Below are 143796 nucleotides of genomic sequence, written 5' to 3' on the forward strand. Positions count from 1 at the left end.
TTAATACATTTGCAAAAATTTCTATACCTGTTTTTGCTTTGTCATTATGGGGTATTGTGTGTAGATTGATTTTAGAGTAAGGCTGTAACGTAACAAATGTGGAAAAAGTCAAGGGGTCTGAATACTTTCCGAATGCAATGTATATGGTTGCTCCTAAAGGGGAACATTATAATTTGCATTGACACAAGAGAACAAGAGAACAAGAGAACCCTGGAATCCCCTCAATGATGTAGAGTGTAGGAAACTGTTTAACTGATTAATACTCTATGTCAAGACCAATTGATCAGTCATTCTCTAGTAAAGATAAGTAATTCATTAATCAATTACATCAACTGGTTCAGTCAGTTCAGTGGTTTGCCACAACTTGATCAGAATGCTATGTCAGGTGGCATTGGCAGTTAGCACACTGTGGCCAGTCAAAGACAGGCCACCGTCTGGGCAATGCCCACAGTGTAGCCTACAGCAGAGACTGAAGACTAAAGACTAGTGGAGGCTTCCTGAAATTAACAGAGATGATGATCTTTCTGAGGGAGGTTTGAGTAGAGGGGAAGCATGTAACGATGTTTGTGCAGTGAACTGTCTCTGGTTAAAGAGGCCAGGACCAATCACAGCGATAGAAGTGACGGCTTCATCTTGAGGAAGGACTACACTCAATAAATCATTTTTTGTCTCTTGCTCCTTCTATATCCCCTCTCTCTTTTACTCTCTCTTCTCTCTCCCACTAAGCAACCCTTCTGGCGAGTTCAGTCCACCAGATATGCCCTTATTAAAGATTTACAGCTTTGCAAATACACTTTTTATGCCAATATTCTGCCCTCTTAGCCAGATACTCACAGCCAAATCTTGATAGGTAGCCACACGATCACAATGAGAGTGTTGTCTTATTCAAGCAGATCTAGAAATGAAACATGAAAATAATCAGTTGAATGACACAGTTAAATTATGGCAGAGGTCAACAACAGGCGGCCGGCGGGCCAAAACCTGACTGCAAGTATTTTTTTGGGCCCCTCAAAGCCTCTCCAGCTCTCAGGTTTTTGGACAGAGCTCTGACATTTAATAATGGGTTCTCCTACAACCCCCAATTGTAATAATTGATAGTAAAATCACCAGAAATCCAGCAAAAAATGTTGTTTAATGTAGGAAATCTGTTCCCAAGTATTCCCACAAATAAAATAAAATGATATATGTGATCATGTCTCAATGTAATCAAGATATGAAATTATAATAAAATTACAATAGAAATCTCTTTTTAGACTATGTTCGGCCCCTCGACCATCTGCTCTGACAAAAATCGTCCCGTGGCTGAATCTAGTTGCCTACTCCTGTATTAAAGTATGGATAGACTAACAATCAGAGTGAAATCTCATTGAAGCATCAAAATGTCTGTTTCAGCCCTGGACAGCTCCATTATATGAAACACTCTCTGAAGCATCTGGGTGTGTGACAGGCTAAGTGGCAGGACATTCAGTGTGTCTATCTGCTCAGTATGGTCCATATCTGAATCAGATCATTACAATCCCCCTCACCACATTCTACTGTCACAATATGATGGAGATTCCCCCAAAACTGGCCAACTGTTTATCACAAAGCAATTACCATAGCAATTAATAAAATGGTGTTACTTTAGTAATGGCAGTATAACTACACAGTAGCAACTGTGCAACTGAGTAGCAACTCACAGTAGCAATTGTGCAACTGCGTAGCAACTCACAGTAGCAATTGAGTGCAAAGAGTTACCTAAAAATATGTGTATTTCACATATTGCTCTCCCATCTTTACTAATCATTTGGACTGCATACACTCTGGAACTGTTAAGCAACCTAAATCAACTTGTACGCTCTAAGAGGTTCTGACAGTTGTCTCTGTCCCACATAGGGCATGCTGATGTATGCTTGGAGGCCACTCTGGTACAAAGAGGCGGACTAATGAGTGCTTGCTGTTGCTGGAAGCTTCTCCTTCCTCTTATTACAGCTCTCTGCATTTATTGAATTAATGTAATGCAGAATTATTTCCTGGTGGTATCGCTGAGGAGGCTTGTGATTGGCAGGTTAGGACCAAGATAGCCCTGTTATGGCTATTCCTCCCACCTCCCCACCCCCACAGATCATTTGCCACAGACCCAGCAACAACAGCCCAATACAACCCAGCCTGGCCCAGAACAGAAGCCTACACACCAAATGGAGGGCACAGGGTCATTTTCATTAAGCACCACACAGAAGAAAGCTGACTGAAACAGAGAGGGTCTACCTGGACTTTTCTAACAATAAACACCCATTTTCTAATAAGAAACACTCAAATGTTATTCATGTTACTATGCCCTTCACGATCCCAACTTCTGGTGAGAGAATCACTTTTCTGTCCACTGTATAATTAACTACATTAGTCGTGCATAAATATTTTAGTGGGCTGATGACGTACTCGCACTAATAAATGCATTGAAGCAAGTAGGTACGGAAGCAAGCATGCACAGTCACACTCATATGCGCGCACACATTATTTCAACTGCATGTACTGAACGTATGCTCAACGTCTCTGTGTGGTTTTTGGATAGAGCTACAGTAAGTGATTGTTCCATTAATCCACTAATCTAGTTGAGACAACAGGCCAGTGGGGAAGATTCCCAACAAAGCCTCTCCAGCTCTCAGGTTTTTGGACAGAGCTCTGACATTTAATAATGGGTTCTCCTACAACCCCCCAGAGCCAGAAGGGGACAGATATTTGGCATTGAGTGTAAACCTGAATGGGCATGTTCTCTGGGCCTGGGTTTAATTATAAACCCAATAACCCAGAGCTATTCACACAGACACATATTTCTTAAGACTTGTGGGAACTGTCGATGCAAGATTCCAGGAACACTTGGAATGATTGATTAGTTCCTAAGAAGCACAAGCTGACCACTTTGTTATTAATGTAAGTGGGTTCCATACATTGAAAAAGGAAAAGTGTCAGAATCCTGTAAAATCCGTCAGGATGCAGTGCAAGAAAAATCTTTTGTACACAGGATATGTACTGAATGAATATTCAGTCAATCAGCCACATTAGCATTTTAAAGACCTTGGAGAGTCTTTCATTCAAGGTCTATTTTTCTCCACTATTTCGCTAAACAATTCATTTCATGATTCGTAAGATTTAATTGCTCTAGGTGCATCACAAAGACATCAAAAGGGACATCTTATTCAGTCTAATTCTGTGTAGTCTTGAGAAAATAGTTATGTTAAATATTTGCTTAGTCATCACTCCATTGTCTCTCTTCCTGTATTTATATTTATTTGTATTTGTATTTATTATGGATCCCCATTAGCTGCTGTCAAAGCAGCAGCTACTCTTCCTGGGGTCCAGCAAAATTAAGGCAGTTTATACAATTTAAAAAACATTACAATACATTCACAACACACTGTGTGCCCTCACAACCCCCTGTATTGTGTGTGTGTGTGTGTGTGTGTGTGTGTGTGTGTGTGTGTGTGTGTGTGTGTGTGTGTGTGTGTGTGTGTGTTTGTGTTTGTGTTGCTTCACAGTCCCCGCTGCTCCATAAGGTGTTTTTTAAATCAAATTTGATTGCTTGCGTCAGTTAATTGATGTGGAATAGAGTTCCATGTAGCCATGGCTCTATGTAGTACTGTGTGCCTCCCAAAGTCTGTTCTGGACTTGGGGACTGTGAAGAGACCTCTTGTGGCATGTCTTGTGGGGTATGCATGGGTGTCCGAGCTGTGTGTCAGTAGTTTAGACAGACAGCTCGGGGCATTCAACATGTCAATACCTCTCATAAATAACAGTAGTGATGAAGTCAATCTCTCCTCCACTTTCAGCCAGGAGAGATTGACATTCATATTATTAATATTAGCTCTCTGTGTACATCCAAAGGCCAGCCGTGCTGCCCTGTTCTGAGCCAATTGCAATTTCCCTAAGTCCTTTTTTGTGGCACCTGACTACACGACTGAACAGTAGTGAAGGTGCGACAAAACTAGGGCCTGTAGGACCTGCCTTGTTGATAGTGTTGTTAATTCTACTTGGTCACCATCCCGGATCCGGGAGCATCCTCATCAGTAAAAAAGCTGACTAGTATAGCCTAGCATAGCGCCACAAGTAAATACTAGCATATAAATATCATGAAATCACAAGTCCAAGACACCAAATGAAAGATACACATCTTGTGAATCCAGCCATCATTTCRGYTTTTTAAAATGTTTTACAGCYAAAACARAATATGTATTTCTATTAGCTAACCACAATAGCAAAAGACTCAACCGCATATTTTCACAATTTTTTTACCGCATAGGTAGCTATCACAAAACCGACCAAATAGAGATATAATTAGTCACTAACCAAGAAACAACTTCATCCGATGACCTGTCTCTTATACACATCTAGATGTGTATAAGAGACAGATACATATATGTTTTGTTCGAAAATGTGCATATTTAGCGGTACAAATCGTGGTTTTACAATGTGAATACGTAGCCAAACTGCACAAAATTATCCGGAGATATTTTGGACAGTCACCTAATCTAATCAAAGAACTCATCATAAACTTTACTAAAAAATACATGTTGTACAGCAAATGAAAGATACACTAGTTCTTAATGCAATCGCCGTGTTAGATTTTTTWAAATAACTTTAGTACGACATACAGCTTACGTTATAGCGAGACAGCGCCTGCAATGAGGGCGGAAAATAGAACTAAACATTTTCCACAGAAATACGAAATAACATCATAAATGGTTCCTACTTTAGCTGAGCTTCCATCAGAATCTTGTACAAGGAGTCCTTTGTCCAGAATAAATCGTTGTTTGGTTTTAGAATGTCCTCTTCGCCTGTCGAATTAGCAACCTTAGCTAGCCAAGTGGCGCGAAGATGTCCATCTTCACCAAACGCAGAGAACGGAAAACGCCAAAACTCCCGATAAACGTTCAATAATCTGATAAAACTATATTGAAAAAACATACTTTACGATGATATTATCACATGTATCAAATAAAATCAAAGCCGGAGTTATTAGACGTCTATACCGAACGCTTTTCAGAAGCCAATGCAGATGTCCTTCCCGCGCCTTGCTAGACAAAGGAAATTGGGGTCACGTCATTCCAAGAGCTCTTGTTCGACCTCAGATCAAGCTAGACACCCCATTCCACCTCCCACTGCCTGTTGACATCTAGTGGAAGACGTATGAAGTGCATGTATATCCATAGATTTCAGGCAAATTAATAGGAAGGCCCTGGAACAGAGCCTCGATTTCAGATTTTTCACTTCCTGTCAGGAAGTTTGCTGCAAAATGAGTTCTGTTTTACTCACAGATATAATTCAAACGGTTTTAGAAACTTGAGAGTGTTTTCTATCCAATAGTAATAATAATATGCATATTGTACGAGCAAGAATAGAGTACGAGGCAGTTTAATTTGGGCACGATTTTTTACAAAGTAAAAATAGCGCCCTCCTATTGACAAAAGGTTTTAAGAAGGCAGAGCATCGCTTTATTATCTCCCCATCTTAGCTACTACTGCATCAATATGTTTTGACCATGACAGTTTACAATCTAGGGTTACTCCAAGCAGTTTAGTCATCTCAACACATTATTTATTACAAGATTTAGTTGAGGTTTAGTGAGTGTTTGTTCCAAATACAATGCTTTTAGTTTTAGAAATATTTACGGCTAACTTATCGCTTTATGCCACCTACTCTGAAACTAACTGCAGCTCTTTGTTGAGTGTTGTAGTCATTTCAGTCGCTGTAGTAGCTGACGTGTATAGTGTTGAGTCATCCGCATACATGGACACACTGCCACTGCAGCGAGAGTATCAAGTATCAAGAACAAGATGGCCAGTAGTCACATACTAGTGTAATATCCAAATCAAAAACCTTTCAGAATATGATGTCACAAATGTATGAGTGAAGCAGCTAGCCCAGCACCAGTGTGCTGCTGCTGACAGAGAGAGTTTATGGGTCGTAGACGACTGCTCAGAACTCCAGGTTCCAGTACAGTGAGTTATGACTGAGCCACACAGTCCTCCTTCTACACCAGGCCCATAGTGGTGCCGCAGCCGCCTGTGAAACAGGTGCTGAGTGACAGAGGTGAAGAACATGTCCTACCATTAGCTCACTGCTCAGGCCAGACCATACTCAGACCTCTAGCTAAAAGGCAACAATCATTATTTCACAGAAAAGATGGGCTGCAGCAGAGCAAAGTATCGAGAGAAGATGTGTGGAGCTGATGTATTCTCTCTCTCTCATAAAAACATTACAATATTACCCATTGGCCAATGTTACCACGAATGCTTGCAGCTACTATCACCTTGATGACATTACGGTAGTTGTTGGTCCACAACAGATCTTGGCAAAATCAATCCTAATGTGGCAGATCTGTGAGACAATCACTTCAAAGGGGATTGCTTTCTCATTCTTTCCCACTGAGGATAATTGGATCAGTCCCTCCTATTTGTAGCCTCTGGGGAAGACAGTAACCCAGAGAAAAACAAGCAACGATGGGCCTGAGCCTGAGATTGTCTTTAATTGGCTATTGGTAAACAGGACAATTTCACTTTGCTTTGGTTGCTGGATGCCTCCGGAGGGTTTAACCACCATTTAGAGGTGGACTCCCAGGGCACAAGCCAGAAATGAGGAAGGATTTACTTTTAATGAACTGTCAAAATAGGAGTAATACTTCTCTTTGATCTTTAGAGTTGGCCAACATAGTTTTCTTAATGTCAAAACGGAGTTATGTTCAATACTAATCCAGTTACGCCAGGGAACTGTATGAATCATATCTCACCATATAGAATTCCATCGTCGAACACGATTGCCGTTTCCTTTTACTTAAAGGTTAGTCGAGGCAGGGGAAATAGACTACCATTCTAATTTATTTGCTGTGTGGCAATGGTGACGGCTGTACTGTGATTACTACATGGAGCTGTAATAAGTCATACATAACATCACTACATCTGTGTTCTGAATCAGCAGCCTACTGTGTAATCACTTATCACTCCAATACTACATCATATCATTTTTCTGTTTCTCCCTGACTGAACACTGTGTCAGAGAGGGGGAACATACAAGCAAAACAGCTGAAAATGTCACTCACCATCAAAGTATACAGATCCTTTCTATTCTTTAACAAGATTATTGTGCAGCAGCAGAGACAGCCTCTTGCATCGCTGAGCCCCTCAGCATCCCCCATGTTCCTCCTAACTAACCCTCTCTCCCTCTCTCTCCCTCACAGACACGTGACTCTCCCCGACTACACTGTTTCCACACAAACCAGGAGGGTGAATTCATACGGGGCAGTGGTGGCTAAGAAGAGATTTTTAAGGCTCTCAGCTACCCCCAAGCTCTCTGGAGCTTTGAACACGGGGAGATGTGTGTGTGCATGTGTGTATATGTGAAAGAGAGTTTGTGTGTAGTGGAGCGTTGTACACTGGAGAGATCTGGCCCAAATGTAATTCCTCTACTGTGATGTGGATGGTTGTAGTAGAAGAAAGGGCTGTGGCTGCCTGCTGCAATGCAGGGGTTTAACATGGAGATATGAACACATTTCAGTAACATGCCTACACATATACACTCAGTAGCTAGTTTATTAGGTACACCCATCTAGTACCGGGTCGGAATCCCCTTTGCCTCCAGACCAGCCTGAATTCTCTGGGAAATAGATTCTACAAGGTGTCGGAAACGTTTGTTGCTCAATTGGAATCAAGGGACCTAACATGTACCAGGAAAACATTCCCCACACCAGTCCACCACCTCTACCAGCCTGTAACGTTGACACCAGGCAGGATGGGTCCATGGACTCATACTGGTAACATCAAATCCTGACTCTGCCATCAGCATGACACAACAGGTACCGGGATTCGTCGGACCAGGCAATGTTTTTCCACTCCTCAATTGTTCAGTGTTGGTGATCGCGTGCCCAGTGGAGCCACTTCTTGTTTTTAGCTGATAGGAGTGGAACCCAGTGTGGTCGTCTACTGCAATAGCCCATCCATGACAAGGATCGACGAGTTGTGTGGTCCGAGTTGCCGTACTGCACACCACTGTTGTACTGCACACCACTGTTGTACTGCGTCATTATTTGTCTGTTTGTGGCCCGCCCGTTAGCTTGCACGATTCGTGCCATTCTCCTTCGACCTCTCTCATCAACGAGCTGTTTTTGCCCACAGAACTGCTGCTGACTGGATGCTTTTTGTTTGTCGCACCATTCTCGGTAAACCCTAGACACTGTCGTGTCTGAAAAGCCCAGGAGGGCGGTTGTTTCTGAGATACTACATCCATCTGGCCTGGCACTGACTATCATACCATGCTCAAAGTTGCTTAGGTCACTCGTATTGCATATTCTAACATTCAATCAAACAGTAACTGGATGCCTCGATGCCTGTCTGCCTGCTTTATACAGCAAGCCACGGCCATGTGACTCACTGTCTGTAGGAGCAATCCATTTACGTGAACAGGGTAGTGTACTTAATAAACTGACCACTGAGTGTAGAACTGGAAGCCTTGCACAGACTCAGCACTGTGCTTCAGTTTTGCACACAGCAATTCCTATCATTTGAATGCTTCAGATAATTATTCAATACTGTCTTAGGGTCCCCCCTGCATATAAAATAAAAGCCATTTGGGCCAGGCTAGGTTCATTCACAGAGGTAAGTGTTTTCCCAGGTTTATATCCTGTAGAAGACCGCAGCATGACACCCCAACGTGCAGATGCAGGGCCCATTTTATAGAGCAGTCTTCTCCAGGAAAATTATTAGTAAGACGGCAGATAGGCCAGGGAATTGAAGCTTGCCGTGCTGCGAGGAGAGAGTCAGCCGCTTAGATAACAGCTGACAAAAGAGTTGTAAACAAAGAAAGAAGGGGTTGAGAGAGCAAATAAGGAGGGACGAGAGAGGGATAAATAAAAAATGATGTTGACTGTGTGTGGCTGGTTAAGCTTTCTCTCCCTTTACATTATTCTATATCAGTCTTCCCAGTCGGCATCATGGTATAGTATAAATAAAGTGTGGTAGAGTAGAAAAATATGTGGTCTGAATAAAAATAGGATATAAAGGATTAAGTATACTTGTCAATCAACTCCAACAGTGCATTTTCATAATTTTGTGACTGCAGTAGTCAACAGTACGTCCTGTGTATTTGCTCCACCAGAGTTTTTTCATTGGTTTATCCTAATATTCGAAATTACCTTTGCAAATCCGCAACTAGGCGTACATACACTATATGAACAAATTGCCCATCGAACATCTCATTCCAAAATCATTGGCATTAATATGGAGTTGGTCCTCCCTTTGCTGCTACAACAGCCTCCACTTTTCGGGAAAGCTTTCCACTAGATGTTGGAACATTGCTGCAGGGACTTGCTTCCATTTAGTCACAAAAGCATTAGTGAGATCGGGCAACGGTGTTGGGGGATTAGGCCTGGCTCGCAGTCGACGTTACAATTCATCCCAAAGGTGTTCAATGGGGTTGAGGTCAGGGCTCTGTGCAGGCCTGTCAAGTTCTTCCATACCAATCTTGACAAAACATTTCTGTATGGACCTCGCTTTGTGCATGTGTACAGGGGCATTGTCATGCTGAAACAGGAAAGGGACTTCGCCAAACTGTTGCCACAAAGTTAGAAGCACAGAATCATTGAGAATGTCTTTGTATAATGTAGTATGAAGCCTTCGCTTCACTGGAACTAAGGGGCCTAGCCTGAACCATGATAAACAGCCGCACATCATTCCTCCTCCCGCAAACATTACAGTTGGCACTATGCATTGGGGCAGGTAGCGTTCTCCTGGCATCCGCCAAACCCAGAGTCATCCGTCGGACTGCCAGATGATGAAGCGTGATTCATCACTCCAGAGTGTTTGGAACTGGGTAGTGAGTGTTGCAACCGAGGACAGACGATTTTTACGCATTACACGCTTCAGCACTTGGTCGGTCCCATTCTGTGAGCTTGTGTGGCCCACCACTATGCGGCTGAGCCGTTGTTGCTCCTAGACGTTTCCACTTCACAATAACAGCACTTACAGTTGACCGGGGCAGCTCTAGCAGGGCAGAAATTTTATGAACTGACTTGTTGGAAAGTTGGCATCCTATAACGGTGCCACTTTGAAAGTCACTGAGCTCTTCATTAAGGCCATTCTACTGCCAATGTTTGTCTATGGAGATTGCATGACTGTGTGCTCGATGTTATACACCTGTCAGCAACAGGCATGACTGAAATAGCCAAATCCACTAATTTGAAGGGTGTCCACATACTTCTGCATATATAGTGTATTTTCCCTCTTATCTAATCAGGATTTAAATGGACACTTACTGTACTAAACAGAGGTTTCTGTGAGCTGCTGTGTTGATCCATAGAGTTGCCCAGAGTGGGAGGGATGTGAGGGGATGATGGTTGTTGTGTAGGCTAGGCTACAGTACATGACAGATTGCTGACAGTGGGTGTCTTTCACCGTCAGCAGAAACAACCCTACATAATGACACTCTGGCTCCAATCTTTACACTGCTGATATAGGCAGTACAGAACAGTACAGCGAGGCGGAAGGGGGAGGGGGAATACCACACAGTCAATCAAATCAGATACACTGACTGCTTGCTGCAGCCCAATTCAGTGAGCATACTGACCGTATAGCTTGACTCCTATCATGGGCTTACAAACTCCTCAACTGAGTTTATTTCAACTGTGAAACAATTCAAAGAGCTAGCCTATTACGAAGTTAATGATGCATGTTAAAATATTCATGAAGTGTAATGATTAAAGATTGGATATTTAATGTGTTTTATAAAGAGCAATTAATAAACTATTCTCTTATTCTATTCTCTTTTTCTCACACACAGTGTTCATCTCTGTGTATGATGAATCATCAGAAACTAGGAGAATCTCTTGACCTTGAGCTAAGTTTACTCTCTCCCGTCCTTCTAAACTGTCAACCCTCCCAGTTTATCAGTAAGAACGCAGAGACCACAACACCATGACAGGGAATCAAGGACCGTGTGCTCTAAAACAGAGGTTCAGTGATTTAAAATGGCTTCTACTTCAAACCCTAAAACATACAATGCCTGCATCGTCTGAAACCCCTTTGTTTTGTTTTATTTACATAACTTTTTGTTCAAGTTCAACACTTGTATAAAACCGATTATCACATTTCACTTCTTTGAACAAAATGCAATTTTTCACCAAGCAGCAGGCCATAAATCTTTGGTGGATGGAGGGCAGCGGTGGCAGCCTGCAGGCCTCCCTCTAGTCTAGCTACCTGGCTTCTTCAGTGGGAGACAAGGAAGGCTGTGCTTATGTACAGAAATAAGGCCATCCATCACCCAGTGCCAGAGAAACAAACAGTCAGCTGCAGACTGGGATAAATGAGCACACTGTTTAAGATTAATTACTCCCCTTTGTGGTGGCTGCCAACTAATGTACCAGAACACTCCAAATCTGTAGTCAATATAAAAACAAATGATGATGATGATGGAAAAAAATCACGCAAATATAGAGAATGTCTTGTTTTTCATGATGATTAATAGATCAATCTGCTTTCTTTTTAAGCTACAGTATGTCTATAACAAGAGGAACTGAAACTCTCCAGACTCAAATGCTATGAAGTCATAGAGGCAACCTAAAAGCACCGAAAGCAACAACCGACTGACAAGGGGACTTATAAAGTCCCAGAAATGTCAAGTAAGTTTTAGTAATTTTGTACTCTGAGAACAGCTATACTACTTTGCCAGCAATATAAACCCCATTACAAGTACCAAGTCCTTCTATATCCAGAGCATGATGGAATGAAACACACCTTCAAGAGCCTGCTGTTCTGTATCCTGGCATTACCACTCTGGCCACTAGGGGGTTCAGTTTCTGCCTGACCCTGTTATTGAGTGGTCAGTGAGTTAGTGTAGGTCATAAGATAGACAAGCTGTCTGTGTCTGCTCACGGGGATCATTCACATTCACACTCTCTGTGAACCAAATCTAGGAAACCGGCGCCAGCGGTCAAAAATAAAACTCTGCTTCCCTCTGTCTGAAAACCAGGTCGACCTCAGAAAACCGTCTAGTCACGCAACCTAAAGGGGGAGGGGGACATAATGATTTTGCAATTAAGACATGTCTGGCATGTAAAACGGACTACAGTCCTCAGACAAAACAAACCAGGCAATTTACTTAGAATCTGACCTAACGCATCTCCTTGAATAGGAAAGTATGGGTTAAGACAGTGGTTATGTACTTGCGTCCTAAATAGTAGGCCGTTTGAGTTTGCGACATTTCGAAAATCTAGTATACTTTAAATGCCCGGATATCATACTCATTTTAGCTTTGACAACAGCTGATCAATTACAAGATATGTGGGTGCGCTACCGAAATCAACGAATAGCGGGAAACAACACAATCACGTATGACACATTCTCAGTACACAAAAATATGTTTAATAGTATGCAACATTTAGATAATCGAGTATGGTTTAAATGCCAGGATGCATACTAATTTTGGCTCTTCATCACAATGCAGTGGAAGAGGTGGGCTGCAAGTGGTAGCCCTAGTTCTTTTCAAATAGCCAAAAACAAATCTAGACTACTTCATTGGGAAGATGCCTGGAGCGTCTGCGGTGGTGTTCAAATGTAGGCGAAGTAGTTTTTGTTCTCCTTAAAATGATCACGAGTATTGCATCGTAGGCTACATCTTTGAAAACATAAGTATTAAAAAAATAATGTTTCCCCAAAGTGAATTTTCGTTATGTCACTGAAAAGTGTTTTTTGCTATTTTTGTCATCAGAGCTTTTAAACTAAATACTAAAACATATTTTGATTTATGAATGCTGTTACCAGGGACTCGGGATGTGGCTGCGTTATTGATGTCATGTTAATCAGGCCTTTTGATTTGAACGGTTTGTTTTATTTTTGTAGGCTAGGCTACCTAATCAATTATTACATTTTGGATCAAGCCTTAGCAATCATTCTGATCTCGTTCCCAATGGTCAGTGCTATAGTTTACTTAGCTATGTTGCTGCCCAGCGGTTCTGAATTTACGATGCACCCGACTGTCCACGTTTTTCTCTGCAAGTTTTTTGATTTCAACATTTTAAAAGTTTCGGTGTGTGTACTAAGCAATTTGATTACATTTATATACAAAGCATTCAGAAAGAAAAAATACATTTTTCACATTTTGTTAGGTTACAGCCTTATTCTAAAATGGATTAAATAAAATGTTTTACTCATCAATCTACACACAATACCCCATAATGCCAAATCGAAAACAGGTTTTTATAATTTTTTAGCAAATGGTTATCCTTCTGGAAGGTTCTCCCATCTCCATAAAAGAACTCTGGAGTTCTGTCAGAGTTTACTTTGATTGCTCAGTTTGGACGGGCGGCCAGCTCTAAGAAGAGTCTTGGTGGTTCCAAACTGAATGTGTTCTTGGGGTCGACCTTCAATGCTGCAGAAATGTTTTGGTACCCTTCCCCAGATCTGTGCCTTGACACAATCCTGTCTAGGCGCTCTACAGGCAATTCCTTCAACCTCATGGCTTGGTTTTTGCGCAGACATGCACGGTCAACTGTGGGACCTTATATAGACAGGTGTGTACCTTTTCAAATTATGTCCAATCAATTTAATTTATCCCAGGTGGACTCCAATCAAGTTGTAGAAACATATTAAGGACAATCAATGGAAATAGGATGCACCTGAGCTCAATTTCGAGTCTCATAGCAAAGGGTCTGAATACTTTTTATAATTTTAATAAGGTATTTCAGTAAAAAAAAAAAAAAGCAAACATTTTAAAAACCTGTTTTCACTTTGTCATTATGGGGTATTGTGTGTAGATTGATGAGGAAAAACATTTTATTTAATCAATTTTAGAATACGGCTGTAATGTACCAAAATGTGGACAAAGGGAAGGGGTCTGAATACTTTCCGAATGCACTGTATACCTCCGTTCATATTCTATTCAGAAATTAGAGAAATTAATCAAATTGAAAATGAGCTATTATCAGGCTGGTTAATGGATGCATGTCTGTTGAATTTGGAAAAATCCATCCACACTCAGCTGAGCCCCACCTAATCAGCCAATCAGGAGCCACTACTGCGTTGCGGCTGTGGCATACCGCATACTTTTTACTAAACAGTACCTGCTAAATGTTTAAGTATGTAATAAGCTAGTTTTGGTATTCGGACACAACCAATGAATATGCAGCTTGGAGGAGGACTGCAGCCAGTGACTCAGCAGGGTTCTCCCAAGGTCACTTGTGTTTATATCAGCCCACAGTAATGGCGTCTCATTTGGAGCCTATTATGCTGACACCTGATGTGGGCACAAAGTACTATAAACGTATGACTCCTTCTAGCGTTAGAAAAACTGTTTTGACTCTTGGACAAATTACTTTTCTAAGCACTTGAGAGATTACAATAAGCACTTATCCTGAAGTGCCAGTACATAGAGAAGGTATTGTTTTTTTCAAGGTACTTTTTCCAAGTAGCTGTTACCATTTGCAGGACTTATAAGTGTTTTCGATGGTGTCTTCTAGGGCTCAGTGTCTCCTTCTGTGATGTGAATGCTTTGACCTGAGAGCATAGTGATAATTAACTGTGAGATCAATTGTAAAGTAGAAGGGAGTCATTTTCAATTAATCTCATTACAAACCAAATTAAGCACTGACCTTCCAAGCATACCAGCACAGGGAAGACTAGAGGAAAGGCAAGGACAAGTACTTTAACACACTCACTTATAATTAAAATTACAACTGTCATTGTTATCTTTCAAGGGCCTTTCCTGCCATTATAAAATTGTTTCCTGATTGTCATTTTAAATCAGAATCTTAGGAGTATTATCTGGTGATTAGAATCAAATCGGCATCAGCATCTGGTTATTTTTATTTTCACTTTATTGTAATGTCCATGAACAGTTTAAACAGTATCAATGACATTGAGATCAACTGAATGCTTCCATAAAGGACATAACATAGTATATTTATGACACCTATATAGTAGCAGTGGCTGGTGATCAGGAGCTGGTCATAAGTTCCACATAGTACCATTACCTCAGTAGAGCTCGTAGAGCTCAGTGGTCTGGCATGGATGAATACCCCTCTGAGATTTCGTCAGACACCAGGCTCCACACTGTCTAGGTTCAATAATAAGTTATGTGACAAAACTCCCTTGGTGATGGTTGGACTAGAATAAGGTGGGTGTATTGTCTCGGTTCAATTACTAAAAACACATGATAACTGAAAATGTAATCGTAATTGACAACACTTCATATGGCACAGCTGGTTACTGTAGAAATGAGAAGTGTATTTTATTCTACTTGAAAACAGCTATACATTTGCAGTCATTTTTCTGTCACAGACGTAGGGCTACACTTCCAGGCATTCTTCCTTTTCTTTTTTTATCCCACACCACACACACACACACACACACACACACAACACCACACACACACACACACACACACACACAACACACACACACAACCACCACACACACCACACACACACACACACACACACACAGTACACACAGTACACACACACACACAGTACACACACAGGTCAAAGATGTTCCTGTAGCCAGACGTATTACCGCTGGGCCTCACCCAGTCTTGTAATCTTGGTGCTGCATCAACAATCGATGAGCTGAGGGCAGGGGGAGAGAAGACAAGACCAATCGATGTGCTGAGGGCAGGGGGAGAGAAGACAAGACCAATCGATGCCCAGTTAGGAGCCTTGTGGTAATTGCGGAGTTATCAGTTTCCAGCAGCGAACTGCTGTTAACTTTACGGTACACAGATTGGATGACCCTTTCAGAAACACCCTTGAAAATGGTTGATTCCTAGATGGATAGATCAAGTCCTTGTCCTCTCTCATTGTCCAAAATGGTTAACTCCTAGATGGATAGATCAAGTCCTTGTCCTCTCTCATTGTCCAAAATGGTTAATCTAGATGGATAGATCAAGTCCTTGTCCTCTCTCATTGTCCAAAATGGTTAACTCCTAGATGGATAGATCAAGTCCTTGTCCTCTCTCATTATCCAAAATGGTTGCCTTCTGTGTGACACATTTAGTTGTTATTAGGCAGTTTGTATCATGTAATTACAACATAAAAAAACTCTGTATTACTTAATAATAAATTGGTCATAATTATATTTGTCCTATTATATGTACAGGTGTGTATTAATACACGTGTGAATTGGAAATGCATTTTTTTGCATATCCCAACAATTAGGGTTAAGTGCCTTGCTGAAGGGCACATCAAAAGATTTGTCACTTTGTTGGCTTGGGGATTCGAACTAGCAACCTTTTGGTTAATGGCCCAACACTCTAACCGCTAGGCTACCTGCCACCCATGATAAGAGACAGTAAATTATGAAATACTTACCTACATATCTTCTCAGAACGATACAGATGTTCTGTCCTGTTATCATGAATCATGATGTGTGATGATGTATGTATATGATGTATGTATTACTTCAACAAGAGGCTATGTTGAGGAGGGACTCTTTTGGTGGGGAGAAGAATCTATACGTTTACAAGTTTAGTGACTTTTTCCAATGCATATGCTATTCTGTTAATGATGTTGAAAGTATTCTACAGGATGGTTGTAAATGATAGTAGATTGTGTAGCATGAACACTTAATCCACTACAACCGTTATGGGAAGATCAATGTAAAGGATAGAGCGTTGACTCAATCAACATACATGTATCTCAGGAGAGAGGAGAGCACCATTCAACCGATGTTTCTCAGCTCCCTTTTACTGTCAAAAACACCATGTCAACAGGTTAACAGGGCTTACCATGAACCACAATGATCAAATCATAAGGATGGGGGGAGGCTGGAAACATCTCAGAATATGTGCAAAAAACCTCTCCTCTGCTTTGACAAGCAGGCCAAGCCCATACAGTAAATACAACTGGCAGTATGTTATTAATTATTCAGGAGGAAAACCTATTGTGAAATGCTTGCAAAAATACAGCACCCAAGGCTATGCTGTGGTAAATCTGTGTACAGCATACCATCTGCTACCTGTCAAAGCTAACGGTCGCTGTGGGCATAGCAGCACTGAAGAAACATTGATCACAGATACACTGTTTATACCCATTGTGAATCAGAAAGCAGAGAGGAGCACTGTACCTCAAAAACTACTTGTGTCGGAAAAGCAAGGGTCTATCCTGACAGGAACTCAAAATGAGTAATGTGCCATTCAGTTCCTTCAGACTTGTTGGTTGGAGGTGTGAATGTGTATCCATATGGGCATGGGTGACCAATTCTGGGTGTTTGCACACCTAAAGGCCACTAGCCCACTGAGCTAAAGCCTATGTATTAGTACAGGGAGCTATCACAAATCTTAAGATCACAGACAAGGTTATTTAGCATCATGCCGTGACATTGCCCTCCTGAGACTTCAAGGCACTGGGTAGTGTTGTGGATATTGAATCCCGAGCAGCGTGGTACATACTTTATTGGTGTACAGTATATGAGGTTTGTAAAACAAAATCTAATTTCAACTCATGTAGAAATATGGTCAACGAGCCACCCAGAGGAAACATTCATCTTGGCAGTTATTCAAGACCCACCTGCCTCAAAACTCATAAAATATTCAGGCTTAATATACAGGCAAAGGTGAGTTTCCCTGGTCCACACATCCTGTATCTTTCCTGTAGGGTTACTGAGTTCTTATCCAGAGCTTAGCTTCCAGCCTCCATTTTAGTGACAGAAGGAACAAAATGTCCTGCGTTAAGACTTAAATATTAGTTTACCTCAAGGCACGTAATGCTGGGATCCTGTTAAGCTCTGCCTAAGGGCAGAAAAACACAGGATAAAGTTCAGGATGTTATTTATGAAAAAATGTAAGAATAATATCAGGTCATACTTCATTGTCTGCAAAGGGTAAAAAAAGAAAGCAGCACATTGCCGACCACCCCTGTCTACCCAGGTTAAATTCAAGATGATTTGGTGAATCCTAGGTAGAACTGAATGTTCACGCATACAAGGATGGGGGTTTCAGCCCTTTGCTTCGGTTAAAACATCCTTAGTCAAAGGTCTGCAATTACCTAATTCCCATGAGTTGAAATCATTCTAATGTATTTAGATAAGAGGAACTGCTCAGACTCCGACTGAATACTGACTGAAACTATGTGCCCTCAAGGGTTTTAAATTATTGATAACTATGATGAATTTACTGTTTTCAAAGCTCAACCAATATTAATGATTTGCCTCTGGAAGGTTGGCTGGATTCAAAAGTTATTTCAAACATTAAGAAGAACATACTCAGAATTCATAATTCAAAATATCAATTGACCTCTGCCTTGTGAATGAAGTTAATGTTCACAGGCTCTTTTCTAAGTAGGCATCAACTTTTAACCATTGTTAACTGGTAGGGCTTGAAGAAGGCTCAGTTAGTGAGCATTAATATGTCCTGAAATGCCAAATATGTCAAAAGAACACCCCTTGATTTTTTCCACATTTTGTGGATTTAATTGCAATTTTTTTTGCTGACGATCTACACAAAATACTCTGTAATGTCAAAGTAGAAGAAAAACTCTAACATTTGTAAAGTATTAATGAAAAAATAAAACACCAATATATCTTGTTTAGATAAATATTCAACACCCTGAGTGTTAGATGTTAGACTCATATTTGCAATTTTTGAAGCTCTGTCAAATTGGTTGACAACCATTTTCAGGTCTTGCCATACATTTTCTAGCAGATTTGAGTCAAAAGTGTAACTCTGCCACTACTACACTAATAGTGTATATTTGGCCTTGTGTATTAGGTTATTGTCCCGCTGAAAGGTGAATTTATCTCCCAGTGTCTGGTGGAAAGCAGACTGAACCATTTATTCCTCTAGAATTTTGCATGTGCTTAGCAACTTTTTTTTCTTCTTTTTATCTCCCCAGTCCTTAAAGATTACAAGCATACCCATAACCAGGGTTGCAACCTTCACATGTCCCCCCCACATTCTGAAAATGCTTTTTTTTCTTCCCCCGTTTTATTATTGGAATGTGATACAAAACAATGCTCCGGTGTGCTTTAGGACCATGCGGACGCCTCCGAGCGGTCGGGTAGGCTGTTTGGAGTGTTTATCCGACTGGATATCCGACTGTCCCCCCCACTTCTAAAACCAAGGTTGTGCCCCTGCCCATAACCTGATTGAGATATTCAGCTTGAAAATATGGAGAGTGGTACTCAGTAATGCGTTGTATTGGATTTGCCCCAAACATAACATTTTGTATTCAGGACAAAAAGTGAATTGCTTTGCCAAATTATTTTTGCCAGTACTACTTTTGTGCCTTGTTGCAAACAGGATGCATTTTTTGAAATGTTTTACTTGGTACAGGCTTCTTTCTTTTCACTCTGTCATTTAGGTTAGTATTGTGGAATAACTACAATGTTGTTGATCCATCAGCTTTTCATTTTTTATTAATTTGTAAAAATGTCTAAAAACATAATTCACTTTGACATAATGGGATATTGTGTGTAGGCCAGTGATGAAAAAATCTCAATTGAATCCATTATAAATTCAGGCTGTAACATCAAAATGTGGAAAACGTAGGCACTGCACTTTCTGTAGGCACTGTAAGTACTATGCAATTGTGCTGCTATGCAGCTTTACTGTCCTATTCTTCAGGGACTTGACATCCATGAGGTGAAACTGAAAGTCAATATCTAGAACAGAAATGCATATTGCATACAGTGAAATGTGTACAAAATATTAATGTAGGTGTATGTGCCGCCGAATGGATGCTTGTTTTAAGCATGGCAGAAAAAGAAAATCACCATTACAGATGCATCACACACACACAGAGAGAAACAGATACACAGGCAATAACAAACACAGGCATACAGCTAAATCACCAAAATATTGTCTCAGACCCCAGTGGATTAGTGGCAGCTGGCCAGTAATAAAAAGGTGGATTCTGGGCTTGAAGCACCAAACATAGCCACTGTACAAATCTGAGTTAACTAGACTGAACACTGTGGGATAGAAACAACCAGCTTTTCCAAAAGGCCAATGGGGAGGTGAGAGAGGCTTCGTTGCCTAATCAAATGAGTCTCTATCTCCTGTCCTCTGTCCTCCTGCTTGCTTTGTGTCATACTATTTCCAGCCGCCTTGATAAGAAATTAAAGCAGCGCTGCATTTTTAAATGGCAGAAAGCGGCAGAGAGGAATTGAACTATTCATGCCTATACGATTTCATAGGGAAATGCAATCAAAATAGAGACCAATCAAATGAATCCCAGCTCTTTCTTGTTATAACAAGAATATTAATATGATACACACCAATGGGTTGTTCTTAATGTTAACCATGTCAATTCGGGACTCTCTCCACAATTTTACACCCTGTTGTTGCCTTGGTGCAGAATATTCATCTCACTGGCTATTCCTGCTTTATAGAACCATATAAAGCAATGTAACGCTCACTGCTCAGCGATCTAAGCAGATGACAAATCAACAGAGCATGACAAAGTGTGATGTGAAGAAAGCGGGACATCAATTACGTGGGAGGGGAAGAGTTGTTGCCCGCTACCTTAAAAGCAATTCAGCCTCGTAAGAATCACAAGGGTGCCTTCCTACCCCAACAGTTACATCAGTCCAATCACACACACAGTCTACAACACAGTGTCATGCACAGCAATATCACACGGATACGGAGTACGAAACAGCCCACAGCTTGAATCGTCATAATTTCGTAAAGGAGTGAGACAGCCCGAATTAATAATTTACCTTGCTCTCTTAACTGTCCACCATCATGTCTATAAGGGTTTCCTTCACAAACCAGAGGGATGAGAAGGAAAGATCAAACCTGACTTGAAAGACCTTGTTAGGGATATGTAAGAATGGAGCAAGGAGCCACTAACACCCTTTTCCTCAACAAATGACAGCCCTGCAGCCTGTTGATGGACCGTTTATGACAGTCAGTCAGGGTTGCTGTTAGGGAACTTCAAGAACAGTGGCAAAGGTTGTCAGGCCAAGCTCTTCAACTTTTCTTTGAGCAATCCACCTTTTGACACTATAGGCCTTCCTCCCTTCCCTCATTCTCATGCAGCAACATCGTTTGGACAATGTACAGGTGGATCAACAGACTGTGGTTCTTGAGTCTACCTGGTGTGTTATGCTTTTTAGTAGTGTAAATGGATAATTGTACTCGGACCACATTTTCAGTATAAATGCTAATATACTTTTGTTGGCAATGGGATATGGTTGCTTTGAGAGCTAGCTATCAATGATTTAATAACTTAAGCCTGCGATGCAATGTGCTCTATTTTCTCCTCAGTGTGCAGGTGAATGCATGTCCGTGGGAAGATGTTTTGTGGTGGGGGTACTGTCATGTGGTGCCGCAGCACCCTCAGCAACCCTACTTCCCGCGGCTATGAGTGAATGTGTTTGTTCATGATAAGAACAGGGCGATGGAACACGGTCAGAGATTGTTATACACCTTGTATGAATCGCTGCAGGTCTTAAAATGGTGCTTGGTACAAATTGGATAGTACAACACGACAGAGCGGTCTCCTCTTTTGTTCTCTCCCTCTATTTAACACATCTATTTTTACATTCTGAGCAGAAGTCAGAAATTACACTACACAACTACTCTAAACTGTGAAGGACTCAGAGACATGCTGCAATAAACACAACACTCGGGCTCAATAAACAACTTGACACAAAGTACAGTAAATGATACCAAAGCATTATCCACCATCGTATTCAATGGTGAATATGTACCAGGCATTGACAACTATGATTACAGTGACCATAAGAAGGACAATAGGCCAGCACAAACTTACAACTGGCTTGTCTTCAGAAAGCTATTCACAAAATTGTTTAAAGATTATGAGAATGAGGAGAGTGTGATTAATTTAAGCCAATATTGTATGTTAAATATGATAGGATTGGATGTATTGGAAGAGATGGGCTGGGAGGCTTAGAGCCTGAACAATTTGTTGTCAGGACTGGAGAAATCTAAACGCCTCAGCTGCATGGAATTTAATTGAAAAGCCCACGGAGCAGGACACACAAAAACCATGACACAAAACCATGTCATCAATAACTATATTCTATTATATTCTCTTTTATACTGTACTTTCAATGAGCAGTCCAAGGTTAGCTAACTGAACAAAAACGGATTTATTCTATTTGGGACTTGAGAGTCCCACAATATGACAGAATCACCCAATTGATTGCCTTGCTTGCAGAGTAATAGGCCTGCCTTCTGATCAATATGGTGGGACTCACAATTCAAGTTGTCCTAGGAGTATAAATTAACTTCACCCCCGTATCTCATTCAATAGTCGTATTTATTTAGGGGTGGCATCTGCACAATGGCCAGAGAGGGGAAGGTCACACAACACCTCTCGCTTCTAATCTAAACAATCTTACGTGATCTGCCACTCAAACACCTTTAATAGGGAACTCTACATCAAGGTTGAATGTGATCTTCAGAAAGAATTCATACCCCTGGACTTATTGCACATTTTGTTGTTTTACAGTATTATTTGTTTCTCTCTCACCCATCCATAGCTGCGGGAAGTAGGGGTGCTGAGGGTGCTGCAGCACCCCCTGAAAAAACAGAATACAAATATATACAGTACCACTCAAAAGCTTCGACACACCTACTCATTCCAGGGTTTTTCAAAAAAGCTGTCATCAAGGTAAAGGGTGGCTACTTTGAGGAATCTCAAATATAAAATATATTTTGATTTGTTTAACACTTTTTTTGGTTACTACATGATCCATATGTGTTATTTCATAGTTTTGATGTCTTCACTATTATTCTACAATGTAGAAAATAGTCAAATTAAAGAAAAACCCTGGATTATATATATTTTTCACACAAAAGTAGTGCATTGGGTCTTTAATAGTCTGTATTAGCGGACCGATATAGCAGCCTGCAGCGTGGGCAAAACTTTGTTCCTACGTTTTCTTTGGTGATGATGCTGCTTCCTATGACTCAGAAGTTGTGTAGCAAGCTAAGGTGACAACAATGCCTGCCAGGGATGTTTTTCAGTTGCTTTGAATTTTCAAAATCCTTAGGGTAAGAACACTTTTAAAGCCTCAAAGGATAAGATGATCCAACTTTCAAAATGTGTCATTATTGGCTAGCCACAGCAGTAAACTAGCTAGCTAGGTAGCGGTTTAGCTTTCTAGCATATTCACAAACTTGTTTTTAATAATTAACAAGCTAGTTAGCTACCACATGTAGCTAACAAGGTATGCCAAATAACAGTCTAAAAACCACTTAAGGGCAAATAAATCAGATTTGACCGTTCAGACAAGTCATCAGATTTGTATCTGACTTCAAACCACCTATGAAGGTGGCTTGAAATGTGGCTTGAAATATCCGATTCCATGTGCTTTTTGGCTGTTCAGACTGCGGGAAAAATAACAGATATGCAAATAAATAGGATTTGAGTCACTTCAAACTGCCAATGTGAACACGGTTTAAGAGCTTTCCACACCTGGATTGTACTGTATTTGCCCATTATTATTTTCTAAATTCTTCAAGTTTCGTCAAAATGGTTGTTAAAAAGTCTTGCCATAGATTTTCAAGCAGATTTAAGTCAAAACTTTAACTCGGCCACTCACAAACATTCACGGTATTCTTGGTAAGCAACTCCAGTGTAGATTTGGGGTTGTGTTTTAAGTTATTTTCTTGCTTAAAGGTGAATTAATCTCCCAGTGTTTGGTGGAAAGCAGACTGAACCAGGTTTCCCTCTAGGATTTTGCCTTATTCTGAAAAACTCCCCAGTCTTTAACGATTACAAGCATACCCATAACATGATACTTTACTCATGTCATATGTATATACTGTATTCTGTTCTACTGTATTTTAGTCAATGCCACTCCGACATTGCTCGTCCTAATATTTATATATTTCTTAATTCTATTATTTTACTTTTAGATTTGTGTGTATTGTTGTGAATTGTTAGATATTACTGCAGTTGGAGCTAGGAACACAAGCATTTCGCTACACCCGCAATAACATCTGCTAAATATGTGTTAACATTTGATTTGATACAGCCACCACCATGCTTGAAAATATGGAGAGTGGTACTCAGTAATGTGTTGTATTGGATTTGCCCCAAACATAACACTTTTGTATTCAGGACAAATGTTTTGCTATATTACTTTAGTGCCTTTTTGCTTACCGGATGCATGCTTTGGAATATTTGTATTATGTACAGGCTGCCTTCTATTCATTCTGTCAATTAGGTTAGTATTGTGGAGTAACTACAATGTTGTTGATCCATCCTCAGTTGTCTCCTATCACACCCATTAAACTTCGTAACTGTTTTAAAGTTACCATTGGCCTTATGGTAAAATCCCTGAGCGGATTCCTTCCTTGCCGGCAACTGAGTTAGGAAGGAGGCCTGTATCCTTGTTGTGACTGGGTGTACACCATCCAAAGTGTAATTTATAACTTCACCATGCTCAAAGGGATATTCAATGTGTGCTTTTTTTTACCCATTTACCAATAGGTGCCCTTCTTTACGAGACATTGGCAAACCTCCTTGGTCTTTGTGGTTGAATCTGTGTTTGAAATTCACTCCTCGACTGAAGGACCTTACAGATAATTGTATGTGTAGAGTACAGAGATAAGGTAGTCATTCAAAAATCATGTTAAACACTAGAACTGCACACAGAGTGAGTCCATGCATCTAATTATGTTAAGCATATTTTTACACATGAACTCATTAAGGCTTGCCATAACAAAGGGGTTGAATACTTATTGACATAAGATATTTAAGCTTTTCAATTTTTATACATTTTTCAAACATTTCTTGTGGGGTATTGTGTGCTGGCCAGTAACACAACATCAATTTCATCCGTTTTAAATTCAGGCTGTAACACAACAACATTTTGATCCGTTTTAAATTCAGGCTGTAACACAACAACATTTTGATCCGTTTTTAAATTCAGGCTGTAACACAACAACCTTTTGATCCGTTTTAAATTCAGGCTGTAACACAACAACATTTTGATCCGTTTTAAATTCAGGCTGTAACACAACAACATTTTGATCCGTTTTAAATTCAGGCTGTAACACAACAACATTTTGATCCGTTTTAAAATTCAGGCTGTAACACAACAACATTTGATCCGTTTTAAATTCAGGGCTGTAACCACAACAACATTTTGATCCGTTTTAAATTCAGGCTGTAACACAACAACATTTTGATCCGTTTTAAATTCAGGCTGTAACACAACAACATTTTGATCCGTTTTAAATTCAGGCTGTAACACAACAACATTTTGATCCGTTTTAAATTCAGGCTGTAACACAACAACATTTTGGAAACATTCAAGGGATGTGAATACTTTCTGAAGTATTTGTATATTGTATGTAAGGCAGCTCGTACACATTGCAGCATCAGTAGTCCTCTATCCTCTAATTAACTATGTCCATCCAGGTTCATACTCATCAAATCTGTTCAAACACAAATTCATGTTATTAAATGGAAATGTTTGTTTGGTGACGTCAATGGAAAATGTGTTGGTTGTTTACCTCAGCAAAATATCATACAATTCTTGAAAATGAATATGCCACAATACAAGAAAAGCCATTCCATTAAAAGCCATTTCCATTCTTTCTGTATGCATGAAAAGATCATTTATTCTTGTGTTCTGATTGAGTTTTCCATCCTGTTGTTATTATTATGTGTCTCTCTCTGTGAGTTCTAAAACCAAGGGGAATGTGACAGGCAGGAAGCAGCACTGATGGCGCCTACAGGATCTGCTCTGTATGCCGTGTCCTTGCTCTTCTCACTGGCCTCCAAAACTCAATGAATTGAAACAACCTTGTAGTTGAGCAACCACTCAGAGCCATTAAAGGACCAATTCCACTCTCTCTGGCAAGCTTTCTCCCAGCACTGAAATCTGTGTTTCTTTAGCATCTGTTTGGCCAATCAAATGGGTATACCACAGTACGAGAGCTAGCTAAATAGAAATATATAATATAAAGGGGAAGGTTTTTAATGTGAGGTGATAACATAATTTGGTCAATACAGTGTAGAAACAATAGCTTCTCCGAACTGGCAAAAACATCACTCCCACATAATGTCAGATGGTCAGTTTTCCCAGTAATGCAGGGAGATGGAAACTCTGTTTTTGCACTGTTAAGAAAGGCCCCTGGGAGTGGAATTAAAACTGAGCCAGAATATGTATCTTCGTTTTTTTAGATTTTGGTGGACAGAAGATGTAAATAAACACTGTTTATGTTTAATGCTGTAACACTTGCTTTGAGCGTGTATACAGAGAGAGCTTAAAATCAGAATGTATGCCAAATGCCCTTTTGAAGAAACATCCATGCAGAACATGAATGGGAAACCAGAAGCATAACAACTTTATGATCCCATCACCCTAAAGCCTTCTGCATGCTTTGGTTCGGCTGGGGGCCTAGTGTGCTTGCATAGTCCCTTAAAAGACATTCGCTTGAAAGACGAGAAAATGCAGCAATAGTACTGTTTCTCCATCTTGAGACGCCGTAGCCAGCATACTCTCCCTCAAAATAGTCAGAATTAATCTAAGATAACTCAAGAAATCTGTCATTCATTTTGAAGTTTTTGCCAAGGAGATCTTAGTCGCACAATTTGATATTAACTAAGATGTTTGGTGTGGTATTTCTCAAGTGAAAAAATGTGCATGAAAATGAGTTGTCTATCTTTGAATCACAACAAACACTTCATTAAAGAATCAATACTGTTGACCAATGAAGGGGTGTAGACTTCGGCATGTCTCGAGCAAAAAATGTGCGTACACGAATAGCCTTTCGAAAGACCAAAACTTAACAAAATGTCATAATATATGCACAAACTGATCCGAACTGTTTCGGATGAGAAGCATGCAGATGCCTTAAAGCATCAGGTGCAGGAGAGGACTTTGATCATCAGGTATGAAGGAAAGTCATGAGCATGGATTTGAGATATACACTTACCTTTCTGGAGGGACCACACCTCTGTGCTTGATATCAGCTTTGCACTGCTGCAGTGGGTATACAGGGTAATTTGTGTTGTAATTTAAGTCTGATTTGGTGGCTCTCAGGAGACGGGAATGAGATTGCAAACATTACAAGCTCCCCAGCTGTGCTTTGGGAGATTCAGGGCCGACACGGAGTGCATTTCAAATGCATTTGTGTTCTTCCTCAGCTCCCATGAAAAAAATTGACCTCAACCTACAAACAGAGGTTGGCAGCCAGATCTTAAAGGAAACTATGACAGTTCTTACTTAGCATTTTCTATCACAATGTTACCTGTGATCAGAAAACTGGACAGACATGAAAGTGCTCTTTGATTGTGTTTTTATAAGGAGCAACAAAATCACAGGAAACATTCAACAAATACATAAATTGGATTTCAGAGTGTATTAAACTATAGTTTTATGGAGACACTACACCTGCACAGCCACATGCAGTATCTCAGAGCAGTGAAGACTCACTGAGGATTTAGCAAGTTACAGTGCATTAGAATGGATGAGATGGGGGGGACCACAGTGATGGGTAGGTGAGGTGACAGAGGTGCTCCCAGGTGGTATGATATGGGTGAAGAAACGGGCCAGATTATACAATCACCAGTGACAGCAGAGTCACAGTGGGGAGCCAGCTCTGACAGGGATAGTGACCTACTGTATACTCCAAAAACACGCCACCATCTTCTTGACCATTCTGACCAAGACCTGCCACACACACGCACAGACACACATGCCCCCACAGGCACGCACACTCTTGCTCTCACACATAAACGCACCCACACAAATATATACACACACACCGCTCACATTGCTTGTGTGAAACTGCAGTGTGGAATGCATGACTGATCTGGCAGAAAGTCTCCTCTGCAGGGAAACAGTGGTTATAAATAAAACTGAGGAGAGGAGGCTTTGGAAGCTTTTATTACACACTCCTCACAGAGAGAGAAAGGGAAGGAGGCTTCATAAAAAGGGTCTCATGTATACTTACATAACACTCAAGGTCCCTGTCACCATCTCAAGAACAACATTTTAAAAGGGGAGGATTAGCCTAGATGAAGGTCCCAACACATCAGTGAAACACCCATACTATATCATGCCCCGTTGGATCTGGATCTTATCACCAGATGGGTCAAATAATAAGAAAGCATTTTACAGCAAATTGGCTGATTATGAACAGACTGAGTCAGAGAAAGAGGGCCCTGCAAAGAAGAAGTAGTGTGTTCTGGCACGCAGTATAGTGGAAGGTGATTGGATAATAGGGGCCAAGAGAACAGATGGGACAGGAACACAGAGCAGAGCAGAGCTGGACCAAACAGCTGAGGGTGCTTCCTCTGAATATGCATCCCCTCTTACCTTCACTCCCTGGCCCTGCTCCCTGCTACAAGCAGTTTTGCGTCTCTCTGATTGAATATGTCTGATAGAAATAGAAACACATTGGGTCCTGTGCCCTATTTGCTTTTGCATGAAAATACGTCCTTCTTATATTCTGCTCAGAGCTCAGCATGCCTTCTGAAAAGAGATTCCACACAAGAATAGGCTGGCTCCATTCCAGCAGCATTAATGTCTCTACCGCTCACTATATTCTTCATACCGGAGCTCCGCCTTTTGCTCCTCCCCCTCTGGATTAATTATGCAGCTCAATGCAGCACTCTGAGTCCCGGCTGCAGCTTGCTGGCTCACCCCCACCCCCATTCTCCCCTACACACGCAACTACATTATACTACATCCTTTCGTCTCTCCCTTTCTATCTCACACTCTGTCACTCTCTTGCTTTATCACACACTCTCATTCTCTCCGTTTGCCTCTGTCTCCATCTTGCTATCTCTCTTTTTTCTTTCTTGAATTTTTCCTTGCGTCGTGACCAAGGCTGGGACATTCTTCGGTGCAAGAATGCCAACACACACATCACAGTGCTTGCTTAGCGCCATTGTACGGGTAGCATGACATGTCATGTAAGACTCATGCTAAGATTGATGCTATCTCGATCACTCATTTGTCAGGCTATAAGAACATTTCTGATACTGGCATCATGGCATTTATCATGTTTATTGTTATGTTTTGTCATAGAAATGTGAATTTATTATAGCGGATGCTCTAAAAACCATGGATAGGCAACTAGCGGCATGCAGCCCTTTTGTAGGATGGCGGATCAATTTACAACGACTAAACATTTTCAAAATGTCGGTTAGGGCCCCAAAAGGGCTCTGACTACATGTATGGATGTGGGTACGCAGACCCGCGAGCCACTGCGCCCCCCCATGATGAGTTCAGATCTTTTGTGGCCCCCACCCCCATCAAATTTGTGCATCCCTGCTCTAAACACACAAAGATTAGAAAAGCAGCAATTACACACATGGCTAGCCCAAACATAATTGGACCAAGAGAACCCTCTATTCTAATTCTTTGCTGTCCAATGTATTTGTGGACTGACTGGGGAGAGTCCACTCTATTAAAAGAACGGCCTTTGACATACAGGGGATGAAACAAGTGTTATACAAACTACACTACTTCCCCAAGTTAAATCATTCATTTCCAGCATCGGGTAGACTTTTCCAGAAACAAATGTCCAACCTAGGATGTGTTCAGCCCTGCTTGTTTGCTCTTTGTAGTGTACAAAATATTAGGAACACCTGCTCTTTCCATGACATAGACTGACCAGGTGAATCCAGGTGAAAGCTATGATCCCTTATTGATGTCACTTGTTAAATACACTTCAATCAGTGTAGATGAAGGGGAGGAGACAGGTTAAAGAAGGATTTTTAAGCCTTGAGACAATTGAGACGTGGATTGTGTATGTGTGCCATTCAGAGGGTGAACGGGCAAGACAAAATATTTAAGTGCCTTTGAACGGGGTATGGTAGTAGGTGCCAGGCACACCGGTTTGAGTGTGTCAAGAACTGCAACACTGCTGGGTTTTCATGCTCAACAGTTTCCCGTGTGTATCAAGTATGGTCCACCACCCAAAGGACACCAGCCAACTTGACACAACTGTGGGAAGCATTGGAGTCAACACGGGCCAGTATCCCTGTGGAACACTTTTGACAACTTGCAGTGTCCATGCCATGATGAATTGAGGCTGTTCTGAGGCCCAAAAGGGGGTGCAACTCAATATTAGGAAGGTGTTCCTAATGTTTTGTACACTCAGTGTAAATCTGAGGTAACAGGTAAACAGTCGGCTGAAATGAGAAGCTTAGCATGGTGTGCTGTGGGGAAACAAACTTCAGAGTCCAAACACTCACCCAGCTGGGCATAGCAGACTCAAGCCCTCTTCAAATAGAGGAACACTGATTGAACATCAAAACCCTCAGGGGAACTAATAACTCTAAACACCACCAAATACACAGTCAGTCAGCTACTACAACATTAGATCAACATGATAGTAACTAAGATCAAATACAGCAGATAAACCTCTCATGCCTCAGCCACTGCCCCAAAGGCAGACAGTGGGATGGAAACACAACAACTGTTTGAGGAAGCAGAAATAACTTGGATCTTCAATTTCCTGGATTAGCTCTGTCCTGTGTCTCAACCGTGTGTCTAGTGGTTTTCTGGACAAGGCATCCCATAGTTAGGCTTAACCTGTTTTCATTCAAAATGCATTAGTGTCTAGAATGGAAAGTTGACCACTGGGCTCAGTGTAAACAGAACTAAAAATCCAAATGAACAAAGCACATCAACAAAGCATCAGACTGATATGAGACAAACACAAATGATTTCTGGTCATGTGTTTGTCTCTCCGTTGTTGTCATTTCAACATGTCCCATAAGGGAGCTGGCTTTATTTGCCAGGGCATTAGGCTAGCCTACCCAGGGACAAAAGCATGTGATGTGTGCAAATGCTCCTAATGGGAGAAACATGGAGGTGGGAGAAAGATTATGTACCATACAGCTGTACTGGGGTTATTGGCCACATTTGGCATGGTCTGATATGGTTACAGTATGCTTGTACAGTGAAATAAATTACAATCCCATGACTGAATATACCAGGTCAAATTGGGCAGAACTGAATGTGTAGTATTTATAGGTTTATATAATCCAGGAAAGCCTTAACATGAGATTAATTGCCCTGTATTGTCCATTCAACTCTTTGCTCTGAACATTCAATAGCACACTTCAAGTACCCCAGAATCAGCATAACAGAAAGACATATATCAGGTCAAGTGGAAAGAACAATTGTGTTCATGCTTTTTTGGTTTCTGTGCTGTTCGTCAGCAGGCGGGCAGCCCTCTATGTCGCTCTGCTGCAGGGGTCTTTTCAGTGCATGGAACCGGATGGCAAGAACACAGCGGGGGCTGGGCACTGCAATGTGCTGCAGTGCTCCAAGCTTTGTACCGCACACCCACTCTCTCTCTCTCTCCCTCATATACTTCCGCTCCGCTCCGCTCTTTCCTCTCATCATCTGTCTCCCTTATTCTCCATCTCTTTTCACTTTCCTTTTACGTCCCCTTCCTCTCCCATCTTTTTTATTTTCTTCCTAATAATCCCCTCTATTTTTGTCTTTCCTCCATCACTCACTTTCTATCATATTCTCATGCTCACTTTGAGCACACATTTCCACGGGGTGTGTGATGAGGTGCCCTGGTCTTGGTTGCTAGCAATGCACAACCGTACCGTTCTCTCCTCTCCTCTCCTCTCCTCTCCTCTCCTCTCCTCTCCTCTCCTGTATTTTTCAGGGTGACACTTCATCAAGGAAGGAATGTTCACCTTAATCATTTGGTATGTCCTCTATTTCCCTCTACTGTCTCCTGTATTCTTTCTCAGTGGTAGCAATACAGAAGGGCTGGATAACTTCTGTGAATATTCATTGTGCCCTTCTGCATATCATTTTATCCATTCAAAGCCTTATATTTTCTCATTATAAAGCTCTGGCTCCATTTCAGTCCATTCAATTCCTCTCTGTAGTTGTTTTAATGTAATCCAATTCTAATAGAGTTTTGAGTTTGGTTTGGTGGAATGCTCACAGTGCAGAATTGGCTGACATGCGGAGCTAAGCACTCTGCTAACTGTGGTGTCAGGGTGACAGCAGTGTTGGCTCCGCTATATCGCCTTCGCCATCAGTAACAGGGGCGCACTAAACACCCCGTGTCACACAATCTGGGAAAGGGGGTGTCACACCGAGAGGATGAGCAATGACAAGACTCCTGACACTTCTGCTGATCTGCCTCTTCCTGAGGTGCTATACACTCAATAGGTACAAGGGATTGTATTCCTGCAGAGGTGAACCCAATGATCTATTAACCCAAAAGTCCAAAGCTTCTAAAAGAATGAACACATAATGTCTCAATTCAAAACAATGGAATTCAAATGTTTTAAATGAGACTTATTTCTCATTACCTTCAATGACCTGATGGTAACAAAAACATTAAAATCTCATTTGTTACAGTGCATTCAGAAAGTATTCAGTTCTCTCACATTTTCCACATTTTGTTACGTTACAGCCTTATTCTAAAACGGATTAAATATATTTTTTCTGTCATCAATCAACACACAATACCTCATAATGACAGAAGCGAAAACAGGTTTAGACATTTTTGTAAATGCATTAAAACCAAAAAACAGAAACACAATGTTATATTAGTATTCAGACCCTTTGCAATGAGACTCGAAATTCAGCTCAGATGCATCCTGTTTCCATTGATCATCTTTGTGATGTTTCTACAACTTGATTGGAGTCCATCTGTGGTAAATTCAATTGATTGGACATGATTTATATATGACATGTCTATATAAGGTCCCAGAGTTGACAGTGCATGTCAGAGCAAAAACTAAGCCATGAGGTCGAAGGAATTGTCCGTAGAGCTCCGAGACAGGATTGTGTCGAGGCACAGCTCTGGGGAAGACAACGCAGGAGTAGCTTCGGGACAAGTCCTTGAGTGACCCAGCCAGAGCCCGGACTTGAACCCGAACGAACATCTCTAGAGAGACCTGAAAAAAGCTGTGCAGATACCATTCCCCATCCAACCTGACAGAGCTTGAGAGGATCTGCAGAGAAGAATGGGAGAAACTCCCAAAATACAGGTGTGCCAAGCTTGTAGCGTCATACCTAAGAAGACTCAAGGCTGTAATCGCTGCCAAAGGTGCTTCAACAAAGAGTAAAGGGTCTGAATACTTATGTAAATGTGATATTTCTGTTTTTTTTWAATTATAGATGTGCAAAAATGTCTAAAAATCTGTTTTTGCTTTGTCATTATGGGGTATTGTGTGAAGATGGATGAAATTGTTTTTTTTCTCATCAATTTCAGAAAAAGGCTGTAACGTAACAAAATGTGGAAAAKGTCAAGGGGTCTGAATACTTTCCGAATGCATTGTATATCACAGGACATGTCTGATTTTTCATGACCTTATTCATGATCTGTCTCTTTCATAGGAGTGATTGGATAGTAAAGTGCCATACTATTTCATTCAACAGTCAGGTTCTATCCTTCAGCTGCTGTGATTGGTCCTCTGACTGAAGACCACCCTGATTCCAGTCCTGTTCTATCCTGATTACAATACTCAAATTATTTTAGCCAACAGCGAGATATCCACTGTTTCAAATCCCGCTATGCTAATTCTATATAAGTACTTTTTAGGCTCCTTCAGACTTCAGTGGTTCTCAACTTCTCATATTTTCAGTCTTATAGAGAACAGCAGCTAATACTTGGACACAGTGAGGGGTGTCATTGCAGCGTTGCTATTAGCAGCTGGGTTTTCTCAGCAGTGCTATCTCAGTGTCTTCCTCAGCGTGATGTCTCTACCCTGCTGGGAGTCTCTCAACCTCATCCCCAGGATAATGTGAAGAGGAACAGTCTTCCATAATTCCATGGGTGTCAATGATCATTAAAGTGTTGTTGGCATAATCATTTACCTCATCTGAAAAATATACATTAGTTCATAAATTACTAATTTTCCAGAATGCAAAATCTAAGCCTATTATGAATAGTTTGGTTATTTTTGAAAAATGTATGTTAAACTCACTGAGTCTAGGCTACGCAGTAGTAGGCCTACTCCAGAATCGGCATGGTTATGATTTTATTTGAATATGATTGTTCTGACTGTGTTTTAATGTGTGATTCATTGTGGGTACTTGCAAGCACAGGAAGGGATGTGATAGTTGCTGAAGTCGCTCACAGAATTGGGGAAGTACTACTCATCGTCTATCACTATGGTACTAAGATGGCAGTGCTACAGTGTGTGTGGTGTAGTTAAAAATAAAAAAACATTGGTTTGAAATATTGAGGATGGGACACACTAAAACAGCTTCGCAGTCTCTCAGAGAAAGAGCCACCATGCTCACAAAAGGCAGAGAGACATGAATAATAAAGTGGGTTTTTCCCTTTTTGGTCCACAACTGCCACGGTATAGTGGATATGCTCCTCACAAAGCTGCTATCGTGTCTCTGGGAGATTGGGTCAGACTACTATAGAGCAAGGATATAGGGGTCAGCAGCTCTGGTCAGGAGAGGATGGGTCCCCAACCCTCCCTAGCTTTCCTCCTGTCCTGCCTACTGAGTGGGAGTATCCTTTTCAATGACAGAAAGAGGACATGGTCTGTAAATCCTTTACAAACACAGATTCTTCACACTACTCTCCCAAACTAATACTGAACCTGGTTTCCAGATTGAGTAAATAGCCTACAACTGTGGAGAGCAGAGCTGCCCCTAAAAATAAACAGCAAATCACTAAAAGATCATCTTCACTCATTTTACAGTACTATCTATAAAGATACAGTACTATCTTATTAGAAACGTCGCAAATCTTTTAGATAGGCTACAGATTAAAGAAACAGCGCCTACTGCTGGCCGATGTAAATTATTCAAACAGAAAAATGTCAAGGTCATAATCACATCAAATGACATCACAATGAGCAAAATAGAAAAGTGTAAATACGCCTCATATAAGCCGCAAGAAAATATATATTTATATTGAAAATACCCCATCTGTCTGTTAGATTGCGTTGTGTCCAGTAGCCCTTCATAAAATCTTTAAAATGCCCTTAGCCTTCACTTTCCTCTGCGGTTCCTACTGTGTGACCACTGAGGGGTGAGAGAGAAACCCTCCTCTTTCCATGGAAGGAGATTCCTCCAGCCCTGCATACCCTCTCTGTGAGATAGTTCTCAGTCTGTGCCTGCAGCCCCAGTGACCTATCAAGTTCTCGACACACCATTTCTAATTAAGACAGATCAATCTCGACACACCATTTCTAATTAAGACAGATCAATCTCTACACACCATTCCTAATTAAGACAGATCAATCTCTACACACCATTTCTAATTAAGACAGATCAATCTCTGCACACCATTTCTAATTAAGACAGATCAATCTCTACACACCATTCCGAATGCATGTGTTATCTAAGCAACCCAAATGCATGCATCATATTACAGAGTATTCACATACAGCTGCACACAAAATGAGAGTCCACACATACGAGTGTGCACATCGTCCCCTTTTGGGATTATCATTATGCAGTACATTTGTTTCACCGTGAAATGATGCACCTGTCCACCTGACCTCTCATTTAAACCATCAACATCAAAATTAAAAATTTTAATAAATGCCTTGTCCCAGGAAACTTCAAGTTTGCTCTGAATTCACAAAAACTGCATGGCTATTTTAAGTCCCCCTGCCCCATGTCAGCAAGATGCTGGGGTCTGGGGAAACTCCACTATCTATAGACTGAAATGGGATACTGTTGCACTTGACAACCGTGTGCACAGAGAGTAACTTGGCTTGGAGCATCAGAGTCCCGCTCTAGCCTTCTCTCTCCTTCCCTGTAAAGTCTCGATTATGTAAACATTTAAAAATAAAAAATCTCTAAATGAATTATCAATTAATTAGCTCCAATATGTCATTATAATTATATCAGAAAAAAAAGAACTTCAAAAGCATCCCACCAGCCCAACAGTAGATGTGAAAAGCAGTTTACCTTGTGTGCTGGGTCTCTTCCTCCTCAGGGCAAACGTCTCTAGAAGCTTCAGGGCACTGAGATAGATAGAAATAAAGAGAATGAATATTCCTTCAATAATTACTTTCTCTTGTTTCCAGTGTTAGAATAATGGACTAGTGCATATTTCTAGAACACTGTGGACTCTTGCCTCACATCCACACACACCATAATGGATTACTACAGTAAATTAATACAAATCAGCTCCGGGGAGGGATAAAAACTACACACACACAGCAGTTTTTTCTTCACTCGTTCTGCTGCTTTTTTTAATGCTGTATCAGCCTGTATCGCCACCTCATTGGCTAAGCTGCCCTTCAATAACATAAGTGCTGTGCTTTAATTGGGAGGGGGCAGTTTCACGGTGCATCAGGACCGCTCCCGCCAAGCTCTTCTTTTCTCTAAAGTGGACAAGAGTGCCGAGCTCTACAGATTCATACACAGAGCGTAAAAAAGAAGGGAAGGAAGGACATGAGAGAAACAGAGTGAGTGTTAGGAGGGAGAACTAAGGAAAGTAGCAAATCAGTGAGCTGCTATAGGACAAACACAGGCACGCCGAGCTAGGATTCAGTGTATTTCCATGGTTAGGATTTTTGAGACACAAGCAAAGACGACCACTACATTTCTGCAGTGTGTGATGGACCTATGCAGTACAGTGATGTGTCAGGAGGCTCAGGCCAGATAAAAGGGAGACTTCCCAGGGCTCGCTGCTGAGTACAGTCTAATTGCTGTGTTAGGGGGATGGGAGGGGGTCAAATGCAGTGATGCCCGAAAGACATCCAGCCAGGAATTGAGGAATCAAGGTAGCCGCAGTGTACCCAGTGACAAATGCATTTTCCTCATGAATTATTGAAGGTGCCCCAGAAGGCATGGGGAGTAGGTGGGGGCAAAGCCAGGCAGCAGGCTACTGCTGTCTTTTCACTAGAAGACCTGTCAGACTGTACACTGTCTAGCTAACTATTGTACACTCGCATTATCTTAAACATATTTTGGTTTATAGTCATTGTTAATGGCAAAATATGCTATTCCTTTCAAGTAATATAACTACAGGCAATCCAGCGAAAGGATGGCTGGTTGTGTGTGCATTCGACTCAAGTTTCATGTTGTAGAGGGCTTGATGTACTGGAGGGCTTAAACATAAAATGGTTCTGTGGGTTTGACTTTGTGGTGTCAGATTCCCTATACCCTTCCCCCACCCTCCCTTACATCTGGCGCCGGCATCGTCTTTCAGCTGCTTTTACAGTACAATACACTCAAGATCAACATTACATCATACAATACCGTGGCCATATCTGCCGCAGCTGCACCCCGCTAAGTCTTTTGTGATGGTCATAGCATTAGAATCACATTAAAAGGTAGCGTTCAGAGTCCGCAGCATCAAGCTTGTGACTCATGAGCAAAGCCTGATTCACAGCCCTAGTCAGTAGATGAAGAGATGGGTATTAGGAATGACTAAATGTATTTGTTCAGATCATCTGTCCTCCTGTATGGTATGACGGGTGATATTGATACATTTAGTCATAAGGTGAATGTGATCGATAGATGACGTAACACCATTTACACTGGACAGTCAATCTAAACATATATACAAATTATAAGAACCACAGGTTCAGCGAAATGTATACAACACATTTGATTTTATTACTGCAAAATAACAATCTAGTTTTCATAAGTCATGCAAGGTACAAATAAAAAAGCTTAACACATTTTTAAAAGGGAACAAGTCTTCATTTTAACTGTGAATATTCAGTCTACAATATTTTAGAAATATACAAGTTTAGAATATTACACTTCTTCAGTTTTCCCACTTTGTAGTTATTGCACTGGTGTTCCAGATATAAAGATGTCTCTTGGTGGTAGAAGTTCTAGGCCTTACATGAGCACATTACAGGGTATTTACAGCATATGACAAATCTGTATAGATCACACCACAGAAGCCATGTGGAGAAAACTATAATTGGTGCCCCCATCTGGTGGAGAATAGCTCTACTAAAGGGTCATAATTAACATGAAAATATGCACTTGTAATTTCAGAGAACCATCAAACACGGGGGTAAAATAAAGATTAGACGGTAAAGGATATGATTCTTAAAGTAATGTGCTATATTTTGTGATTTAATTTATTAACTTTTGAAAGTAAACATTTCAGCAAACTTTGCACAGGTGCATATCCGTATGCTGAGTAAACTTGGCAATGAAATATACACGCTGTGTCAATCAGCACGATATGGTCCGAGTTTGATTTCACACAAAATCCATTGTCATAAGAGTTGAAAAACACAGGCTTGGAGCCTATGACAAAAGATGATAGAGAATATAACCATAACAAATGTCCCTGAAACATGATTTACTTTGGTGTACAGAAAACATCAATGGAAACTTGGTTTCCCTGTGGGTTTTACAGGGAGAGTATACACAGTGATACTTATATCTGTGGGCTGGAATACCTGCTCAAGCATCTCCTCCACTTTATCCCAACTCAGTCGATCAAGGCCACAGCCGATGCTGTATAATAGAAGGATAGGAAAAATGGAAGTTGAGTCAGCATACCAACAATATGCAAATTAATTAAATGTCAACATAATGGTGATTTTTTTGTGTAGAATGTATTTATACAAACCGAGGCATTGATATTCCAGTTACTCCATTTTGTAAGCAATGAGACTTCATGTCCTCGAGGCTCTGCCGTAGGTTGTCATAGGTAGGTTTGTGGCTGTATTTTTCTTTTGTAATCTGTAAGACAGAGACACCACAAAAGATCACAAAATAAAAGGCTTTATATGTTTTAGTTGGTTGGTATATAGCGCTAAGCATCTTACCAGGTAGTACACAAAACGCTTGTTTCTTTTCAGTACAGCACATTGCCCTGGCACCTTCTCTGAAGTAAAAACCAGTAGACAGTGATCTTGATCAATGACATTGGCTTATGATATAAACTATGCCTTCTATCTGTAGTGCGAACTTTGAAGTGAAAATGGCACATCACAACAGACTTCCATAGAATGCAGAGTGCATAATAACAAACATGAATACACAGGACTCACTCTGTTTCTTCAGCTCATCTACTCCACTAAATTGTTTCTTGAATTTGACAGCGATGCCAGCCCCCATGCGACAGTCCTCGCTGATACAATGGGCCAGGACCTCATCTTCACGACAGGAGAACAGGTCCCCCTTCACATGACGCAGGCTCCAGCCGCCTTCTGCATTCTGGCCATGAGAGGGCAGCATTATACCATATGACGAGACATCAAGTACATAGCTAGTTATACCAAAGACTTTCTAACCTCTGTCCTTTACCTTAGCTCCAGATAAGTAGTTAGCTTGCTGAGTAGGACTGTAACAACATAATATGGGCATTGTTTAAATGCCATTCAACGGTATGCCGGCATTACCTACTAGCTAAATTTGGTGGTTTCTAGACAGATTCCGACCATACGCTTGCTTAGAGCTGCACTGGGGTTAGACAGGCTTCCTGTTTAGACGATGACAACGCGGAGCCAGAACGATAGGAACACGTACCTCACTCCAGGGATGACAAATGTGTTGTACTCCGAATTGTCCCAACTGCTACATAAATAAGATTGAACGACTTTAAAACACTAGAAGTCGTTCAATCTTCTTGGTGTAACATTTGGGATAATAGGCCAATTCAGAGTACAATGCATTTCTCATTCCTGGATTGAGGTACATTTTCCGAGCCATTTCTCGCGCTGGCTCTGTGGTTTCAATCTAAACAAGAAGCCGGTCAGACCCAGTACCGCTGTAAGAAGGCGTAGGCTCGAAATCTATTCTGGCTAATTTAGGTGTTTTTATGATGGCCACTTACCTTATATTTGTCAATAGAGCTCACTGGCTCTTCAGATACAGTTGACATTATACGACAGGTAAACTGTAATCAACCAAGTAGAGGGAGGGATAGGCAATTGTTGTTAAAATGCAAGCTAAATGAAAGTACATTTGATTATTTGAACCTGCAGTATTAGCTAGCACTACAACAAGCACATTTGGCTGACTATTGCATAAGGCTAGCTTTGATGTATTTTTCTTAATTTAGCAACTTACTGAGCTAGCGTCAAAGTCGTTCAGTTTCTCTTTCAATTTAACCAAAATGCGGACATTATCAGCTAGCAATCGACTTCCTCTTTGTGTCACAGCTGGGAATTCGTCCCAGCATATCCAAGGCGAAACTGTTTAAACCTATCCAATCATTTCATGTCAAAGGTAGGAGGAGCTAGAGGTCCATTATGCTCGTGCTCCAGTACCTCCACCATCAATGCTGAAAGTGAATACTGTCATAAAAAGTCGGACATTTCTGAGTTTCATAGATTCGACTCGAACGTGGCATAAGATTTCAATATTATCAGGTTATTTTATGATATAGTGATGATGTAGCCACGAGCTACGCTGATACCGCGTTCAAAAGAACTGGGAACTCGGGAAAAAAACGAGCTCCGACTGGGAAAAATCAACTGGGAATTCGGGCCTCTTTCTAGAACTCCGACTTTCCGACCTAATGATCACTGACGTCATGATTTGACCTCGTATTTTTCCGAGTTTCCAGTTGCTTTGAAATAGGCATTAAATGGATAGTGCATTTAGTCAGGGGCCAGGGCTATATAATAGGCTTACATCCCATACAATAGGTCAACATGGGTGTTTATTTAATCAGTAAGGCCCGAGGGGTGTGGTATATGATACCATGGCTAAGGGCTGTTCTTATGCGCAATGCAGAGTGCCTGGATACAGCCCTAGCTGTGGTATATTTGCCAAACACCGCAAACCCCCGAAGGTTACCTTATTGCTATTATAAACTGGTTACCAATGTAATTAGAGAAGTCTAAATAAATGTTTTGTCATTACAATGGTTTACGGTATGATATACCACAGCTGTCAGCCAATCAGCATTCAAAGCTCGAACCACCCAGTTTATAATTAGCCCTTGATCATCACTCAGTTACATTACATTAGGCATACACATAAGTCGTTGGATGAAGGCGTCTTCTGTATGGGGAAGTTTTGTTAATAGCCGCAACACTCGGTCTGAACATTAACACGCATCACTTGTGGTATGGGTTTTGGAAGCATAAGGACCATATCTTTCATATTAGCGAAAAATAATAATTTAAAAGTTAAATTGATACACACCTTTAATTATAGGGTTAGGGTTCCCACACAGCCATATTTCCATGTTACAGCGCTTGTTTATGATAAACCGATAGAAGACATTGTGGACTACCTGTGCCAATTAGCTGTCTGCATCTCCGAATACCTGTGTGGGGAGCCCACAAACGTGTTGTCACTGAAATATTGTTGGCTGTAACTGTTTTAAAACAGTTTACAGTAAGTGCATGTGTATTTTGCATTTGTTTAATTATTTTTTAATGTGATATGAAAGTAGAGGGTTATTTTTTTAGAACCGTACCGCAATTGAGAATCGATTCACTTTTAGATGGTGTATTTGGCTGTTTTGGCTTCCAGAGCCAATTGAGAATCGATTCACTTTTAGATGGTGTATTTGGCTGTTTTGGCTTCCAGAGCCAATTGAGAATCGATTCACTTTTATGGGTGTATTTGGCTGTTTTGGCTTCCAGAGCCAATAGAAATCGATTCACTTTTAGATGGTGTATTTGGCTGTTTTGGCTTCCAGAGCCAACTGAGAATCGATTACTTTTAGATGGTGTTATTTGGCTGTTTGGCTTCCAGAGCCAACTGAGAATCGATTCACTTTTAGATGGTGTATTTGGCTGTTTTGGCTTCTCAGAGCCAATTGAGTATCGATTCACTTTTAGATGGTGTATTTGGCTGTTTTGGCTTCCAAGACAACTGAGAATCGATTCACTTTTAGATGGTGTATTTGGCTGTTTTGGCTTCCAGAGCCAATTGAGAATCGATTCACTTTTAGATGGTGTATTTGGCTGTTTTGGCTTCCAGAGCCAATTGAGAATCGATTCACTTTTAGATGGTGTATTTGGCTGTTTTGCTTCCAGAGCCAACTGAGAATCGATTCACTTTTAGATGGTGTACTTTAGGATGGTGTAATTTGGCTGTTTTGGCTTCCAGAGCCAATTGAGAATCGATTCACTTTTAGATGGTGTATTTGGCTGTTTTGGCTTCCAGAGCCAATTCGCCCTTTAAACAGAACATGTAAGGTCCTTGGACTAAGGAGTAACGTTACACTTCTTTTAGTCCAATATTGGGCTAGGTGTTTATTATGCAACTTCATACACATTTACTGTTCAATGAATATGGATTTCAAGTTCAACACACACAAAAAGAGAGGTGGTGCCCTAAAGTAAAAAAAAATGTAAAATGGTGCCAGAAATGTAATAAGACTGCTACCGGTGTACTATATTGTCAGCTCTATTGAAACCTCATCAAGTATAAGCCCCAAAATCGGATGGATGCTTTGTTTACCAGCAAAACATAATTGCAAAATAAACTCTACAATCTGCCTCTGCATGATGTCTTTCAATCATAATGAGATGGAGAAAACTGGTCCCTTTCACTGTAGCCTGCACATACAAAATGCAATCATGAGTAGTGGAACACACACAACCATCAGGGCAAACAGAAACACATTGATATGTACACATTAGGGATTTCAAAAGAAAATGGTGTGTTATTTGCTGTTTATGGAGAGAGAAGGAGAGTTATTAGAGCAGTGATTTCCCCCTCTGGACAAGAGTCCACGTGGGCATGGTGGTAGTGTCTGCCGGCACAGGATAGCTGAAGCTGCTGGTAGATGGATTCAACTTTTGATTGAAAGTAGTCCAGAAACTTATTGCAGAGGTCCAGCTTCAGAGCTCACTCCAGAGCTCTTACGTCGCCGTTCATTGATCCAGTCCCCAGGGTTGACATCCATTTGCAGCATCTTCATCACCCACTTGTCTTTCCTGGCCCCGTCAATGAACTCATCCAAAGACAGCTCCCCTGACGGAGGAGAGATAGTTAGCATTACCCATTAACTAGTGAAACCAAAACACATACACCGAAGGAAAAACATTACTCACCCATGGTCCAATTTTCAAAATACTCTGGAATGTGTTACACCCATTAATGACTAAGTCGCTTTGGATAGAAGAGCCTGCTAAATGGCATATACTGTATATGTCTGTGTGTGTTACACACAGTCATAACGACATGGAAATCACAGTGAGAACCTGTTAAATCATTAAATTATTAAAAGCACAGATCAAACTGTCAGAGAACAGTAAGGGGGTAAAGAAAACATCCTCACCATCTCCGTTTTCATCCACCAGTTCGAATATTCTGTCAACCACTTGATCTGGTGTCAGGAGGTTACACTCTGAATCCAGTTCTCCATGACAGGCTTTCTTTAGTCGGTAGATGGACTGAGAGAAGATAACATTTTGGAATTATATCCCATATGTATACTGTACATGTCTATAGAAATACTATATTTTATTTAATCATACACTAATCTTTCAACGACTGGAAAATGTTGGTTGTTACCTCTACAATCTCCAGCAGCTCTATCTTGTCAATGCAGCCACTTCCATCTTTGTCGTACATTTTAAAAGTCCACTTCAGTTTATGTTCCAACTTGCCCCTCAAGACCAGGTTAAGGGCTGCAACATACTCTAGAAAATCAATTGTGTTGTCCTGCAAAGGGGGGGGGGGGAAATCATAACAGATTGAAATGATACTCATCAATAAACACTGAAATGAAGAGAAAAGGTGTTCAACAGTTATCACTTGAAGGACCACATGTGGACACTGTGGCCCTCAAAGGCCCCCCATCAGATTACTGTAATCTGTATGCTACTCACTCCGTTCTTGTCGAAGGCGCGGAACATATTCTCAATATAATCCGCTGCCTCCTTGTTGTTAGTAACGCCGAAGAAGCTCTTGAACTCATGCATATAGAGTGTTCCACTTGGGCACTCCACCACAAACTTCTTATACCACTCCTGCAGCTCTGCAACATCAATTTCCTGGTCTGAGTCACTCTCCTCACTCAGTCGCTGACCCATCACGGAAATAGTAGTTAAATACTTTGAAGAGCCTCTTTAGTTGAAGGTGTTGTCTCATTTTTTATTGGACTCCTTACTTGAAGAGGTTGTCACTCATGATTTAAAGTTGTCTGTCAGTCAGTGGTGTAGCTCTACTCTTTAGATGCTCCACACAAAAAAATATTATTCCAACTTTGTCCCCATTACCATCACAACTGCACCTTTTGAATCCATCCACTGTGTCTGTACTATTACTAAAGAAAAATGCTATGTTTCCATACATAAACAAAAATAGTGCAACAGAAACAGTGAGTTAGTATTACCCCTGGTCTGCCAATGCTGCACTGAGGGTAGAGACTGGGCAAGGACTGTTGTGGATCACATGACACAAGGGATTAGGAATACATACCCACTGTCTGGATCAATTAGTTCATAGTGAGATCATGAGAAGATTTGCCTTTGTCCATCTCCTAAATATTGCTCAAGGGTCAGTATGGGAAATCCTGTCAGTCCAAGGCAAGTGAGCTGCTAGAACTACTGCAACAGACAGGTATAAAGATGTTTCAAACTGCTAACTGAACTGGTATTGTAGACTACTATAAACCTAAAAGGAAGAGCCGTTGACTTGACATCAGGGTAACATGAGGAAATTGATCACCCGAAAGAAAAGGTAAAGGACCAGTTTCCCAGACCCAGATTAAGTTTAGTCCTGGACTAAAAGGTACTTTCAATGGAAACTATCAATTGAGATTTCTTTCTCCCTCCATGGCGAGGTTTAATCTGGGTCTAGGAAACTAGCCCATAATGTCACTTCTGATTCAGATGGATTGGGTTAAATGCAGAAGACACATTTCGGTTGAATGCATTCAGTTGTGCAACTGATTACATATCCTCTTTCCCTTCCCTATTCTAGCCAGGGTAGCCAAAATAATGGACAACTGGGAAATTTTACACATCCCCCAAGCATGATGAGACATTAATTACTTAATTAACTCAGGAGCCACACCTGTGTGGAAGCACCTGCTTTCATTATACTTTGTATCCCTCATTTACTCAAGTGTTTCCTTTATTTTGACAGTTACCTGTACATTGAGTCATATACAGGCAAGACCCAGTAAATTCCCTGGTGAAATATGAAGTCCATGAGCATCTTTAAGCAGATCAGTTTTGTCAAGTAGGTCAAGGTTTCCCAAAGTCGGTCCTGGGGCCTCCCCTGGATGCACATTTCGTTTTTTTTGCCCTAGCACTACACACAGTAGGTTACTTTCTAAATGTAATCTGTTACAGTTACCTGTCCAAAATTGTAATCCGTAACATAACTTTTGGATAAACCAAACTCAGTAACGCAATCTGATAACATGCAGTTACTTTGATTACTTTCCCCTTACGAAGCATTAAAAGAAGACAAGCATGTGTGTTACCAATTGAACCAGATCTATTGCAGGATAAATCAATGTTAAAGTTTACATAGCTGGCCATATATGGATGTTACATTTTACTTTAGGGGTTGGTGATGTAGGCTTCTTCTAACTCATCGCTTTCTACGACATATAATAATACAATTAGACTTTGTTTTATAATGTAAAAATATAATTTATCAGAATTCCAGTCATGTTTTACCCCTTGATCTTCAAGAATAGGACTTGGAAATATGGAAGTATAGACTAGCAAAATTGTTTTACCTGAGCATAACCCCAAAACAAAGGACTTATTAGCCAGCCCTACACTGTTGTTTATGATTTTGTTGTCATGCAGGACTGATTGGGCTCATTGATTAGAGTTGAAAAATAAATGCGCCGCTCATGAAATGGCATGCTTTGAGCACTACTCAAAAGCATGTGAAAAATGTTTGCTTTAGGCCGATTGTTTAACTTTTTGTTGGTGACTGGTTGATATCTTTATAATGTGCAGCTGTTTAAAGGGCAAATCCACAGATGAAACAATAGTAAAATGGTCGCCCCTCAGTTTTTTACCAAAAGAGGCGGGATGGGCCTGGAGAAATGTAACCACTCTCAGATTAATAGACAGAGCTATGGATGCAAGGACTGACCATCCATGATATCAACATTATTGTTTTAACCATGTTATGAGGCTATACAGTGTTTGTTTACATTTACAATGTTTACAAACATTGGAGGAAAAGCAGCTTATATTTTGGGTTTTCATGGAGTGTGATAGTTGAACTAAGCTCATGAGGCATTTATAAGTTATATTCTTCAAGAATCAATGGATATATGTATCCAAAAATGAATTAAGTCTATCAAATGAATTAATGAATTAAGTCTATCAAAAGCGTGCAAGTTTGCACATGTGTCCATTAAGCCTATGGATTCAAAAAAATTATTAGCATGAATTAAATTTAGCAATAAAAGACCCTCTTTTATTCCATAGGCTGGGATCCGCACTGTGCAGCTGTTACAAGAGCGCATTGTTCACTTGGCTGTCCACTGGTTTCAAAAACAATGATTGATAGGCAGCTCAAACTAGTTTAATTCAAACATTATTGGGTTCAAATACACATTTAGATTTGTGAACAGCTATCCACAACAACCACAATCCGTAAGGCGTAAATAGCTAAATGAGAGAACAGCAGTGTGATTCACAACAATGTGCTATGTAGATAACAATAAGTCATATCCATATCGCCGTAGACTATACACCACTGCTGTCACCCTTACCTCCAAGTGTTTATTCAAATTGGATAATTTTTGGATGCCAACAGCAGTCATACCATTGAAAGACATAGCTTGGACGGTTAGCCTACAAAAGCTTATTCCTGATTTTTTCTCAAACCCATTTGGTGTGTCATCATAGTGGTCTCTGACTTCTGGTCAGATTCTCTCAGTTTGAACAAATTCAAATTTGCGCTTTTTTTTCAATGCTTATTTGAATGAAATTGGGAAAACAGAGAAGTGTCCCCCAAAAAAATGTGCAATCCTCCTTTCTGAATTTAAAAGTAATCATGTAATTTTTCAAAAGTATCTGTAATCTGATTACAATATTTCCCCTTGTAACGTATTACAGTTACCGTTTTTTTGTAATCCCTTACTCCCCAACCCTAACCACACAGCTGACTAAAATAATAAAAACTTGATGAGTTGGTTATTTGAATCAGCTGTGTAGTGCTAGAGCACATTAAGGGGACAAAAATGTTTTGATTTGCGCCTACATGTCGACTGTATGAATTTTACTGTTTACAGGCTTTGGTCTTCCATTTATATTTCGAGATTGAACGTTCGCGCGTTGGATGCACCGATTGGTGTCACCTCGTTAGGCAATATATTTTACACCTAATACTGGCTTGTCATCCAGTGTTGCCAAATTAGCGACTTCGTCGCTATATTTAGCGAGTATTCAGACCCCTCTAGCGACACATTTTCCKAAAAAAATCGAGCGACTTTTTCTGGTGTTTTTGGAGACTGACGTGAAATCACGTATCGTTCTTACTCTTCTCAACGAGCAGCGGGTGCTGCCGTGGGCCCCACCCCGTCCCAAAGCGCTCACAGGCGGCCCAGTCCTCACACAGCAGTCCCTCCCAGCTGCAGTCAGAGCAGGAAATGTTCACCCTTCTGCGACCAGACTGCAAATGAATCACGCAAGCGGGAAGCCGCCGCTGGCTGATCCCGCCCTGGCTTACATTCAGGGCGGGATGTAAATGTAAAATGTTCTTTGTCTAAAATAAATCACTGCACAAAAATAAATCACTTAATTTGACTCACACAGCCTCAGTCACTTACTCACCTTGTCCACTGTGTGTGTGCCTCTCTGTGACATAAGCTAAACAACTAGCTGGCTACCTCATCATGTCTGTCTAAACTGTACACTCAAAAATACAGAAAGGAGTGGGAATCAAACCCTGAATTCAAAGGCTGGTTGAAGCCGTTTATTGGAGATGATACACGAGCATACTGCCTGTATTGTAAGGATGATTTCTACGCCAAACTTAGTGATGTAAAAAAAACAAAAAAACACATGACAACTTAAAAACATACTCAAAAGGCAAAGCCTTATAACAGTTCCACCCAAAACAAGCTGCCATTTATGGTTAAAAAAATTACTATGCAAAAAAGGCAGAGGCCACCATGGCATTAGCTTTCGCTGAACACTGTTCCATGCTGGCATGTGATCACATTGGAGAAGCATGTTGAGCTGCTTTCTCAGACTCCACTGCTGCTACCCACTTCAAAATGCACAGAAATTATTAATGGTGTTCTAGCACCATACTTTCTGAAAAAGTTGGTTGCAGATGTGGGTGACCAGCGTTTCAGCCTCCTCCTCGATGAGTCCACAGATGTAAGTGTTTCTAAGTACCTGGGGGTTGTGATAAGGTACTTTAGTGACACCAAGCAGACAATTGTATCAACATTTCTGGTGCTTGTTGAGATGGAGGGAGGAGATGCCAAATCTATAGCCCGTGCTGTTGTGGCTTTCCTCGAGAAGTGTTGTCTTATAAAAGAGAAACTCCTGGGGATAGGGACTGACAATGCCTCTTATGACGGGGATTAACAATGGGGTCCATAAAGTGCTGAAAGAGGAGTATGGCCTCAAATATCTGGTTCTTATTCGCTGTGTGTGCCACTCTGCAGCTTGCTGTAAGTCATGCTTCCAATGACACCATCTCCCGTAGTGTGGAGTACTTGGTACGAGAGACTTATAACTGATTTTCAGTGTCTCCAAAGCGCAGGGAGGCCTACAAGGCCATATATGAGACCATCAACTGTGGGGAGAAACCTTTACAGATAACCAAGGTGTGTGCCACACGTTGGCTCTCCATTGAACCTGCGGTTTCAGGCATTTTGGACCAGTGGGAGGAGTTTAGGCTGCATTCCGCAGTCTCCAAGTCCAGTGAACACTGCTACATGGCTGAGGTTTTATACTCCATATACAGTGATCCTCAAAACATATTGTATCTGATTTTTTTGAAGTCAGTGCTGGGTGAGGTACAGTTGGCCATCAAGGCTTTTGAGGGAGAGCAAGTAGATCCTCTTAAGCTACTTGACAGCTTGGTTAGCCTGATCAAGTCTGTGAGCAGCAGGGTGCTGAATCCACTGGCAAATGTTGATGTACTCAAAGGGCCAATAGATGGATACATCAGTCCCAAACCGTACCTTGGTTACCTTTTTGAGTCAAAGGCAGCTGAGCTCCACCTTGTGCCTGAGGATGAAATCAATGTCCGAAAGCGGTGTGTAGCCTTCACCATCTCCCTCACTAAGGAGTTGAGGGTGAGACTGCCGGACAACATCGAAGCATTGCAGTACATGTCAGTTTTCAATGTGGAGGAAACTCTAAAGCACAATAAGAGCCCTGGAGAAATAGAAAAAATAGCCAAGCTCCTTGGCTACTCCCCTGCAGGGATAGACAAGATTGTCCATCCCCTGCAGAGATAGACAAGATTGTCCAGCAATGGCGTGCCATCCATCTTAGTAAATGGAATGAGACAAAAAACACACTGGGCTTCTGGAGTGAGATTTGGAAGTTCATGGATGCAGCTGATATCAACCCGTTTCAAGAACTTGCCATGGCTGCTGTGTCTGTGTTGTCCTTGCCACACTCGAATGCTGAAGTCGAGAGAGTATTCAGCCAGATGAGTGTGGTAAAAAGCAAACTTAGAAATCAGATGTCCTTGCAGACCCTTAACTCCATCCTGTACATTCGATATGGACTGAAGCTGTCTGGTGAGACTTGCTATGAGCACCAGCTGCCTGATAATGTTTTGCAGCTTTTCGGTACATCAGCTGCTTACTCATTTAAGTCAGCTCCCTTAGTTGCTGAACCTGCCATAAAGAGCCTTGACCAAAATGACGATGACCCACTCTTTCTGTGAGCCAGCACAGCCTGTGTGTGTGTGTGTGGAGGGGGGTCTGGGAAAAAAACTATTAACCTGAATTAGGGCCAGACTAGTTACCATCATTTTCTCACATTGCCATTGACAGTTTTTTCTATGGTCTCTTTTTGGTCCATTTAGATTGTTAATGTATATTGTATACAAAAAAATGTTATGGTTAAAAATGTTCATGTTTTACTGTGAATTGTTGTAATACTCCTAAGTGGACCATAAGGTTAAAAACCAAACCAAATTAAGAAAACTAAACTAAGAAAATATATTWAAAAAATTAAAAAACTAAGTAACTCTGCCAGAGTGTCTCTTTTGGGTCACTTTTGCCGGTCTCAAGCCCAGATAAAGGAGGAGGGTTGGAATTGTGACGTTAAAAAAAACAAGAATCGACAGAAGAAAGTTCATTTGTAGTTTTAAACATATTTAGGGTGTTTTTTACTCACTTTTTGTCTCTCCCATGACATTATTCCTCTCTCCTACAGCGTCCATCACAATTACATGCACATGGCCAATTATGCAAATTTGGTGATGACTTCATTTAGCAACTTCTAGCGACTTTTAGGACAGCCAATAGCTACTTTCCTTACTGAGGAGTTGGCAACAACTAATCTCGTTAGTTAGGTGTTTCACATGTGGTGGAGATGTGGCAGGCCCAGTGCTCTAGTTGGCTCTCCCTATTTTTTTATTTAACTATCCTTTATTGGTTTCTACCTGTTTTTTATTTTGCTCCACTTTTTGGTTTGCTTCCTGTCAAAGTTTGATGTGCGATTTATTTTYTTTGCCTCTTGGGCAAATTTAGTGGGTGTCTTTTAGGGCCCAGTTGTTGCTAGTCAACTTTCAGTGGACAACACCATGAGCGTCTTTCATAACGGCTTACTAGAACAGCACCTGTTTCATTGGGGTTGTTATTGAATCTTTGTTAGTTCCGACCTACATGAACGTGACCAACAAAGTGACTGAAACAGCAACCAACTTTGCTGCCATTCATGTATAGGCTAGAGTGGACAAATTAATGTGACGTTTGAGACGCTCTCACTAATTGATTGTACTCATTTGATTTGTGTGTGAGGTTGGAGGCATGTTTATTTCGACAAATAAACTTTTATAAACAATGACAACACTGCCGTGTTGATCTGAGCCTTGCTTTTGGAAAACCAGTGCCAGACTTTCAGCTGTCACATATGCACCTCTGACTTTACTCACTTTTTTCTAGTCGGTTGCTTCAGCCTTACCACTCAAACGAGCCCTAGGTCTACCTAAAGGTTAGTTACAATGTCCCCTACGTGGGATCCTCCTTTTTGTTTGCAAATCCGATTAGTCATAGAGGGCAGGCATTTGGTAATCCCTCTAATTAGGTGACGCTATTTATAGGACCTTCCTTGATAACCTGTGTACACATCAGCTCTGCTCGAGCCAAAATTAGCTCACAAGTACATCAATAGGAAAACATATTTTCGCATTCCATGGCTCAGTAGTAGGCCTAACATATTTCACCAGCTGACTGTCTCCAAATACCCTTTGTTACATCTTTGTAAAGATGAGTAATGGGAATATAAGAAACTATCAAAATTATAGATGTAGGAAGGTGAGGTAGAAAACCCCGTGTAGGACTGACTGTCCTTGTTTCCTATAATAGAACAATGTGTTGACAGAACACCCAGCCGAGCTCTTCTTGGCTCATGTAATGTGCTGACTGTTTCATAGGGACAGGGATAAGCGTCATTAGCCTACTATGCATGAGTGTCAAGGCCATTTGGAGTTACCGTCATAAGATTAAATGTTTTCTCTGAAAATGTACAAATAAGGATGTGATGTATAAAAAAATATGTATCCATAGTTGGCAAAAGGTATAACTTCCTTGATACAAATTAAGCATACCTCACACTTAATGTTAGCATTTATTGCTTCATATGAATACGGTGTTGAAAGACCAATCTACAGAGACTTTCACAAAGGCAGTGAACATGTATTACAATCTACAAAATCTTCTTTACAGAAATATTAAAATCCTAATATATAAAAAGGACAGTTGCAGAAACAAGATATGGCAGCCAGTAAACGCTCCAAATCAAAACAAGCTTCTTGTTATTCCATGTGACAGCAGTAGCGATCATTTTGTGCTGAGATTTAAAGTTGAATTTAGTTGATATGGATGTCTGAAGTTTAAGAAAGATGTCATTCAATTAAAAAGATTGTGATAATTAAAATGCCATGTTTCCACATCTTTTGATTAAAGATGCAGTCCAGAATCTTAAGCACAACAAATGAGTAACATATTGTACGATTTGGATTAGTAACATATCATAAGAATACAAAAATTAAAAGCAGGATGTAGCATAACATACAAAATGGATGAGACAATACACAAAAAGCAGGGATCAAGTTTGGCTCATGAGCACTACTTTCAAAACAAATTATACAAAAGTTCTGGACCTTCACTTTAAATCTGACAGAAAAATTCCATCTCAGCCAAAACAGAAATGGAAAGCATTGTTGTAACAGTCTGTTTGAGGTTGAGTTTTTGAAGTGTTTCTCTTAATTTCTGCTTTGGCCACAAATACAAGAACAGGACAAGTTAACAGATTAGCTTTTCAAAGTGAAATTTTCACTGGACAGTTTAAAGCATTTGGTTCACAGCTATATCTCTATTGTTCAATCATAGTACATGAGGAGGATTGGTTGCAATCCATGGTTTCTGTATGTTTACTTTGCAAGACTAGCAAACTTGCAGGGCTTCCAGTGGTTTTATGCTACAGATGTCATGGCCAGTTTTCTATACTTTACATTTCAAAGTGCGAAAAACTAACACACTAAAAACAAAACATAGCTGTAAACGGTCACTTTACCCAGGGAAAACCCAAGGCATCCCACAGATCCAGAGAACCTAACTGGGCCGGCAAACATGAAACATTCACCACAGATGAAGATCACAAACACTGAATAATGACTGATCCTTCTACATCACAATGTTAATCAAGCAGCTTTGGAATTGGCGTCTAAAATAGCAGTTCATATTAAAATAACAGTGATAAAGGCATTTAATGTGTAAATGAATGCCACAGGCTTGAAAAAAACCTAGCTGGAGGGGATCTTAAATTACGTTTTTAAAATCAGACTGGCCGTCAGGAGGTGGGTGGGTCATAAGGCGTGAGGAGACCCGAGGCCTCACAAAAAGCCCCCCTGTCCTGGGAGACAACAGGTCCACATTGGTACAGAGATCTCCTGGGTGTGTTACAGTATCATACAGTGTAAAATAATGTCGGGTGGCCCTCACGTTAGTCCTGTTCCATGGGCTCATCTGCGGTCTCTGGGCTTTCTAACCTGTTTTCTGCAGCAGCGCCTTCTGCCGACGACTCAACTTTACTTCTGGGAGAGGAAGATGGGACAGGCTCTTCACTGGGTGCTCCCTCCCCATTGCTGCTACTGACTGGGTCACTGTAATCCCCTTCCCCCTGTTCCCCTAAACGTAGATTCTTCCCTGACTGAGCAAGCTGCCCCTCTGACTGGTCCATGGTGCTGTCACTTTTTAGACTGTTGGTAGGGCCAGACTCAGCCTCTCTCTCTGATGTCTCCGCTGTCTCTTCCTCAAAGGGCTCTTCTGTCTGAGTGCTAGAAGGCTCTGGGGGACAGAAGGCAAGAACACAATTATATCCTTCCATAAATCAATTCATCCAGTTTAACAATGTTATTCTTGGACCCATGTCAAATTTTCCCTTTCACAAGCTTAGGCTGTGTTTAGACAGGCAGCCCAATTCTGATATTTTTTTCCACTAAATTTGTCTTTTGACCAAATCAGACCAGGGCTGAAAAATATCTGATGTGAAAATATGTGATTGGTGAAAATAGGAATTAGTGGAAAGAAGATCAGAATTGGGCTGCCTGTGTAAATACAGCCATATAGTGTTATTTGAAAATGCCCCATTGTTCAAAAAAAGTACCATGATCGTCTGTGGTGAGCATATCAGCAGACTTGTCTTTTTCTTCCTCGACAATGTCTGTTGACGATTCTGGCTTGTCTGATGAGCTTTGGGCAGGTTCAGGACAGGACATCTCCTTGTCTACCTCCTCATCTTCATCCATGTCTTTGTCAAACTTCAGCCTTTTCACTTCATGGCTCTCTGCCTCCGTTGCATCCTCTTCTGGATGCTTGGTCTTCATCAGACTGATTTTTGTGGTATTACTTTCCGATACTGAGGAATCACTAAAGAAAGCTTCAAAACATCAAAACTAGTTGCTAAGTCTTAACATTTACAGCATTATATTTTGGCTGACAGTCACCTGGATTCACACAATGCTAGTTACCTGACAACATGCTCCTCTTGTTCTGTGAGTGGCTCCTTATCATCTGTGCTGTCAGGGAGACCGTTTGTAGCCAGAGAGGTGGATAGCAATAGCTTTGGTCTGTTCAGTGGCCTTGGGGTGCCTGGTCCATTTATATTCCTACCATAAGGAGAGAAGAAATAATCTCTATGCAAAATCCAATACGCTTTCATACAATCATATTATTGCAATTGAATCCAATTATACTGAACAAAAATATAAACGTAACATGTAAAGTGTTGGTCCTATGTGCTGAAATAAAAGTAGCCAGTAATTTTCCATACTTTTCTGAAAAGTGTTGTGCACAAATGTGTTTACATCCCTGTTAGTGAGCATTTCTCCTTTGCCAAGAGAATCCATCCACTTGACAGGTGTGGCATATCAAGAAGCGGATTAAACAGCATGATCATTACAGAGGTGCACCTTGTGCTGAGGACAATAAAAGGCCAAATGTGCAGTTGTCACAACACAATGCCACAGATGTTTCAAGTTGAGGGAGAGTGCAATTGGCATGCTGACTGTATGAATTTCCACCAGAGCTGTTGCCAGAGAATTGAATGTTCATTTGTCTACCATAAGCCGCCTCCAATGTCCTTTTAGAGAATTTGGAGGCAGACCACGTGTAACACCAGCCCAGGACCTCCACATCAAGCTTCTTAACCTGCAGGATCGTGTGAGACCAGCCACCCAGACAGCTGTTGAAACTGTGGGTTTGCACAACCAAAGAATTTCTGCATAAACTGTCAGGAACAGAGTCAGGGAAGCTCATCTGCGTGCTTGTCATCCTCACCAGGGTCTGACGCCTGACTGCAGTTCAGTGTCGTAACCGACTTCAGTGGGAAAATGCTCACCTTCGATGGCCACTGGCAGGCTGGAGAAGTGTGCTCTTCACGGATGAATCCCGGTTTCAACTGTACCGGGCAGATGGCGTCGTGTGGGCGAGCGGTTTGCTGATGTTAACTTTGTGAACAGAGTGCCCCATGGTGGCGGTGGGGTTATGGTATGGGCAGGCATAAGCTACGGACAATGAACACAATTGCATTTTACCGATGGCAATTTGAATGCACAGAGATACCGTGAAGAGATCCTGAGGCCCACTACCGCGATCACCTCATGTTTCAGCATGTTAACGCACAGCCCCATGTCACTAGGATCTGTACACAATTCCTGGAAGCTGAAAATGTCCCAGTTCTTCCATGGCCTGCATACTCACCAGACATGTCACCCATTGAGCATGTTTGGGATGCTCTGGATCGACAGCGTGTTCCAGTTCCCGCCAATATCCAGCAACTTCGCACAGCTACTGAAGAGGAGAAAGACAACATTCCATAGGCCACAATGAACAGCCTGATCAACTCTATGCGAAGGAGATGTGTCGCGCTGCATGAGGCAAATGGTGATCACACCAGATACTGACTGGTTTTCTGATCCACGCCCCCACCCTTTTTTTTAAGGTATCTGTGACGAACAGATGCATATCTGTATTCCCAGTCATATGAAGTCCATAGATTAGGGTCTAATGAATGCATTTCAATCAAATATTTGTCAAATATTTGAAATCGATGCACGTTGCGTTTATATTTTTGTTCAGTGTAATAACAAGGAGATTAACTACACTGCCACCCAGCATATTTGGTATGAGTAAATTACTAAACCTTCTCCCCCTATGTTCAGGGATGCCTGGAATGAAAGACTGCTGGGTTTTATTGGGGTTCCCCACCCATTTTATGTTATAAATGTAGATAAATTGCATAACTGAACATCAACCATTGACAAGTAGGTAGCGCTCACCTTTCTGAATAAATAGAGGTATTGCCAGGGAACATCCCTCCATTCATTTTGTTTACACTGGTTGCCCCATTTTTCCTTTGAAAGAGGCAGAGTGAGTCAGCAAATCCACATGACTGTTAGCCTACCCAAAATGATTTGATAGACAGCTTTGAAGCTGACTCATTTTACATTACATTTTAGTCATTTAGCAGACGCTCTTATCCAGAGCGACTTACAGTAGAGTGCATACATTTTATTACATTTWTTTTTTTTTACATACTGAGACAAGGATATCCCTACCGGCCAAACCCTCCCTACCGGCCAAACCCTCCCTAACCCGGACGACGCTATGCCAATTGTGCGTCGCCCCACGGATCTCCCGGTTGCGGCCGGCTGCGACAGAGCCTGGGCGCGAACCCAGCCCAGCCTGGGTGCGAACCCAGAGACTCTGGTGGCGCAGCTAGCACTGCGATGCAGTGCCCTAGACCACTGCGCCACCCGGGAGATGCACCCGGGAGACTCCAACTTTAAAGTATGTTTTGCTATAAAAAGTGGTAGGTAGAGAAACATGATATAATACTTACTCCGAGGTAGGATATACAGAGCTGACCACCATCACATTCTGCAAAATATAAACAATACCATCAAACTCCAAGCATGTGTATTGTATACAAACACAAGCAATTTTAAACTTGTTAAAAATAAGCCATGCGAGAATGCATTATTCATTCAAATTAACACAAGGACATGTATTTGTGACATACAATACCAGTCAAAAGTTCACACACCTACTCATTCAAGGGTTTTTCTTTATTTTTAATTGTAGAATAATAGTGAAGACATCAAAWCTACAAACATATGGAATCATGTAGTAAATCCCCCCCCCKAAAAAATTCAACAAATCAAAATATATTTTATATTTGAGATTCTTCAAAATAGCCACCCTTTGCCTTGACAGATTTGCACACTCTTGGCATTCTCAACCAGCTTCATGAGGTAGTCACCTGGAATGCATTTCAATTAACTGGTGTGCCTTCTTAAAAGGACATTTATGGAATTTATTTCCTTCTTAATGCTTTTGAGCCAATAAGTTGTGTTGTGACATGGTAGGGGTGATATACAAAAGATGGTCTTTTATCAAATAGGGCTAAGTCCATATTATGGCAAGAACAGCTCAAATAAGCAAAGAGAAAACGACAGTCCATCATTACGTTAAGACATGAAGGTTAGTCAATATGGAAAATTACAAGAACTTTGAAAGTTTCTTCAAGTGCAGTCACAAAAAACATCAAGTGCTATGATGAAACTGGCTCTCATGAGGACCGCCACAGGAAAGGAAGACCCAGAGGTACCTCTGCTGCAGAGGACAAGTTCATTAGAGTTACCAGCCTCAGAAATTGCAGCCCAGATAAATGCCTCAGAGTTCAAGTAAGAGACACATCAACATCAACTGTTCAGAGGAGAGTGCGTGAATCAGGCCTTATTGGTCAAATTACTGCAAAGAAACCACTACTAAAAGGAGCAATGGACATTAGACCGGTCGAAATTTGTCCTTTGGTCTGATGCGTCCAAATTAGAAATCTTTGGTTCCAACCGCCGTGTCTTTGTGAGAAGCAGAATAGGTGAACAGATGATCTCTGCATGTGTGGTTCACACTGTGAAGCATGGAGGTGGATTGATGGTGCTTTGCTGGTGACACTGATTTATTTAGAATTCAAGGCACACTTAACCAGCATGGCTACCACAGCATTCTGCAGTGATACGCCATCCCATCTGGTTTGCTCTTATGGAGACTATCATTTGTTTTTGAACAGGACAATGATCCAACACACCTCCAGGCTGTGTAAGGGCTATTTGACCAAGAAGGAGAGTGATGGAGGGTTGCATCAGATGACCTGGCCTCCACAATCACCCAACCTCAACCCAATTGAGATGGTTTGGGATGAGTTGGACCACAGAGTGAAGGAAAAGCAGCAAAGTGCTCAGCATATGTGGGAAATCCAAGACTGTTGGAAAAGCATTCATAAAAGAAGCTGGTCGACAGAATGCCAAGAGTGTGCAAAGCTGTCAAAGCAAAGGGTGGCTACTTTGAAGAATCTCAAATATTGTTTAAAACTTTTTTGGTTACTACATGATTACATGTGTTATTTCATAGTTTTGATGTCTTCACAATTATTCTACAATGTAGAAAATAGTTAAAATAAAGAAAAACCTTTGAATGAATAGGTGTGTCCAAACTTTTGACTGGTACTGTAGGTATCCTTAATAGGGTGAGTGCCCTGGGGGCGTATTCATTGCGCCGATTCAGTTGCAAAATGTTTATTAAAACAGAAGCAAACTGAACGAAAACTGTGAAGGACGTACCTGAATTTGTCCAATAGAAACTCCAATTTTGGCTAAAGATCACACCTCATATTTAAAAAAAACCATTATGGTAAACAATCTCAGAAACAGTGATGATACTTACCTTCTCCACTCCCCTGAGGAACTTGGCTGTTCCAGTGTAGTTCCTCTTAGGGTCAGTAAGTAACTCACACAGACGCTGGATGGTGAACGGAATACTGGAAAAGATAGTCAAAAAGGTATACTTTCCTCACGAGGCTGTACACAAGGCTACACAAAGGCATACTGGTAAAACAGGCATTAAAGGGAGACTTTTATTAAATGTCTCAGCACTGGACGACACTCACCCGTTGTACCCATCTACAATTTTGAGAATCCTTTCCTTCATCTCCTCAAAAGGAATGTACTCCACATTAGGATTGGATGGACCTCGCTGGTCTGGCGACAAGGTTCTGAAGTCATCCATTACTTTCTCAAGTTTAAACAGGAAATAACTTTTGAACTGTGACCATGAAATCCTGGAAGAGGAGAGACCAAAAAGTTATCCTCTCTTGGTCCGACACCGGATGGGATTCCTACGAAGCAGGTTTGAGGAGTAAGCGAGGTAACTTTGGTCAAAAGAGTTCAAATCGGGATAACCGGTCATACGAAAGTGGCTCACCTTTTAGCCAGGCACATTCAAATGGCGCAACAAATCCTTCTCTGGGGCAGGCTAATTCCCCTTACTCTGAATGAAATGACTGAGTCATGAGTTGAGGACCAATGAAATCAGATTCCCTCCCTCTTGCAAAGATTGCATCATCATCCCATTCATTTGAGGAAGACTGATTTAACTAAATATTTAATAAAATGTTTGTATAAAAAAATATATATATCACAGTAATGACAGAATGCATTTTAAACTTCACGCAATGTAACACCAAAGACAGCATTAACTATGAGATAAAATAAAGATGGCATTTCTAAAAGCCTATTTCACACCACAGCCTGCTGAATTTGCAAGATAACCTAGTTCATTTTCATTTCAGCACACATGAAAATGTAGGCCCTGACTCGCCCATGGATTGAGGTTTCATCATTGTCTCAATTAAGAGTTTGGTGTTCGACTAGCCATGTATGACATACAAGTTACAAGACTGCTAGAGTTAGCAGCAGGCGGACAAGCAATATCCACCGTCATAGTATGGATGAAGCAGAGGACTTGTCATAGACCAGCACCACTACCACTCTTGTCAAGAGGGTGCAACAGTATCGACTTCCTAAGACGGCTGAAGAAATTCTGCATCACAGCCTGGTAAGGGAATTGCTCCGTACACGACCACAAAGCCCTCCAGTATATCACTGGGACCGTGCTTCCACCCATCCAGGACATCACTCGAAATGGTGCCTGAGGAAGACACGCAGCATCATCAAGGACCCCCCCACCCACAAGCTGTTCTCTCCTCTACTGTCAGGCAGACCGTTTCTATCAGACCTCATGCTCTGATACTGTCTCTGAGCCTGTTTGTATCTACAAGCCATCAGAGTGCTGAACACTTGAACTGACCACCTGCTCTGATTCTGTGCACATCACAACTGCTGCTACCATACTTACTACACTGCTCAATTTATACATCCCCAATACACATGTAAATATTGTATTATAAATTGTGCATTCCTGTATTATACTTATGCTAAAAAAATATATATATTCTACTGCCATTTACTTGTATTTACTTGCAAGAACCTGCAAGTAAACATTTCGATGGGCGATGCATACCATGCGTATCCCATACATAGGACTAATAAAACTTGAAACCTGGCTGGAATGTGAAGCTAACTGAAGCTGGTTAGCTTTAGAAAACCCAGAGTAGATCTAGCTTGCTTCGTGGGATACCTCTCTGGTTGCCTAGCCCATTCATAGACGCCAAGTACCTTTTGCGCCTATTGATGAAGGTATCTTCTTCCAAGGGGACCTTTGTTAAGAACCCAGACGCTTGCTCTAAATGTTAACATGCATCGCTTGCGGTATGGTTTTGGAAACATAAGGAACAAATCTTTCATATTAGCGAGAATTGTATTTTTAACAATGTTAAAATTACTGCACACCTTTATAGGGTTAGGGTTGCCACACAGCCATATTTCCACATTACAGCGCTTGTTTACGGAAAAATCTGAGTCTCCGAACACCTGTGCATGAATGGAAGACAGATGCCACAAACGTGTTGTCACTTAAAAATAGTGTTGACTGCAACTGTGTTAAAACAGTGTACAGTACATCTGCATTTCACATTTATGAATATATTTTGATGTGATATGAAAGTAGAGGGATTTATATTTCTAGAACCATACCACAACTGAGAATCTATTCACTTTTTGATGGTGTATTTGGCTGTTTTGGTTTCGAGAGCCAATTCGACCTTTAAACAGAACGTGTAAGGTCCTTGGACTAAGGAATAGCATAAGGCTCCTTTAGTCCAATATTGGGTTAACTTCAGTCTCCTCCAACAAGACCTTGGTTTTGGTAGCATATCCAGAAATACATTTCAGCAATAAGTCTATCCATGAGTTGTAATTTACCAGCCTGTGCATTTCTATACTGAATTGACACATTGTCCATTCAATAGAAAATCGACTGGCACTTTAGGCTTATTTCTCAGACACTCACATCGTTTCTCCCGTTTTGGCGACATGAGACAGAAGTTGATCCAGGGCAGGACAGGCATCTTTCTTCCCTTTCTTCTCAAAGTCTGAATGTAGATAAGAAAATAGAAAACACTTATTCAAGTATGTAACGTTACAGCGTTGTAGTTCAGGGCACACCGTCAGGAAGAATTAGCTGCTCGGCAACCACAGGCTTTAAATAGCTAGCAAGCTGCAATCATATAATTAGGATAGCTACTAATTTCATAGAATCACCATGGCTGCAACTACCACATTCACCAACAAATAACGCTACCTAACTACAGTAGTTAACGCTAGTAGCAAATAAACGAGCTAACTAAACTAGAACACTTAACGTTAGCTAGCAAACTGTGGTCAACATAAGCTATAGTGACCTGCTAACGTTAACTAGACTAGAAACAAAATGTAACTAAGTGGGGGTGAAATAGCTTCAAGTCAACACACACATCAATATTGAATTATACATGTAGTTACGCTATCAAAATAAAATAGGCCTAGCGAGCCAAGTTAGTCAGCTAACAATTTCGACTGTTAGCTACAACTAGCCAAGTTCTCCATCCATCCAACGAGATAGCAAGCTAACTAGAATATATGCGGCTAAAGTAAACTTGTCAATTCCAATAACGTTACAGATACGGAAAAACAGCTAAAGTAAGTTGACTTACCCGTGAAAGCCTCCAAGAGTGTGTCAATTTCCATGGTTGTAACGTAAACTAGCCTATGGCAACTGATATCCCTTACAACAGCGACAGGAAACAGAAGAGGGGAAAGAATATATATATWTTTTTTTAAATACCACTAGCTTCCTTAGCTAGCAACAACACWTCCAGGTAACACACTTGCTAGCTACCCACTCAAGTGCACATGTCCGGGGTGGGGGTGGTGGTGGTGGTGGTGGTCTTCTTCTTCTTCTTCTTCGGCGGTCCGCAAACAATCGTCATAGGTGCATGCCGCCATCTACAGTACGGGTGGTAGACTATAGAAAAAATATCCACTCTACGCGCGCGGCACCTAATCTGAAAATGTGTAGGATCAACAAAAACAATCTAAAGCAATGAATAATGAAGGGCGTGCTCCGTATGTCCCTTGATCTACCCTTAAACCCCCAAAACAAGGGAGCTATCAAACATTCTGTAGTAAGGTATTATTAAGGATGCGTTTCTTGATATCCTTCATATGCACTGAAATAGAAAAATAAAGGGTACTGACCAACAATTGAAATTAAGGTATGTATAATGGGTACTCTTTTGCATTTTAAAATTAAGGGAGACTTAAGAGGCCATTTGTTTAATTTAAGGACGATTTCATTCCTATTAAGGGGTCTTGGTATGTTTTAGGGGAAATTTGAGGTACATGTAATAATAATTTAAGGCAGTCCTGTTTCCTAGTGTGAATCTCGCCTGCCGTTTATGACAAGAACGTTTGGCCTGCAGACAGCTAGACGTCATCGTTTTACTGTTGTTGTGGCGCCAGACCGGTGACGCTACGAAGAGTCAGCAAAGTAGGCACTTTACACCTATTTAATCAAAAGGTGAAACGAGATATTTTAAAAACAATCAAATCGATTATTTTTACAACCCAGGAAATGGCCGTTCCTGCTGTCCCAACCCTGCAACTGAACAACACAGTAAGTCAAAACTCCGCAGAACGTAACATCCATATTGACGAAAGAGAATTGGAGAACATCACGAACAACGATGGAAACGGCACCCTCCCATTACATTCTCCGTGGACTTTTTGGCTTGATAGGTAAGCTCACTATTTTATCATTATATTTACTTGATGGTGATTAATTCTATGATTTGTTTTCATGGGATGAGTTTGTATGAATTCAACTGCATTTGGGATAGCTAGTTAGCAAGTCTTGCCAAAACAAAGGAGTCTTTCAAGTTGCAGACAGTGCATGGGTATAACGCCACAATAGTAACGTATATTATTATTACACTATAACCTGTGTTTTCGCAATCACTGTTTCTTATTCCTCGCGTGATATGGTGCCATTCAATGTACCATTAGTAAGAAAATGTTCTCAAAATCTCAGTCTTAGGCAGGCTATCAGCAATTTTATTAATTGTAAAACTTTTGCTCACTGCTTCACTGACATTTAGCAAATATTATTCTATTATGGGAAGTGTACACATGACCTGCTGGAATTGGACTTTGTCTATTTTTATCAACACTGTGAGAACTTGTATATGGGGCAAAGTTTGTTTACCTCTGCTATGTAACCGGTGTTAAGACCTTGGGTTGGGGAAAGCCTGAGGCCCTCAACACTGATTTGTTAAAAAAAATATTAAAAAATCCTGAATATAGGCCTAGGGGTGAAAGTATTTATTTTCAATCTCAAGACTAAAAGTTAAATCATAGGCTAGTTTGTTTTTGTTTAGGCTTCCGCCATCCATTGACTCTGTAATGTGGATACCTTTTCTCTGTCTTGGTTTTCATTTCGACCTAGCTTTTTTTACAGTTTAATAAAAAACTATGATGGATGTCACAATAATGGACATAGGTTTTGCCTATACAGATATTTATTTTCATTGTGTTCTTATTGAAATTATGTATATCAATGTACACTATACAGTACCAGTCAAAAGTTTGGACACACCTACTCATTCAAGGGTTTTTCTATATTTTTACTATTTTCTACATTGTAGAATAATAGTGAAGACATCAAAACTATGAAATAACACATTTGGAATCATGTAGAAACCAAAAAAGTTTTAAACAATATGAGATTCTTCAAAGTAGCCACCCTTAGCCTTGATGACTGCTTTGCACACACTTGGCATTCTCTCCACCAGCTTCACCTAGAATGCTATTCCAACAGTCTTGAAGTAGTTCCCACGTATGCTGAGCACTTGTTGGCTGCTTTTCCTTCATTCTGCGGTCCAACTCATCCCAAACCATCTCAATTGGTTTGAGGTCGGGCGATTGTGGAGGCCAGGTCATCTGATGCAGCACTCCATCACTCTCCTTCTTGGTCAAATAGCCTTTACACAGCCTAGAGGTGTGTTGGATCGTTGTCCTGTTGAAAAACAAATGATAGTCCCACTAAGGGCAAACCAGATGGGATGGCGTATCACTGCAGATTGCTGTGGTAGCCATGCTGGTTAAGTGTGCCTTGAATTCTAAATAAATCACAGACAGTGTCACCAGCAAAGCACCATCACACCTCCTCCTCCATGCTTCACGGTGGGAACCACACATGGGGAGATCATCCGTTCACCTACTCTGCATCTCACAAAGACACAGCAGTTGGAACCAAAATCTCAAATTTGGACTCCTCAGACCAAAGGACAGATTTCCACCGGTCTAATGTCCATTGCTTGTGTTTCTTGGCCCAAGCAAGTCTCTTCTTATTATTGGTGTTCCTAAGTAGTGGTTTCTTTGCAGCAATTCGACCATGAAGGCCTGATTCACGCAGTCTCCTCTAAACAGTTGATGTTGAGATGTGTCTGTTACTTGAACTCTGTGAAGCCTTTATTTGGGCTGCAATTTCTGAGGCTGGTAACTCTAATGAACTTATCCTCTGCAGCAGAGATAACTCTGGGTCTTCCTTTCCTGTGGCGGTCCTCATGAGAGCCAGTTTCATAGCGCTTGATGTTTTTTGTGACTGCACTTGAAGAAACTTTTGAAGTGATTGACTGACCTTCATGTCTTAAAGCAGGGGTGGCTAATTACAGTCCTCACGGGCCTGATTGGTGTCACAGTTTTGCTCCAGCTAACACACATGACTCCAATAATCACCTAATCATGATCTTCAGTTTAGAATGCAATTTGATTAATCAGCTACGTTTTCTAGGGATGGAGGGAAAATTGTGAAACCAATCAGGCCCTTGAGGACTGGAGTTGCCCACCCCTGTCTTAAAGTAATGTCTGTCATTTATCTTAGCTTATTTGAGCTGTTCTTGCCATAATATGTACTTGGTCTTTTACCAAATAGTGCTATCGTCTGTATACTACCCCTACCTTGTAACAACACAACTGATTGGCTCAAACGTATTAAGAAGGAAATACACTTTTAAAAAGGCACACCTGTTAATTGAAATGCATTCCAGGTGACTACCTCGTGAAGCTGGTTGAGAGAATGCCAAGAGTGTACAAAGCTGTTCTCACGGCAAAGGGTGGCTACTTTGAAGAATCTAAAATATATTTTGGTTTATTTAACACTTTCTTTGGTTACTACATGATTCCATATGTGTTATTTCATAGTGTTGATGTCTTAACTATTATTCTACAATGTAGACAATAGTAAAAAATAAAGAAAAACCCTGGAATGAGTAGGTGTGTCCAAACTTTTGACTGGTAGTGTGCTGTGAAAAAGTATTTGCCCCTTTTCTGATTTTCCAAAAATATATATATATTTTTCATACTGAAAGTTATCAGATCTTCAACCAAATCCTGATTTTAGATAAAGGGAACATGAGTTTACAAATACTATGCCTGGTGAAAACCAAAAACAAACTCTGCATTCCACAGTAAGAACCTCATACCAACGGTCAAGCATGTTGGTGGTAGTGTGATGGTTTGGGGATGCTTTGCTACCTCAGAACCTGGTTGACTTGCCTTAGACGGAACCATGAATTCTGCTCTGTATCAGAGGTTTCTACAGGAGAATGTCAGGCCATCCGTCTGTGAGCTGAAGCTGAAACGCAACTGGGTAATGCAGTAAGACAATGATCCAAAACACACAATCAAGTCCACATGAAAGTGGCTAGAAAGCAACACATTTTTGGAATGGCCTAGTAAAAGTCCAGACCTAATCCTAATTGAGATGATGTGGCAGGACTTGAAACGAGTAGTTCATGCATGAAAACCCACAAATGTTGCTGAGTTAAAGCAGTTCTGCATGGAAGAGTGGACCAAACTTCCTCCACAGCGATGTGAGAGACTGATCAACAACTACAGGAAGCTTTTGGTTGGAGTCATTGTAGCTAAAGGTGGCAAAACCAGTTATTGAATGTAAGGGGGTAATTACATTGGCATTGGGTGTTACATAACTTTGTTTATGAAATAAGTAGGTAATTGTTGTGTCATTTGTTCACTCAGGTTCCCTTTATCTAATGTTAGGTTGTGGTTGAAGATCTGATAACATTCAGTATAAAAAAATATCCAAAAGTAGAGATTATTAGAAAGGGGGCAAATATGTTTTTACAGCATAGTATGTGGACACCCCTTCAAATGAGAAGATTTGGCTATTTCAGCCACACCCGTTGCTGACAGGTGCATAGAATCAAGCACGCTAGCATGCAATCTCCATAGACAAACATTGGAAGTAGAATGGCCTTACTGAAGAGCTCAGTGACTTTCAACGTGGCACCGTCATAGGATGCCACCTTTCCAACAATTCAGTTTGTCAAATTTCTGCCCTGCTAGAGCTGCCCCGGTCAACTGTAAGTGCTGTTATTGTGAAGTGGAAACATCTAGGAGCAACAACGGCTCATCTGCGAAGTGGTAGGCCACACAAGCTCACAGAATGTCACACAAGCAACGCTGAAATTCACTGTCTGGGTTAGCGCCCCCTCGGGCTCCTGCGGTGGTGGAGAATTTTGTGTGCTATACTTAGCCTTGTCTCAGTGTAGTAGGTTGGTGTTCTGCAGATATCCCTTTAGTGGTGTGGGGGCTGTGCTTTGACAATCCTGCCAGATTGGCCCTGTCCAGGGGTATCCACAGTGTCTCCTGACCCCTCCTGGCTCAGCCTCCAGTATCTATGCTGCAATATTTTGTGTCAGGGTTCTAAGGTCAGTCTGTTATATCTGGTGTAATTCTCCTGTCTTATCCGGTGTCCTGTGTGAATTTTAAGTATGCTCTCTCCCCCTCCCGGAGGACCTGAGCCCTAGGACCATGCCTCAGGACTACCTGGCCTGATGACTGCTTGCTGTCTCCAGTCCACCTGGTCGTGCTGCTGCTCCAGTTTCAACTGTTCTGTCAGTGGCTATGGAACCTTGACCTCTTCACCGGCCGTGCTACCTTGTCCCAGACCTACTATTTTCTACTCTCTCTCTCTCTCTCTCTCTCTCTCTCTSTCTCTACCACACCTCTTATCTCGAACTCTGAATGCTCGGCTATGAAAAGCCAACTGACATTTACTCCTGAGGTGCTGACCTGTTGCACCCTCTACAACCACTGTGATTACACCACTGCGATTATTATTATTTGACCCTGCTGGTCATCTATGAACGTTTGAACATCTTGACCATGTACAGTGGCAAGAAAAGTATGTGAACCCTTGGATTTAATAACTGGTTGAACCTCCTTCAATGTTTTCTGTAGCTGCGGATCAGACCTGAAGGGTCAGGAGGAATTTTGGACCATTCCTCTTTACAAAACTGTTTCAGTTCAGCAATATTCTTGATGTCTGGTGTGAACCGCTCTCTTGAGGTCATGCTACACATCTCAATCGGGTTGAGGTCAGGACCCTGACTGGGCCACTCCAGAAGGTGTATTTTCTTCTGTTGAAGCCATTCTGTTGATTTACTTCTGTGTTTTGGGTTGTTGTCCTGTTGCATCACCCCAACTTCTGTTGAGCTTCAATTGGCGTACACATAGCCTAACATTCTCCTGCAAAATGTCTTGATAAACTTGGGAATTCATTTTTCCATCAACGATAGCAAGCTGTCTAAGCCCTGAGGCAGCAAAGCAGCCCCAAACCATGATGCTCCCTCCACCATACTTTACAGTTGGGATGGAGTTTTGATGTTGGTGTGCTGTCCTTTTTTTTTCTCCACACACAGTGTTGTGTGTTCCTTCCAAACAACTCAACTGTAGTTTCATCTGTCCACAGAATATTTTGCCGGAGCATCCAGGTGCACTTTTGCAAACTTCAGATGTGCAGCAATGTTTTTTTGGGATAGCAGTGGCTTCTTCAGTGGTGTCCTCCTATGAACACCATTCTGTTTAGTGTTTTTCATATCGTAGACTCGTCAACAGAGATGTTAGCATGTTCCAGAGATTTCTGTAAGTCTTTAGCTGACTCTCTAGGATTCTTCTTAAACTCAATTTTTGTGAGTGTTTTTCATAGCGCAAGACAGCTCTAACCAACGTCTCCAATCTCGTCTCATTGATTGGACTCCAGGTTAGCTGACTCCTGACTCCAATTAGCTTTTGGAGAAGTTACTTTTTCCAACCTACACTGTGAATGTTTAAATTATGTATTCAATAAAGACAAGAAAAATACAATAATTTGTGTGTTATTAGTTTAAGCACACTATGTTTGTCTATTGTTGTGACTTAGATGAAGATCAAATCAAATTTGATGACCAATTTATGCAGAAATCCAGGTAATTCTAAAGGGTTCACATACTTTTTCTTGCCACTGTACTGTTATAATCTCCACCCAGCGCACATCCAGAAGAGGACTGACCACCCCTCAGAACCTGGTTTCTCTCTAGGTTTCTTCCTAGGTTCCTGCCTTTCGAGTTTTTTCCAGCCACGTGCTCCTACATCTGCATTGCTTGCTGTTTGGGGTTTCAGGCTGGGTTTCTGTATAGCACTTTGTGACATCTACTGATGTAAAAGGGGCTTTATGAATACATTTGATTGATTGTGAGTGTCGAGTGCTCCTGTCCAACACTTACTACCGAGTTCCAAACTGCCCCTGGAAGCAACGTCAGTACAATAACTGTTCGTTGGTAGCTTCATGAAATGGGTTTCCATTTCAGTGGAAAACACTTCACCATCTGGCAGTTTGATGGACGAATCGGGGTTTGGCAGATGCCAGGAGAACGCTACCTGCTCGAATGCATAGTGCCAACTGTACATTTTGGTGGAGGAGGAATAATGGTCTGCGGTTGTTCATGGTTCGGGCTACGCCCCATAGTTCCAGTGAAGGGAAATCTTAACACTGCAGCATACAATGACATTCTATACGATTCTGTGCTTCAAACTTTGTGGCAACAGTTTAGGTAAAGCCCTTTCCTGTTTCAGCATGACAATGGATGCAAGTCCCTGCAGCAATGTTCCAACATCTGGTGGAAAGGAAAGCCTTCCCAGAAGAGTGGAGGCTGTTGAGGCATCAAAGGGGGGACAAACTCCATATTAATGCCCGTGATGTTTGGAATGAGATGGTTGACGAGCAGGTGACCACATACTTTTGGTCATGTAGTGTACATCTCTGGCCAAGAGAGAAGGCAGTCAACTTTAAAGGGGTCCGTCAGTCACCTGATCTTCTCCGACCTGGCTGCTTTGAGCACAACCTCTGCTCACTGAGATATCTAGTAAAGCCTGTTCACAGAGTGGGGGAAATGTTGTACCAAGGCTTGCTATAGATACAAAAACAAAACAGGTTATTTTAGGACTGCTAGATCATGCCAGATGCAGAGTTCTATATAGATTAAATTATATATTGATGTTTTGTTTGGATCTTTCCTCCAGATCTTTACCAGGAACAACCGCAGCACAATGTGAATCAGGTCTGAAGAAAATCTACACTGTGCAAACAGTTCAGGTTAGCTCTCTGTGTTAGTTGAGGTTTAAGATAATTGCCACATCATGATAAATGCACATGTTATGTATTTGTGTTTCTCAATAATAATGGAGTAATAAAGGCAACACTATGATTTTGATAAACATGGTAAAGGTTGCATTTTTTTCTCATATTTTTTTCATAGAGCTTTTGGAGCGTGTACAACAATATACCTGGAGTTTCCAGTTTACCACTGAGATGTAGCTATCACTTAATGAGAGGAGAGAGAAGACCACTCTGGTAAGACTAAATAATCCAATTAATACAAACACATAGGTCTATGCATAATTATATGTGAAATGGTATTACCTTTCATTTACACTCTGTCTTGCTATGCATTTTCCATTTCATCCAGGGAAGAAGAGAGTAATGCAAAGGGGGGAGTTTGGAAAATGAAAGTACCCAAAGAAAGCACTGTAAGTACAATAACGGTCATATGTTATGTTTTAATCATTCAGACCATATTTATGTTTGTTGAGTAAATGTGTATACTGGTAACATACTCAATATGTCTTCATTTCCCCAGCCTGCTGTATGGAAGGAGTTACTGTTAGCCACTATTGGGGAGCAATTCACTGATTACTGTGCTGCAGGTAAGTGTGAAGAGAGAGTGCATCGTGTGCAACTGTGGGTTTTGGTCTACATGGTCTTTTGTCAGCTTGTACAGTCATGAAGAATTAGTCAGTGATCACCAACGGCGATAAGGCAGCCTATAGGGAGGAGGTCCGAGACCTAGCAGTGTGGTGCCAGGACAACAACCTCTCCCTCAACGTCAGCAAGACAAAGGAGCTGATCGTGGACTACAGGAAACAGAGAAGCGAGTACGCCCCCATCCACATCAATAGAGCTGTCGTGGAGCAAGGTCGAGAGCTTCAAGTTTCTCTGTGTCCACATCACTAAGGAATTAACATGGTCCACACAGCTATGAAGAGGATACGACAGCGCCTCTTCCCCCCCCCTCAGGACATAGGGGTGCTGCAGCACCCCCTGAAGAAGAAAAAAATATATGTATTTTTTCTTTCTCACAAAAGTAGTGCACTGGGACTTTACTAGTCCTGTTTTAGCGGACCGATATAGCCGTCTGCAGGCAATTTTTTTTCTTTTTTTCTGCCACATAGGACCTCTGTACCCCAGGCGGTAGAGAGGTCCTGGCCACGCCACCTAAGCCATAGACTGTGCTCTCTGCTACCGCATGACAAGTGCTACCAGTGCACCAAGTCTGGAACCAACAGGACCCTGAACAGCTTCTACCCCCAAGCCATAAGACTGCTAACCAAATGGCTACCCAGACTACTTTCATTGCCCCTTCTTTGCACCAACTCTCTTGCACTGACTCCATGCACACACAATGGACTCTACCCACACATTTACACATACTGACACCCCAACACACACACACCAGTGGAGGCTGCTGAGGGGAGGACGGCTCATAATAATGTCTGCAATGGCGCGAATGGAATGGCATTAAACACATGGAAACCATGTGGCTGATGCATTTGATACCATTCCACTTATTCCGCTCTGGCCATTACCACGAGCCTGTCCTCCCCAATTAAGGTGCCACCAACCTCCTGTGCCATACACACATAACACGCGCACACATGCATACTGACGTCATACACACACACACACTTTCACACTCATCACATACGCTGCTGCTACTGTCTTATCTATCCTGTTGCCTAGTCACTTTACCCCTACCTTTATGTACATAGCTACCTCAATTACCTCGTATCCCTGCACATCAACTTGGTACTGGTACTCCCTGTATATAGCTATGTTATTTTAGTCGTTATTGTTATTCGTTATTCACTGTGTATATATTCCTTGTCTCTATTTCCCCCCCCCAAATTGGTATCTTTAACTCTGCATTGTTGGAAAATGACCTGTAAGTAAGCATTTCACTGTTAGTCTACATGTGACAAATACAATTTGATTTGAGTCAACCATACAGAAGAAGTCTGAAATGCCATGAACATCCTGTCATAAAGAAAAACATACAATGTTCCGTCCCTTGTAAAGTTGTACCTCAAAATTTAAGGGTATTGATGTATTTATCTGAAATATTTTATTCTCTGGTTGTGTTTCAGAGGATGAGGTGGTTGGTGTTAGTGTCAGCATACGAGACAGAGAAGATGTTGTTCAAATCTGGAATGGAATTGCCTCTTTTGCTAACGAAGCAAACGTCCTAGGACGGATCTATGAACTTCTTCCACAGATAACTTTTAAGGCAGTATTTTATAAGCGTGAGTACTTTCTACCTTGTATGACATTCACATGTCATGATAAAAACAAGTAGACTAGAGTACATGCTAATTCACTCCATCGAAACAACTTTACTCTTCACATACTGTTGTCATGTGTCTGATGAATGAGCCTATTGATAACTCATGAGATGAATGTGTTTATTTTTATTTTAGCACATGAGGAGCATCATGCCTTCGAAGGAGGTCACCCAAGACATTAGCACTCTTTGCACATTTTACACTTTGTTGTTTTTGGTCTTCGAAATGGACTGAATTGTCCCCTAATCTGAGCTCTACTGTCTTTTGTAAATGTGTTATACAATTACTTCAGTTTGGGCAGACAGAAAATATAATAGCTGGGGCTTCATTTTAGGATGACTAATAAACATGTACTTTAGTGTTTGTTTTTTATACAAAGATATTTAGCTAAAACTGAAGAGGACAATAGTTGATCATGTATATATATATATTTTTACCACATTTGATCTCAACTGCAATTTTACCAGAGCCTTTTATTTGTTATCATGGGTTCCAGATCTCAGAATATATTTTCAGTATGTAAGGGATTTACATTGTTACCTTATTCTAGAATGAATGAATAGTCTTTTCCTCAAGACAGTAATATTCATACTGTTTTATGCAAAAATGTTGCACATTCTCAATGTTTTTTTGTTTGGTAGTTTTTGTCGTTTTTTGGGGTTAGGGGAAAGAAAGCTGTTAACTGTTACTTGTTGTTAGATTTGTAAAGTGACACCAACTTTTGTACAAAATCAGAAAATGGTACTAGAAAAAAATATATGCAGTAGTTTACCCAGAGTGTTTTTGTAATAGCGGTGGATCATTGAACAAACACACTCAATATTGTTTTTTCCGAAACAAGCATTTTTCATTTTTACTATAATTAACAGGATCTCTATTACTGTTTCTTCAGTTCACTGATGCTAATTTCTAAGTTGTGCACGTGTTTATTATAAGCTCCACAAAAGGGATTTGATCAAGAAATATTACATTTCTATCATGAATATTATTCTCATTAAAGTCCTACAAACTTTAAAAGAAACCCTTCTTAAAATAAAATAAAATGTATGCTGTATAAACCGTGCTTTGAGTTGAATGTGTACTTCTCTTTACCAAAGACCTTTCTAACCCTCAGTTGTGTGAGAGTGCATGTTCCCTGCCAAGCTTTTATGTTTTGTAACCTTGTAATTGTTATCAGATGCCATCTCTGTAGTTGATCAATGTCCTTCCCTGTGACTCAGGTCATCCATGTTCAAACACTAAGATTGATTAGTCTCCTAGAGAGAAAAACAAATAATCTTACAGACTGTATAGCTGGGTATTGTTGCAGTTTTTAATGAAAGTATTTGTTTTAGTAAGATGAGATCTCAACTGAGTCTCTGAAATGGTGCCTTGTGTTCTCCTAGGGTTTCGTTCTTGAATGTTGTTTATTTTCAACATATTGAACCAGTCAAAATGCAAAATAAATATTTTTGCTGATTTTGAAATATGAAAAAATAATAACGCAAAACATGTATTTATGGTCTCTTGTGCTGTTTTTGTTGTTTTGTTTTTTAATCAGGGGACTGTGATGTCATCATGGTCTCGTCATAAACAAACGCCCAACTGCACTGTCCAGTGACAGTGTCCACTCCTGCTGGAACTTGATCCGAGTTGGGTAACGTTAGCTTGTTGCTGAGGGAGTCTGTCAATCGCTTCTTATCTTGTTCAACGAGTCGTGCCAAATAGTAGCACATGCTACAAACTGATGCCCTGGTAAGTTAAATGTATGCTCGCTACCCTAATTACATTTATTTGCTTTTGGATAGATAGCTAATTACATTTGTTTATCTCGTTAGCCAACGTTAGCCTAGCTAGCCAACATTAGCGGTAAACAACAACAACCCCATTGTTGTTTAGATACCTACTGTAACTAGCTGGCTAATGACTGTCTAGCTAAATAACAACGATGGGGTTTCTTTTAACAGCTAACAAACCACTATTTCTTAAGTGCAGTGTTCTTGAGTAGTTAACTAATTCCAATGTTGTTCGATAATAGGCTAGACACATGACATTTTTAACAACGCTTTTTAAAAACGAGTTCATTGCATCCGCCGTGAAGCCCAGTTTCTTAATATTACCACCTGTCCCAACTGCTTGCCGTAGTTTTTAAGTAATCGCGAAAAAACAGGCCTTATTTTAGTTCTATTGAGGAAGGTGGCACCAACTCGTCTTCCGAACGTTCTATTCCCAGACCATTCTTCTACGTCACAAGGCCTGCTTCTCTATTGTTAACAATGCGACATGCTCACGTTAAACTCCTAGGCATACTTCAAGTAATGTATTATTAACAAGGTTACGGTTACTTAGTGAGCACTGTTCGCCTCGGCACACTCACTTTGATTTACAGTGCTAAACGATGGCTGGCGCAGAGCCGTTAAACATTTTCTGGTCATGGTTAACCATATTTTATTTCAGAAAAAGGTGTAAACCTAAACAAAACACATGTCCCTGACCTCTTTTTCAAGATGTAGCTGATTTAAACAGCCAGAAGACATTTCTAATGAAGAAATCTAAAAAATGTTGGACGATTTGTTGTTTCTAAATGGCTGCTGGGTAATTTGATATGCGTCGAAATCTGTTTGTTAATCAGGTTCACGGAGTTGCAAACTAAATGGATAGGTATAGCTCATTGATTTGTAGATCTGATGCAGTTGCTACCTCAGATTGAGCCTAGCAAGTGTCACGAAGGAGTTATGTAGTACCCACAGAAGGCCACAGGGAGGAGCAAGAGAGCTACAAACCCATACTGTTTATTGCCTTTAAAACCCTAACCCTAGGTATAACCTATTTTAGCCTTAACCCTAACTCTAGGTTTAACCTATTTTAGCCTTAACAATAGGTATAACCTATTTTAGCCCTAACAATAGGTATAACCTATTTTAGCTTTAACCCTCATTTTTGGGTAGGGTAGCCTAGAACACTTTTTAAAACTATTTTTGTAATTATATTATGTTAGTAAATACCATTATAGTACTAAATATCATTTTGATTGTTATTTATTATGATATTTATTATTGAAAGGCAGAACACTTGATAAACAAGAAACATTTTATTTTTCAAATGTGGTTTGAACTGGATGTGACCTAGTAACCTATATGTGAAAGTCCAGCAATTGGCTGGGATAGGTGGGGCAGGTTTGAGACTGAGCTTAGGAATTAATAAGAAAAATACACCGTATTTCTCAGCTGCTTCACCAATGTACTTTGTGAATTAATACATTTGAATTGCAAAATATTTATAGATGGCAGCATAAGACCACAAAGCTTCAATTATAGGCTATAGCAGCAATATGATTGACATAAAATAGCATGCAACCAAAGACTATATGTCCCATGATTTTCTAAAATTGTCACTCATTACTAGGCCTGTGTTGCTTTTGGGAGAGCAAAACAATAGTGACTGTAGTAGGCATTGAACCCCAGCCGAATAATCATTACACAGGTGCGCTAACCTCAACCTTAGTAGACATACATTATTTAAAAAACTCTGTTAATGTATCATATTATGAGTCAACAGCCTCGGATAGAAAAGACGAGCGCTTCTTCCAGCCAATTAATTACATCATGCAACGCTCACGGTTAGCAAATTTACCTCAACATGCCCCTCGCTTGCGTGAGAAGACAGAGTGCTCGCTTCCGCTGACAGCACAAGCTTTTGGTGGGGCTTGTTGAGTTTGCTAGCGAGAAGGCAGAGATGGTTGATGCTGGTTGACAAATTTGACAATGAATGTACTAGGAAAATACGTTTTTGTCGACCAGAGGCGACTGAATTAATGTTCAGGCTTATTGATAATAATTACAGTAATGAAGTATAATTTCAAAACATGAGCATAAAAACACATAATAATAAACATGATTCATCATTATATTACTTCACAGTAATCTGTTAAATGCCTTATCAGCCCTTCCTCTTGAGTTAGTAGTGTGGAAAGGGACGGATGGATGACATTATCTGCGAAAGTAACACCCCCTTAACATATAAACACAGACACTGAAAAGTAGCTTTTTTTTAAATGATAAACTCAGCAAAAAAAAGAAACGTCCCTTTTTCAAGACCCTGTCTTTCAAAGATAATGTGTAAAAATCCAAATAACTTCACAGATCTTCATTGTAAAGGGTTTAAACTCTGTTTCCCATGCTTGTTCAATGAACCATAAACAATTAATGAACATGCACCTGTGGAACGGTTGTTAAGACACTAACAGCTTATAGACGGTAGGCAATTAAGGTCACAGTTATGAAAACTTAGGACACTAAAGAGGCCTTTCTACTGACTCTGAAAAACACCAAAAGAAAGATGCCCAGGGTCTCTGCTCATCTGCGTGAATGTGCCTTAGGCATGCTGCAAGGAGGGCTGAGGACTGCAGATGTGGCCAGGGCAATAAATTGCAATGTCCGTACTGTGAGACACCTAAGACAGCGCAACAGGGAGGCAGGACGGACAACCGATCGTCCTCGCAGTGGCAGACCACATGTAACAACGCATGCACAGGATCGGTACATCCAAACATCACACCTGCGGGACAGGTACAGGATGGCAACAACTGCCCGAGTTACACCAGGAATGCACAATCCCTCCATCAGTGCTTAGACTGTTTGCAATAGGCTGAGAGAGGCTGGACTGAGGGCTTGTAGGCCTGTTGTAAGGCAGGTCCTCACCAGACATAACCGGCAACAACGTCGCCTATGGGCACAAACCCACCGTTGCTGGACCAGACAGGACTGGCAAAAGTGCTCTTCACTGACGAGCCGCGGTTTTGTCTCACCAGGGGTGATGGTCAGATTCGCAGTTTATCGTCAAATGGATGAGCGTTACACCGAGGCCTATACTCTGGATCGATTTGGAGGTGAAGGGTCCGTCATGGTCTGGGGCGGTGTGTCACAGCATCATCGGACTGAGCTTGTTGTCATTGCAGGCAATCTCAACGCTGTGCGTTACAGGGAAGACATCCTCCTCCCTCATGTGGTACCCTTCCTGCAGGCTCATCCTGAGATGACCCTCCAGCATGACAATGCCATCAGCCATACTGCTTGTTCTGTGTGTAATTTCCTGCAAGACAGGAATGTCAGTGTTCTGCCATGGCCAGCGAAGAGCCCGGATCTCAATCCCATTGAGCAGGTCTCGGACCTGTTGTTCAGGGACACATTATTCCATTTCTGTTAGTCACATGTCTGTGGAACTTGTTCAGTTTATGTCTCAGTTGTTGAATCTTGTTATGTTCATACAAATATTTACACATGTTAAGTTTGCTGAAAATAAACGCAGTTGACAGTGAGAGGACGTTTCTTTTTTTCCTGAGTTTAAATCTGGAAGCTCTCAAAAGAGCCTTTGCTTTGCTGAGCAGTTAGTTTTCGTGAGTGTGCTGCCTACCATCAGAGGAGTCTGTCTGCCAACCTGTCTGATATGTCATCAGAGGAGTAGATCTGTGAATAATGAAAAGTTAATCAATTATTGCCACGCTTTCACATAGAGGCCTAGTTAACATTTTATTAATGTAGCAGATGCTCTTATCCAGAGTGACTAAGGTTAAGTGCCTTGCTCAACAGTACATCGACAGATTTTTCACCTAGTCCGTTCGGGGATTCGAACTAGCCACCTTTCGGTTACTGCCCAACGCTCTTAACCTCTAGATTACAAACCACAAAATGTTAAACACAAAAAGGCAAATGGTAGGATAGGATAAAGTAATCCTTCTAACCCCCCCCCCCCCCTTAAAAGAGTTAGATGCACAATTGTAAAGTGGTTGTTCCACTGGATATCATAAGGTGAATGCACCAATTTGTAAGTCGCTCTGGATAAGAGCGTCTGCTAAATGACTTAAATGTAAATGTAATGTAAATGTGGTAGTAGATAAATGGTAAACTGGTTAAATAAAAGATTGTTCTTAGAATTTTGACTGCCATTGTTTTGCGGAAATAGGGGTATGTATGTATGTCTATTTCGCCAAATATCTCTCTGTGTATATTTTGTTTCTTTCAAGTAGGACACCATTTTAATCAGGATAATCTCTTCTTTCTAATTATGTAAGGCTGGGCAGTGTATCTCATTATCATCGATCGCTAGACCAAAAATAGTCCTTAGCTGCAATTTGTTTCCTACTTCCTCGTAATGCAGACATAAGCGCAGTTGACACCATCGAGGTGCGTATGTTTACTTTCTACAAMAGTTATTTTTTTCTTTAGTTTCGTCTTAATAACAAATTGTAGTGTTAATATGAGAAGGGATATGTTTTTTTTGTGCCATTTAGGCAAAAAGGAATTCTAAGACTAATTCCAGTCAAAATAGGCCCTGCTAACGTTCGATTCAATTAATTTGCTATGGGCTCGTGCTAGTGTTCCAGCTTATTTTATTTATTTATTTATTTKACCTTTATTTAACCAGGTAGGCAAGTTGAGAACACGTTCTCATTTACAATTGCGACCTGGCCAAGATAAAGCAAAGCAGTTCGACACATACAACAACACAGAGTTACACATGGAGTAAAACAAACATACAGTCAATAATACAGTAGAAAAATAAGTCTATATACAAATGTGAGCAAGTGAGGTGAGATAAGGGAGGTAACGGCAAAAAAAGGCCATGGTGGCGAAGTAAATACAATATAGCAAGTAAAACACTGGAATGGTTGATTTGCAGTGGAAGAATGTGCAAAGTAGAGATAGAAATAATGGGGTGCAAAGGAGCAAAATAAATAAATAAATACAGTAGGGAAAGAGGTAGTTGTTTGGGCTATGTACAGGTGCAGTAATCTATGAGCTGCTCTGACAGCTGGTGCTTAAAGCTAGTGAGGGAGATAAGTGTTTCCAGTTTCAGAGATTTTTGTAGTTCGTTCCAGTCATTGGCAGCAGAGAACTGGAAGGAGAGGCGGCCAAAGGAAGAATTGGTTTTGGGGGTGACCAGGAGATATACCTGCTGGAGCGCGTGCTACAGGTGGGTGCTGCTATGGTGACCAGCGAGCTGAGATAAGGGGGGACTTTACCTAGCAGGGTCTTGTAGATGACCTGGAGCCAGTGGGTTTGGCGACGAGTATGAAGCGAAGAAGGGCCAGAAGTATACAGAATGGTGTCGTCTGCGTAGAGGTGGATCAGAGACTCACCAGCAGCAAGAGCGACATCATTGATGTATACAGAGAAGAGAGTCGGTCCAAGAATTGAACCCTGTGGCACCCCCATAGCAGACTCCAGAGGCCCGGACAACAGACCCTCCGATTTGACACACTGAACTCTATCAGAGAAGTAGTTGGTGAACCAGGCGAGGCAATCATTTGAGAAACCAAGGCTGTCGAGTCTGCCGATGAGGATGTGGTGATTGACAGAGTCGAAAGCCTTGGCCAGGTCAATGAATACGGCTGCACAGTATTGTTTCTTATCGATGGCGGTTAAGATATCGTTTAGACCTTGAGCGTGGCTGAGGTGCACCGATGACCAGCTCTGAAACCAGATTGCATACGGAGAAGGTATGGTGGGATTCGAAATGGTCGGTATCTGTTTGTTGACTTGGCTTTCGAAGACCTTAGAAAGGCAGGGTAGGATAGATATAGGTCTGTAGCAGTTTGGGTCAAGAGTGTCCCCCCCTTTGAAGAGGGGGATGACCGCAGCTGCTTTCCAATCTTTGGGAATCTCAGACGACACGAAAGAGAGGTTGAACAGGCTAGTAATAGGGTGGCAACAATTTCAGCAGATAATTTTTAGAAAGAAAGGGTCCAGATTATCTAGCCCGGCTGATTTGTAGGGGTCCAGATTTTGCAGCTCTTTCAAACATCAGCTGACTGGATTTGGGAGAAGGAGAAATGGGGAAGGCTTGGGCGAATAGCTGTGGGGCGTGCAGTGCTGTTGACCGGGGTAGGGGGTAGCCAGGTGGAAAGCATGGCCAGCCGTAGAAAAATGCTTATTGAAATTCTCAATTATAGTGGATTTGTCGGTGGTGACAGTGTTTCCTATCTTCAGTGCAGTGGGCAGCTGGGAGGAGATGTTTCTTATTCTCCATGGACTTTACAGTGTCCAGAACTTTTTGGGGTTTGTGTTGCAGGAAGCAAATTTCTGCTTTGAAAAAGCTAGCCTTGGCTTTTCTAACTGCCTGTGTATATTGGTTTCTAGCTTCCCTGAAAAGTTGCATATCATGGGGGCTGTTCGATGCTAATGCAGAACGCCATAGGATGTTTTTGTGTTGGTTAAGGGCAGTTAGGTCTGGAGAGAACCAAGGGCTATATCTGTTCCTGGTTCTAAATTTCTTGAATGTGGTATGCTTATTTAAGATGGTGAGGAAGGCATTTTTTTAAAATAACCAGGCATCCTCTACTGACGGGATGAGCAATATCCTTCCAGGATACCCCGGCCAGGTCGATTAGAAAAGCCTGCTCGCTGAAGTGTTTCAGGGAGCGTTTGACAGTGATGAGTGGAGGTCGTTTGACCGCTGACCCATTACGGATGCAGGCAATGAGGCAGTGATCGCTGAGATCTTGGTTGAAAACAGCAGAGGTGTATTTAGAGGGCAAGTTGGTTAGGATGATATCTATGAGGGTGCCCGTGTTTACGGCTTTGGTGTGGTACCTGGTAGGTTCATTGATAATTTGTGTGAGATTGAGGGCATCAAGCTTAGATTGTAGGATGGCTGGGGTGTTAAGCATGTTCCAGTTTAGGTCGCCTAGCAGCACGAGCTCTGAAGATAGATGGGGGGCAATCAGTTCAAATATAGTGTCCAGAGCACAGCTGGGGGCAGAGGGTGGTCTATAGCAGGTGGCAACGGTGAGAGACTTGTTTTTAGAGAGGTGGATTTTTTAAAGTAGAAGTTCAAATTGTTTGGGAACAGACCTGGATAGTAGGACAGAACTCTGCAGGCTATCTTTGCAGTAGATTGCAACACCGCCCCCTTTGGCCATTCTATCTTGTCTGAAAATGTTGTAGTCAGGGATGAAAATGTCAGAATTTTTGGTGGTCTTTCTAAGCCAGGATTCAGACACGGCTACAACATCCAGGTTGGCAGAGTGTGCTAAAGCAGTGAACAAAACAAACTTAGGGAGGAGGCTTCTAATGTTAACATGCATGAAACCAAGGCTATTACGGTTACAGAAGTCATCAAAAGAGAGCGCCTGGGGAATAGGAGTGGAGCTAGGCACTGCAGGGCCTGGATTCACCTCTACATCACCAGAGGAACAGAGGAACAGAGGAYGAGTAGGATAAGGGTACGGCTAAAAGCTATGAGAATTGGTCGTCTAGAACGTCTAGAACAGGGAGTAAAAGGAAGTTTCTGGGGGCGATAAAATAGCTTCAAGGAATAATGTACAGACAAAGGTATGGTAGGATGTGAATACAGTGGAGGTAAACCTAGGTATTGAGTGATGATGAGAGAGATATTGTCTCTAGAAACATCATTGAAACCAGGTGATGTCATCGCATATGTGGGTGGTGGAACTGAAAGGTTGGATAAGGTAGAGTGAGCAGGGCTAGAGGCTCTACAGTGAGATAAGCCAATAAACACTAACCAGAACAGCAATGGACAAGGCATATTGACATTAAGGAGAGGCATGTTTAGTCGAGTGATCGTACGGGTCCAGTGAGTAGAGGTTGGTTGGGGTCACGGCGATTCAGACAGCTAGCCGGGCTATCGGTAGCAAGCTAGCATAGGATGGAGGTCTGTTTTTAGCCGCCTCGTGCGTTTCCGTCGGTAGATTAGTGGGGTTCCGTGTGGTAGAGGGGATCAATCCAATTGGCAAAATAGATATAGTTATAGTGACCCAAGAAAAAAAGAAAACAATTGTCCGATAGACTTATTCAGATAGCAGCCGATAAGACAGCTAACGATTAGCGGGCCCCAGATGAGAGTTCAGGTAACGTCGCAACGGAGGTGCCAGTTGGATAACTCCCTCGGGCAGATAACGTCGGTAGTCAGTCGTGAAGGCCCGGTGGGGCTCCGCATTGGCAGTAAAACGGGTCCGGATAGGTGATTGTAGCCCAGGAGTGGCTGATGGAACTCTTCAGCTGGCTAGCTCCGGAATAATTGATGTTTTCTCCGAGAATCGACGTAAGCCAATAGACACACGGGTAGCAGCTAGCTAGCTGCGAAATCAAGGTGTAAATGTCCAGACCTTGCGGTTGAAATCCGGGGTTATGGAGAAAAATAGGTCCGGTATGTTCTGGTCTGAGTCGCGTTGTACAAAAGTGGCGATAGGTTAACGAGCTAAAGGAATAGCTGATGACCACAAACCGTGGTTAGCTGAAATACTAACGTTAGCCAGTAAGCGTTTTGAAGTTGAGTTTTTGGAAAATAAAATCTATAAAATATATGCAAAGAAAGGTGTAAATATATATATTTACACCTTTCTTTGCATATCTTTTATAGATTTTATTTTCCAAAAACTCAACTTCAAAACGCTTACTGGCTAACGTCAGACGTCGTTTTGTCCTCGTCTTGTCGTGTCCCTGACTGCTATGCCATCTTGGGGTCACCAACGTTCTATTAGCCAACGTTCCATTGCCGTTTTTCAGCCTTGGGTGAATTTTGACTCGTTCTATTGTCCAGCCTATCGATAACTTACCTAGCTACGACTGCAACTAGTCGTTCGCTACATTAACGTTACTAGCTGGTTAACGTTAGTTACTAGCTGGTTAACGGAAGATACACAGCACATCTACAGCAGTGCAAAGGGTTGTAGAGGACATAGTCTGCTTGTAACAGCCAGGAGGTCACAGCAGCACTCTTCTTGGATCTGGAGAAAGCTTTTGACACTGTTCACCACCACACACTCCTGAGGAAGCTTGAGAAACTAGGCTTTGACAGCATTGCAATAAAGTGGTTCACATCATACTTACAGGGGCGGAGCCAGTACACTAAACTGCAAAACATGCAGTCAGGCCAGGTACCTGTGGTGAATGGAGTACCACAAAGGAGTGTGCTTGGACCCTGCAGTTCTGTATTTACATAAATAACCTTCCATCAGTGCTGGAGAAATGGTGTATACATATACACTACTGGTCAAAAGTTTTAGAACACCTACTCATTCAAGGGTTTCTCTTTTCTTTTGACTATTTTTTACATTGTAGAAATATAGCGACGACATCAAAACTATGAAATAACACATTTGGAATCATGTAGTAACCAAAAAAGTGTTAAACAAATCAAAGTAGATTTTATATTTCAGCTTCTTCAAAGAGACACCCTTTGCCTTGATGACAGCTTTGCATACTCTTGGAATTCTCTAAACCAGCTTCATGAGGTAGTCACCTGGAATGCATTTCAATTAACAGGTGTGCCTTGTTAAAAGTACATTTCTGGAATTTCTTTCCTTCTTAATGTGTTTGAGCCAATCAGCTGTGTTGTGACAAGGTAGACAGAAGTTAGCCCTATTTGGTAAAAGACCAAGTCCATATTATGGCAAGAACAGCTCAAATAAGCAAAAAGAAACGACAGTCCATCATTACTTTAAGTCACGAAGGTCAGTCAATACAGAAAACTTCAAGAACTTAGAACGTTTCTTCAAGTGCAGTCGCAAAAACCATCAAGCGCTATGATGAAACTGGCTCTCATGAGGACCGCCACAGGAAAGGAAGACCCAGAGTTACCTCTGCTGCAGAGGATAAGTTCATTAGAGTTACCAGCCTCAGAAATTGCAGCCCAAATAAATGCTTCACAGAGTTCAAGTAACACACATCTCAAGTCAGAGTCAGTGTCAAATGACATCAAGAGGGCAGCAGCTTGATTCGCTTACAACAAGCTCTACCTACACCCTCAGAAGATCAAGGCAATGCTGTTTGGCAACCCACAAAAGTTGAGATACTTTTGCCTGTGTATCACAATAACAGATGGACAAAACATTTATGAACAAGTAAACACTATAAAGCACCTGGGGTTGAAATTGGATCCACAGCTACACTGGACTGAACATGTCATCCTGGTCACAGGGAAACTACTGTCTGGGCTTGGCGCTCTAAAAAGGGCAAGGGACTTTGCCTCCAAGGACATCATCCTGACATTTTACCACACCATGATCACAACTCACCTGGACTAATGTGCCACAGTATGTCTTCCCACCTTACATCAGGGTAATAAGACTGGTCTTAACCAGCTACAGCGTATCATCAACATGACCGGACAGAGGGGACACATAAAGACAGAGTTTCTTCTGCAAAAAGCTGGAATCGAACCACTGACGGTCAGGATCCGTTACAATACCATAGTGACAGTTTTCAAGGCGACACAGTACAAACTGCCTGAATACATGTCAGACCTATTCAGGTGGGAGTCTCCACCCATCCTCTGGAGCAGCAGTCAAAGCATATGACCAATGGGACCTGCACCTACTGGCACAACCATCAGTTTAAAACATGGCCTTTCAAGGCAGTCTGCAGGTCTTTGGCCCATTGCTCAGGAACAAGCTGGACTTATCCACACGACAGCTAGCTTCCATGTCCGCCTTCAAAAGAGCAGTACATATAGCTGTAATTCAAGTGAGGTTTTGTAATGCTGCAGCATATGATGTATGCTGGGATTTTATATGTATGCCAATGGGAATGCTGTATATATTTTTATTGATTCAATGGAACCCAGAACTCCCTGGAAAATAGTGAAAATTGTTACTGAGTGGACTACCTTGGCTAAATTAATGCTGTCATACCTTGTCTATAGACTGCTTACAGGGTAAGGGAACCAATATGTGATTTGGGTGAACTATCCCTTTAACATTATATGTAATGTGCTGAAACTCACCCCAGGCTGTTTTGTATGTTTGTTTGTTTTTTGCATGGTTTCCGTAAGGGTGGTAATGTATTTATTTAGGATAGATGATGTAGGCCTACAGCATATTATGATAATTTAGGGACCAGTCAACCTGGCTGACAGAACCTATGCTTAATCTTACACTGCTGCTCAAACTAATCTATAATAGAGTTTAGATGGAGTGTGTTAGCTTTGTGTCAATCATTTTTTAAGGGACCCCTCCTTGCAGAGAATCACTATCCTTGTCTCTTCCACGGAAACAAAGATGATATAGTCTAGCATCATCCACCTGCATCACCTTTATGAAAATGGCAATTAACCAAAACTTACTGTGGGTCAGCTATGCAAATGTTAACTGAATACCATCCGTTGAATTTCATATTTGCTTGTTTCTATTTGCTTTATCCCGTAATTGTTCCCCAGAGTGGTAAACTTAGCATGCAAGTGAATGGTTAATACATTTCACTTTGTAAAGATAGCCTAATGCGGGGATCATCAACCAGAAACATAATTACAAATAACTTATAGACCGAAAATTGACCGCAAGATATGTTTGAGTAAAACATAATTTCAAAGCTTGCTTTGTATTCGACCACGTGTCTTGGGAATACTTGGGAACGTGGGAATACTTGAACGGATTTGTTAAATGAATATCACTTGGAGCTGATTTCCCTGTTTTCTTTTACAGTATTTTATGTCCAACAATGAAAATTTCACACAAATTTTTTTTTATATGAATGTTTTATTGCAAATCAAAACCACCCGCGGGCCGCCAGTTTGGGAACAATGGCCAATGCCTTGGTGCAGTCACACAACGCCTTTTGTTTGTAACTCTGAATGATAGTTCTCATTAAAAAAGTTTAGACTCCCAAAGGAAATCCAGGGGGAAAATGTTGATCCCCAAAAAGTAAAAAAGAGCTGAACATTAGACAGTGCAATGTGCATTCAATAAAATTAACAGAATGTAGATATTCCTTGTGTATATGGTTTGCCCTTGTTCTATTTGCCGAGTGTTTGTGTTTATGCAAACAGGCATGTTAAAACAGCACCTGTTCATGTGTGCACAGTCCACATAGGCTACACACACACATTTTTCGCTACTGCCTTGAACTCATTGAACTCAGCTGAACACCTACAGCGCTGTGCCTTTTCTGCCAAGGTAAGAATAGTGTATTGTAAAGACGTGCAGATTAGTTGTTTGGATATTTTGGCTAGAACCCATTCTCGTTTGTGATTGTTATAATTTGACATTTCAATAGCTAGTGTTCTTTATTTCTCTCATCTGTATTACAGAACTATGGTAGYCTGCATCGAGGAATCAGGATTGAAATGCATTGTTTCATTGGTTTATCTAGGCGTATGTTGTCTGTACTGAAAGTTGAAGTATGTATTCAGAGGATTCACGTCTAGCCTAAAAAATCGAGTTTGTGTTGCTGTCTGCATGGCTAGCAGTACTGGATCCGACAGATCGGGTATGCTGACCGGCACAACAGGATGAAACGCTTGTGCGCAAATACACCCATGGCTGCCGTAGCCTAAAATAATCAGAAATCAGCCTTGCTGTGGAATGAAAAGGCGAATAGGTACAGAAGTCCGAATTAATACACAATACAAGACGTATTTGTGCACGGGGCTATCCGTTCTATGGAAAATAATGAACGACGTAGAAGGTGTGTTCTAATCCTGGCACAACGCGCTAGCGGAGTGGATCTGACCTTTCACGGAGTTGCATAATTTTTCAGAGAACGCATAGAGCCCAGAGTTGATTATCCATTTTATGGCTATAATTTAACACATTTGCCAATATAAATGTGTTAAACATCCACTGAAGTAGCTAGCAAGTTTACTAGATAGCTACAGTAGTTTCCGTGGTAACCAAACAGATTTGCTAGTTTAGCTAACCAAACCATAAATCCTAGCTTGCTATTATCTAATTCAACGATACCAATACTGTTTTCAGTTCGACTTTTGTTTTCAATAGCAGCTCAAATAAAACGTGAAAAATGAACTGTAGCCATTTGAATTCTACCGTGCAATGGAGTATTAAACAATGCCATAGTATAATTAAGCATCAAGGCAGGAGGGGTGTGGTGTATATATGGCCAATATACCACGGCTAAGGGCTGTTCTTATGCACGATGGACACAGCCCTTAGATTTGGGTATACGGTCTGATAGACCACGGCAGTCAGCCAATCAGCATTCAAGGCTCGAACCACCCCGTTGATAATGTATCTTACAGTTGGGTAGCCTATGTTTCGGTTTTCTTCAGAAGTACACTATATATACAAAAGTATGTGGACACCCCTTCAAATTAGTGGAATCGGCTATTTCAGTTACACCCATTGCTGACGGGTGTATAAAACCAAGCACACAGCCATGCAATCCCCATAGACAAACATTGGCAGTAGAATGGCCTTATGAAGAGCTCAGTGACTTTCAATGTGGCACCGTCATAGGATGCCACCTATCCAACAAGTCAGTTCGTCAAATTTCTGCCCTGCTAGAGCCACCCCGGTCAACTGTAAGTCCTGTCGTTGTGAAGTGGAAACCTCTAAGAGCAACAACGGCTCAACCAACAAGTGGTAGGCCACACAAGCTCAGAACGGAACCGCCGAGTGCTGAAGCGCATACCGTGTAAAAAATAATCACGTCAAGCCACGTCAGCACAATAACTGTTTGTTGGAAGCTTCATGAAATCGGTTTCCATGGCTGAGCAGCTGCACACAAACCTAAGATCACCATGCGCAATGCCAAGCGGAGTGGTGTAAAGCTCGCCACCATTGGACTCTGGAGCAATGGAAACGCATTCCCTGAAGTGATAAATCACTCTTCACCATCTGGCAGTCCGACAGACGAGTCCGGGTTTGGTGGATGCCAGGAGAACGCTACCTGCCCCAATGCATAGTGCCAACTGTAAAGTTTGGTGGAGGAGGAATAATGGTCTGAGGCTGTTTTTCATAGTTCGGGTTAAGCCCCTTAGTTCCAGTGAAGGGAAATCATAATGCTACAGCATACAATGAAATTCTAGACAATTCCGTGCTTCCAACTTTGTGGTAACAGTTTGGGGAAGGCCCTTTCCTGTTTAAGCAAGACAATGCCCCCGTGCACAAAGCGGGGGCCAAACAGAAATCCTTTGTCGAGATCGGTGTAGAAGAACTTAACTGGCCTGCACAGAGCCCTGACCTCAACCCCTTCGAACACCTTTTTGGTTGAATTGGAACTGCGAGCCAGGTCTGATCGCCCAACATCAGTGCCCGACCTTACTAATGCTCTTGTGGCTGAATGGAAGCAAGTCCCCACAGTAATATTACAACATCTAGTGGAAAGCCTTCCCAGAAGAGTGGAGGCTGTCATAGCAGCAAAGGGGGGACCAACTCCAAATTAATGCACAGGATTTTGGTATGAAATGTTCGACAAGCAGGTGTCCACATACTTTTGGTCATGTAGTGTATGTAGACGAGCCTAAATATATTCAGCAAATGTATCTCAGTTTTTAGCAGTTGTGGACATTTGAATCTTCCCAGTTCAAAGAGCTTGTTTGTCTTCAGATTGTCTGTTGGTGTTTATGTTCGCTGTGTTGCTTCTGAGTCGAACGCTCCCCCAGCTGTATACACATGGCCCTCCCTTTAATGCAGTATTGTGCTACCTGCCAGATCTGTTTATCGCACCTCCTGGTTAATGTTAAATTGCTCCAGAAGGACAACGTGTTTGCTCATAAACACCAACCCATGGCCCCTTTATTTACCGTAGCCATGGTAGCAATCAGCTACTTAACAAATATCTCCTACTCCTTCTGGTAGGGTAGATGGTTTATCTTGGCAAGAGGGAAACTGTTGTCTTGTAACCTTGTCTCTCTCTGCTCATCTGCAACCTTAGTGAATGTTTCTTGGATAAGATCAGTAATAAATTGTACCATGTGCATATGGAATTGCTCAAAATAAATGTAGCATAAAATCAGTGTTGTGGAGAGACATTGTAAATTTACATGAAGTAGCCCATTTTTCATTCTATATCCAGCTTCTGATTCTAGAGCTCTGGTGTTCTTGTTCTTTTCTCAGGTCAGTGAGTCCAGATGCATGAGTCTGGGTCAGAGCAGACAACCTGCACCAGTCCAGCCAATCAGACAGAGAATGGGGACAGTGCTGAAAGGGATGATTGGCTGAGCACTCAGACTCCAACTCCAGAGGGTTCCGGGGCTGACAGCCAGCAGCAAAACCAGGTTACCAAACTTATTTTATAAGGTGTGGCACATGCTTACTTTCCACGACTAAAGGATGTGTGTTCTCAAATTAGCACATTTAGCATATTTCTTTGTTTGTATGGTGGGTAGGCTAGCTAAACTGAGCTCTGAGCCAACGGCAGTGTAGATAGACTGCAGAGGCACTTTGTGATTGGTGAAGGAGGAAGGATCTTTGTTATTGGCTAGTTTTCTTTATGCACACAAGCACTCTGTCAGATTGCCAGACAGCCTAACGTTGTGCACGGCTTGCTTCTCTCGGTCTCTTTCCATCCTGTGTCTCTCTGACTGCCAAAGACAACCACTGTAAATGGAGTTGATCAGGTTTGTCAGCTTGATTGTCATTTCAGCAACTAGCCTATTTCTACATTTAGATAGATAATACTTGTTTCTTTGTTTACTGTTATGTACATTGGTTGAATTTGCTTGATGGAAACGGCTATGTTAAATGTTAAAATGCAACACTGTTCGTCACTTATATATGTTGCTAACTAATGACCTAGCTAGTAATTGTGACTGTGTTACTACTCAGTGACCTAACATATTTATAATGTAATTGTGCCATATAATCCGAGGTTATTTGCTTAAATCATATGAACATTTCCTTGACTCTTTATTGCCTCTTTCAAGCATTTTCCCTACTCTGGTGTTGTAGTTTATATTCCATTTGTGCATTGGTGGTTGGGGTTTGGGTGTGTTGTCTGTTGCCTTTGGTTACTTACAGTTTGTTACATCTCAGCTCAGAGACAGATTAAGTATAAGGGTCTGTTATATGAAAAGTATGATCATATTTTCAGTGTTTCAGAAAGGCATGTATCTTGTGTTGGAAACAGTAGTCTTAGAACACAGACCTCAATATGAAGACTAGCCCAGTGTTTATACTGTCCTTCATGGGTATGTGGGTTTCTGTCCTCGACAATAACAATAACAAAAGATGTTTGTCATCGACAATAACAAAAGATGTTTGGACTTGTCTGCCCTGCCGTCATGGAAACAAGGATTAGGCTATGCGCAGGGTTTTGTTTTGTTGATGATGTGCATACAAAAGAAGATGGCCCATTCCCATGCCATATATACAGCGACTATCTGGCTCTCTAAAGGTTTTTTCAAGTTCAAGTCCAGCTGATGCAATTATTTTACCTTCTGCTTTAAGTTATGTAAAGCCATAGGTCTAATATATAGTATAGGTCTATAAGAACCTTAGTGAACACTGAGCACCTGTGCCAGAGCACGTTTAGTCAGTGTGGGAAAGGGCGTTCTCCACTGCAATCCATCCACTGTTATTGTTAGCCTAGAGCCTCTGTGACATCCTCCAGCAGTTTGTTTACTGGATCCAAAACAGAGCCAGTCTTAGTGGGAACTGTTTGTTTGTGGTTCAGACCTTAATTAAAATGCAATGCAGAGTTCTGTTTTTGCAAAACTTGCCCTGCATCCCTGGCTTTGTATTCATTATTTATATATCGATTCAGCTTTAATTATTCTGTTTATGTTTACTGTAAACATCCCCAGAGCTGTGAGCGTAAGAGGGAGTGGTAATTGCTGGATGCCTAGTGGAGGCTGTTTCTATATTTTTTGGGGTCTTCCAAAAACACTTTTTAATGGTGTTGTTGGCATTGTTTTTCTGTTATTTTCAGGCTAGACTAGGTCTAATCTGTGCTCAACTTGTGTTGTTGGCAGGTTCCAGTCTCAGTGTCTATGATGACACCTCCGGTGGAGACTCTTCAGCAGACACTGCAGCAGGTCCTCAATCCACAGCAGATCCAGGCCCTGCTCCAGCAGCAGAAAGCACTCATGTTACACCAGGTAATCACATCATTCTACCACACTGTCTCAATCTACATTTATATGCTTTATTGTGTAATTCTTTAATTGTAATATTATCAGCAGCACTTTTTAGTTTGTTTCTCTGTATTGTCACCTATTTATTTTTTTCCATGAGGATCCATAAGATACTGATTGCTTGAAAGTGAGAGCTGTATTTCCTCATGACCTTCCATTAACTCAACATTTCTTCTACAGCAACACATACAGGACCTCTGCAAGAAACAGCAGGACCAGTTCAACGCCCAGCTCCTACAGCAGAAGCATGCTGAGAAGTCAGAGCAAGAGGTAGGCCGGCCTACATATTTCTTGTCAAATGTCTGTATTTTGCCTTCAACCAAATGTTCCAAAGCAATATATCAAATCCATGTATTATTATTATTATTATTATTATTATAGTATATTCTTTGGGACTGGGAATTGCCAGGGACCTCATGATACGATATTATCACGATACTTGGGTGCCGATACGATATGTATTGCGATTCACGATTTAATACGGTGATTAAATTACCATTCCATGGTCCAAACATATTGCTCACCATATTTGTGCTGCAGAAGGGAAAGAGAGAGACATGAGAACTAGTGTTGATCAGTCATGTAAATAAAAGGGCTGAAAACAAATTGGCTCCCTATTTAAAAAGAAGATGGGAAAATACTGTAGTTTTGATGCAGGTACAGCCAACTAGTGCAAAATAATATTGCGGTATTGTCAACGATACAACATATCGTCAAATGATATCTCGATATGTAACTGTATCGATCTCCCCCTCCCTTATCACAGCAGCTAACAGCCCAGCACATGGTCATCCAGCAGCAGTTCTTGCAAGTCCAACAGCAGCACCTCCTCAGCCTCCAGAGACAGGGTCTCCTGTCTGTCCTGCCCTCCATGAGCCCCTCTACAGCTCAGGGTAAGTGTCTACCACCAAGCCCCTACCTTTAATCTATTCTTAGCTTGTTGTTGTTGTTCTCCTCCACCATGGCTGCTTGCAGCTATACTTGTTGTTGTTGTTGTTGGGCTAACATATTTAATTTATTCGGCTGAATGAATTAATATGATATGTACTTGTGTATTTCTTCGAGGTTTAGTGAAAGGGTGTGAGTATAGTACTAGCCTGCCCTCTGGTGGTGAGTATCCAGACACTTTTCAGAAGAACCTGCTCCACAGCCAGCAGTCCACCACTAATGGGAATCATAAATCACAGCCCCTAAAGAAGAAAGACAGGTGATTAGCCATTCTAGAACAGTGTTTATTCATTATCATCTGACCAACCTCTTCCTGAAGGGTAACGTTGAAGATTTGTCTCTCTGCAGTGGTCCTGTGGATGATCACACACAAAACACTCACCCTCTCTATGGACACGGCATGTGCAAATGGTCTGGCTGTGAGGCGGTCTTTGGAGACTTTCAGGCTTTTCTCAAGTGAGTTTCTCCTCATCTATTAATTTTGTCAGAGAGACAAATGAAAGTCCGTATCTTAATGTAATAACAACACTGCGTTGTAGTGGTTTTGATTAAGGCAGCTCTCCGCACCTCTGATTCAGAGGGGTTGGGTTAAATGTGGAAGACACATTTCAGTTGAATGTATTCAGTTGTACAACTGACGAGGTATCCCCCTTTTCCGTTCTGAATGTTATCTTGACTTATCATGGGAATGTGTTTTTCTCCCAGACATCTGAACAGTGAACATACACTGGATGACAAGAGTACAGCACAGTGTCGAGTGCAGATGCAGGTTGTTCAGCAGCTAGAACTGCAGGTACAGTTGACGTTTGCTTAAATAAAGCCCATTCATTGTACAGGATCGACTTTACATCTTTGTTTTTATATCTTCTCAATGCAGTTGAAAAAAGACAGAGAGCGTCTGCAAGCCATGATGTCTCACCTCAAATCCTCTGAGCAAATGTCAAAACCAGCAACACCAACAGTGAGTCTGTGGAGTATTAGTGGCCATGTATTTAATTCAAATCAGGTTACCAACAGTCAGACAAGTCTTAGCCACAATGGTAGAATAATCACTTTAAATTTTGCATTCCCTACAGCTGTGTTCTTCTTACTGAGTTTAAATTAATCATTGCTTTTGATTTTTCAGGTGGATCTTATGCCCAACGTTGCCTTCTCCCAGGTGACATTTCCCAAGGTGCTTCCTCCCATGAGCTTGTCTCAAAGTGCCACTGCTCCTTCCACACCCCTGACACCTCCCCCGACCTCCTCTATCATCACTCCCAACACCCTGCTCACTGTGAGCCCTGGGAGGAGACGGTACTCAGACAAGTACAGCAAGAACATGAATCAAGGTGAGTTAGCAGTGGGAGGCTGAATCTAATGAGGGTGGTGGGCTACATATTCTTTGAACTACTGTTATGCCTTTAATGGTTTATCTATTTGTTTGGCTTTAAGCATTGATTTTATTCAAATACGTTTCTAATTCCTTTTAACAGATATTGTTCAGAATAAAGAGTTCTACATCAGTACGGAAGTTAGACCACCATTTACATATGCAGCTCTAATAAGACAGGTAAGGAAAACATGTATTTTATTTCACCCTGGTTTACCCTCTGACTAAATGTCAGCTATACCAGTTGTTTTGTTCCTCAAATACCATAAGTAGTGATGATTATCATTTGCTAATTGTATTTCTTTGTGTTTGCATAATTTAGGCAATATTTGAATCACCCTATAAGCAGCTGACACTAAATGAAATCTACAATTGGTTCACACAAACGTTTGCATATTTCAGACGCAATGCAGCAACATGGAAGGTATTTGGCTATGCCAATTTATGGGGTTATTTACATGTATAAGAATATCCTTGTGCTATGTTTAGTTGCTATGCCATCAGTGGAGGCTGCTGAAGGGAGGACGACTCCTAAGAATGGCTGGAATGGAGTCAATGAAATGGTATCAAACGCATCAAAGATGTGGTTTCATGTGGTTGATACCACTCCATTGACTCCATGACAGCCATTATTATGAGCTGTCCTCCCCTCAGCAGCCTCCACTGTATGCCATATTCATGAGTCTTTAGAAATGTTTAATGGTATTAGAACAACTCTTATGGAAGAATGTTCTTGTCCTTACCTTGAAGCTGTGTGTGGTGTTAATACTGTATGTTCTTCTTCGTGACTCTGCAGAATGCAGTGAGACACAACCTCAGCCTCCACAAGTGTTTTGTGCGAGTGGAGAATGTAAAAGGAGCTGTGTGGACAGTTGATGAGATGGAGTTTCAGAGGAGAAGGCCCCAGAAGCCTGCCGGTGAAGGGTACATTTAACATGCTCGGTCTCTTCAGTATAGCTCCCTGTATGTCTCTTAACATGTTAAACCGGCATTTCTGTTGGTGTTATACTTGTAGAAACCATGTAATTAATATAACAATGTCTTGTGAGGATATTATGTTTTTCCTCTATTTCCCAGTCAGTGTTTTTGTTAAATTAAATAAAGTGTGTTTGTGTAACTGCAGATCTTTCAGAAGAGAGAACACTGGCCATGGTCACAGCTCAGCTTCCCTTACACCTAAGGTAAGTACACGCAATACTCTTCAGATTACTTTAATTGAGTGCTAAACCTTTATTTTTGTCATTATGCTATAAACCTATGGCCTGTGTCTTTTCAGGCTGAATGGCTAGATAGTAGTATACCTCCATTCAACCCAGCTTCCATAGGCGCTCCCTCTCTGAGCTCTCTGCCCTATATGTTCCAGCAGGAGGAGATGAATGCAACTCTCTGGTATGGGAATGGATCCTACAGTGACAGCAGTGAAGAGCAGTACCCTATGCACCCCCTGTGAGTGTTTAATCACCATTTAAAAACTAGATCTGGTAAAGGAGAAATCGTTCTCAGTTTCAGAAGTCACCATAAGTATCTTTTTTCCTCATCATGACTTTTCTTCCCAGCGTAAAAGAAGAGCTAATGGACGAGGAGGCATATGAGAATGTGCCCCATGACTGTTCTGAGACTGAGAGCTCTGATGAGCACAGCTCAGATGTGGACCAAGACGAAGATGGCGGTAGCCCAGAAAGACCCAACCTGCAGCTGGCTCATGTGCCTTCGCAATGAAAGAGAGAATGCATTCCAAACTGTCAATCTCCACTGCACTCCCACATTGGAAAACTATGAAATATACCAAATGACTTGGTAGAACTATTTCATATCAAGTGACTATTTATTGAGGATGTTTTATGCTCTGTTGTACTGGCATCGTTTGTACTGGGTATTATCCACCCGAGCTCACACTGAAGTCAACAGAACCTATTATTGTAACACCGCTTGTCCTCAAATAATGTATTCGTATTGGCTTATTGTGAGGCAGTACAACCAATGATGAAGCCTATGGGGAGCTGGTTCAGTGATGCAGAGTTATGTTCTTTCTTCAATGTCTTTTGTTTCACTCTTTTATGAATGTGTATATTTAATAACCAGAGCATTGGCAATATTTATGGACAGCACTTCATGAAGATGAATGTTTGTTTTCTCCCACAAACGTGTTTATTTTTTACCTATGTGAGTACTAGACAACCTCCAGATAGTAATCCTGTGTTCCGTTTGTGACATGACATCATTGATAATTGGTTACTTTTACACGGCCAAAAATATGATTTACACTACCGTTCAAAAGTTTGGGGTCACTTAGAAATGTACTTGTTTTTGAAAGAAAAGCACCTTTTTTTTTTTTGTACATTTGAAATAACATCAAATTGATCAGAAATACAGTGTAAACCTTGTTAATGTTGGTAATGACTATTGTGGATGGAAAGGGCAGATTAAGTGAAAATCTACATAGGCCCATTATCAGCAACCATCACTCCTGTGTTCCAATGGCACGCTGTGTTAGCTAATCCAAGTTTATAATTTTAAAAGGCTAATTGATCATTAGAAAACCCTTTTGCAATTATGTTAGCACAGCTGAAAACTGTTGTTCTGGTAAAGAAGCAATAAAACTGGCCTTCTTTAGACTAGTTGAGTATCTGGAGCATCAGCATTTGTGTGTTCGATTACAGGCCCAAAATGGCTAGAAACAAACCTTTCTTCTGAAACTCAGTCTATTCTTGTTCTGAGAAATGAAGGCTATTCCATGCGAGAAATTGCCAAGGAACTTAAGATCTTGTACTACTCCCTTCACAGAACAGCGCAAACTGTCTCTATCCAGAATAGAAAGAGGAGTGGGAGGCCCCAGTGCACAACGGAGCAAGAGGACAAGTACATTAGAGTGTCTAGTTTGAGAAACAGACGCCTCACAAGCCCTCAACTGGCAGCTTCATTAAATAGTACCCTCAAAACACCAGTCTCAATGTCAAGAGTGAAGAGGCGACACCGGGATGTTAGCCTTCTAGGCAGAGTTGCAAAGAAAAAGCCATACCTCAGATTGGCCAATAAAAAGGAAAGCATTCCGGAGTCGCCTCTTCACCGTTGACGTTGAGACTGGTGTTTTGCGGGTACCATTTAATGAAGCTGCCAGTTGAGGACTTGAGGCGTCTGTTTCTCAAACTAGACACTCTAATGTACATGTCCTCTTGATAAATGATACACTTGAATTAGTTAACACAACGTGCCATTGGAACACAGGAGTGATGATTGATGATAATGGGCCTCTGTACGCCTATGTAGATATTCCATTACAAATCAGCCATTTACAACATCTACACTGTATTTATGATCAATTTGATGTTATTTTAATGGACAAAAAATTTGCTTTTTCTTTCAAAAACAAGGACATTTCCAAGGGGCCCAAACTTTTGAACGGTAGTGTATGTATAACCTCTGTTGGGATATAATTATTTGTGTAGCCTACTAATCTTATTTTTCCCCACTGGCCCAAACATTGCTTTTTGGTCTTATTTACCATTGTATTGTACATTGCCAGATTTGTGCACTAAAAGCTGTCTGTAATAAATGCTGTATATAAAGTGTGTGTGTGGTGAATATACAGTTTGTAGTATTCATGTGCAGGTTTGAGTTATGACCTGAGTTTGTTTTAACAGTGTGGTAATGGCCATACTTCAGTGGTCAATATGTGTATATCTAATGGATGACAGGCAATGTGAAGAAGTAGCCAACTCTGTCAGGAGAAGCATCTACTGTATAAATTAATGAATTTGCCAGTTGGAAACCCATCCCTTACTGGATTAATTGACACAAACAAACAGTATTGTAATTCAGTGATAATTCTTTCAGCGTACAGTCTGCACCGCATAAAGACAAATCAATACATAATAGTAATAAGGTTATCCAAGCAATAATAACCCTAGAAGTAAAAATACAGATACAACCAGAGAAATGAATCTGAAGGGTGTTTGAACCCGGTCTGGCACAAAGATAAGATTCAAGTGTGAGACAGGCCAACACAAAATCTATATACACATGCCCTTTGCTCTATATCTGGAATATTTTTTAGAATTGAATAACTGAATGTACTCGCCTCATTCAGTTCAGACCATATCATCAACCAGCCTGTATGTGTAAACACTGCACAGAGATGGGTATCCTATAATGGCATAATGCTATCTGGCTCACTAGACTGAGGTCGTTGGAGTGATAAAATATGATTATACTTGACCAAAGATCATCCTGTCAAACGTTTTTGCGCTGCCTGATTGGCTATGGCCCGGATCAATATGGGGTGTGTCTTGTCCTGCAAGTTTACAGAGCACTGAAATGCAAGCTGTGCTTCATCCACACAGGAGGGTCCAGAGGCTTTACAAGTATTGGATGGTTCTTTCTATTTGTGAACAAAGGGAAATACATTTTTTGTCGGCCTTCCAGAAGTTTGTTTCAGGTAAAGTTTATAATTTAGAATAAGTATTATCTTACCACTATTATGCATACGTGTAAGGAATGGAATATGATTAGCAAATATTATTTAGGCGTATAAGTTATATCATTAGGTTGCATAGGCATGTGGTAATTTTATTAAACTCTTCAGATGACCACACAACCAAGGACCTCTAAAAATGAACCAGATCATGTCAAGACGGGAAGGGACCAGAGTCCTTTTCTGGAGGGTAAGTCGTTTCAACATTTGTTTTTGTTTATGGGCTGACTAATCTATTTGTGAAAGCTTGTGTATAGAAAAAGAGCAGAGGTTTTAAAGATCTATTTGTCTGGTGAGGGTCATCTTTGTATTTACCAGGTAATGGTAGTGCCAGGTATCATAGAGTGGAATACACTGAGTGTATAAAACATTAGGAACACCTGCTCTTTACATGACATAGATTGACCAGGTGAATCCAGGTGAAAGCTATAATCCCTATTAAATCCACTTCAGTCAGTGTAGATGAAGGGTGAATCCAAAGGAGGTTAAAGAATGATCTTGAGACAATTGAGACATGAATTGTGTATGTGTGCCATTTAGAGAGTGAATGGGCAAGAAAAAAGATTTAAGTGCCTTTGAACGGGGTATGTTAGTAGGTGCCAAGTGCACTGGTTTGAGTGTGTCAAGAACTGCACCGCTGCTGGGTTTTTCACGCTCAACAGTTTCCTGTGTTTTTATATTTTTATTTTATATATTTTTTTCTAACCCTTATTTTACCAGGTAAGTTGACTGAGAACACATTCTCATTTACACCAACGACATGGGGAATAGTTACAGGGAAGAGGAGGGGGATGAATGAGCCAATAGTAAACTGCGGATGATTAGGTGGCCATGATGGTATGAGGGCCAGATTGGGAATTTAGCCAGGACACCGGGGTTAACACCCCTACTCTTACGATAAGTGCCATGGGATCTTTAGTGACCACAGAGAGTTAGGACACCCGTTTACCGTCCCATCCCGAAAGACGGTCCCATCCGAAAGACTGTGTATCAAGAATGGTCGACCACCCAAAGGACATCCAGCCAACTTGATACAACTGTGGGAAGCATTGGGGTCAATATGGGCCAGCATCCCTGTGGAACGCTTTCGACACCTTGTAGAGTCCATGCCCCTGACGAATTGAGGCTGTTCTGAGGACAAAAGGGGGTGCAACTCAATATTAGGAAGGTGTTCCTAATGTTTTGTACACTCAGTGTATATCCCAATTGCCAGAGTGCTAAAGCTAAGAAAACGCGGTCCCATTCTACCTTGAATGCTGGAGACTTGTATTATTTAAAGGTCTATCTGTACATTTCTTTATGGTCATGTTCAAAGGAGGAAAGTGGATCCCAATAAAAGCTAAAAATCAATAGTTTCCCCTCATTAAACTGGGACTTTCAGCCTGTATACACGCCCTGCTTTGTGAGTCTCGCCTCTCAGAGACATGTTGAATAATTAACATATGTTTTGATAATGTTGCCAAGTATCTCTACTGATCAGCACACATGCCGGGGTGTTACAGCTACATATCCGCATCTACAATATTGGCCTACAGTAGCCAAATACATTCACTTAACATGTTTACTCACCTGGTTGCTCAGATTTATGAGTCCCCTAATTTCAGAGTGACCTAAGGTTTTTGGAGCTATATTTGTAGGGAATCATGAAGATGAGGTATTGACTTTATGTACTATACTGTATTTAAAGGAGACGTGTCTCGGCCTACAAATTCTGGGGTGATGAGCAGCAACAAGGTTGTGGTGAGTGGAGTGCGGAGGCTGAGCACCATCTCAGAGCACGAACCAGACAAGGTAGATACTGACCTCAGCTCTCAGGATCCCATGGGAGGCCGGGAGTGGGGCGGATCCAGTTTCTCACTGTGTTCCAACAAGCACATCAACAACAGTAGCGACCGCTTCTCCTCCTTCGAATCCCATCAGCCTGACGCCGGGGGTATTGTTGCTCCTCCTTTCTGGAAATTAAGCTTCAATGGTGGATTTTGTCTAGAGTGTAATTCAATTATCGTAACGATTTCAAGTCTGACAAGTTGAAAAGCTAGAAATATAACAACCATTGTTGATAATGCAGTATCATCTGTATAGTCCTAAAAACATTTGGGCTCTACTAGTACTTACATCTGCAGCCTTCCTCTAGTGTGATGTAACATCAAATCAAATTGTATTTGTCACATGCGCCGAATACAACAGGACCTTACTGTGAAATGCTTACATACAAGCATTAACCCACAACGCAGTTCAAGAAATAGTATTTAGAAAATGTTTACTAAATAAACTAAAGTATAAAATAAAAATTAACACGATAAAATAACAATAACGAGGCTATATACAGGGGGTACCGGTACTGAGTCAATGTGGAGGAGTACAGGTTAGTCACAGTAAAGTAGGTAGGGGTAAAGTGACTATGCATAGGTAATAAACAGCGAGTAGATGCAGTGTAAAAACAAATTGGGGGGGGGGGTCAATGTAAATAGTCAGGGTGGCCATTTGATTAATTGTTCAGCAGTCTTATGGCTTGGGTGTAGAAGCTGCCAAGGAGCCTTTTGGACCTAGACTTAACGATCCGGTACCGCCTGCCGTGTGGTAGCAACTGTTTCACTGATTTAATATTTCTCTCCCTGTCCCCAGATGATTGTGCTGCCATTCTGCTGGCCTGCCTTTACTGCCGGTTCTATGACATCGTAGTCATGGTGCCAGACACATGTGAGAGAGCTGTAAGCCGCTGTTTCCCCTCGTTCAAATACCTCAACGCGTCCAGGGAGCAGGAGCGGGGCAGTGGCTGGTGCAACTGCAACGTAGAACTGGACTGCAGCTGCTGCGACTCCTGTCAAGAGGGAGCCGAGTTACTGGAACTCGCCATGGAGATCTCTGAAGTCTGCTACCGATGAAAAGATCCCCTCAATCAAATTACTCCTTTTGATATGAAGGCCTAAAAGGACTAAAAATACACCTTGTCAATGTTTGTTCTATCAAAATATCAGTAACTAGAGTTGTCCCATTTCTTAGTTTCAGAGGGAACATGAATATGTTTACAAAGATGGACAGTATGGCTAAAGAGAGTGTTAACTGAGGTGTAGAGTGCTTAATAATGATCCCCCTATTGAGCCCCATTAAATATTAACCACCAAAACGCTCCATTCCGCAAACGCTTCAGTTCTGTAACCATGAACAGAAATAAACAGATTGTGCCTAAAAACACCTGCTTCTTTCATGATTGATTTTTCAGCCTTAAACCTGTCACATAAACAGCCAACAATATTGATGACTATATTTGGTTTCATTCCCACCCCCCTAGTTACAAGGGGAGGAGAGACCGAGTGCACACTACAGGAGAAAGGTAGAGAATTGGGACGCACTGCATATCCTTCCAAAATGACAGAACCAACTGTATCCCACTCAGTAAATACTCAGGTCATAAAATCACATGAAAACTCTGATAGTGACACGAGCCAACAAACAGAGTACAGCCTGCTGCAAGTGAACGGGGCATGGAGCAGACAGACTGGTGGACAGACTCAGAAGGAGGGACGGTTATCAGCTGCTAAAATGTGAGTAGTAGGTTATACTTTGTATTTACATTTTGTATATTTTTTGAGGAAAGATTTAACACGTCTCATAAGCATGACAGATCATCTTGCTGAATGGCAGTGTAAAAAAAAGGGGAGTATACTTCTGGTTCCAAATCTTAGGAATCAAATTAGTTAATACTTTGATTAATGTTGATTTAAACAATATATGTTATTTTAGAAGAGGGAATATTTTCATCTCATAAGATTTTTTATATTTGTTGCCTCAATGTGGGTCAGAGGTCCTTTTCATAAATGACTCAGTTAACTGGAAGACATGGGATATCTTTCTATTTTGGGCACAGCTGACATTTCAGCTTGTTTAACCGTCGGTGTACAGTAGACTAGTAGACCAACAGTAGAAAAGCTGTTTAACAGTTTGTAATTTTGTCTGTACACCTTTACTTTGCATCCCAACTAAACTGCTAGGAGTCTATGTTCTTGTTGACAGTGTAAGTGTCATAATATTGTGTGCATTAAAGACTTTAGATGTTAAGTGCGTATTTATAGAAAAGTTTGTGGTCATACGCACATCCTTAACTTAGGTGCTGGGCTAAGGAAGGCCCGCTCACTGTTTATGCCCCCAATTCACTACTTTATTAACAACAATCTTCGACCAAGGTAAAGACAGTTTCAGGTGGATATTCAACGGATATTCGTGCTTTCAAACCTCAATAGCTTTCAAATCACTTGAGCCACACACTCCAAATAAGTGTCATGACGTTGGAAAAATTGCGCACAACATTGCACATGTCTTATTTTACGATTTGGACATTAATTCGCTTTGCAAAGCTAATAAACATGTGGAAATGTGAGCAGCATTTTGTATTCCTAGTTTAATTAGTTAGGGAGCATAAACAAATACAAACTTGTTTTACATTTGAATTTCAATAGCTCCTTGGTCATGTGACCTACTGACTTCAAACAAGGTTCAGAATGTCCATGGACTACCCTTTTATATTGCACACCCTTTAGTTTGTCCATTTTCATGTCACACTTTTTTACATACATTTTTCAAACGTTCAATTTTCAATAGCTCCTTGATCATGGCATCTACTGACTTCAAACAAGGTTCAGAATGTACACTCATTGGGCCTATACATTAAACACCCTTTAGTTTGTCCATTTTCATTTCACACGATTTAACATAAATTTTTCCAACTTGCAAATTTTAATAGCTCCTTGGTCATGTGACCTACTGACTCCAAACAAGGTTCAGAACGTTCACTGACTACCCTTCTATATTGCACAGTCTTTAATTTGTCCATTTCCATCTCAAACGTTTTTACATGATGAGCTTTGAGGGTACTATGGTGTTGAACGCTGAGATGTAGTCAATGAATAGCATTCTCACATAGGTGTTCCTTTTGTCCAGGTGGGAAAGGGCAGTGTGGAGTGCAATGGAGATTGCATCATCTGTGGATCTGTTTGGGCGGTATGCAAATTGGAGTGGGTCTAGGGTTTCTGGGATAATGGTGTTGATGTGAGCCATTACCAACCTTTCAAAGCACTTCATGGCTACGGACGTGAGTGCTATGGGTCTGTAGTCATTTAGGCACGTTGCCTTAGTGTTTTTGGGCACAGGGACTATGGTGGTCTGCTTGAAACATGTTGGTATTACAGACTCAATCAGGGACATGTTGAAAATGTCAGTGAAGACACCTGCCAGTTGGTCAGCACATGCCCGGAGCACACGTCCTGGTAATCCGTCTGGCCCCGCAGCCTTGTGTATGTTGACCTGTTTAAAGGTCTTACTCACGTCGGCTACGGAGAGCATGATCACACAGTCATCCGGAACAGCTGATGCTCTCATGCATGCCTCAGTGTTGCTTGCCTCGAAGCGAGCATAGAAATTATTTAGCTCGTCTGGTAGGCTTGTGTCACTGGGCAGCTCGCAGCTGTGCTTCCCTTTGTAGTCTGTAATAGTTTGCAAGCCCTGCCACATCCGACGAGCATCGGAGTCGGTGTAGTATGATTCAATCTTAGCCCTGTATTGACGCTTTGCCTGTTTGATGGTTCGTCGCAGGGCATAGCGAGATTTCTTGTAAGCCTCCGGGTTATAGAGTCCCGCACCTTGAAAGCGGCAGCTCTACCCTTTAGCTCAGTGCCAATTTTGCCTGTAATCCATGGCTTCTGGTTGGGGTATGTACGTACAGTCACTGTGGGGACGACATCCTCYATGCACTTATTGATAAAGCCAGTGACTGATGTGATGTATTCCTCAATGTCATCGGAAGAATCCCGGAACATGTTCCAGTCTGTGATAGCAAAACAGTCCTGTAGTTTAGCATCTGCTTCATCTGAACACTTTTTTATAGACTGAGTCACTGGTGCGTCCTGCTTTAATTTTTGCTTGTAAGCAGGAATCAGGAGGATAGAGTTGTGGTCGTATTTACCAAATGGAGGGCGAGGGAGAGCTTTGTACGCGTCTCTGTGTGTGGAGTACAGGTGATCTAGAATTTTTTCCCCTCTGGTTGCACATTTAACATAGAGATTTGGTAGAACTGATTTAAGTTTCCCTGCATTAAAGTCTCCGGCCACTAAGAGCGCCGCCTCTGGGTGAGTGGTTTCCTGTTTGCTTATTTCCTTATACAGCTGACTGAGTGCGGTCTTAGTGCCAGCATCTGTTTGTGGTGGTAAATAAACAAAGTATAGCTGAGAACTCTCTAGGCAACTAGTGTGGCCTGCAATTTATCACAATATACTCTACTTCAGGCGAGCAAAATCTAGAGACTTCCTTAGATTTCGTGCACCAGCTGATGTTTACAAATATGCACAGACCGCCCCCCCTCGTCTTACCGGAGTGTGCTGTTCTATCCTGCCGGTGCAGCGTATATCCCGCTAGCTGAATATCCATGTCGTGATTCAGCCATGATTAAGTGAAACATAGGATATTACAGTTTTTGATGTCCTGTTGGTAGGATATTCGTGATCGTACCTCGTCTAATTTATTGTCCAATGATTGCACGTTGGCGAGTAATATTGACAGTAACGGCAGCATTCCTACTCGCCTTCTGCGGGTCCTGACGAGGCATCCTGCTCGCCTTCTGCGGGTCCTAACGAGGCATCCGTCCTCTGTACCTGCGTCGCTTCCTCTTGCGAATAACTGGGATGTTGGCCCTGCTGGGTGTTTGGAGAATATCATGTGAGTCTTGCTTGTGGTTGAAAAAATCTTTGTCTAATCCGAGGTGAGTGATCGCTGTCCTGATATCCAGAAGCTCTTTTCTGCCGTAAGATACGGTTGCAGAAACATTATGTACAAAATAATTTACAAATATCTGTGCAAGATACCTCAAGAGACTATTAATTATGTCCCGCCGTTTACCCCCGCTTCATCGACTTTCCTCACTTTGACATGAGGGGGTCACAGCCACCCTAAAGGTGGTTTGAGTGCGACCGCGAAGGGTAGCATGCTACGGTCAGATATCACCAAATTGACATCCATTAGAGTCACGCCCAGTGGTATCATCAGAGGCTTTTTTGTTCAACAAACTGGACATCAGTTGCCGCTACTAACCTTCAGCAGACTTTAACTGGGTTTTTACACCCAATCAACATCAAGTGCCAGCGCAATATTTATAGGCTTGAGAACCAAATACCCATTGCAGTATCTAGCGGCACCATCGACCGGGTGTCGGAAGAAGCAACAGAAAATAATCATCCCCTTTCAATCATTTTCTTGCACAGTCAGCCCTCCGGGACAGAGCCATAGGAACCATGCTTTACCAGCGCTTCATCAATATTCCTCACTTTGACATGAGGGGGTCACAGTCACCCCACGGGTGATTTGAGTGCGACCGCGACAGGTCATCAAGTTGACATTCAGTGATCCGTGCCCAGTGGGAACCTAGGCTTCTTCCGTCCATTTTATGGTTCCGCAGCAAATCAATAGGTGTGGATGGTACTACCCACATCAGATGTAGGACTCCCTCCCCAGACAAGCTGGAGATACCTCTCCCCATTTCGTAAGGCATGAGCCAGATCCATGCAATACCCTATCACTGCGGGGCCAATGGGTTTAGTCTCCGCCTCAAGTCTAGTGAGCGTAGGGGAGACCTCCCCACCTACAATGTGTGGGGCCGGCGAACGCCATAGCTGGGGAGATCCGCGAGAAGGGCGCGTCCAGAGTTGCCGCCGCCAACCGCCGGACCCAACCCCCCCACCGGTCCGCGTTCGGCCCACTGACAGACACCACCCCAACGAATCCCCACACGCAGCCCCTTGCGAGACCACACACGAGAGACCGCGAGATGGGCCGCACAACAAACTTCCAACGGTGGCGAGAGGAGGGCTACGGAGCGACTGCTCCCCCAGCCGCGGCTCGAGCCCAGCCCCGCTTCGCACCCCAGCCCAACCGACCCAGCCCTTAGAGCCAATCCTTATCCCGAAGTTACGGATCTTTTTTTGCCAACTTCCCTTACCTACATTGTTAGAACATGCCAGATGCTGTTCACCTTGGAGACCTGCCACGGATATGGGTACAGCCCGGCGTGAGATTTACACCCTCTCCCCCAGATTTTCAAAGGCCAGGGAGAGCTCACCGGATGCCGCCGAAACCGCAATGCTTTCCAGGGCTTGGGCCCCTCTCTCGGGGAGAACCCATTCCATTCTCTTCAAGAAAAGAGAACTCTCCCCAGGGTTCCCGCCAGCTTCTCTGGGATCGGCCGCGTTACCGCACTGGATGCCATGCTGCGCCCATCTCCGCCAGTCCATGGACATTCTGAAAGTAGTTTGAGGTCAGTAGGTTACATTACCAAGGAGCTATTGAAATTAGAAAGTTTGAAAAATTCATGTAAAAACGTGTGAGATGAAAATGGACAAACTAAAGTGTGTGCATTCTAGAAGGGTAGTCAGTGGACATTCTGAACCATCTTTAAGGTCAGTAGGTCTCATGATTAAGGAGCTATTGAAATTTGAACGTTTGAAAAAGTAATGTAAAACGTGTGAGATGAAAATGGACAAACTAAAGGGTGTGCAATGTGTAGGCCCACTGAGCGTACATTCTGAACCTTGTTTGTGTCCAGTAGGTCACATGACCAAGGAGCTATTGAAATGTGAAAATGTAAATTAATATTTTAAAATAGTGCGAGATGTAAATCTACAAAAAAAAAAATTGCAATGTGTGTCTATGCCATCGGGTTAGCTAGAACCAGTTTTTAACGTTTTAGGAGTAAGGGTTAAAGAGTTATTGAAATTTGAAAAATTTGATTTGTCACTATGTTGACGGTCCTTAACTGCTGTTGGTGGACGTAAGGAAAACTATCCATCGAATATCCAACCTGAATCTGTCAATCTTCGTCAGGTCAAACATACTGAGTGCTCACATTCCAAAATATACACATTTCACCTCACATGACCATGGTGGATGTGGAAACAATTAAATATACTTTTGCGCATAGTCAATCATAATCACAGAGGTACATATAGACATGAATGATTATATACATACAAATTGGTAGTTCAAACCTAGGCAACAGTAAAAAAAAAAGTGTTGGAAAGTGTTGGAATATCCTCCCATGCAGGATGCACGGTGGCCATAGATATAATTACAGAGACCTATTTCAAAAACAATTTATGTTTTAAATTTTTTTAATTTAGCCTTTATTTAACCAGGTAGGCAGTTGAGAACAAGTTCTCATTTACAACTGCGAACTGGCCAAGATAAAGCAAAGCAGTGCGACAAAAACAACAACACAGTTACACATGGGATAAACAAACGTACAGTCAATAACACAATAGAAACATCTATGTACAGTGTGTGCAAATGTAGTAAGGTTAGGGAGGTAAGGCAATAAATAGGCCATAGTGGTGAAATAGTTACAATTTAGCATTAACACTGGAGTGATGGATGTGCAGATGATGATGTGCAAGTAGAGATACTGGGGTCCAAAAGAGCAAAAACAAAAATGGAGATGAGGTAGTTGGTGTGCTATTTACAGATGGGCTGTGTACAGGTACAGTGATCGGTAAGCTGCATGTACCTCTAATAATTTGATATCAATGAGATGGGTACATATACTGTAGTAGTTACAGAAAATATAATATATACGTATGTGCAAAATGACCAAGTGGAGCCCTGGATGGCAGGACGAATCCAGTGTTGTAGAGGTGCCTGGAGAAATGGGAATACTCTAATTTTGCCAAAATGTTTCCGAATGGCCCACCCAAGAAGGAAAGGCGCCCTATATGAAAAGTTCTATGAGAAACAGTGACATACACTCACTCCCCTTATAAAAAAAGATTGCAGTTTTGAAATTGCAGTAAAAGTGCAGTAACTGCAGTCGACAGTGGTGTTTTGGATGCAGTAATTGCAGAATAATTGCTGTATAACTGCAGCTATACTGCAAAATTACTGCAGTAAAAAACACTGTTATTTTGGATGCAGTATTTGCAGATATAGTGCAATCCAACTACAGTTATACTACAGTGTACTGCAGTAATCCTGCACTCTGACTACAATCTTTTTTCGTAAGGGTCAGAATGATCTAAAATGATAAATCCCATATTGATCTTTCATTCAGGCCAACCCAAGCTGTGCTGTGTAGTAGACTAATAGTAGGCCTACTATTAAAACATAAACTGAGTCAGAAATTCACAGGTTTCGGATTTTCCCCTATTTTTCCAGGTTCTCGTTATTTTCAGAAAAACAACAACATTGTATGTTCTAAGTCCATAACAATGCTTAAACCACATCAGGATACCACTTTTGAGGTCTGGGGAAAATCTAAGACATTTAATTCAGGCACCTAGCACCATTGTTTGATTAGCAGTGTTTCTGTAGCACATGAGATGGAGTTTGCAAAAGAAATGGCCACTGGATTGATGGAAATAATCATCATGATATCATTCTGATAGGTAGGCATAGGCTACTTTTGTAGCTAGTTAACATTTAATTGAGGTTTTAGGAAAGACTTTCCATCTACCGGAAGACTTTACACTTGTGTGTATAAGGTAATTGTTGTGGAATTGTTTGGTTAGATTACTCGTTGGATATTACTGCATTGTCGGAACTAGAAGCACAAGCATTTCGCTACACTCACATTAATATCTGCTAACCATGTGTATGTGACAAATAAAATTTGATTTGATTTGAGACGCTTAGGCCTATCATTAGCATCACTATGTGTCCTGTTACTTAAGAACCTCTCTGGGAAATGCGTCCCACCTCAACAACAGCCAGTGAAATTTCAGGGCGCCAAATTCAAAACAACAGAAATCCTCAAACATACAAGTATTATACACCATTTTAAAGATAAACTTCTTGTAAATCCAGCCACAGTGTCCGGTTTCAAATAGGCTTTATGGTGAAAGCACACCAAACGATTATGTTAGGTCAGCACTAGTCACAGAAAACCATACAGCCATTTTCCAGCCAAGGAGAGGGCTCACAAATGTCAGAAATAGCAATTACATTAATCACTAACCTTTGATGATCTTCATCAGATCGCACTCACAGGACTTCATGTTACACAATACATTTGTGTTTTGTTCGATAAAGTTAATCTTTATGTCCAAAAACCTCATTTGAWATTGGTGTMTTATGTTCAGAAATGCATTGTCTCAAACAAACATCCGGTGAAAGTGCAGAGAGCCACATCAAATTACAGAAATACTCATAATAAACAATGATAAAAGATACAAGTGTTATGCATGGAATTATGGATAAACTTCTCCTTAATGCAACCGCTGTGTCAGATTTCAAAAAGGCTTTACGGTGAAAGCACACCTTGCGATTATGTTTGGTCAGCGCCAAGTTACAGAAAAACATACAGCCATTTTCCAAGAGGTGGAAAGAGAGGTGTCACAAAACTCAGAAACAGACTCCAAGAGAGGTGTCACAAAACTCAGAAATAGCGTTAAAAATATTCACTTAGCTTTGATGATCTTCATCGGAATGCACTCCCAGGAATCCCAGTTACACAATAAATGTTTGTTTTGTTCGATAAAGTCCATAATTTATGTCCAAATACCTCCTTTTTGTTCGCGCGTTTAGCCCAGTAATCCAAATGCTCAATGCGCGATCGCTTAGTTCAGACGAAAAGCGCAAAAAGTTATATTACAGTTCGTATAAACATGTCAAACGATGTACAGAATCAATCTTTAGGATATTTTTATCATAAATCTTCAATAATGTTTCAACCGGACAATTCCTTTGTCTTTAGAAAGGAAAAGGAACGCAGCTACCTCTCACGGGCGTGCGCCTGACTGAGCTCATGGTATTCTGCCAGACACCTGGTTCAAACAGCTCTTATTCTCTCCCCCTTCACAGTAGAAGCCTGAAACAAGGTTCTAAAGACAGTTGACATCTAGTGGAAGCCTTAGGAAGTGCAATATGACGCCATATACTGTATATTCGATAGGCAATGACTTGAAAAACTACAAACCTCAGATTTCCCACTTCCTGGTTGGATTTTTTCTCAGGTTTTTGCCTGCCATATGAGTTCTTTCTTTCATTGTCTAGCAGCCAAAGGCATTATCCTAATTATATTAGCAACCCATGATAGTTGTTGTACCTTTAAATCCCCGCTTTTTCTTACTAATATTTCCATTTCTGTCAATGAAACCGCTTGCATGTGCGGTGCGCATTTTAGAACGGTGTTTTGGTTCAGACCTTTAGGAGACATGGCGGACAAACTGTGAATCAAATACAGTTCTCTTCTCGGTAATAGATTATCGGTATCTCCCCCCATCCTTTGAGTCTTAACATGATTGATTCCAAAGTATCTCAGAGAGCTGATGATGTGACGAGCCTCCATGAAATGTGCAGCCACAGGGTTTCTCTGGTCAAAAGTCCTGATATTACTCATGTGTTCTGCTTTCCTTGTTTTGAGAGCTTGTTTCGTTTTTCCTACATAGCATAGACCACCAATACACTTGATCAGGTATACCACATATTTTGTGGAAGACGTAATGATGCCCTTAATCTTAATGCCCTTGCCCGTGACAGGATGATTGAACATTGTGCATTTGTTCGTAATGTTACACTGGGTAGACCTACATCTACCACATATGTAATTACCATCCAGCACATTGTCTCGGAAGGTGCTACGTGGCACCGGTGGAAGATCAGACCCCCCCACCAGTTGGCTGATGTTTGGGGCGCGTTTGAAGACTACTCGTGAGGGTTCTTTAAACGTCTTTTCCAGTTGTGGATCAGTGCTCAAGATGTGCCAGTGTTTTTTAATGATGTGGTCGAACTGTTTGCGAAGTGGGGAGTATTGAAGAAGGCATTGAACTCATTGGTCAGGGGCAGGGGCGCCGCCAGGGATTTTGGGCCCCATGAAAAGACACCCCACCACCACATCAACACTGCGCAATTGCTGTAACCACACACCAACAGAACCCAATTGACCCATTCAAAGCTTTAAATAACTCCACCTTTGCAGGCTTGCAACTCTCTTGTAGTCCAATATTTACTGTCCGATATTTACTGACAGTGAGCTGTGAATATATAACACTGTGCAGACATGCATGCAACATTCTGCATACAGTGGAATTCACTATTTGATGCAAGACTGATACCCTCTATAAGAAATGTGCTAAAGGCCATCTTTTACAGTCTAAATGTAATTTAAATGGTAAAAATCTTGAATGGAAAATTCTCTTAACATTAATGAATAACTTTAAATAAATAAAACTTAAATATACATTAACCTCTTCAATTAAAATAAATTATCATTATCATCTATAGAATGATATAACAAACAAAATAATAAAATCAGCAGCAGATTTTTTAAACTAAGTATACATACCAAATAGAAAATAATCAMCTGTAAAAGTGGAAATGGAAAATGGAAAACAAAATGGAAATGAAAAGGCCTGATGGTGGCGCTAGAGGAAAGGTCAAGTGGTCACCAAATCAATAGGTTTCTTCCACTTGGGGTCTTGATTGTGCACAACACATTTTATGGCAATCCAGCCATTACTTTGAGATATATATTGTTCTCAGTCTGTTCTCAGCCTTGTTCTCAGCCTGTGGGCATCATGTGTGTAGTGATCCAATATGCATAGCCATGCCATTTAACAGTTATCATTGGCCCTTACCCACCAAGAGCCCAGCGCCGAGCCTTCTTACTAGCAAAGTCACTGATCAAGTCTTTAAAGTCCAGCTTTCTAGCTAACTGACTTTCAATGGACAGCATGGCAAGACTGCAAAGCTTGTCCTGGGACATAGCAGACATCAAATTGTTTTTTTGAATCAGTTTTAGCTTACTGAAAGCTCTCTCGCCACCAGCAACAGTCACAGGCAGTGTGCAAAATATACGTAAAGCAAAGCACACTTCTCCAAAAATGCTTTGCAGCTGCATCTTACAAATTGCATTCAGGAGACCAAGAGGAGACAAGTTAGGGGGGAAAGTAGCAGCATATACAGTGTTCAGGTGTCTTACTTCATTTTGAAACTCAGGTGTAAGATCTCTGGAATTCATGATCAGTGGTTGGCACAAAGAAGCGACTTTATCCTCACTAATCTGCCCAACTTTCAGAACAGCAGAAAATTATTCTACAATTTTTGCAGTGGTGTGGAACCTAGTGTCCAAGTCACTTATGATGTTGTCCATAGCAGTAAAAAAACACTGTGTTCCGAAACACCATTGCTGCACTGTCCTGTCCCGTTGCTGCACTGTCCTGACCTCTTGAGAGGTCTCATCATGGAATCTCTTCCTTTTCCTCTGGCGGCTGTGTTCCTTGCTAAATGGAGGTGCAACATCTATTTGCGTAGCAATCAGTGTTGCCTCAGACAGGAGAGACTTCCATCTCTAAGAGTCTGCATCTCTTCCTTTAAGGCTCTGATATTGGCTGCCTCTGTGTCAAGTGAGATTTTTCCTAAATGGAGAATCACATTCCTGTCCTCAATGCATTGCAGTACATGTAATCATGCCAACTGACATTTCATTCAACACAATGCTGCTCACCTCCTTCTTCAGTTGGGAGTAGGGCAGGTTCAGGGGTATGGGGATGGGGAGACAGGGCTGCTGAGCCTGAAGCTGCATCTGTTGGGCCTGGCTCCAGGCAGGGGCAGGGGCAACTGATTTAGTATAAATAGCTTGCTAAAAGTTTGCCTGCATTGATTAAATGTCGGCTAAAAGAGGAGCGAAATGTAAACAATTTTCTGTGAAGATATTAAGTAACTAATGTTAGAGGAGCAAAAGTAGCCTATTTCACTATGGACTAACCTAACAGGTTCATTTCCACCACTCACGGACTACACCCACTTTCCTTTGTGAGAAATGTCCCTTGTATCATGCAGCCATTCCTCTGGGTAACTCTGTTGCCTGAAATGCTCATCCAGACAGGCGGCTTGTTTGCCATAGTCACTCTGTGTACTACAGATCCTGCATATGCGACTGTATTAGCTGATAAGGAGGCTCTTTATCAGGGGTGCAAGCTATCTCCGCGTAACAGTGAATTCCTGTCCGTCGGCTTTCTGTATAGGTCTGTGCTAAAGCCACCACACTCCCTCTTTATCAAAATGTCAAGAAAACTTGTTTAATTCGCATCAAAGGTGAAGGTGAATTGCAGATGTTTACTGCTTGTATTGATGGAATGGAATTGATGAAGTTCCTCTGCTGTACCCTGGAATAGAAGGAATAATGTCATCAATGAAGCGTTTCCAGAGCTTGATATGGCGAAATAATGGATTGTTAGGGCTGAAAATCACATTATTCTCAAACAACCCCCACATACAGATTAGCATAATTCGGTGTCATTTTACTGCCCATAGCAGTTCCCTTCTGTAGAATGAACATATCATTTTCAAACATAAAAAAGTTCTTAGAACAATCTCAGCCAGTTTAACAATACATTTAGTGCTAGGGAGTGTACCAGTTGGTTGTTGACTAAGATAGTGTGCCCATAGCTCCTAGGCCTCACTGGTGGGGGACGTTTGTATACAGGGACTCAACATCAAAGCAGGGTTAGTATGTACAGTATTTATAGTCAAGCCAGATGAAAACAGTAAAGCTTTATAAATCCATTCAAACCTGCCACTATGACAGTTGTTGTGATCACTTACCATTTCTGCTGGCTCCTCATGCAGTTTCCAGAGCACCTCAGAACATGGCCTCTCCTGGACAGTGGTCAGCCCTATTGTGTTCACCTACAGAGTGATCCAATGCCACAACCTGCTGGATGTTGGGAATGACACACTGCTATGTGGTCATATAGAGGACCAGGATGAGCTCAAGGCCTTCAGAAGCAACACCAAGCCCATCAAACGCTTCATTGTCATTGATGAGACAGTCAATCAGCTCTATGGCTCCCAGGTCACCAGGTATTTTGAGGCCAGAAATGTTCTTTATAGGATCCTCCCACTGCCCACTACAGAGGAGAACAAGTCCATGGAGCTTGTGACCAGGATTCTGGAGGAGGTCCACAATTTTGGCATAGACAGGCGCTCTGAGCCCATCATTGCTATTGGAGGAGGGGTGTGTCTGGATGTGGTGGGCCTAGCTGCTTCTCTCTACCGGAGGCGAACCCCCTATATCCGTGTCCCGACCACCCTGCTTTCCTACATTGATGCCAGTGTGGGGGCCAAAACTGGAGTCAACTTTGCCAATGGTAAGAACAAGCTGGGGAGTTACATACCTCCGGTCGCAACATTTTTAGACCGGACCTTCATCCGAACTGTTCCTCGCAGGCAGGTTTCTAATGGAATGGCAGAAATGTTAAAGGTACTCATCATTGCAGCATGGGTACAGTATGCATGTGGGTTGAATACGTGAAAGCACCCTAACACATGACAAACTGAGCATGTCATCTTTCTAAAAGGACAGACTGTTGCTGTGCATTTCGAGGCATATCTGGACAACAGTTGTTTTGGACAAACATCCCTTAACAGCAAGGTGTGGTTGTATTTGTTTGCTGTCTTAACAGCAAGGTGTGGTTGTATTTGTTTGCTGTCTTAACAGCAAGGTGTGGTTGTATTTGTTTGCTATCTTAACAGCAAGGTGTGGTTGTATNGTGTGGTTGTATTTGTTTGCTGTCTTAACAGCAAGGTGTGGTTGTATTTGTTTGCTATCTTAACAGCAAGGTGTGGTTGTATTTGTTTGCTGTCTATTACATGTCTAATACACTATACTAATCACTATTACTAATTAACACATATGAAGGAATAAAGTTAAGCACTTTTTACAAGCCTAAATCACCCCATTGATAGTGGCTTACTTCCAAACTCCGTATGGAGCTAATAAATCAGCCATCATTCATTGTGTTCTAGATGGCTCTGATGAAACACAAGGGCCTGTTTGAGCTCCTGGAGACTAAAGGCAGGTACCTGTTGGACTCCAGTTTCCAATCCCATGACAAGATCAGTGGCTGCTGTGATCTGGAAGATGCTGCCTCTTCGTCCACACGGATTGCCATAGAAACCATGCTAGAGGAGTTGGCTCCCAATCTGTGGGAGGATGACTTGGACAGACTGGTGGACTTTGGCCATCTAGTCAGCCCTGAGCTAGAAATGGTAAAGATTTGATCACTGAGTTGATACTAGTGAATGATAAAAAAAAGGTGTATGGAGGGGATATGAAAGGATGGGGAGAAAGATTTCAGGGAAGGTGTGAATGATCAGATATATTTTTGACAAGTGAAGACAATTCGACAAATGTGCATACAGTATAACTTTACCTTTGGAATGAACCTTTTTATGCTCCTTTGCAGAAAGTGCTGCCTGCGCTGCTCCACGGGGAGGCGGTGAACATTGACATGTCCTTCATGGTGTACGTGGCCCACCAGAAAGGGCTCCTGACAGGAGAGGAGAAGGCCCGGATCAGCCACTGCATGGTGGGGCTGGAGCTGCCTGTATGGCACCAGGACTGCACTCTGGCCCTGGTGCAGAAGTCTCTGAGCGAACGACTGAAGCACTCTGCAGGGTCCCTGAGGATGCCTCTTCCCACAGGACTGGGATGTGCAGGTCTGGACATCTTTCCTTTAGGAACACCATCAGGCTGCCTTTTTATATCACTCTCAAAACATTCCTAGATATTCCATACAGTATGTGTTTTGTAATAACCTAAACAAGCAAGCTCATTGACTATACTGTAGATTCTGTCTCATCTCTACAGAAATCTTCCATGAAATCAGTGATGAAATCCTGTGCCAGGCTTTCAAGATCTGGTGTGATGAACTTGGTTCTTCTTGACATCTGGAGATAACAATATCCAGACGGAATACACTGACGCCATGATGAGCTGGTGAAGATGAAATACTGTGTTTCAGCTGGTGAATATTCAATATGTTTCAGTCAACACACATTTACTTGAAGTCTAAATATGAATAATATACAGCATCTTCAGAAAGTGTTCACATGCGTTGACTTTTCCTAAATTTGTTGTTACTGGCCGAATTTAAAATAGATTCAATTGAGATTTTGGGGGTAATTGGCCTACACACAATACCCCATAATGTCAAAATGGAACTATGTTTTTCGAAATGTTTACAAATTAATAAAAAATGAAAAGCTGAAATGTCTTGAGTCAATAAGCGTTCAACCTTTTTGTTATGGCAAGGTTAAATAAGTTCAGGAGTAAAAATGTGTGTAACAAGTCACATAAGTTCCATGGACTCACTGTGTGCAATAAGTGTTTAACATGATTTTACATCTCTGTACCACACAGATACAATTATCTAAACGTCCGTCAGTCGAAAAGCAAATTTCAAACACAGATGCAACCACAAAGACCAGGGAGGTTTTCCAATGCCTCACAAAGAAAGGCACCTATTGGTAAAAAAGCAGACATTGAATATCCTCTTGAGCATGGTTTTATTAATTGCACTTTGGACGCTGTATCAATACACCCAGTCACAACAAAGATACAGGCATCCTTCATAACTCAGTTGCCGGAGAGGAAGGAAACTGTTCAAGGATTCCACCATGAGACCAATGGTGACTTTAAAACAGTTACAGAGTTTAATGGCCGTGACAGGAGAAAACTGAGGATGGATCAACAACATTGTACTTACTCCACAATACTAACCTAATTGACAGAGTGAAATAAAGGAAGCCTGTACAGAATAAAAAATATTCCAAAACATGTCCTGAATACAAAGTGTTATGTTTGAGGCAAAACACATATTTTCAAGTATAGTGGTGGCTGCATCATGTTATGGGTATGCTTGTAATTGTTAAGGGCGGGGCTTTTCAGGATAAAAAATAAATGCAATGGTGCTAAGCACAGGCAAATTCCTAGAGGAAAACCTGGTTCAGTCTGCTTTCTACCAGAAACTGGGAGATAAATACACCTTTCAGTAGGACAATAACCTAAAACTACAGTGGAGATGCTTACCAAGAAGAGAGTGAATGTTCCTGAGTGGCCGAGTTACAATTTTGACTTAAATATTCTTGAAAATCTATGGCAAGCCCTGAAAATGGTTGTCTAGCAATGATCAACGACCAATTTGATAGAGTTTGAGTATTTCTTTAAAGAATAATGGCCAAATGTGGAAAGCTCTTAAAGACTTAAAGAAGGATTTTTAAGCCTTGAGACAATTGAGACATGGATTGTATATGTGTGCCATTCAGAGGGTGAATGGGCAAGACAAAAGATTTAAGTGCCTTTGAATGGAGTTTGGGGCACCGGTTTAAGTGTGTAAAGAACTGCAACGCTGCTGGGTTTTTCATGCTCAACAGTTTCCTGTGTGTATCAAGAATGGTCCACCACGCAAAGGACATCCAACCAACTTAACACAACTGTGGGAAGCATTGACGTCAACATGGTCCATCATCCCTGTGGAGCACTTTTGACACCTTAGAGTCCATTTCCCAACAAATTGAGGCTGTTCTGAAGGCAAAAGGGGGTGCAACACAATATTAGGAAGGTGTCCATAATGTTTTTTACACTCAGTGTATATTAGTGTTTTATTCCCATGAATGTTTTTTACAAATGTAAAAAAAAACATCCACTTTGACAGAGTATTTTGTGTATATCATTGACCAAAAATTACAATTCAATCAATTTTAATCCCACTTTGTAACACAATAAAATGTGGAAAAAGTCAAGGGGTGTGAATATTTTCTGAAAGCACTGTATATATTAATTATATTGGTGTGTCTTTGAACATTATATACTGTATTCTCATTAACCTCATTGTATACAGTATAATTTCCCCATCATTCGTGTTTAGAGACAATCAGGGAAATACTTAAATAGAAAGAAAACATAGAAAGACCGGTAACAATATTTTATTGACTTTCATATTTGTCACTAGTTTTCACACTCAGTTCCAATGAATGAGCTTGACATCACTGATCCATCCCTAACCAGTTTATGACCATCACTACCTCCATCTCCCCTGGCAACAGAGTCATTATCAGATTACAGTGGCAATCTCAGCAGAGGCGTCTATCTGAACTATATAAATAGAATGAGTAGAGCTGACAGTTTGTTCAATGTGTGAACAAACGTGGCTCTTTGAAATGTTAGTGGTATACCCAAACTGTGCCATGGTAGTGGGCCCGATCAAAATGAAGATGTGTATTTACAAATAATAAGCTTCAGATCAATTGTCACCATTCAGTTCTATGTATTCAGTGACATGCTGACCTGGGTTCAGTCAAAGGGCAGTGAGTGAATGACAGGCCTGTGTCTAGATATCAGCAGACAGACCTGGGTTCAGTTTGACCATGAGGGCCATTCTGCAGTGGATTGTTACTGCAGAGAATGCCCCTTTAAGTGCATGGGCTACTTTGTGCTTAGCTTAACCTTCTGCCTGATTGCCATTCTTCTTAAGTTATCGTTCTATAAATAAGGAAGAAACATCCGTACATTAAGCTACATCAGCTAAGCTGTCAAAAAACACATGTTAATTCTTTCTTTACATATTTTAGACTTTGAATTTGGAAACACATTTTGGCAGTCAACACTGAGGTACATTACATTCAGAAAAATTATTGGTCTTAAAAAATAAGCTGATAATTCAGTAAAACTACATTTTGATTATTGCCTCTGAGTGGAATTCTGACATAAAAAAAATATAAATAAATCTAGCATCAAAAACATCCCAAACAAAACGGATGGCCTGGAGAGACATTCTTACAGTCCAGTGTTAGAGACCATGTGGTCATGGGGGGCCCATAACATGGTCTTCTACTGTCTGACAAAATGCCCTTTCCTACTGCTTCCCTTAGGGACCTTGCAGCTGAACACTTCATACATGAAGCACCAAACACCAGAAACAACAACAACATACCAGTGTATAGTAGTCCTCATAGGTCTGTGGAAAATAAAACAACAACTGTAAGGCACTTCACTTCAATGTTAATCATTCTGCTGGCCGCTTCTTATTAATCGTTACAACATAATAGATGACCAGCCTAATGTGTCGAATGTCTTCTGGGCAAAACAGGCACAATACTGAGCTACAACTGTGATCATTGCATAGTTCCACAGACTTGAGGATGCACTGTAACCATGCTCTCAATACAGTGGTGTAATGTACAGTAGATAGTTATTATCAAAGGCATATTTTAGTATTTTGCTAAGTTGTTAAATAGTAGAAATATACATTAACAGTACAGTTTATAGTTATAACTACAATCAATCATACAATAAATTGTATGCATTTAAAAACCCTAAATATAATATTGTTAGTACATACAGTGGGGCAAAAAAGTATTTAGTCAGCCACCAATTGTGCAAGTTCTCCCACTTAAAAAGATGAGAGAGGCCTGTAATTTTCATCATAGGTACACTTCAACTATGACAGACAAAATGAGAAAAAAAATCCAGAAAATCACATTGTAGGATTTTTAATTTATTTATTTGGCAAGCTTTAGGTGGAAAATAAGTATTTGGTCACCTACAAACAAGCAAGATTTCTGGCTCTCACAGACTGTAACTTCTTCTTTAAGAGGCTCCTCTGTCTCCACTCGTTACCTATATTAATGGCACCTGTTTGAACTTGTTATCAGTATAAAAGACACCTGTCCACAACCTCAAACATTCACACTCCAAACTCCACTATGGCCAGACCAAAGAGCTGTCAAAGGACACCAGAAACAAAATTGTAGACCTGCACCAGGCTGGGAAGACTGAATCTGCAATAGGTAAGGACTTGGTTTGAAAGAATCAACTGTGGGAGCAATTATTAGGAAATGGAAGACATACAAGACCACTGACAATCTCCCTCGATCTGGGGCTCCACGCAAGATCTCACCCCGTGGGGGTCAAAATGATCACAAGAACGGTGAGCAAAATCCAGAACCACACGGGGGACTTAGTGAATGACCTGCAGAGAGCTGGGACCAAAGTAACAAAGCCTACCATCAGTAACACACTACGCCGCCAGGGACTCAAATCCTGCAGTGCCAGACGTGTCCCCCTGCTTAAGCCAGTACATGTCCAGGCCCCGTCTGAAGTTTTGCTAGAGAGCATTTGGATGATCCAGAAGAAGATTGGGAGAATGTCATATGGTCAGATGAAACCAAAATATAACTTTTTGGTAAAAAACTCAATCGTCGTGTTTTGGAGGACAAAGAATGCTGAGTTGCATCCAAAGAACACCATACCTACTGTGAAGCATGGGGGTGAACATCATGTTGTGGGGCTGTTTTCTGCAAAGGGACCAGGACGACTGATCCGTGTAAAGGAAAGAATGAATGGGGCCATGTATCGTGAGATTTTGAGTGAAAACCTCCTTCCATCAGCAAGGGCATTGAAGATGAAACGTGGCTGGGTCTTTCAGCATGACAATGATCCCAAACACGCCGCCCGGGCAACGAAGGAGTGGCTTCGTAAGAAGCATTTAAAGGTCCTGGAGTGGCCTAGCCAGTCTCCAGATCTCAACCCCATAGAAAATCTTTGGAGGGAGTTGAAAGTCCGTGTTTGCCCAGCAAACAGCCCAAAACATCCTGCTCTAGAGGAGATCTGCATGGAGGAATGGGCCAAAATACCAGCAACAGTGTGTGAAAACCTTGTGAAGACTTACAGAAAACGTTTGACCTCTGTCATTGCCAACAAAGGGTATATAACAAAGTATTGAGATAATTTTTGTATGGAACCAAATACTTATTTTCCACCATAATTTGCAAATAAATTCATTAAAAATCCTACAATGTGATTTTCTGGATTTTTTTTCTCATTTTGTCTGTCATAGTTGAAGTGTACCTATGATGAAAATTACAGGCCTCTCTCATCTTTTTAAGTGGGAGAACTTGCACAATTGGTGGCTGACTAAATACTTTTTTGCCCCACTGTATATATTTAAAAAATGGTTACCAACCAAACCATTTTTCAATTTATGGATGTCATTCCAGTGTTTTGAGTGTGTCATACATTTTTTTTATCCCACAGCAGTGTCCTTACATTCCTTGGCAATATAAACATTCACATAACTTTAAAAAATATCTTGAATATCTCAAAATGGATATTGGACAGGCAAATCCTAACAACGGTACAACAAAACAATAATAATTTAGGAAATGGACAATTTAAAAACAAAATATATTTTTCTTCCTAGGAGATACACTTCTTAGGGCTCAATTCAATCTGTATCGCGGAAGGTCCGTGTTATTGCTTGATTGTTATAGCAAGTCAATTCATTTCGCGGGAAATCCGTGTTATAGCTTGATTGAAATTTAAAAGTAATGTTCCCGCGTTCGCAGAGACTATATTCATGTTAAACGCTGCATATGTAGGCTCAATTGGAAATTACCTTTACATTTTAACATCCGTGATACGTCCACGATACGTATTGAATCCAGACCTTAGTGAGTATTTCTTGCAATACATTTCCATCATATTATCAGAAATATCTTCATAAAGCAAAATATGCTCGTATTGAAATCACTGTTGCATTTCTGACAACATTGGTAGACTCACTACATTCTGTACTATATGTGAAATGTTTACAAATCCTCTGACTAAGGCATTGTCACATTCAAGTTCAATCTAAGATGATGGTAAAGCACAAAAGTAATTAAAATAATCTATTATCGCTTCTGTCAAATTGCTCTGAACAGACTTGCTAAAAAGCAAGTAGTGTGTATCTCACCAAAAATATATTTAACCACAATTTTTAGCTTTCATTCCGAGGGAATTACATTGTTTAAAATTTAAAAGCAATAAGCTCATCAATCAGGGTTTTATAACTATTATAAGCCTGTCCTATACAGTACCATGATAACTATACACAGGTACGTATCAGATATTGCTCCCTGACTCATTGTCATCAAAGTATTATAAAAATCAGGTCATGATCGATTAAAATGAACTATAATTTTTTTATTTAAAATCAATACATAAGAGAAACTTAAATAAATTCAGTTTGAACGCTTTCAGAACCCAATGATACCATAAAATAAACAAAACAAAATATAGGGCTGAAAAATTAAATATGTGTCAACACCTGAAAACAATCAACCAGCAAACAAACCAACCAGCAGCTGGCTGAAGTAGGACAGGGTGGAGGGATGGAGATAAAGATGCAGGTGTGTGGGCAGCAGTGAGTGCTAACAGCCATGGTCGTTCTCTTCCATGCTTATGCTGCCTGAGCAGCTGCTGTCCTTAGAGGCCCCGGGCGAGACAGAGGAGAGCAGGGGGTCTCCCCCTCCCACCGGGGACAAGGTGTCGTCCATCCGGAGCTCGCCTGAGATTCCCCCGTGGCCCTCAGTGTAAGGAGAGGCTTCATCATTGAGCTCCAAGGTGGTGGACTGAACCTGGTCTGGAGTGCAGGCTGGGTGGTGTTGGTGCTGGGGGTCGACAGGGTACAGATCCTGGTGGAAATCTCCCAGGGCTGGCTCCTGCTTGATGCCTCGGGCTGAGAGCTCCGCTGAGCAGAGGGCAGACGAGTCTGTGGTCAGACCATGGGCACGAGCCTGCATCTCCAACTCCTGAACCCATCAAGAAAGAAAGAAAGATAGAAACAAACAGAAAGCGAGAGTGTTATCAACATGGTCTGTCTGTCAGCTGCATAACTAAAACCATCCAGAGGATAGAAGAGCCCATCTCAATTCAAGAGGCTTTATTGGCATGGGAAACATATGTTAACATTGCCAAAGCAAGTGAAGTAGATTATATACAAAAGTGAAATAAACAATAAAAATGAACAGTAAACATTACACTCACAGAAGTTCCAAAAGAATAAAGACATTACAAATGTCATATTATGTATATATACAGTGTTGTAACAATGTGCAAATGGTTAAAGTACAAAAGGGAAAATAAATAAGCATAAATATGGGTTGTACTTACAATGGTGTTTGTTCTTCACTGGTTGKCCTTTTCTTGTGGCAACAGGTCACAAATCTTGCTATCCTACTTTGATTGGCTAATACAATATGTGACCTTTTGAAGGCATAGCTAGTAGTTTTCCATCTTTCCCAGTGTGCCACGGCCTACAGTGCTGTACCTGTATCCGCATCATCAGGTGTCTATTGATGTGCTCCAGCTTCTTCTGCCTGTTCTCCAGCTCTTTGGCCCCCTGTTGCTCCCGCTGTAGCTTCCTGATGTAGTCCACCGACGCCTTGAGAATGGTGCCTTTGTTCCAACGCATATCCCTGAGGACCAGAGAGAGGCCCGGCAGGCCAGCAACATTTTATCAGACTGAACTGTTTGCATTCTAGAGTCAACTGACAATGTTCTAACTCACAAAATTCTCAAGGGTATGGATGTACTGGGAATAGACTGAGGCACTGATCTATAATTATCATCCTGTCTAGCCTAGGGTCAATGAACTGTCTGAGCCATGATATATATCTGATAGAAAGACTTCAAATCGACGTCAACATTTAGGCAACTTACGGATCACTTGATTTTGGAATCATGGTTCCCAATTCTTTGATCCGGTCATTGATGTTAAACCTCCGTCTTCTCTCAACTACAGGAAATAGGGGCAAGAAGATCACAATTAGAAACAATGAATCATGATACATTATATAATGAACAGCTAATTTCATAGCATTAAACTTATGTTATGGAATGTGATATTACAGATTATTTCTAAATAACCCATATTGTATTATTTTTTTAACCTTTATTTAACTAGGCAAGTCATATTACTAGATAGGTGAGAATTATAGTTGAACAAAACTCACTCAAATTATGGTTATCCTTCTTCTGTCTTTCCTTTGCCATTGCCCTGACCTCTGCTTCTGAAACAAAGCAGTTAGCGTTAATGATTCATCAAAACGAATGGCAAAACATTGATGTTGACACACAACAAAACAGTTATTCCAGAAATATTTTAGTTAGTCGGGAAGAAAATAAATGAAACTGTGCTGAGCACACTATAGGCTTAGCAAAGTGCACCAGTGTAACTTAACTGAAATGAGTTAGCTAAGGTAAATATGAATACGCAGACGTACCTACAGGATACCCTTCAGGCCTCTGATAGTTCTCAAACTTGCCACATGATTCTGACTTGTCCATGTGCATAATGGCCGGAGATTGGGAAACTATTTGGCACATAAAATGTTCAATGCATTTCTCCTTATTTTGAATGACAAAATACCCAAGTTTACAATAATCAAAAACAATAGTAATGCAAAGCACATGCATAGAAATGTTTCTGACCCTTTTAGCATATTTCTCAATCACAAAGGCCTGGAGAATAATTTGCAACACCATGTATGAATCTGAATGTTTTTCATGTCATGGGGTTTTGCTCACCTGAGTATTCCCTTTTGATGTTGGGCAAGTTGGCAGGGCAGGAGTTGATGGCCAGTCCTGGAGGGGGCATGCCCTGGTTACCATACAGTTCCAAGAGGTTAGTGTTGACAGTGATCTGATTAGACAAGATAACCATAGAAATGATTAACATTAGCATGTCAAATAAACCAGGCACAGGTGGTGCTTAAATATGAGTAGGTAACCCTTAAAAATGTTTTTACACCATGATCTGTAAGCAAACACTGCTGTCTTTGTAGACCCATCTACTGTGAAAAGGCTATCTGGGTTTTCAATGAGCAGGTACGCAGACAGTAAATGAAGACAATCATACCATATTGGCCATCTGAAGCCGTGGGTCCATTAATCCAAGGATATCATCGTTATAACTAGATTCCAGACTAATTATGTCATCAATGACATCATCCATCTAGAATAAAAAAAGTTAAATTCAAGATTAAACATTTTCTAACAGAGACAGTCATTTAATTAGCGGTTAACACCTTACACTTGTAGGAATTGGCCTGTATGGATAGGGCTAAATTGAAATTTTTCTTACATAAGAAATATGGAAAGCATATGCATAAACATGATAGCAATTAAAAGGGTACAGTTTGGAGATTATAGGAAACTAAAAAGGTGAGGACACAACAGTTCACCACAAGACTGAATCCAAACCTTACACTGTTGGTTTAATGTGCATTTTACATTTACTGTACTTTTCAACACATTTGTTGATTACAAAATCTGAAAATTCTCTAGATGAATTCAGTCACGTTTTATGAATATTCTTGGACAATTTGGGGTAGGTGCAACATAAGACAAAAAAAGTGACAATGGTTTGAGTGAGAGGTCTAACTGGTGTTTCCATGTGGCCAAACACCTCTCCAAAGTGTGCACGGTTTGAAAAGTCATTTCAATGCATTTCAATGACTCAAAGAAGAGTCTTCAACTATAAGGTGCTTTTTAGAGCTCTCCTAGCTGTGCCGTTGAGGAACTAGAGCAAGCACACTTGTAGTTGTTTTGTTGGAACACAGCCCTGCATTCCCACTCTTACACAATTACTGGTGTTATTTACGCGATCCAAAAACAGTCCATTATAAATCGCAATCTGGGTCAGGTGGGCATAATTTAAAAGCGTATTCTATTGTCAACATGACTAGCTAAATTATAAAATACGATCTTACAATGTTAGGCTTTAACAAGGCAATTCAGAGATGCAGATGGTAATTTTGGTGTGAATAGAATAGAGTCATGAGTGCATTCAGATGAGTGGTCCGTGGCAAATCTTCTTCACAATACAATAGGCTCATTCTGTTCATGCCATGTCATCTTGTAATTGTACATCAAACATAGTGATCATAAACTTTGACACTGTATATTACATAGTTTTATGATATGGAAATGTGAATTGCCCATTTGGACACACAGGTGTTTGGCTTGATGGTATGACATCACAGCGGTATTTATTATAATCCTCAACGTCTTATCTTTCATAATATGCAGTCCTTGTAATTTATAGCATTTCCCTCACTCAGACAACAAAATCATTTTAGATGTGCTGTGCCATGTGCTGTCATGTGCTGTGCTCAAGTTCAGACCGGCTGTCAGTCAAAACCCATACAGAGTTGTGAAGCGCAGAGCCTGAGCTCTGAGGTCATGTATAGCATGTTACTGTACAGCCACAGCATTCCAATTTAGGTGTGTATCAGTGTCCAAATATATATAGGTATGAGTGTAAAGGGCTACTCAACAGACAATCACATTTACTTCTCAATGAATATTCATGGGGTTACTACATCCATGGTGTTACTACATTCATTAGTTGAATACACATTGCTATGAAGCAGAATTAATGGGAAATTGGCAGAGATCATGGAGTGAAAAGCTCACAGAATTTACACATACTGCATTGTAGCTTGGTGTCTATGGCCATGTTGCAGCCAGGTCTGTGAGAGAAAGAAGCTTTACCTCTTTCTCGCAGTTGATGTTGAGGGTGAGTAAGGCCATGGGGCTGTTGGGGGCACTGTTGCCCGGCCCCGGAGGCATGCCCCCGTGGTCAGCGGGCTGGTTAGGGCAGGGCAGGGAGCCAATCTTGCCCAGGTAGCGCTTCACCTGCTGCTGCTGGGCCTGCTGGATGTGGTACTTGGTGGGGTTCTCCAGGTGAGTTTGCACCTGGAAGAGGGAGAGAGTAAAGAGAGGAGAGGGAGAGATGTAAGTGTGAGAGTCAGAATCCTTAAACTCTGATACGATGGGTTGATGATCGTGGGTCATGTTTCAGTTGTGCTGTGCATTCAATAAAGGAGCCTTCAAGTATTATATCTCACTGATTAATAATAAACAGTCTTGAACACATTTTCCTACAGAGATAATAACAATCATAAAGAAATTACATAGGAAATAAAGAAGCAGAGCAATTAGTTCAAATAAAAGGAGTCGAGTGACAGTATCTTCTCCTTTGACAAAGGCAGCGGACCAGGGTTACTGAATAAAATGTCAGCTCAACTAGTGATACTGTAGTTGACTTGACCAGGGGAAGTGAACTATGGGTTTAGATGTTATAAAGCATCACTATGAAGATCCCTTTATTGATCAACAAAATAGTGATCAGATTTGTGCTTTTATTCATATTTTTGCTGTACAATTTGGATCTGCGTCATTGCATCCTCTATTGCTTAATAAAAGATCCCTTGTTATAAATACATGGATAACATTTCACACTACTCTATCCTTTTAAACCCTAGAACTTAAAGCCACAAAAATGGACAGAAGGGACTTCTCAAATGCTTATAATACAACCTGTCCCAAAAGAAAATATATTTCAATAAACATATTATTGCACCTACCTGATAATTATGGTATTCAAGCATCTCCAACATATTGCACAATTGATATTCCAACTCCAAATTAGATGATTAAAACTTCTATATTTATATTCCCTTTGACTACGCAGCAGGACCAGAGAGACTGTGCCTGTGATGCTCCACTTTCAATACTGATAGTATGGGGAGGAACACTTTCAGCTCAGCTTATAAAAGGTGGAGAAAAAGTCATTAGCTACACATGTTAACACATCTGAGTAAGATACAATGAACCTTTTTAAGTTTGTGTTATTTTATGTAAAATATTAATGCATGCCTTTATGTTGCTTGTGTGACGTCAGAATTGGAGTCTTACAAAGAGGATCTTTCCACAGCCAGGCAACCCTGTTGCCCTGGGCCAGATAACTCATCTCTTTTTTAAACACCATGCATGGATACTAGCCGGTTCCTCTGTCATCTCTTTTTTAAACACCATGCATGGATACTAGCCGGTTCCTCTGTCATCTCTTTTTTAAACACCATGCATGGATACTAGCCGGTTCCTCTGTCATCTCTTTGGATGATCAAATGATCGATCACTGAGATAAAACGTTTCATGGAAACTACAGGCTACATAATATATTCATTTTTTGCCTAAATTAATTTAAACAGAATAAAATACAAATATTTGTATTAAAATAAAGCTAAAAGAAAGGTCTAGTTCATTCATCCGTTACTCACAGGAGCCTGGCGTGCTACTAACTGTACTAACATGACAAGATGTCACAGTTTCTTAACATGAGCCTACAGAGATCTGTAACAATTTCTCTAACATCAAGTTGCTACCAACGGATATCCTTCGACAGTTCACTCAATACATTCAAGGTTTCCAACAATGGCAAAGATGACCAACCGATAAATAAACAATAATAAACCAGCAATGAAAACAAAGCTATCTTCTTAAGACAAATCTAATTCAGAGTTAACAATCAGTTGTGTTGCCAAACATGTGTTTATCCACATTAATTGACTGTAGCAAGTCTGGCCTCTAGTCTAGACAAAGACAGTCTGTCTGTCTTACCACCAAATGTGCAAGTCTGTAATTATACTGAACTAAAACATAAACGCAACATGTAAAGTGTTGGTGCCATGTTTCATGAGATGAAATAAAAGATCCCAGAAATTTTCCAGAATTATACAGAAAAAGCTTATTTCTCTTAGATTTTGTGCAAAAATTTGTTTACATCCTTGTTAGTGAGCATTTCTCCTTTGCCAGGATAATCCAACCACCTGACAGGTGTGGCATATCAAGAAGATGATTAAACAGCATGATCATTACACAGGTGCACCTTGTGCTGGGGACAATAAAAGGCCACTCTAAAATGTGCAATTTTGTTACACAACACAATGACACAAATGTCTCAAGTTTTGAGGGAGCGTGCAATTGGCATGCTGACTGCAGGAACGTCCATCAGAGCTGTTGCCAGAGAATTCTATGTTAATGTCTCGACCATAAGCCACCTCCAACGTTATTTTCGATAATTTGGCAGTACATCCAACCGGCCTCACAACTGCAGACACGTGTAACAACGCCAGCCCAGGACTTCCACATCTGGCTTCTTCACCTGCGGGATCGTCTGAGTTCAGCCATCTGGACAGCTGATGAAACTGGGTTTGTACAACTGAAGAATTTTTGCACAAACTGTCAGAAACTGTCTCAGGGAAGCTCATCTGTGTGCTTGTCATCCTGACTGCAGGTCAGCATTGTAACCGACTTCAGTGGGCAAATGCTCACCTTCAATGCCTACTTGCACACTGGAGAAGTGTGCTCTTCATGGATGAATTCTGGTTAACTATACCGCGCAGAAGGCAGACAGCATGTATGGTGTCGTGTGGGCGAGCGGTTTGCAGATTTCAATGTTGTGAACAGAGTGCCCCATGGTGGCGGTGGGGTTTGGGTATGGGCAGGCATAAGCTACCGACAACGAACACAACAGCGTTTTATTATGGAAATTTGAATGCACAGAGAATCAGAGACTAGATCCTGAGGCCCATTGTCACGCCATTCATCCACCGCCATCACCTCATGTTTCAGCATGATAATGCACTGCCCCATGTCGCAAGGATCTGTACACAATTCCTAGAAGCTGAAAATGTCCCAGTTCTACCTTGGCCTGCATATTCAACAGACGTCACCCATTAAGCCTGTTTGGGATGCTCTGGATTGACGTGTACGACAGCATGTTCCAGTTCCCGCCAATATCCAGCAACTTTTTAAATTGGTTTTATTTAACCTTTATTTAACTAGGCAAGTCAGTTAAGAACAAATTCTTATTTACAATGACTGCCTACCAAAAGGCAAAAGGCCTCCTGCATGGACGGGGGGCCTGGGATTAAAAATATATACAAATAAATACAATATAAATATAGAACAAAACACATATCACAACAAGAGAGACACAACACAACATAAAGAGAGACCTAATACAACAACATAACAGCAAAACATAACAACACAGCATGGTAGCAACACAACATGGTAGCAGCACAAAAACATGGTACAAACATTATTGGGCACAGTCAACAGCACAAAGGGCAAGGTAGAGACAACAATAAATCATACAAAGCAGCCACAACTGTCAGTAAGTGTCCATGATTGAGTCTTTGAGATAAAACTGTTCAGTTTGAGTGTTTGTTGCAGCTCGTTCCAGTCGCTAGCTGTAGCGAACTGAAAAGAGGAGCGACCCAGGGATGTGTGTGCTTAGGGGACCTTTAACAGAATGTGACTGGCAGAACGGGTGTTGTATGTGGAGGATGAGGGCTGCAGTGGATATCTCAGATAGGGGGGAGTGAGGCCTAAGAGGGTTTTATAAATAAGCATCAACCAGTAGTTGTTGATGGTTAATAAGCATCAACTTTGCACAGCCATTGAAGAAGAGTGGGACAACATTCCACAGGACACATTCAACAGCCTGATCAACTCTATGCGAAGGAGATGTGTCGCGCTACAAGAGGCAAAAGGTGGTCACACCAGAGACTGACTGGTTTTCTGATCCATGCCCTAACTTTTTTTAAAGGTATCTCTGACCAACAGATGCATATTTGTATTCCCAGTCATTTTACATCTATAGATTCGGGACAAATTAATTTATTTCAAATGACTGATTTCCTTACATGAACTGTAACTCAATAAATCTTTTTTAAATTGTTGCACGTTGTGTTAATATTTTTGGTCAGTGTATGTTATCTTTCAAAACATGCTTTAGGTTTATTTTTCAAGATATTTAGAAGAACACACATCCTTGGTTAGGGTCAAACACGAAACCATAACAAAACCGGGTGAAATGTAATACATTTATACTGAACAAAAATATAAATGAACATGCAAGTATTTTCAGAAGAATTTAGCCTATTAGTGTATAACCATTTTTAATGGTTATTTTAAGCATTATCATTACATAGTCAAAAAAGTGAATTGTTAAAACTTTCCTTATATTTTAAGAAATCAATGKCAAACTTAACATGGTTCATCATGGTAATGTCTTTATTGACCTGTACATACAACGTTTAAAGACTAGGTTAAACATGGTGAAGGATATAAGGGTTTCAGTGAGGTTGCTTTTAACAGCGCCACATATAGGCCAATTGGTGCCATTCTTTTTGACCAAGTTACTCAAGGCCGTTAGTTTCTGTGTGCCAAATTCGAAAACAATTAACAGGTGTGCCTTGTTAAAAGTTAATCTGTGGAATTTCTTTCATTCTTAATGCATTTGAGCCAATCAGTTGTGTTGTGACAAGGTAGGGGTGGTATACAAAAGATAGCCTTATTTGGTAAAAGACCAAGTACATATTATGGCAAGAACAGCTCAAATAAGCAAAGAGAAACAACAGTCCATCATTACTTTAAGACATGAAGGTCAGTCAATCACTTTGAAAGTTTCTTTAAGAGCAGTCGCCAAAAACCATCAAGCGCTATGATGAAACTGGCCCTCATGAGGACCGCCACAGGAAAGGAAAACCCAAAGTTACCTCTGCTGCAGAGGATAAGGTCATTAGAGTTAACTGCACCTCAGATTGCAGCCCACATAAATGCTTCACAGTTCAAGTAACAGACACATCTCAACATCAACTGTTCAGAGGAGACTGCATCAATCAGGCCTTCATGGTCGAATTTCTTCAAAGAAACCATTACTAAACGACACCAATAAGAATCTTGGTTCCAACCGCCGTGTCTTTGTGAGACGCAGAGTAGGTGAACAGATGATCTCTGCATGTGTGGTTCACATCGTGAAGCATGGAAGAGGTGGTGTGATGGTGTGGGGGTGCTTTGCTGGTGACACTGTCAGTGATTTATCTAGAATTCAAGGCACACTTAACCAGCATGGCTTCCACAGCATTCTGCAGTGATATGCCATCCCATCTGGTTTGCGCTTAGTGGGACTATCATTTGTTTTTCAACAGGACAATGACCCAACACACCTCCAGGCTGTGTAAGGGCTATTTGATCAAGAAGGAGAGTGATGGAGTGCTGCATTAGATGACTTGGTCTCCACAATCACACGACCTCATCCCAATTGAAATGGTTTGGGATGAGTTGGACCGCAGAGTGAAGGAAAAGCAGCCAACAAGTGCTCAGCATATGTGGGAACCGTCAAGACTGTTGGAAACACATTCCAGGTGAAGCTGGTTGAAAGAATGCCAAGAGTGTGCAAAGCTGTCGTCAAGGCAAGGGTGGCTACTTTGAATAACCTAAAATCAAAAATATATTTTGATTTGTTTAACACTTTTTTGGTTATTACATGATTCCATGTGTTATTTCATAGTTTTGATGTCTTCACTATTATTCTACAATGTAGAAAATAGTAAAAATAAAGAAAAACCCTTGAATGAGTAGGCGTGTCCAAACTTTTGACTGGTACTGTATGTACAAGTGTGTATTAATACACACATGTGAATTGGAAATGTGTTGTTTGCATATCCCAACTCTCCCTGAGACGCCCTCGGAGACTGGGGTCACGGCCAGGGTCTGACAATATCAACGGCAACCCTGGAACAATTATGGTAAAGTGCCTTGCTCAAGGGCACATCGACCAATTGTTCACCTTCTCGGAGATTCGACCTAGCGACCGTTTAGTTATTGGGCCAACGCTCTAACCGCTAGACTACTTGCCAAGTGTGTATATGTGTTTGTGCACTTGTGTGTTTTAATGTTTTAATGAATTTGTGCAGTTCATTAGCATTGAGATTCTCTTAGAAAGTGCCACTCACACATCTTCTTGGATCATAACAACATGCCGAACAATCTGATAACAAGGTCATTTAGAGTCTCTTTACATCATCACATGCAGTTCAACACTCCTTTTACTGTACTAGTATGACTACTACATGCATGTACTACCTCTCATGGTAATATCATTCTGCAAGGTAGTGAGTGACCAGGCAAATGTTATTGCAAATCTGACATGAAGTTACACTATGAATACAATAAATTTTTTACATTTCAGAGTTTCTTCATCATACGGCAATCTTTCTGACATCGTTCCCACTGCAGTCCTACATCTGTTCCCACCAGGGAATACCAATTCATACTCCAAGCCAATCTCCCTCTTCTTGACCTGGTCAAATTCCTTCTGCTAATGTTGAATATCTCCACAGTGGAGAGGAGGGGGTGTAAATACCGCTTTTGTCATGATGAATTGCATTGAGTTGATATAGCGACATCTATTTACCAGGGTGCAATTGAGACAATGGAACAAGGCCAGCAATGAATATAAATAATTTTCTTACACACACACACATATACAGTGGGGAGAACAAGTATTTGATACACTGCCGATTTTGCAGGTTTTCCTACTTACAAAGCATGTAGAGGTCTGTAATTTTTATCATAGGTACACTTCAACTGTGAGAGACGGAGAGACAAAGAGACAAAAATCCKGAAAATCACATTGTATGATTTTTAAGTAATTAATTAGCATTTTATTGCATGACATAAGTATTTGATACATCAGAAAAGCAGAACTGAATATTTGGTACAGAAACCTTTGTTTGCAATTGCAGAGATCATACGTTTCCTGTAGTTCTTGACCAGGTTTGCACACACTGCAYCAGGGATTTTGGCCCACTCCTCCATACAGACCTTCTCCAGATCCTTCAGGTTTCGGGGCTGTCGCTGGGCAATACGGACTTTCAGCTCCCTCCAAAGATTTCTATTGGGTTCAGGTCTGGAGACTGGCTAGGCCACTCCAGGACCTTGAGATGCTTCTTACGGAGCCACTCCTTAGTTGCCTGGCTGTGTTTTTTCGGGTCGTTGTCATGCTGGAAGACCCAGCCACGACCATCTTCAACGCTCTTACTGAGGGAAGGAGGTTGTTGGCCAAGATCTCGCGATACATGGCCCCATCCATCCTCCCTCAATACGGTGCAGTCGTCCTGTCCCCTTTGCAGAAAAGCATCCCCAAAGAATGATGTTTCCACCTCATGCTTCACGGTTGGGATGGTGTTCTTGGGGTTGTACTCATCCTCTTCTTCCTCCAAACACGGCGGTGGAGTTTAGACCAAAAAGCTATATTTTTGTCTCATCAGACCACATGACATTCTCCCATTCTTCCCTGGATCATCCAGATGGTCATTGGCAAAACTTCAGACGGGCCTGGACATGCGCTGGCTTGAGCAGGGGGACCTTGCGTGCGCTGCAGGATTTTAATCCATGACGGCGTAGTGTGTTACTAATGGTTTTCTTTGAGACTGTGTCCCAGCTCTCTTCAGGTCATTGACCAGGTCCTGCCGTGTAGTTCTGGGCTGATCCCTCACCTTCCTCATGATCATTGATGCCCCCACGAGGTGAGATCTTGCATGGAGCCCCAGACGAGGGTGATTGACCGTCATCTTTGAACTTCTTCATTTTCTAATAATTGCGCCAACAGTTGTTGCCTTCTCCCAAAGCTGCTTGCCTATTGTCCTGTAGCCCATCCCAGCTTTGTACAGGTCTACAATTTTATCCCTGATGTCCTTACACAGCTCTCTGGTCTTGGCCATTGTGGAGAGGTTGGAGTCTGTTTGATTGAGTGTGTGGACAGGTGTCTTTTATACAGGTAACGAGTTCAAACAGGTGCAGTTAATACAGGTAATGAGTGGAGAAAGGAGCGCTTCTTAAAGAAAAACTAACAGGCTGTGAGAGCCGGAATTCTTACTGGTTGGAGGGTGATTCAATATTATGTCATGCAATAAAATGCAAATTAATTACTTAAAAATCATACAATGTGATTTTCTGGATTTTTGTTTTAGATTCCGTCTCTCACAGTTGAAGTGTACCTATGATAACAATTACAGACTTCTACATGCTTTGTAAGTAGGAAAACCTGCAAAATCGGCAGTGTATCAAATACTTGTTCTCCCCACTGTATACACACACACACACACACACACACATGTATATACACACATTGATTGGCATTGAAATAATAATGTAGATTATAACACTGGATATCCCAAAATAGTAAACCAAGAAGCAGGTAACAAAAATCTGCACTATTTGTACATTACCTAAAACATGTATTTGTATTGGCCGGAATGGCAGAATGTAGGCGTGATAAAAATGGATTTCACTCTTCATACCGATTGAACGTTAAGCCTCCAGTAACTGAACTTGAAATCACACCATAAGCTATTTGAAATCACACTTCATGTTCTTTGCCTTACGGTTCTTATTCCACGAAATAAACACTACTAACTTTGTCTTAGATCAAACTTGATTAACAGGACATTACTAGAATAAAAGACACATGAAATAATCTATCCACCAAAACAAGACATGGCTCTGTTCTGCAGCCCATGTGCTACAGCCATCAATACAGTCCTTAGGCCACAAGCAGCTCCTCCCTAGTAAAAGTCAATGGCATCTTGAAAAGAACAGCACTCACACACATTATACTGGCATCTCAGTTTGGGGAGGGGTGGATGGGGAGGCGGAGGAAGGAGCGACAAACAAAGATTCAATTTTTTTTTTTTTTTATTTTTTTTTTACTTGTGTGCTTTGGACATTCAGCGATGCCCCAAGTTAGATACATTAACAGGAATGTTCCATACCCTCTTCCAGACAAACAGAAAAGGATATACTGTCTGACGGTTTTAAGACATTAACATTCAGCCACTTGTCAACAGGAACTGTGATACTAGCAGCTGGAGATGAGGATGGTACTCTCCAGGAATGTCCGTGGACCCAAAAATCACCTTGTCTAAGGGATCTTAAGATAGTCCTCCAGTAAGCTACAGGGTAATAATACACTAGTAAATACACAGTGAGGTCACAACAATAAAGTACATGTACACACTCACTGACTTCTCTAAATAAAAAATGTCACTTTTGTACAACTATGTGTGTGATGAGGAGCCTTTAGGGAGCTAATGATGAGGCCTTAATGTTCATGACCAAAGAGTCATGTTAACTTTGTAGCTTTAGCCATAGACAAACTGACGGGTTCAAAGAAAAGCTAGCTAAGGCAAACGTCTCTCTGTTAAAAAAACATCTAAACAAACACCCTTTTTGTCAATGTTAGTTTTTAAAAACAGGCATCGTACTAAAACAATTCTGGTCCAGGATTCTTTCTTTCCTACAGATGAGTACAGTGACACAGCATTATCCATGTATGCAGTTGTAACTGTATATGAAACCATAAAACCATCACCTAGAGCAGTGGTTCCCAACCTTTTTTGGTTACTGTACCACCAACCAGGAGCGGTGCGTGATTAAAAATCACTGGGGACCCCCTCCCACAGTTTTTTAAAAAGGATTTTTCTTTATTTTACTATTACTATTCTCTACATTGTAGAACAATAGTGAAGACATCAAAATGATGAAATAACACATATGGAATCATGTAGTAACCAAAAAAGTTCTAAACCCTGGAATGAGTAGGTGTGTCCAAACCGAGACAATAAGAAGACAGGGGCAGAATAAATTCAACCACACCTGTTTCATCACAAAACCAGATAGCAACCTCTGTCCAGTGAAGTCCACAAAGCATATTGCATGTACAGTAACAGATAGTTAGTTACATGCCATATAGCATGGTCAAGCAAGTTCATGTTTCCGCCATTTTTGGACCACTAAACAACTATTGATTTAGAACCACAGAGAGTTACCGCAAGTCGCAAAGAAAACAGGAGCTGCCTCCACTATTCCAGCACCATTTCAACTTCAACATTATCAACTCCCCTATGCTTAATGTAATAAAATGACAACTTAAAGATACTAAAACTATTTAGTCCAATCAACGTAAGCTAAATATGATGTGGGTGTCCATGGTTCTCATTTCTGTGAGCGTGTGTGTGTGTGCTTTCATGCAAGTAGAAAAACATGTTGACTCATCCTACTTGTCGAGAAACGCCAATGCCATCCTCCTCTCTTCCATGTTGACAAAACATCTATCACTCTGTAATACAGTACACACTTTTATATTTTGTTGTCCTAGGCTACCTGGCTAAAATGCTTGCTCGCTAGTCTAACTTCCTTTCATGACCAGCCTTAGCTAGTTAACATTAACCTTCTACATCTTGCTACATATTGAACTTCCATCCTCTCTGGCCAGGGGCACAACAATGTATGAATTAATGGTTGGATCAGAATCGCCATTATAATCATTGGCCAGTACAGAAAATTAAGTAAAACCACAAGTCCAAATCCCTATCTCCATCCATGGCTAATTTAGGAAAGGGACAATTTTAGCTAGCTAGCCACCGGAGGACAACAACACAACGAGATGCAAGAATTCAAGTTTTTCTGTCAATGACGTATGCACTTAATGGGATTTGATAGGAGTGACGCCAAAATCCAAGCTGGCATCCCTTGACCATTTTTTGGTTGCGCCAGGACCATTCACAGTTGAGCTTGCTCAGTTTAGCTGATTGACAAATGTTTTACATTTTTATCAAGGGAGGCCAAATGCTCAATGGCTTCCCTTCAATGCTAGGGGCGGCAACAATGTCATACTCGTTTGGACCAGACAGCATCAGATAGATGGCCTACACGTAGAGAGACAGAGGGGTGCTGTCTCGCTCACTCGGATGCTTTCTCCTGTGAGATACAGTACATTCAGCCTCTTGCGATTTTGAAGGAAAATGTCTCTCTCTGAAACAGAGAGAGACAAAAGATAAATTATTTTTACTGGTCAATTTTGGGGGGAAGCCTGGCTTCCCTTGGCATCCAAGAATACACACCACTGCCATCAACTGAATTCTGCTCTGCCCGCAATACTCCTGAAGTACCCCCTCTTGTGCATTTTACCAGTAGGCCTATGGTATTATGAGTCTTCTCACGTACCCACTGTGGAATGGCCTAGTACCCCCAGCGGTCATAGTACCCCTGGTTGGGAACCACTGACCTCGAGTGTGCATTTGTTCAAGGAAAAACAAGGAACGTGTCTTTCCTCATCCAATAGTGTACCTGATTGTACAACACACAATGGTTCCCTATGAAGCTGATGGTCTGTGCATGTCCTTGTTGTAAGAGATAGAGAAGGTGACCTTATGAAAATCTTATCAATGAGAGCAAACCTAAATTAAATAATTTCCTGAGCTTAATAATTCTTAACAACATTTCCCTTTAAAAATTATATCTATTATAACATTTGTCTCAAAAGGTTTAATAATATTGCATTGGATGGATTAACTGTTGCTTTAAAATGGACCAAAGTGACCGGCTGTAAACTAGTAAATACGAGAATTACAGTATGTGACATCCATGGATAAATACATAATGCTTCATTAAATCCATAACTTTGATCTAAAAAGAACACATCCTGTCATTTTCAGAGCTGAACACTATGCACAGTACTTTGTTCTTCTCTTAATATGCTAATTCATTTTCAATAAATTTCAAAGCTAGTGTTTTTTTCACCTTAAATATGCCATGGAATGAAAGCAGTGGGGCTAATTACGAGCATTCTTAGCTGAATTAGCATTGGGGTGTTTGGTAAGACTGTGCTTGCCTTTGTCCTGATCCCCAAACTGATCCCGTACTTATTCCTCCAAAGGTCAGGGGTCACTTGGTTAATTAAGGGCCCAAATCGGTCTTTAGACAAACCTATCTGAGCTTAATGCTTTCCCTTTTAAGGTCCAGCTGCTCCACCTGGTACCCCTAAGCTAATTTTGTGTAGCTTTGTGTAGACTGTGCTAATCTAGTCACAGACATGCAAGCTGGTTAACCCTGCTCTGCAGTGCTCAGTGCTAGGCAGGAACAGGCCTTTCATTTGTGGAATTTCAGTCAATGAAGAATGCCGTAAGCTCAGACCCCGAATCACAGAATCGTCTTCCAGCTTGTCATATCAAACACTTTAATGGGGGATATCCTAAACCTCTCAAATAGCTAAATAATATACAGAGTATAGGCTAAGCAACGTTTATGTTGTATGTGGAGGGCAATACTTTCAACTTTCAATGGTTGTATTATCTTGCAAGTGTGATGTCAGATTTCCACAAACAGCTGTCGCAATCAAAACAATATTATTGACATAATCAAATATTACAGTGATATGAAACACTTGCACAGATACAACTAACTTTCACAAACAGAGATGGTTGACTTCCCAGATGGAAAAATCCTACATGCGTACACTTCAATCACAACAATCATACGAATTCCAGTAAAGCGTGGACTAGGGCTTTTCTACTGCTAAATTATTACAATGCTTCCAGTAAATCTGCAGTAAATCTTCATGTTCAGAGTGTTTCCAGATAATCCAGAGCCAAATCAGTCACCATGAATCAGTCTCGCCTGATCTCCTTAGAATGAGGTTCTGCCTCAGAAAAGTGTGAACACGTTGGTAAAACAATTGTAAAATAATTCCCTCGCTGTTTTGTTAATGGGTGGCAGTACGCTCTTTAGAAAAGCATGTCAGGCAGTTCATGCTATAATAATACCATGTACTGTATCATTGTGTTCATATCTTTATCCTTTATGATTCTCATTCTAAAAAAAGTTCACTTTAGAAATGAAAATTGTAGATATTGTACAGTGATAACAATCAATCAATCAAGACGATTGTAGTGACAATGTTGGAAACAACAGGAAAATGTTAATATTTTAAGGAAAAGACAAAGGAGAAATATCTATCCAGTCATGCAAACTGTTTGAGATATGAAGTTTCGGATAGTTCTTCAATATAGAACACTTTCCATTTACATCTGGAATGTTTTTTATTTTTTTATTTTTTTATATGCACATTTTGATATTAGTAATACTATTTCTAAAAGAAAGACAAATAAATGTAATGCAATCTAAAACACTTACCAAATGATCTTTATTTTGCTGGGTGTACTCTCATTAAGTATTGTATAGTAGTGTGTTGTGGTAGTTATCACACTGTCTCCATTAGTTCAGAAAATGTACAACAGTCTTGAGTCCCCAAGAGCAGACTAACAATGAATCAAAGCTATGAAAATATGTGAATTTAGCTCAGCAAATAGGATTAAAGATGGCTATGTCCAAATGGCTGGAAGCACAGCATGCATTACAGAGGAATTCTTTCAGGAAAGATAATCCCCATGTGCGTTTTAACACACTTCACTCATCCCCACGTTTTTACACCCTATCATAGTAAACCATGTTTGATCGACTGTCCAGAAGACTTATGATCAAGTTGTCAATATAGAGTCATCAAACCCACAGTACCTTCTACAAACAAAACATCTGATGATGTATGCCTGCATCTATAGGCGACAGTGAGAGCTCTGGAAGTCAGAGTGAGGAGTGGCATTGTTGTCACGGTTGTCAGATCACAGAGAAGCAGCCAGTCAGGAAGTGGGTGTGTCATCTGTGTCATTAGGTGTGAGGATGATACTAATTGCTTACCTTCAGCACCTCCATGGGCAGCTGGGATGCAGGGGGCAGACTGGGAGGAGCGCTGACATTGATGGCCGGTGTCTGGCCGTGCGTGTGATTGTGGGCGGCGGTGATCTGGGGGTACTGCGAGGTGGAGGAGGCCTGGCGTCTCTGCTGCTCCCGCCGCTCCTGCTCCTGGAGCTGCTCTCGCATCAACTGCTGCCGCAGCAGGATCCGTGATGTCGTGGTCGAGGAGCCCAATGGGGGCTTAGAAGATGAGCATGGCTGGTCTGAAGGATTACTGCAGGACGTCGAGACAGACACCAGGCAGGGCATCAGGAAAGAAGAGGGTGAGGAGGGGGGTAAGACAATGAGGGGTAAAGAGTGGAAGAAAGGTCAGAGAAAAGAGAGGGGCATTGAACCGTTATGATCTACAGTACTGGGATCAGGAAGAAGCCACATCACAGTGAGAAAAGATACCAATGTCTTCTAAATGTGTCCTAGATGTTACACGGAACTGCTGGTCTGCAAGCTAGAGTGTCCTTTCTGCAGCAGAATACTGCACACCCTCCCTCCTCACTAGCCCAAATCACTCAGTCATATACAATTGAAGTCGGAAGTTTACATACACCGTAGCCAAATATTTAAACTCAGTTTTAAAAAATTCCTGACATTTAATCCAAGAAAAATTCCCTGTTTTAGGTCAGTTAGGATCACCACTTTATTTTAAGAATGTGAAATGTCAGAGTAATAGTAGAGAGAAGGATTTATTTCAGCTTTTATTTCTTTCATCACATTCCCAGTGGGTCAGACATTTACATACACTCAATTAGTATTTGGTAGCATTGCCTTTAAATTGTTTAACTTGGGTTAAACGTTTTGGGAAGCTTCCCACAGTAAGTTGGGTGAATTTTGGCCCATTCCTCCTGACAGAGCTGGTGTAACTGAGTCAGGTTTGTAGGCCTCCTTGCTCGCACACACTTTTTCAGTTCTGCCCCACAAATGTTCTATACCCAATACCTTGACTTTGTTGTCCTTAAGCCATTTGCCACAACTTTGGAAGTATGCTTGGGGTCATTGTCCAATTGGAAGACCCATTTGCGACCATGCTTAAACTTCCTGACTGATGTCTTGAGATGTTGCTTCAATATATCCACATCATTTTCCTTCCTCATGAAGCCATCTATTTTGTGAAGTGCACCAGTCCTCCTGCAGCAAAGCACCCCCACAGCATGATGCTGCCACACCTGTGCTTTACGGTTGGGATGGTGTTCTTTGGCTTGTAAGCCTCCCCCTTTTTCCTCCAAACATAACGATGGTCATTATGGCCAAACAGTTCTATTTTTGTTTCATCAGACCAGAGGACATTTCTCCAAAAAGTACGATTTTTGTCCCCATGTGCAGTTGCAAACTGTAGTCTGGCTTTTTTTATGGTGGTTTTGGAGAGTGGCTTCTTCCTTGCTGAGCGGCCTTTCAGGTTATGTCGATATAGGACTCGTTTTACTGTGGATATTAGATACTTTTGTACCTGTTTCCTCCAGCATCTTCACAAGGTCCTTTGCTGTTTGTTCTGGGATTGATATGCACCTTTCGCACCAAAGTACGTTCATCTCTAGAGAGACAGAACGCGTCTCCTTCCTGAGCGGTATGACGGCTGCGTGGTCCCATGGTGTTTATACTTGCGTACTATTGTTTGTACAGATGAACGTGGTACCTTCAGGCCTTGGTAAATTTCTCCCAAGGATGAACCAGGTCTTTTTGAGGTCTTGGCTGATTTCTTTTGATTTTCCCATGATGTCAAGCAAAGAGGCACTGAGTTTGAAGGTAGGCTTGAAATACATCCACAGGTACACCTCCAATTGACTCAAATGATGTCAATTAGCCTATCAGAAGCCTCTAAAGCAGGGGTCGGGAACCTTTTTTGACTAAGAGAGCCATGAAAGCAAAACATTTGGAAATTTATTCAGTGAGAGCCATATAATATATTTTAAAAGTGAATTCAACTAAATGTCAGTTATAATAAGCTCTGAATTTATTCTTAAATAATGTTGTTATAATACTCACCATTAATGCGACTTCTGGTGCTGCATGGATTTGCTGATGTCTTTTAGTCTGGTTGGTACTGGTGAGGTTAAGCTTCATGCAAGCGTTGAGGCTTTCATCCGTTAAACGTGATCGTAGGTTGGACTTGATGTTTTTAAGATGTGAGAATGACTGCTCACATGCATACGTAGATCCAAACATGGTCAATCAGCAATACTCACACGCTGCAGGTGTGGTATGTGACAGGAAGCGCGTTCCAAGTTTTGAGAATCAGCTGGTCTTCGGGATGAAGTTTTTTCATTTCTGTCCACATGTGCTTGCTCGCCAACTCCGCTTTCTGTCGTGTGATTCTTTCCAAATCTTCATTCAGTGACTTGAACTTATTCACCCACATGTCTGAGGCCTTCAGGTCAGCCACTTCTGCTTCAAAATCTCTGACGGAGACACCAGGAATGTAACTCAGGTCGGCTGTGTTCAGTGAACACTCGTTTGGAAGGGTGATGAACTTAAAAAGACGAGTGTGCTCACGAAATTTCTCCAAAGCGTGCTTTGAAGGACTGTAGGAGACTGGATGTGCAGCGAGCTAGCTGGTGGAGATCAAAGTTTTGAATAGGCTCACTTGCTGTGCATGCATCTTTAAATTGGCTCAGTTTTTCAAAATGTAGTAAACGACCTGTTTCAAGATCCATGATGAAAAGTTCTAGCTTGTTTTCAAAGCAAACACAGCTTGTTGAAGGGATAACACTGTATTTCCAATGCCTTGCATTTTCACGTTGAGCTGGTTCAGATGTTCAGTCATATCTACGAGATAGTAAAACTTGAGGAAGCCACTCAGTTTCGGCTAGCTCAGGATGCTCGATGCCTTTCATTTCAAGGAAAGTCCGGATTTCTTTCAGTCAAGCCGCAAAACGGCTAACACCTTCCCTCTTGACAACCAACGCACATTGCTGTGCAAAAGCAGACCAGGATATTTATTTCCAACTTCATCCAGCAGTGTTTTAAACTGGCGATCATTTAAGGGCTCGAGCAACAATTAAGTTGATCACACGAATGACCAGCGACATCACTTCCCCAAACTGCCTGTCACACATCTGAGCACAAAGTGCCTCCTGGTGTAGAATGCAATGGAAGCTTAGGATGGGTCTATTTCATGTTCACGGAGAAGCGCCACAAATCCTTTTTTATTCCCCACCATACACGGAGCACCATCAGTACACACTGAGAGAAGTTTATCCATAGGTAGATTTTTTTTCTGAGCAAACTCCATGAAAGACTTAAATAAATCCTCACCTCTTGTGGACCCTTTTAATGCAGAACTGCAAGACTTTCTTCGCGCAGTGTGTCACCAACAGCATATCTTGCAATCACGCTGAACTGCGACAAATGGCTCACGTCTGTTGACTCATCCAAAGCCAGGGAAAAGAACGGCGCTGCATTTATGTCCTTCACTTGCGTTTCCTCCACTTTGTTTGCCATCACGATGGTACGATCATGAACAGTTCTTGCCGACAGAGGCATGTCTTGTATCCGTTTAATTATCTTGTCTTTGTTCGGAAAATCATCAAAAAGTTCATTGCTACATCCAGCATGAACGTTTTAGCATACTCGCCATCTGTGAATGGTTTTCCGTTCCTCACTATTGCTAAAGATCCAGCAAAGCTAGCGGAATTATAGTCACCTTGCCGGGTCCATACGCGGAGTTGCTGATGGCTAGCTTGCACCCTGCTCAGTAGCTCTTGGCACGCTTTCTTTCTGCTGTCTCCCGCAGGGTATTTTGATGCAAAGGTAGCATGGCGCGTGTCGAAGTGCCGCTTTACATTCGACCGTTTCATCAATGTAATTTTGTCATTGCAAATTAGACACACCGCAGAACCTGCTCTCTCCACAAAGGCGAATTCTTCGGTCCATTCGTCCTGAAATGTACGATACTCGTCATCTTTTTTTCTTTTCGCCATCCTTCTTCGTCGAAGGGTTAGCTTTGAGCTAATGACCGAGCAGACTGATTCAAAAGGAGGCGTTTACCTGTTTTACCTAGCAACGGCCAACGTAGGCCAGTATCATTTAATTAAAATAATGGACAATTGCTCCTGCAGCCCTGAACAGGACATGAGCAGTGAAAAATCGATGGATGGATTAAAACAAGTGAGAATATTTTGTTTTATCTGCGAGCCAGATGCAATCATCAAAAGAGCCACACCTGGCTCGGGAGCCATAGGTTCCTGACCCCTGCTCTAAAGCCATTACATCATTTTCTGGAATTTTCCAAGCTGTTTAAAGGCACAGTCAACTTAGTGTCTGTAAACTTCTGACCCACTGGAATTGTGATACAGTGAATTATAAGTGAAATAATCTGTCTGTAAACAATTTTTGGAAAAATGACTTGTGTCATGCACAAAGTAGATGTCCTAACCGACTTGCCAAAACTATAGTTTGTTAACAAGAAATGTATGGAGTGGTTGAAAAACGAGTTTTAATGACTCCAACCTAAGTGTATGTAAACTTCTGACTTCAACTGTATATATAATTCCTGAACCCCCCCCTCTCCCACTCCATGTCCAACCTCGGGTCAGCCACGGCCAGCCCTATAAGGGATTGTGTTGTGGGGGCCAGCCCTATAAGGGACTGTGTCGTGGGGGCCAGCCCTATAAGGGACTGTGTCGTGGGGGCCAGCCCTATAAGGGACTGTGTCGTGGGGGCCAGCCCTATAAGGGACTGTGTTGTGGGGGCCAGCCCTATAAGGGACTGTGTTGTGGGGGTATAAAGTTGTTTGATGCCAATGTCTCGCCATGCTCAGAATCACAATGGCTTGATCCTGCCTCCATTTATCACAGCAGCGCAGACAGGGCCTGCCATGATATTAGACAAATATTATTACAAC

The 143796-nt window shown here is 41.3% G+C and overlaps 8 protein-coding genes across 19 annotated transcripts in view; 4 read left to right on the plus strand and 4 right to left on the minus strand.

Moving 5' to 3' along the window:
* Window positions 1-37456: 37456 nt before the first annotated feature.
* Window positions 37457-40009, minus strand: LOC111977224 (ADP-ribose glycohydrolase OARD1). 2 transcript variants are annotated; one of them, XM_024006593.2, is made up of 7 exons: window positions 39900-40009; window positions 39664-39726; window positions 38879-39044; window positions 38654-38712; window positions 38455-38567; window positions 38282-38339; window positions 37457-38126 (listed from the first exon to the last, which is right to left on the minus strand). In XM_024006593.2, the coding sequence occupies exons 2-7, from the start codon at window positions 39709-39711 to the stop codon at window positions 38079-38081; spliced, it is 492 nt and encodes a 163-aa protein (XP_023862361.1). In that variant the 5' UTR covers window positions 39712-39726; window positions 39900-40009; the 3' UTR covers window positions 37457-38078. The 2 variants fall into 2 exon arrangements, with proteins under 2 accessions (XP_023862361.1, XP_070304046.1); XM_070447945.1 differs by having other exon boundaries at window positions 37457-38339.
* A 2142-nt stretch (window positions 40010-42151) lies between these two features.
* Window positions 42152-44159, minus strand: LOC111976487 (guanylyl cyclase-activating protein 2). The gene is made up of 4 exons (XM_024005334.2): window positions 43628-44159; window positions 43311-43460; window positions 43075-43189; window positions 42152-42767 (listed from the first exon to the last, which is right to left on the minus strand). The coding sequence occupies exons 1-4, from the start codon at window positions 43829-43831 to the stop codon at window positions 42616-42618; spliced, it is 621 nt and encodes a 206-aa protein (XP_023861102.1). The 5' UTR covers window positions 43832-44159; the 3' UTR covers window positions 42152-42615.
* Window positions 44160-52397: 8238 nt separating this feature from the next.
* On the minus strand, window positions 52398-61608 carry LOC111976481 (serine/threonine-protein phosphatase 4 regulatory subunit 2-A). Its single transcript, XM_024005328.2, has 9 exons — window positions 61409-61608; window positions 60727-60808; window positions 58427-58597; window positions 58204-58297; window positions 56321-56358; window positions 55758-55832; window positions 53949-54086; window positions 53585-53847; window positions 52398-53265 (listed from the first exon to the last, which is right to left on the minus strand). The coding sequence occupies exons 1-9, from the start codon at window positions 61440-61442 to the stop codon at window positions 52922-52924; spliced, it is 1239 nt and encodes a 412-aa protein (XP_023861096.1). The 5' UTR covers window positions 61443-61608; the 3' UTR covers window positions 52398-52921.
* A 164-nt stretch (window positions 61609-61772) lies between these two features.
* LOC111976482 (eukaryotic translation initiation factor 4E type 3) lies at window positions 61773-72269 on the plus strand. Of its 2 annotated transcripts, none has more exons than XM_024005329.2 (8): window positions 61773-61969; window positions 62132-62492; window positions 69117-69189; window positions 69353-69447; window positions 69563-69623; window positions 69734-69800; window positions 71298-71453; window positions 71628-72269. In XM_024005329.2, the coding sequence occupies exons 2-8, from the start codon at window positions 62329-62331 to the stop codon at window positions 71672-71674; spliced, it is 663 nt and encodes a 220-aa protein (XP_023861097.1). In that variant the 5' UTR covers window positions 61773-61969; window positions 62132-62328; the 3' UTR covers window positions 71675-72269. The 2 variants fall into 2 exon arrangements, with proteins under 2 accessions (XP_023861097.1, XP_023861098.1); XM_024005330.2 differs by lacking the exon at window positions 61773-61969 and having other exon boundaries at window positions 62154-62244; window positions 62326-62492.
* An 817-nt stretch (window positions 72270-73086) lies between these two features.
* LOC111977008 (forkhead box protein P1-B) lies at window positions 73087-96171 on the plus strand. 9 transcript variants are annotated; one of them, XM_024006245.2, is made up of 16 exons: window positions 73087-73237; window positions 88285-88445; window positions 90141-90266; window positions 90483-90572; window positions 91069-91195; window positions 91368-91509; window positions 91599-91706; window positions 91956-92043; window positions 92128-92211; window positions 92377-92581; window positions 92726-92802; window positions 92945-93046; window positions 93419-93546; window positions 93746-93803; window positions 93899-94068; window positions 94179-96171. In XM_024006245.2, exons 2-16 carry the CDS (start codon window positions 88299-88301, stop codon window positions 94339-94341), a joined length of 1815 nt encoding a protein of 604 aa, XP_023862013.1. In that variant the 5' UTR covers window positions 73087-73237; window positions 88285-88298; the 3' UTR covers window positions 94342-96171. The 9 variants fall into 9 exon arrangements, with proteins under 9 accessions (XP_023862013.1, XP_023862012.1, XP_023862017.1 ...); XM_024006244.2 differs by having other exon boundaries at window positions 73087-73226; XM_024006249.2 differs by having other exon boundaries at window positions 73087-73226; window positions 93986-94068.
* Window positions 96172-96348: 177 nt separating this feature from the next.
* LOC111976432 (myoD family inhibitor domain-containing protein) lies at window positions 96349-100273 on the plus strand. The gene is made up of 4 exons (XM_024005261.2): window positions 96349-97057; window positions 97205-97283; window positions 98781-99026; window positions 99719-100273. Exons 1-4 carry the CDS (start codon window positions 96824-96826, stop codon window positions 99976-99978), a joined length of 819 nt encoding a protein of 272 aa, XP_023861029.1. The 5' UTR covers window positions 96349-96823; the 3' UTR covers window positions 99979-100273.
* Window positions 100274-100404: 131 nt separating this feature from the next.
* On the plus strand, window positions 100405-115118 carry LOC111976455 (2-epi-5-epi-valiolone synthase). The gene is made up of 5 exons (XM_024005291.2): window positions 100405-100638; window positions 112694-113327; window positions 113873-114115; window positions 114313-114565; window positions 114717-115118. Exons 1-5 carry the CDS (start codon window positions 100463-100465, stop codon window positions 114791-114793), a joined length of 1383 nt encoding a protein of 460 aa, XP_023861059.1. The 5' UTR covers window positions 100405-100462; the 3' UTR covers window positions 114794-115118.
* Window positions 115119-119656: 4538 nt separating this feature from the next.
* The window catches only part of LOC111976225 (microphthalmia-associated transcription factor-like), a 40299-nt gene continuing 16159 nt past the window's right edge, over window positions 119657-143796 (minus strand). Inside the window, exons 2-10 of one of the 2 annotated variants that reach the window (XM_024004972.2) lie at window positions 138906-139176; window positions 125226-125429; window positions 123589-123684; window positions 123258-123372; window positions 122954-123043; window positions 122684-122737; window positions 122391-122466; window positions 121999-122146; window positions 119657-121480 (exon numbers count right to left, since the gene is read on the minus strand). In XM_024004972.2, coding sequence (XP_023860740.1) covers window positions 121100-121480; window positions 121999-122146; window positions 122391-122466; window positions 122684-122737; window positions 122954-123043; window positions 123258-123372; window positions 123589-123684; window positions 125226-125429; window positions 138906-139176 — 1435 coding nt within the window. In that variant the 3' untranslated portion in view covers window positions 119657-121099. Of the gene's footprint in view, window positions 121481-121998; window positions 122147-122390; window positions 122467-122683; window positions 122741-122953; window positions 123044-123257; window positions 123373-123588; window positions 123685-125225; window positions 125430-138905; window positions 139177-143796 lie in introns of both variants that reach the window. The other variant, XM_024004971.2, reaches the window with a different exon arrangement.

This window comes from Salvelinus sp. IW2-2015, linkage group LG17 (assembly GCF_002910315.2).
Source record: "Salvelinus sp. IW2-2015 linkage group LG17, ASM291031v2, whole genome shotgun sequence".
Lineage (NCBI taxonomy): Eukaryota > Metazoa > Chordata > Actinopteri > Salmoniformes > Salmonidae > Salvelinus > Salvelinus sp. IW2-2015.

What these genes read in the sequence shown, in the direction of transcription:
- LOC111977224 (XM_070447945.1), bottom strand. Translation starts at nt 39,711, where the DNA reads ATGTCAACTGTATCTGAAGAGCCAGTGAGCTCTATTGACAAATATAAG. An exon ending in GCTCTATTGACAAATATAAG is followed by an intron (nt 39,045 to 39,663) that starts GTAAGTGGCCAT and finishes TCTCATGGCCAG; the next exon opens with AATGCAGAAGGCGGCTGGAG. An exon ending in AGATGAGCTGAAGAAACAGA is followed by an intron (nt 38,713 to 38,878) that starts GTGAGTCCTGTG and finishes TTTTTACTTCAG; the next exon opens with AGAAGGTGCCAGGGCAATGT.
- LOC111976482 (XM_024005329.2), top strand. Translation starts at nt 62,329, where the DNA reads ATGGCCGTTCCTGCTGTCCCAACCCTGCAACTGAACAACACAGTAAGT. An exon ending in TGGACTTTTTGGCTTGATAG is followed by an intron (nt 62,493 to 69,116) that starts GTAAGCTCACTA and finishes TCTTTCCTCCAG; the next exon opens with ATCTTTACCAGGAACAACCG. An exon ending in ACACTGTGCAAACAGTTCAG is followed by an intron (nt 69,190 to 69,352) that starts GTTAGCTCTCTG and finishes TTTTTTTCATAG; the next exon opens with AGCTTTTGGAGCGTGTACAA.
- LOC111977008 (XM_024006245.2), top strand. Translation starts at nt 88,299, where the DNA reads ATGCATGAGTCTGGGTCAGAGCAGACAACCTGCACCAGTCCAGCCAAT. An exon ending in AAGCACTCATGTTACACCAG is followed by an intron (nt 90,267 to 90,482) that starts GTAATCACATCA and finishes TTTCTTCTACAG; the next exon opens with CAACACATACAGGACCTCTG. An exon ending in CAGTACCCTATGCACCCCCT is followed by an intron (nt 94,069 to 94,178) that starts GTGAGTGTTTAA and finishes TTTTCTTCCCAG; the next exon opens with CGTAAAAGAAGAGCTAATGG.
- LOC111976432 (XM_024005261.2), top strand. Translation starts at nt 96,824, where the DNA reads ATGATTATACTTGACCAAAGATCATCCTGTCAAACGTTTTTGCGCTGC. An exon ending in CTTCCAGAAGTTTGTTTCAG is followed by an intron (nt 97,058 to 97,204) that starts GTAAAGTTTATA and finishes TAAACTCTTCAG; the next exon opens with ATGACCACACAACCAAGGAC. An exon ending in CCAGAGTCCTTTTCTGGAGG is followed by an intron (nt 97,284 to 98,780) that starts GTAAGTCGTTTC and finishes CTGTATTTAAAG; the next exon opens with GAGACGTGTCTCGGCCTACA.
- LOC111976487 (XM_024005334.2), bottom strand. Translation starts at nt 43,831, where the DNA reads ATGGGTCAGCGACTGAGTGAGGAGAGTGACTCAGACCAGGAAATTGAT. An exon ending in AGCTGCTGGAGATTGTAGAG is followed by an intron (nt 43,190 to 43,310) that starts GTAACAACCAAC and finishes ATCTTCTCTCAG; the next exon opens with TCCATCTACCGACTAAAGAA. An exon ending in GGTGGATGAAAACGGAGATG is followed by an intron (nt 42,768 to 43,074) that starts GTGAGGATGTTT and finishes CTCCTCCGTCAG; the next exon opens with GGGAGCTGTCTTTGGATGAG.
- LOC111976481 (XM_024005328.2), bottom strand. Translation starts at nt 61,442, where the DNA reads ATGGAAATTGACACACTCTTGGAGGCTTTCACGG. An exon ending in ATTGTAGATGGGTACAACGG is followed by an intron (nt 58,298 to 58,426) that starts GTGAGTGTCGTC and finishes TATCTTTTCCAG; the next exon opens with TATTCCGTTCACCATCCAGC. An exon ending in TCTGTATATCCTACCTCGGA is followed by an intron (nt 55,833 to 56,320) that starts GTAAGTATTATA and finishes CCTCTTTCAAAG; the next exon opens with GAAAAATGGGGCAACCAGTG.
- LOC111976455 (XM_024005291.2), top strand. Translation starts at nt 100,463, where the DNA reads ATGACAGAACCAACTGTATCCCACTCAGTAAATACTCAGGTCATAAAA. An exon ending in CGGTTATCAGCTGCTAAAAT is followed by an intron (nt 100,639 to 112,693) that starts GTGAGTAGTAGG and finishes CTCCTCATGCAG; the next exon opens with TTTCCAGAGCACCTCAGAAC. An exon ending in GAATGGCAGAAATGTTAAAG is followed by an intron (nt 113,328 to 113,872) that starts GTACTCATCATT and finishes ATTGTGTTCTAG; the next exon opens with ATGGCTCTGATGAAACACAA.